This window comes from Myxine glutinosa, chromosome 11 (genome assembly GCF_964187855.1).
Source record: "Myxine glutinosa chromosome 11, kmMyxGlut1.1, whole genome shotgun sequence".
NCBI classification, from domain to species: domain Eukaryota; kingdom Metazoa; phylum Chordata; class Myxini; order Myxiniformes; family Myxinidae; genus Myxine; species Myxine glutinosa.
This window is the reverse complement of record NC_136271.1, coordinates 58833508-58977686: the sequence shown is the minus strand read 5'-3', so window position 1 is coordinate 58977686 and position 144179 is coordinate 58833508. Positions and strand designations below refer to the sequence as shown.

Here is a 144179-nt window from a genome sequence, read left to right as displayed (position 1 = left end):
ACATGGGGACCGCGAGGGAAAGACAAAAAGAGCACATGGGGACCGCGAGGGAAAGACAAAGACAGTACATGGGGACCACGACGGAAAGACAAAGACAGCACATGGGGACCACGAGGGAAAGACAAAAACAGCACATGGGGACCGCGAGGGAAAGACAGTACATGGGGACCGCGAGGGAAAGACAAAAACAGCACATGGGGACCGCGAGGGAAAGACAAAGACAGTACATGGGGACCGCGAGGGAAAGACAAAAAGAGCACATGGGGACCGCGAGGGAAAGACAAAGACAGTACATGGGGACCACGAGGGAAAGACAAAGACAGCACATGGGGACCGCGAGGGAAAGACAAAGACAGCACATAGGGACCGCGAGGGAAAGACAAAGACAGCACATGGGGACCGCGAGGGAAAGACAAAGACAGCACATGGGGACCGCGAGGGAAAGACAAAGACAGTACATGGGGACCGCGAGGGAAAGACAAAAAGAGCACATGGGGACCGCGAGGGAAAGACAAAGACAGTACATGGGGACCACGAGGGAAAGACAAAAAGAGCACCTTTTTGTATATATATATATATATATATATATATACATACATATATATATATATATACATACATATATATATATATATATACATACATATATATATATATATATATATATATATATATATATATATATATATATATATATATATATATATATATATATATATATATATAACTGAGGAGAATAGAACCATGTTCCACACCTTGAGTTCCTGGGATAACAAGATTTATTGATGAACCAATATCACAGCGCTGTGGAGGGTGTAAGAGTCATACCATTCACAATTGAACAGCATGGCCACATACACTCCTAGAAAATTGGCAACCCAGAGTTTCTTTATATACACAAAATTATACAAAAAATCTCCGCTGAAAAATGAGCACGGACAAAGGAAAACGGGCTAGACATCTCCCACCGAGACCCTATCTTCTTTGGCATGAGCAAAGGGAAAGATGCGGGAGAAAGACCACAGTGACATTCTCAAAACTTATCTTCCATGCTGGCCTTTGGTCAAGGACAGAAAGACGTGTTTTCACGAGGGGGTCTAACAGAGCAAGCAGTTTCACTATCTTTCTACATTCCTTGGCACGGTTGGACAATAAAGCATAGTTCAAAGCAAGAGGGAACATAGTAAGCTTAATCCTTTTCACAAAGCAACCACTATTAAATGCAAACCACAATTACATAAGGCACAACCAAAGGCATGATCTCGACATTCCCCCATTTGGTCTCTACGAGACTACGTATCACAGAGACCAGGCCACATCGGCTTTATTTGCAAAGCAAAAGAGAATAGTGTTATATGTGGCCACATCGGGCTTTATTGAGTGTTGTATGTGTGTCCTCCAAGGGCATGCCACGCACATAAAGTACCCCGCATGCACGCTTGAAAGGTGTGTCATGTTGTGTGTGTTTGGAACATGAAGGTCCAGAACATGAAGATCTATTAACGTTTCAGATCCGCAACGAAGGTGCCTGGTCCGGCCAGGGATGTTGCCCGGGAGGGTCTCTCAACCCACCCTTGCAGCAGCGTAGGTGCGGCTGAAATCCCCCCCAATCGAAGGGCTCCCCGTCCTCGCACAGACCCGGTCCTTGCCGATCTTCGAAGTTAATCGACGTCCATGCTGTTGTTCTGAGGAATACATAATGTAATTAATATCTTGTGTCACGTGTTCCTGGTCAGAGTACAGAGCATTACAATTCAAAGTAAAGAGAGAAACTTCCTTTTGTGTCAATGTCGTTCATGGACGCATAATCAGCTTGTGGATCCAGAGTATCAGTGTCAGGTCCTTTGGCAGCCAGACCCAGCGTTGCAGTCAGATCCATAGTCGGATCAAGCGGAGATGTGCAGCTGTGTGCTTATAATACATAAGAAGCATTAGCCAATTCCCGCAGGGGATTTACAACAAAATCATCACAATAAATCAAATAAATCAACAGTCTTCTGATGCGCCGGTCACATCGGCATCGCCCAGGGGCTCGTTCAGGTCGACGGCCTCGGCGGTCAAGATCATGGTCTTCCGACGGCGGTTTCTTCATCATCCATCCTGAAAAATACTTTCTAATACACACCATGATCAAATTCCTAGCCCCCCGTCCCACCAATTGGCATTTAGTTACCTCATCTCTCAGATGGTTGGCTTATTCATAGCCGCATTTCCTGCGTCGTGTCTGGAAATTCAAATGCTATATTTTTCCACCAATTTCCGAAAATACCTTCCTTTTAATCATCTTCCCTACATCTAATAATACATGATTTACCAACCATTTCCCCCCCAACCATAATTATCGGTCAATGGAAATAATCGGTATTCTCTCCTTCAAAATTTCACTGTTATCCTATCAATACCTGGACATTTTTCCCCTTTTTCCTAGATACGCGAATTTCACACCAGTATAAAACCACTGGAAAAATTGTCTGAAAAATAACGAAATCGTCTCCAAGTTCTCTAGCTAATCTCCGTCCGCAATCACCAACTCTACCCTCCTGTGCATTTTGCCTTAGGTTTTAGAACCTAGAGTCAACCAAAACAACAACAACTAGCCTCCCAAGGCCATTTCCCTGCAAGAGCGGAGGTTAGCCTTGCGGTTCCCATGACAATCTTCTTCATTTTGCTCTATCACCTCCCTTTATGAGCAATACTTCAACTGATGTGATTCCCACGTACCTGGTGGAGTTCTGTTCACCTGGTCTGCAGAGCCGTGATCCAATCTGCACCAGCCCCCAATCACCTCCTCGATTGGGGTCATTCTGCGTGTAGCAATCTAACGCAACGTTATTAAACGAAATTCACAACTTTACATTCATTGGTCCCCCCAGTGCAAGCCAACCCCTTGTATCACCTTCTTATCACAAAAACAACAGTCCATAACTAACCACTTTCCTTTATTTCCTGCCTTTTCCATTAACTTTTTACAACCCTTTCCTCTACTTCCTCAACAATTCCTGCAGAGTCACCTGTCATTGACAAATAATCCATCTGATTCGACTTTCCAATCCAATCATCTTTGCACTTTCCACGACCTTCTTCACACTTCCTCCCGAACCTTTCCTTCAGACACAACCCACATGAGTTATGAATACAATTTCCCCTTCCAGGCGCGTCTGTCTAGCCACTCACAAATTGTCCACAAGACAACGTCACCATATTTCACACCTCGGACCAGCCAGGGGTCCCTCGAGAGATGAATCCTCAGGTTAAAATCACCTCAGCTCTTGAGAGCTCAATTTTGTTCCATGGTCTATTTTGACCCATCTTGGCTCACCACCACCTCTACCTTCTGCCAAGCAAGGGGCAGGAGCATCATTACTCCCTCTTCCCTCTGCCCACCATAACTGGCAGACAGACAATGGCAAGCCACAAGCCCCAATGTTCTTAAACAGACAGATTCAACAACATCCAATAAGTGAATTCATTTCCCCAGAACTCATTCCCCTTTCCAACCAACATTTACACCTAAGCTTTAGGAACATGCCTTGTTCCAGGTGTGTGCGCATCCACATCCTTAAATTGGCCGACCCCCATTTGTATCCCGGCTGCCCCTCCACCTGGAGCATGGTTACCCCCCAAAATGACATTGCACGAACCCTTTCAATACCTGTCTAAACCTACTACCATTTAACAACGCTTCCCCATACACTGTTATGGCCCCCATCTGGATTTTTCACGAAAATATGGTAGGGATATTTCCTGGCGCAGCGCTATTGTGGTGGCAGCAATGTTTCCCTGTCTTCCCCCTTTTGCGGTACTAATGAATGATCCGTCAACGCTGGTGCATGTCAAGAACCCAATTTCCCTATCCACTTTTCCAATCTTCATTTCAATTTAAATTCAACCCGATTTCCTCCAATTCCTCCCTACAGCATCACATGCACCTGTTACAGTGAATATATTTCCCCTGCTCCCTCCCCTTACTCAGGAGCCATCATTTTGATAAAATCATTTGGAAAATACCCAATGGCAATCCATTCTGCTCGGATTGCATGCTCCTAACAGAATACTGGATCCCAACCTCCAAACAAGCCACTGTTTCTCCGAAACAGCTCCAATTGTTTTCATTTCCCCCCCGCACACAAGTCAGTCCAAGCCAGCAACTGTACACAAAGATATCCCAGCACGCCGTGCCCTTCACACCCCCACCAAGCTAGCATTCCCAAAAACAAACCCATGTTGTCTTTTCTCTTCCAGTCATACAAACCAAAGTACACTTTTGTTTGCACATGTACTTTAACCACGATTATATGAGACTCAACACCAGGACTGCTCCGTGGAGCAAGGCACCAGAGACAACTCCCCTCTCCACCTGGACTTACCCCAGGTAGAATTTGGCTACCTACAGAGAAAGTACTTGCACAACACATTTACAAACCAATTCGTCCCCTCGTTGTATTAGGGGACATCTCGAATGTTCCACTACAATTCACAGCAGGTGACCACCCACCTGCCCTTGAAGTCCTTCTCAATCATCTTTCCCACGAAAATTTAATCGATTTGTCTGACGCACCACGTCTGTCCAGCAAATTTTTGAGACACCCAAGCATGTCATAACACATGGGCTGTCCAATTCTGAAATCTCACGAAACCTTTTCTGAGGGTCAAATGTAACAGACAGACAGACCGGCAAATAGGCAGGGGCAAACCCCGAGGCCCCAGACACCATCACCACACACATACCCCGCATCACATAGGAGTATCAACATTTGTCATAGGAGTATCAGCTTGAAATATACACCCGCTCTGATCCTCCAGAGCTGAGGAAACCAGCCAACCTGAGCCGGACAGCAAATGCCATATGTCTTCGTCTCAAATCGAGGGCAAAATTTTCATAATGGCAAACAATGAATATATTGTCCACATTCATCTTGGTCACCCCAACCCATCCTGGCTCTCCCCAAGAGCTCCGTGTCCAGACAGACAGACAGATAAACAGACCGGGTGAAACCATAACCATCCATCCTTCCGATTGGACTCAGCACACATGCCGCCCGCTCACCAGTCATGTACACTCAGCACCCATAAATGGCACACGCCAGCATCACGTCATTCTTGCCTTTATTCAACGCATTCCGCAATCCCAAGTCAAATCCCAAAACAAATTAAAACAGATGTCATCTTTAAAAAAATACAACTTGCTTCTGCAAGAGCTCCACCTTCGAACAGATAAACGACAATCAGACTCCATGTTACAAATGCACACAGCCGATGTACCGAAACAACAACCAACTGGTCCGTCCAGGAACTCCCCGCAAACACAAGCCACCTCCAATGATCTTCAATTGAAGTGCAGAGCGAATGCTCTCACCTCAAACCCCACAGCCTTTCTAGGGGGGCGTGCTCTACCATGCAGCACCCTTTACATGGTGCACACCTTCCGCACATTCATTCCGCTCCCAGGCTTCGTTACACACCTGACCACCGCACACACTCGTCGTTCGCACACTCCATTCCAGGTGTGCATTCCTTCTCACCTGCCACAACCAACTCGTACTCCGTGCCACTCTCAGCACCTTCCCTGTGTCATCGCCCCGATGCATCTCCAAGATGCATTACGCAACCCATCCACACATCATTCGCCCGGCGTGAACCACATCACATGCCGACAGTTGAAACCTCGACCGTTTTCATCCCTCGGATGAGCGTTCGACCCACATTATCTTCTCCAATACTTTCCCCCATCCGCCTGTGGGGCAGCTTGTCTCGCATTATCTGCCCTGAGACCTATATGCATTTTCATAACTAAATCATACCACCATCGCTTGCCTGGAAAGCCATTGTCCGGTGCATTGATCAACACAGATAAGATGTACCGTTGCATCTTACGTCTTCCAGCTGCCAATCCGCATCACATCCGTATCTCGATCTTGCAACTGCCATTCTCTATTTCATCCGCTCTAGACAACCTCATTCACCTCATTCAGAGAGACCTCATCCACCCTATACATCATTCATTGTATGGACAAGACTTCCTGTTGGCACCGGAAATTCATTATTGTCTTGAAATCCTACATTCAACCACGTCAATCGCCTCATTTAATATACTTCACGTTACTATCAACGTTCATTCAGCATTCCTCTTATAATTCCATTATCAAACAATGTATTCCTCATGATATTGCATGGCAGGAGTCACAGGCGACCACTATACCGACATGGCGCATAGCACACCGCATGAAGCACCTTGCTGGCAAGGCATGAACGACTCGCGTGTAGGAAAGGTGAAGTGGCCCATAATGCATTTGGGCACACGTCCTCCAAGCAACCTCATAGCAGGGTTCTCCCCCGTACTCACGCATCTTCCTGTTCCATAATGCGCCTTTCTCTCCAGACGGCTCTCCCACACTCGTCCGTCTCAATCCCAACTGCACCTGTTCACAGGATTTTTGGGTCTCTCCCAATCTTCTGCTTATCTCGCCGGCCTCCATGCTAGCCGGCATGCATCCCCATGCGGCAACTCCGCACGTTATTCTTTCCCTCATTCTGAGCCCTTAACTTGAGTTTTTCATAAAGGTGCAACCACCCGATGCGGCTGGTTGCATCATTTTCTTACCTGGCTCATTATAATCCTTTTTTCGCCTGACTCGGCCACCCGAATGCGTCGAATACACACACTCCGTCTCCAGAACTCAAATCATTCTAGTTTACTTCAGATTGAGTATTACTCCGACATACCTTAATCTCCCTTAAGATATTTAATTAACGTGCACGGAACATTTTCCCATCCATGCGCCCAGGCGGTCGCTCCCAGCGCACGGCAGCACGACCCCCATTTGCAAGAAGCAGGTCGTGATGCGTACAAGGCGCAAGGAAGCGCCCCGAGGCCATCCACCGAAAAATCCTGCCTTTTAGTTTACCGCGCCGATATTTCCCTAATCCGGTCCTCCCGCGGCGCTAACTCGCTTCTAACTTGTCTAACTTAACCCACGCCGGGGCTTCCCTAAAGGGGTTCTCCCTTCTTAACTTAGCTTAACACTTATCCTGGCCATATTCCTTGGGTCTTCGTTAGCCCGCAGCCAATACTTTCTCTGGTTACTATCAACCCCATCAACTCCATCTTGCCCTGCCTGGGAAGTTCTTGGCTTTACCAAGAAGTCCCCCCTTTTTGCTAACTGACCCCCATTTCTTGGTTCATCAATAGACAACTTGTTACCCGAGCCAAATAGGCCTGTACTTACACACCAGATTCCAATTTGTTCGTGATCCAAGCACGGAACGACGAAATGGGAGACAGACAGCCTGGGTGAGTGAACGGAGCTCAATTTGGAAAGACCCCTCAGTATGAAAGCTCACGTTAATCGAATCAGTGCTGGCCAGCCTCTCCGCTGAGTCTCCACAGGGTCTGCCTCCCAAATATCCCTCAGAGTCGGATCCCACTTCTGACAACAACTGAGGAGAATAGAACCATGTTCCACACCTTGAGTTCCTGGGATAACAAGATTTATTGATGAACCAATATCACAGCGCTGTGGAGGGTGTAAGAGTCATACCATTCACAATTGAACAGCATGGCCACATACACTCCTAGAAAATTGGCAACCCAGAGTTTCTTTATATACACAAAATTATACAAAAAATCTCCGCTGAAAAATGAGCACGGACAAAGGAAAACGGGCTAGACATCTCCCACCGTGACCCTATCTTCTTTGGCATGAGCAAAGGGAAAGATGCAGGAGAAAGACCACAGTGACATTCTCAAAACTTATCTTCCATGCTGGCCTTTGGTCAAGGACAGAAAGATGCGTTTTCACGAGGGGGTCTAACAGAGCAAGCAGTTTCACTATCTTTCTACATTCCTTGGCACAGTTGGACAATAAAGCATAGTTCAAAGCAAGAGGGAACATAGTAAGCTTAATCCTTTTCACAAAGCAACCACTATTAAATGCAAACCACAATTACATAAGGCACAACCAAAGGCATGATCTCGACATATATATATTTTAGAGCTAAATCTAATAAACTTTCCACTGGTTGTCCAAATGTTTTGAGTTCCTTGGTCCTGATTTTTTTTGGAGGTTAGCCATAATATCTACTACGTATGCAGTCAGTATCAAATTTGGTCCATCGTGATGGCTGGACATAATCATAAGGGCTCATGAGTTTTCTAGTTCCAAGACAAGACTACATTTGACTGGTTTTGCCATTAGACCTTCATTACTAACTCAGCCTTGTGTTGGCTTAACGGTTAAGGGCACTGGCTTAAGATCCCAGGGTTTTGACAGCAATCTCCTGTTGTGCCGTTCAATTAACACAAGGTGGGTCAACTCAGCCTGTCATCCTTTTAAGGTCGGCAAAATGAATACCGGCTATCTGGTAAGGGGGCACTGCATCAGCGGCACAGCCGTGCCCCAGAAAGAAATGACGCAGCCAAGCAGCCAAACGCTGCATATGAATAAATTAAATCACCAACTAGATATGATGATGGCACTAGATCATATTTCAGGAGCTCTGCTATATTTGTGCAGTGAATTGCAGATGAGAGCTTGGTGGTCTTGTCAATAAATCCCTCAGCGGAATTTCAAACATAGTTCTTTCTGGGGCTAGCAGCTAGGAGCTAGGGCTAGGCGTTAGGGCTAGGCGTTAGGGCTAGGTGTTAGGGCTAGGCGTTAGGACTAGGCGTTAGGGCTAGGTGTTAGGGCTAAGAGTTAGGGCTAAGAGTTAAGGGAATGAGCGAGGGCTAGGAGTTACGGCTAGGCGTTAGGGCTAGGCGTTAGGGCTAGGCGTTAGGGCTAGGCGTTTGGGCTAGGCGTTAGGGTTAGGCGTTAGGGTTAGGCATTGGGGCTAAGAGTTAAGGGAATGAGCGAGGGCTAGGAGTTAGGGCTAGGCATTAGGGCTAGGCGTTAGGGCTAAGAGTTAAGGGAAGGAGCTAGGGCTAGGCGTTAGGGCTAGGTGTTAGGGCTAGGCGTTAGGGCTAGGTGTTAGGGCTAGGCGTTAGGGCTAGGAGTTAGGGCTAGGTGTTAGGGCTAGGCGTTAGGGCTAGGTGTTAGGGCTAGGTGTTAGGGCTGGGCATTAGGGCTAGGTTAAGGGAAGGAGCTAGGGTTAGGAGCTCGGGATCTTTGTTTCTTTCACATTTCTTTCTACTTTTTCACATTTATCCTTATTCATTCTAATTCTTGCTTGGTTCTTTCTTTCTCTCTTTCTTCATCTATCTGTCCAAGGAGAAGTGAATTAATGCAGAGATTTTTCTGGAAGGTTCACTTGGCTGCACCTGGATGGGTTTGAGGGTTGAGGAGTAGCAGCTGAAACCCGAATCCTATCCAGGTTCCTCCTGATGACTCCATCTTTGCTCTTTGCTTATTCGGGTTCCTTCTGATGAATCCAATGTAGTATTCGATTTTCCATTTCATTCAGAACCAATGTCCTGGACCTTCAGCAACTACCTTCTAATTTCATCATTCATGATTTCTTGTGTAAGAAAGTTGTGTAATGTAGGTTCTGCAACTGTTGTGAATGGATTTTCATGGATTCAATATAAGCAACCATGGCTGTGATGCTCCTTTCACTCGCATCAGTCTTTGCCCTACTGAACTAGTGATTTACCATGAACTTATAAATGCCTTGGCTGAACACCACTTAGCTGTCTGTAGACACTGCTCACAGCCAGCGTTTCGTGGTACATCATCTCCGACTGTGCAACAAATTCTTTCTTTCGAGTGCTGCCGATAATGCCTGAGCTACTCTTCTGGGATTGATTTATCGTCTGCTCCAGACACGTCAGCTTCAACTGTCTTAAAATTTCCGATAGTGCGCTTCACTACAAATTTCCTTCTATGAAATGTCTGTGAATGTCTGGAGCAGTGGGAGGGAGTTTCTGCATGTCCTCCAGACAGAGGGAGCACCATCGTAGGTAATTTGTCGAGTCAAATGCAGCAAAGAGTGACAGAAAATCCTCAACTGTTGCGAGATGAAGATCCCAGTTTCCTTCATGGTCACTCCAAATTAAATAATTTAGCAGATCAACTAAGTGGATAAAATTATGCCAGTCAGCAAATGTCTCATTCTGTTGTCCATGGGATGCAACAAATTTCTGGAAATCTTCCATCAAACCTTGAGAACAGTCCCAAAAAGCCTGAAGGTACCTTTGACTTTCCTTGTGATTATTTTCTGCAACAGACACTGTCAACTTCTTGACAATTTATATTGGCTTTTCGTAGTTTGCAAGTCCATGGTCATTAAAGAATGAACACCACAGTAACCTGCTCACTGACTGACTAACCAAACAACAACTGATCTAATTAATATTCCAGAACCCAAAAGGACATGCTGCTAGAAAGAAAATATTAAGAGATCAACCAAATCAAACTGACTTAATGGTGTATGCGAGATATATGCTGCTCGACACCAAAAATCATGAATACATAAACTTTTCAAACATAAAAATGACTTTTTGAGGAAAAATTTTAATATTTGAATTCTTTCATTTGATTCTTTTCATTTGATATGCATCTTGATAGGGGTTGCAAAAAAAAAAAACCATCATTACTTCCGTTGATGCAAAAAATGGGCGCCGCTTATGTCATTGATTCCCGCCTTCTTGCTGGGTACTATACACCCTCAAGGAATTAATATTCCCTTTGGGTTTTTTCTCATCCTAATCACTGATCTGATACTGATACTAACTGGATATGAGGGGAAGCTAATTTTTAAGTGGAGAAGTTGCCTCAGTATTTGGCTATGTCCTTCCTTCCATAAAAAATGAAAAAGAAGACCTTTTCTAAACCTCTCAATTCTAAAGGGTTCTAAAGGGTTCTGCAGGGTCATTCTAAAGGGTAAAGTACCACCATAATGGGGAGGGGGAACAGGCCCGACTTACAGTCGTGGACCGAGTGAAAACACCGAAATGAAAACGAAAATGGCAGATGATAACAGGCAGAAGTATGGACGACAACAGAGAGGCGAAGGAGAGAATAAGGATGAGAACGATGGGGACCAGCAAAGACTAGAAAATGTGCTGACAAACAAAATAGTGGAGATGAGAGTGACACCATTCGGGAAAAGACTACAACTATACAAGACAGAACACAACTGACGGACAAAAATGCTGGCTGGGCGAACCAACCATGCACTCAGCAGATTGGTACCAAAATCATGCCCATCAAAGGAAATCAACATCATTGGCTTTGCAGCGGCCCTGCACATACAAGGAAAAATAACAAGAAAACAACACCGCAAGAATATGCAAATCTTAAAATTTCAGGTCAATCGAAAATTGACGATTTTATGTGATACTGACCTTTGACCATTTGACAAAATTATTAATTTGTATTCTCCATATTCTCATAATAATGCTTTGTTGAAAACTTGATGACAAAACTTAAATGGTAAATTGAAATTTCAGGTCAATTGGATGAAAATTGCTGATTTTATGTGACGCTGACATTTGACCGTTTGACAAAATTATTAATTTCCCTTCTCCATATTATCATAATAAAGCTTTGGTGAAAATTTGATGACAAAATTCAAATGGTGAAAAAGTTAACGCCTGGACACACACACACACACACACACACACACACACACACACACACACACACACACACACACACACACACACACACGTAATTCCAAAATCCCATCTCCAGCTGTGCAGGCGATGAGTTAATAAAACAGCAACTCGCAAAAATGCCAAACTTTTTTGCCAAAAGCAAAAATGCCAAAAGCCCAGTCCCAGATGGAATTCCAAACTTATGATTAAAGCAAATAGATGCTCCCCACAATCACTCCGCTCGAGCATTCAACAAAGGTATCCAAGGGGAAGAGACCTTGGAAGAGTGGCTCACAGTAGGTAACATCTTCCAAATCCAAAAGTCTGAAGAGACCCAAGTACCTCACAAGTATAGACTAATAACCTGTCTGCCAACAACATACAAACTACTGATGGGAATCTCCACAGAAATGATATGCCATCATCTAACATTTCTAACACAAGAAGGAGGCCTAGAGGCAGAGCAGAAAGGATGTAAAAGAGGATGCTACGGAACGATAGACCACCTCCTACTAAACAAGGCCACACTCGAAAACTGCAATACAAGAACAACATTATCCAGAGCATGAATATACCATAAAAAGCTTTTGGTAGTGTCCAAAATTCATGGTTGATAAAATGCATGCAATTGTACAAGATCAACCCCCAAAAAATCAAACTGATAGAGAAAGCAACGGAGCTTTCAAATATCACAGCACTCTGACAGAAAGATCGAAATACTGGGTGAATTTAAATCAAGGAATCTTCCAGGGAGACAGCCTTTCACCCCCTCCTGTTTTTCCTGGCCCTGGTCCCATTGAGCAACCTCATTAATGAGCAAGAACATGGATACACCCTGGCATCAAATAAGAGAACTTCCAGAGAGACAAAAAGGTGACACATCTACTTTACATAGATGATTTAAATCTCTTTGCACCAAATGACGAAAAATTGTAGAACAACTCAAATTAGTGAAATAGTACTCCGACAACATTCAAATGAAATTTGGCCTGGATAAGTGTGGCAAGTGCACATTCATATAAGGTAGACAAACAAAAACGGACAACATAAAAATTGGCACAAATACAACACCACAGGAGCTATAGAAGGAATACAGGAGCTAGACAATACAAATACCTCGGAGTATAAGAGGCCCACCAAATATGTCACAAACAAATGCACAAAACAATTACCAAATAATACCTGCATAGAACGAGGCTGATCCTGAAAACATGCCTTTCTTCAAAGAACAAAATCAAAGCCATAAACCAACTCGCAGTACCAGTTTCCAATACAGCTGTGGAATAATAAATTGGCCACAATCAAAAATCAATGAACTGGATATCAAAACAAGGAAACTCCTCAACATCCACAAAAAGTTTTACAAAAATCAATGTATCCCACGAATGTGCCTGTCGAGACGGGAAGGAGGTAGCGGCCTGGTGGAGTTCATCCCAGAGTCGTGATCGATGAAAGATGATATGCCTTGTTTGAAGTTCCACGTTCTTGTGGCCGGGGGAAGTTTGGCTCATTTTCCTGAACCGGCTGGTCAAGAATGACGTTTGACTAAGGTTAGGACAATTCGACTAAAGGAATTTGTAATTTGCCGAGGGTGCCGACAAAAGCTTTGCGAAGGCCAGTCTGCGAAACACCGGGATGATAGTTTATGGCTGGGCCACGATTCGAGGCTAGAAAAGCAAAAGCAGCACTGAAAGTGGCCGCATGGACAGACATGAACTTAAACTTATATAATTTATTTGTTAACACTTTATTTGCTTTTCGACATTTGTAATGAGATCTAAAAAGGCTGCTGCTGTGATTCTGCTTTGTTTATGAGCCTGTTGCTCTTCTAATGTAGGATCTTCATCAAAGAAAGTTATTTTTAAAAGTTACAAAAGAGAGAGAAATGGTGGGATTTTGGGGTGGGTCCTCTGTGAGGTCTGCTGGCTCTCGATGCTCCTGGTTCCTATAAACCAGTTCTTTGTCACCTCCAACTTGCCACGTATGGCCCTCTTCACCTTCTACACCGTTTGAAGGTACACTTTTAGACTCTGGAGGAGCAAGGCTCTAAAACGCAAGACTTAAGTTGACATCTCGCTTGGACTTTGATGCCATGATGGAGCCATGTTGAAAATAGTCAAATATAACATCCTGGCAGTGCGCGCCAGTCAAAAGCGTTAGTCGACAGAATTCAGAGGGTAGTGTGCTTTGTGTTCAGGTAGTGTGGAATTTATGGGATGGAAGAAGGATACTGCTCTCTATCTGTGCTGGTGCTCCTGCCTCATACCTAGCTCGGCTTCACGCTTTTGAATCCAAAGTTTTCAGAATCATTGGTATCTCCCACAATGAGGCTGATTCTGAGGGCCTTTCACTCTCTCACCGCAGGCAGATTGGTGTTCTTTCTGTCTTCTACCGACTCCTCTCCGGCCTGGCTCCCCCAGCTCTCTCTGTGCTCTGTCCCCAAATATTCCTTCAGGTCGCACAAGATCTGCCAGCAACCCTCTTATGGTTAAACTGCCAAAATCAAGACTCTCTATTCACCTTCACTCTTTCATTCCTCTTTTCTCCCGCCTCTGGAACAAACTCCCACACTCTCTTAAATCCCACACCTGCCTCCAGGTCTTTAAAACAGCTGTCCACCACCATCTCTTGTCTTCCCCCATCCAAAACCTTGATCTTTTTTTACCCCCATTAATACACTCCAAATCCGCCTCTTTCAATCTCCGACTTCATTCCTGAAATTCCTGGTAGTGTTAATTTGTTTTATACCGTGTACCCCTTTCCCCCAACCCTCTCCCTTCCACAGATCTCCCAATGTCCCTGTTCTCTACTGTTGTGCTTGTGTGCTTCCCTCTCTCTCCCCATATTGTCTCCCACTCCCTTTATTATATGTTCTATGTGTCCGTTTATCTTTTTTGTTTTTAATGTGTTAGCTCTTACACGAGCCTCGATCTTGTATACAAAAAAAAAAAGGAAAAGCTTTCCTTTCGCTATAAACAATATTCTAAAAACATTTAAATCAGATTGATTTAAACATCCAGTTTGAGAACAAATTGAAAGGCCGAAGGAGGAGCCCTGGTTATTAAAACGATGCAAACTTGGGGTCATTTTTGCCAGAATCACACAAAGGCACATTTCCTTTCCCATCAAGAATCGGATGCCTGGGAAACCTGGGAAACAATGGGAATCTGGGCTATTGTAAAGGGCAGTGCAGCATCATTATTGTGCCAGGAGATCGTGGTCTATGCGCAGCCAGCGTCCTCGAATGGTTAGTGCAGGTTCATGAAAAAAGTGAGTCGAATTTGGAATGTTCTCGAATAATGGAATGATCAAGATTGGTCATAGCCTCGAGCAGGTAGGCATTAAAGCCACACTCTGTGTGCACAAGGTGCACCTTCCCTCGGATGGACATGTGGAGCTGGGTATTTGCAATTTGCTCACGTTAAAGATCCCACGGTGTCCTTCACAAAGAGTAGGCGAGTTATCGCCGGCACCATTAACAAATTACGAATTCCTGCGTTGACTACAGCTGAAAAGGCAATGGCAAACCACCCAGTGTAACCCTTCCCAGTGGAAAGAGGGTGGTTGCTTTCGCATGCAGCCTGTGCCTGCTTGGCTGCATCATTTTCTGGAAGCGCAGCTGTGCCCCTGAAGCAGTGCCCCCTGTTTCCAGTAATCTGGTACTCATTTTGCCAACCTCGGAAGGATGACAGGCTGAGTCAACCCACCTGGTGTTAATTCAACGGCCGACAGGAGCTTGAACTCCACACTCTGATATCTCAAGCTAGATATACCTTAACCGTTAAAACAACACCAGGCATTTTAGAGGTATATCTTTTACCTGTGCACTATATTATTCGGCAGATGCAACTCATAGCTCTCGTACTCTATGATGCAACATGTGCGGTACCAGAAGCGAGGTTACACTGAGAGTAAGAAATTCACGCCACTCTGCGATCGGTGTACCGAGAGTATAACTTTCTTGGTGAGTGAACTTGAGTGTGATGCTTTTACAGTGCAGGGACGCACTTCTCTTACGTCATCCATTCCCGATGAGAGTCTGGAGTCTCAATTCTGACCTACAATGATAAATCCACACATTTAGCATCTTTATCAAAACATTTTAACGACCTTGTGATCCGAGAAAACCAAAACATTGTACACACACAAGAAACGAGATAAGGGATGACAACACTCCTCATCTTATTCATTATTTTGAAAGGTAGTGTATTAAGTAGCAACAAGCCTGGTGGTGGCTTAACGGTTAAGGTCCTGGTGTTGGCCTAATGGTTAGGGTAGTGGGGTGGTGGGTTGTGGGTGTTGGGTGGTGGGTGGTGGGTGGTGGGTGGTGGGTGTTGGGTGTTGGGTGGTGGGTGTTGGGTGGTGGGTGTTGGGTGGTGGGTGTTGGGTGGTGGGTGGTGGGTGGTGGGCTTGGGATCCTAAGGTCCTGAGTTTGAATCCCGTTGAATTAACGCCAGGTGGGGTTGAGTCAGCCTGTCATCCTTCCGAGGCAAAATGAGTACCAGGTAACTGGAAACAGGGGGCACTGCATCAGCAGCAGACATGCCCACTGAAAATGATGCAACCAGCAGCTGGGTGGCTGCACACGAACCACCCACAACGGTTAAGGTGGCTGGCTTGAGATATAGAATACCTCACCCCATGCAGTCTTGAGAAAAAGGGCATGATTGGAGTCTTCTCAACTCTTGCTTTGCGTTTCCAAGCACGATCGATATCACTATCAGTTTTGTCCGTGAGCTTTAAAAAACTGGAGCAATGGCAACCATATGTAATGAAGCCGGTGGGTCAAACGAAACAGTTTAGAACTGAACCTTCAGCCATCTCTTGGCAGAGAAACTGATGATTTTGGAATGATCTTCGAGAACAAGATGCATTAACCAAACAGATCTTTTTGACGACGTTAACCCCGTCTTTGCATTCATTGCTAGGCGCCGCCATTTTGTCTGAATCTCGCTGTTACTCCACCCTCAGAGCGGGCGGCAAACTTGATTGGTTGAGACGGTGTAAAATTTTACGCAAGTACTGCTAAACTGGAGGTTGCTGGAAGTGCAAAGAAGGCAATTTGTGTTCTCCAGTGTTCACATATATAATTAAATTGAAATAAAATTAAGGTTTTAAAAGCTGTTGAAGAAAAGAAACCCCATCGAATCAGAAATTTACCGCCGTTGATGCAACAGCTTTTACATCACCTTATTTAACACATCAAATTAGTTATTCGTGCCTGTTGTTTGTGTTATTTATGACGTCCCTAAGAACAGTGTTTCATATTTGGAATGATTTTCAATTTTGTTTGGCTGTATGCATGCGCGTCGGGACGAGACGCCGTACAATTTTGCCAAATTCAGAGCCAAACTACTGCTATAAAACGTTTTTATAAAAAGTTTTTGGAAACAGGGGACAGGGGGAACTACATCAGTGGCACAGCTGCATTCGCAGCAATTATGAAACCAGCAGCAACAGGCTGCATACGAAATAGCAATAATAAAATTTAACACCACAATGTTATGGTGTTGTGCATAGAAGATACGCTAGAGGGGGCGTGGCCAAGAGGAGGAGGAGGGAAGGAGGAGGGAAGGAGGGGGAGAAGGGGGAGGAGGAGGAGGGGGAGGAGGGAGAGGAGGAGGAGGAGGAGGATTTCCGGGTAAAGGACGGAGCATGGAGAGGATTTGAACGGGATGTGCGTTCGATGTTGGATTGAATAAAACAGTTGGACCTCACTGAATTCTTCTTACTGAACTTTACGACAAAACAAACTGGCGACGAGAATGGGACTAAACTTGCATCCACTGACATCCTTTCTGCAAAACCCGGGTGAGCCTTCGATGTCTTTTACCGCCCGGACTCGTGTCTTTGAAAACTTCGTGCTGACGATATAGGAGACTGCAACCAGCAGCTGGGTGAATTAAGCTTGTGTCTTTGTCCCCGTCACAAGGGGGTGGGGCTTGTTAACTAGATGAGGGCATAAGGATAAAATTTCCTTGTACGTCATTCCCTCTGTGATCTATCCATTGTCCCATATGGCAACACACATAGACACGTAGGTTAGGAATCCATCCCCATTAGAACACTCACTAATTAATTCTTCTCTCACAATAAAACTTACCGGAAGAACACCACAGGAAGCTCCCGCATATTGCGCCCGCATGGAAATGGAAGGAAAATAGGCAAGCCAGGAAATAGACACGCCCAGAGGGACTGTTGATTGGTCAAAGGGTTTGATGGGCAGATGACACCACTGGTAGGAAGGGCCGGCGACGTCAGAGGACGAGCCAGACCACGAACCGCGAGCCGACATTTTTCTTGTCTCGTGTTGGATGCGATAGCAAATGGTCGTGGACCGAGATATTCTCTCTCTCCCTTTGTTCTTCTGATTCTGGCCACCATAGCGAACGGTCGCATTTTGGCTCGCCAGCATTGACATCACATTCTTCTTCTCGTTTCTGGATTATTTTGTGCCCGGACGTCCTCCCCCTCGCCGTAGACGCTTTTCTTTGGTTCTCCTGCTGCTCTCACGCCTTCCTTCACCCTCGACTCTCTCTCCCTTTGGATCCGAACATTGGGTGCAGCGCACTGGGACCTTGCCGAATCCGGGAGGGTTGCACGCCCGCTCGCTCGCTTGGTGCAAGAGGCCTCATCGAGGCCTGGTGAACGGGGGCGCATCGAGGCCTGGTAAATGGTGGCGTGTCAGGGCCTTGTTCCCGACAACCAGAGTCACGTCGGAGGACTGTGCTCGGAGCCAGGCACGGCCGGAGGAGGGAGCTGCACAAGACCCTTTGGGTCGCGCGGAGGGCCGGTGGCACACCAGCGGACGAGGCCGGGGCGAGCAAGTGGCTTGGTGGGGCCTAGTGGAGCACGAACGGTGGACAGTGGCCTTTCCCCCTGCCAACACCAGTGCCGCGGTGGGCTTGCACGCTTGGGGCCTGGACGACGCCAACGAGCCTGATGATCCCCGACACACCTCAGCCAGACAGAGCTAAGCTCGCACCACACAGAACACAATGACGCGTTTTCTTTCATATCCTCCCCATCTGTACATGTTTGAAGTCTGTAAAAAGGAGCGCTCATTAGGGGTTTTAGATATCGTCGCGTTCGTTGTTCACGGGTCCGGCAATAAAGCCGTGTTTATTTTATACATCAATACCGTTTTTGGTTTGATTCATCAATTTGCAGGGTTGAAGACTGCACACGGATCGTGTCAGGTAAAGCTCCTGCCGCTTCTTCTTATTCTCTCCCTCCCTCTCCCCCCCCCCCCCCCCCCCCGTGCTTGTCGAGTGAAATCAGTATTTGGTCGTCGCCTCAAAGTAAGCTCGATTGGTCATCCGTGGGTGCTCTGTGCTAATAGAACCAGCCACATGACAATATACAGTCACATGAAAAAGTAAGTACACCCCATGTAAAGTTTTGACTTTTTCAACATATTTCAATATACAGCTATTTGATCTTCATTTCAACAATATTGATAGATAAAGGTGATATAATATAACAAATATCATGAAACATTTACATTTTGTAGTCCATTGTATAATTTAAATAAACATAAATGCAAATTTCGCATTTGGAAAAATCAAGCACACCCCAACATTTATCACTACTTCAAATACCTAAAATTAGAATCAAGTGCACCAGCTCAGGTGCAAATGATTAGAACATCGTTAGAGAGGATCTTGGAGGAACCTGTCTTATTTAAACCTCAGACATTTAGTTTGGTTTGCTCTTTGTTGTTGAAGTGTGTGGCGGCACCATGCCGAAATCAAAAGAGCTCTCTGAGGCCTTCAGAAAGAAGGTTATAGATGCCTCCGAGTCTGGGAAGGGATTTAAAAAGATCTCCAAACAATTTGAAATCAATCATTCGACTGTCCGCAAAATCATCTACAAGTGGAGAAGTTCCAAACAACTGCCAACGTGTTCAGGCCAGGCCGCCCCAGCAAGTTCAGCCCGAGAGCAGACCGCAAGATGATGAAAGTCTCAAAGAACCGCAGAATGTCATCAAGGGACCTACAGGTAGCTCTTGCCACTGTTGATGTCAAAGTGCACGAGACTACCATAAGAAAGAGGCTGCACAAATTTGATTTACATGGGAGGTGTGCCAGGAGGAAACCTTTGCTGTCCAGAAAGAACATCAGGGCAAGACTAAAGTTTGCCAATGAACACCTAGGCAAAGACCAGCACTTCTGGAACAATGTGCTCTGGACAGATGAGTCAAAGGTAGAGCTTTTTGGCCACCATACCAGAAGACATGTTTGGTGAAAACTAAAGACAGCATTTGACCACAATAACCTGATACCAACTGTAAAGCATGGTGGTGGAAATATTATGGTTTGGGGCAGCTTTGCTGCATCAGGGCCTGGGCAGCTCACCATCATATAATCCACTATGAATTCTTCATTGCACCAGAGGGTGCTTGAGGATAATGTGAGGCCATCTGTCGGAAAGTTGAAGCTCAACCGATGATGGACCTTGCAACATGACAATGACCCTAAACATACCAGTAAATCCACCAAGGAATGGCTGAAAAGAAAGAAATGGAGGGTTCTGGAATGGCCAAGTCAAAGCCCGGATCTAAATCCCATCGAGATGTTGTGGGGGGATTTCAAACGAGCTGTGCATGCAATTGTGCATGCTGTGCAACAATTTTTTGTTGAATAAATTATTGCAAAGTCAATATTTCATTGTTTGTTGTTCAATTAGATCACCTTTATCTATAGATACTGTTTAAATGAAGATCAAATATTGATATGTCCACATATGTTAAAAAGATAGAAAACATTTCATGGGGTGTACTTACTTTTTCCACATGCGAAATTTGCATTTATGTTTATTTAAATTATACAATGGATGACAAAATGTAAATGTTTCATGATATTTGTAATATTATATCACCTTTATCTGTCAATATTGTTGAAATGAAAATCAAATAGCTGTATGTTGAAATATGTTGAAAAAGTCAAAACTTTACATGGGGTGTACTTACTTTTTCACATGACTGTATATATATAAATATAAGTGTGTGTATACATATATATATATATATATATATATATATATATATATTGTTACGGTTCTACGCCGCCGTTCTTCCCCTTACCAAGGGGGGGGGTGGGGGGGAGGGTTAATCCCCTGTTCTTGCGTTCTTGATGGGCTTGGTGGAACCGAGGCTTGACACGTCCCTTCCGGGCAAACGCAAGGTCGGGTTTCGGGACCAAGTCTCGCACGTACCTAAATACCTGCGCCGTCACGGAAGCGAGGAAGCAAGCCTCGCACGAGCCATGTGTGGTTTGAGTATGCCGAGCGGATTGAGTACCACGTGGTCCGTGCAGTCTTAGTTAGTGGGACCTGATTTGAGCGATCCCATTCGTACCATGCTTAGCCAATGAAGAAACCACAGAAACAATCGAATGGAAGAAAGGAAGAACACAGGTTTAATTATTCCCACACGTATTTACAATGATCGGGGACACAGAGACACAGAGCACCCTTAATCAGTCTTAACTTATTTCCCAGTCAACGGGCCCGTCTCACTCACACAGGGAATTGCAGATGGGTAGATGGTCAGCCAACGCGTCGACGCGGTCGTCCAGAGACGGGCTCCGGGCGGCTCTCCACGGTCCCAGCACATCCTGCGAAGATGGTAGCAGGCGATGGCAGGAACCTCGTAGCGCGTCTCCCGAACAAGGCAGATAACGAGGTGGAACGGCAAAGGGCGGGACGCTCAGCGCGGCTGGCGATTACACAGCCGTTTTCCTCACTTGCGCCTCTTAAATGCACTGTATAGCGATCGGCCTAAAACTCAACCGAGCGTCACTCATAAAAGCGTGTCTTTTAGTTCCTGCGTGTCGGCTTCGCCCGCTTATATTGTACAGCTCTCGGACGCTCACAACTCCTCTTCCTCGATCCTTCCAGGCTGGCCAGTGCGCGCGAGTTCCTTGCTCATCAAGTCCTATCGGGTTCTCCAGCGCTAGTCCTTTCGAAGGCTTTGCGCAGCGGGTTTTATTGCTACGCCCCGAACCTTCTGGTATCCTCTCAAATCTTCTTACCACGCCCTGAGACGCAACGCCGCCGTCACCACATCTGAGCCCTGATTGGCGGCTCGTGCTTACCGACAGCGCTTCTGCCGCTCGGCCCTCGGCTCCGCCCCGGTCCTCCTAGCCTGCCTCGTGTTAACTCGCCCAAAATGAACCAATGTTAGCGCAAAAGGGCATAAGGCTAGGGTAGCTGGAAAGTCGGTGGAAGTAGGGCCTATTCTCCTGGCTCTACTCAACGCAGAACTAACAGAGGAAAAGGACTAAGCTCACAAATACTAAGACATAACAACACTATCGCGAGGCTACATGTTGCTTGTGTGACTAACTATGAGGGGGAAATTTTAACCTTTATTATACTCACTGTACAAACTCAAAACCGCAACACTGCCCCTCTCCCTCATCAGATTCGTCCCCGAGTCGAACCTACAAAAACTGGAATGACCGGTTTTGAGAAAGATCTGGGACTAACTTTTACTTACGTGTGACATTTAGATGTGGTTCCCCCTAACATTTACTCTAACCCGTGTATGCGACAGTTTTACAACACTAAATATGTCCCACCTACTGCGTTGAGTAGCTAACTAACAGAATCATGCTGACAATTAACCGAATTGCGGGATTGTTTTCAAACTAAACATAAAGCCGGTGGTCAGCATTTTTATATACAAGCACAAAACCTAACCTTATTTACATTTCTATGACCCAGGACCTGTCCTTTTTGGTAAGAAGATTGGAGGGGAGAGAAAGCACAGCAAAGAACAAATACACATTTCAAAAATCACATTTCATGCTGCTGGTGTCTTGCATCTTCTATCTTCTGTGTGCACATATCGAACCGGCAAGCCCCCGGACCAGCATACAGGCCATTCCTGCTCTTCGGGGCTTAATAAGCTTACAATCTTCTAGTCCCGTGCACACAAAAAAATTTTAAAAATGCACAACAAGTGCGTTCGTCTATTTGCCAGCAGGGCCAACCCTATGTGGTCCGACTGCGTGACATTGACGCCACTCAAAACAAGTGGTCCGGAAATGCAATGTGAGTTTGCAACAAAGTGCTGCACAGCAGAAGTGTAAGGCCACAAAACCTGTGGTCCATAAGTGCAATGTGATAATGTGCAGCAAAGTTATAACAAACGAAAAGGTTACGGCAGCAAAGTGCTGCGCAGTTCAGCTGCACAGATGTAGCAAAGTGCAGCAGGGGGTGCTGCACAGGTGTAGCAAGGTGCAGCTGCACAGTTCCACCTCCAAAATTGTCCAGGGGTGGGGGGAGAAACACAGCACCACCAGCAAAGCGGAAAGGGCACAGAAGTGCACAGCAATACAAGGTAATGCAGCATGAGGGGCACGGAAGAGAGAGCAGAGCAAGCTCGTCCCTAACCGTTCTCGCCCCCCCTCCCCCCCCCACGTCAGCTTACATTACCCTTGCCCTTCCCTGTATTTACAAATCCAAATCCGTCTCTACGTCCTGTCTCCCATATACCCCTCTAATCCAAATTAGTCTCCCAATCCCTCCCAGGATGGAAGGAATGGAACAAACACAATGTCCCATTACGTCATGATGCGTCTTACTCACTCAACAGTTTAGCAAGCCTTGGTGTGGAGTTCCGTCCTCCTCGGTGCATGGATGTGGATGGCATGAAGGGAATTTCTCTTCCTAACTACACTAATGGCATTAACTTTTACACTACCCGGGGTCATACCCTGCCAATCGGTCTCTTGAAACTGTGGTTCTAAAAACCGAATTCCCTATTGACCACTCTGCGGTGCCATCCAAATTTGGGTCTCACTCCCCAATTTTTCACACTGTGCCCTTGCACAATTTCGGGGCCGGGTCATGTGGCTCCACTAGCAGGTCTACCTACCTGTGCACCTCCGCCACTGAAGTCGCCACCCGAGCTTACCTGCTCCTGCGACTACCTAAACTAGGGAAGGCCCCTCCTGGCTCTTTACCCCTCTGATGCCCTCCTTGGCATTGGGCTACCCGGGTCCTTCCCTTGGATCCTTGGGCCCCACTGAATAACTCACGACTACTCTAACTGGCTCCCGGAGCCTACCTGCGACCTCACCTGGCCGACAAACTACCAGTGGAGGAGTGCCCCAATAACCATTCTCACCAATTAACCCACATGCCCAGCCATGTCACTGACGCATGCACCCAACCAAAGCACTTCATTGCCACTACCGCACCACAGGTGTCAATATCCAAAATTTACCTGAGCCCTCTACCTGACTTTAAACTACCCACCCCGGGTATTCGTGAATGGGTCCATCTCCCCCCATTCACTCTTTGGCACCATGCATTCCACACCTTTTATTTCACACCAAGCATTCCAAACCATTTATTCACACACACCATTTATTTCACACACCTTCTGTTTCTCACACACCAAATATCCGGCACAACTCTTGTGCTCACATTCCTCTTTCCACTTGCACACCATGCAAGTCAATTCACACTACTTCCCATACACCTCAACACAATTCCTCATACACACAGCATCATCTAGCGAACTGCTTTTCCCCTAAAACTCGTGCTTCCCCATCATCCCATTAAACTAAGCACACCCTTCGTCATTAACAACCATCTAAACTACCTACGTCCCCACTACAGTACAAATGTCGCTACTTAAATCTTGTCCTCAACTGTCATCTAATTCCCCTATCAATTATCCTAGCCCGCCCTCGGCTAGCTTCGGTGCCCCATGGAGGTAACCATTGCTGGCACCTCCATGTGCCTAACACTGCCATCCCCCTAATCTAATGCTCATGAGCCCGAAGTGAGGAATGGTAAAACTACCATTCCCCCACGCAGGGTACCATTCCCCAACACTACTCCCCCCAGTCCTCTGAACTATGAGCCCCCGTCATTTGAGGTACTGGGTCCTGCTTCGGCCTGTAAGGCCAAGGCGATCCATGAGGGTGCCTGTTCGCCGGTGTCGGGTCTTACTCAGTCGGCATGGACGATCCGAGGGAGGGCTCGTGGCCCCATTTTGATCTTAATGACCACGTCACAAATTTGCACCAGGATGACCCCCGGGCCTTGCCATGGCGAGGCGAGTTTGGGGCACCTGCCCTTCCGCCTCCGGGGATTGAAGAACCAAATCTTCATCTCCAGAGAATACTGACTTCGCATGCCGCCAGCTTAGCATGGACACTCTCCATGCCTTCCTCCAGGTGACGTGCATATCCCTCCCCGGGCGGTCTATTAGGGGTCTCCGGCACGGGACTGCATAGCAAGTCGGCGGGAGCCCGCAACTCCCGCCCATACATAAGCAACGCTGGACTACATGCGGTGGCCCCGTGCTGGCTGGTTCGGTAGGCCATTAACAAATACGGGAGATGTTCGTCCCAGTCGTCCTGACGGGTGGTGGTAAATAATGCCAATTGTTGGATCAGGGTTCGATTGAACCTTTCCACCATCCCGTCAGATTGAGGTCTCAAGGGCATTGTTCTAGTTTTCCTAATTGACAGGAGCTTGCACACATCTTTTAATAATTGGCTTTCGAAATTTCGACCCTGGTCGGTGTGCAGCTCCTCCGGAATCCCATGCCGACATACAAATCCTTCCACGAAGGCCTGTGCCACCACCCCGGCTTCTTGGTTGGGGAGGGCATAGGCCTCCGGCCACTTGGTGAAATAGTCCATAACTACTAGGATGTATTTATTACCTTGGCGGGTGCGGGGTAGTGGTCCTAGAATATCCATAGCCACCTGCTCAAGGGGGGCCCCCACCTGGGGTAATTGAAGGGGGGCCCTCATCCTCCATGCTGGTCCCTTTTTAGCAGTACAGGTGTCGCATCTCCGACACCAGTCCTGTATATCGCGCCCCATATTCACCCAATAGAACCTCCGGCGGACCCGAGATGTAGTATTTGTCCTGCCCAAATGGCCGCCGGAGCGGGCACCATGCACCTGCTGCAATATGGTGTTCTTAAATTTCTCTGGAACTAACACCAGCCAGGAAGTTCTTTCAGAGGGAATCTCTACCCATTTATGATACAAGATGTTACTTTTCAATTCCAAGGTTTGCCACTGAGCCCAATATGCCTTTGTTGGCGCCCCGAGGGGGGTGACCTCTTCCCCACTAGGTCTTCTTCCTAATCGAACCCATTCGTACACCGGTCCCAGTACGGGATCCTCCCACTGGGCCATGCTCCAAGCCAAAGTTGCAAATTCCTCATCGGCAGTTAGTGGCAAGATTGGCCCTCTCACCTGGGTTGCACGGACTACGAGAGTAGGGGTGGAGTCTGCCAATTGTTCCCTATTCTCGTGTCTCGCACAAAATTTACAATTTTCCCCCAAACAAGGACGTCGAGAGAGTGCATCGGCATTCCCATGGGCCTTCCCGGTCCTATGGGTCACACTAAAATCGTACTGCTGCAACTTTTCCAACCACCTTGCAATTTGGCCCTCTGGCTCCTTGAACCGGAGGAGCCATTGCAGGGAGGAATGGTCAGTTCGAACCAGAAATTTCCGCCTGTACAAGTACGAGTGGAAATGGCTCATGGCAGCCAGCATAGCCAATAACTCTTTACGAGTGACGCAATCATTTCGCTCGGGCCTACTCATGGCCCGACTATAATATGCGATCACTCTCTCCACGCCCCCCTGCGTCTGGGACAAAACCACGCCCAATCCTTCCTGGCTTGCATCCGTGTCCAGGGTAAATGTCCCGTCACTAGTGGGGTACGCGAGAATGGGTGCGGATGTCAAACACCCCTTCAATGCGAGGAAGGCCTCCTGGCACTCCCTTGTCCAATTAAATCTCGTCCCCTTCTCCGTAAGCCGGTGAAGGGGCCGGGCCAACTCTGCAAATTTTGCCACAAAACTCCGGTAGTATGAGCAGAGACCCAAAAATCCCTGCACCTCCTTGATGTTGCGCGGTGCGGGCCACTCCTCTACTGCTGTAATTTTGCCTTGGTCTGTTTTCACCCCCTCACGACCAATGACGTGACCTAGATAGGCCACCTCTTTAGCGAACAAAGTGCACTTACTCAGCCTCAACTTTAACCCTGCCTGTCTGCGACACCCAAACACCTGGTCCAAATTAGCTATTGCTTGGGGAAATGTTTTCGCATGTACCAGGACGTCATCCAGGTACACCAGGCATGACTGCCATGGCATGCCGCCCAGTACATGCTCCATCAATCTTTCAAAGGTGGCGGCGGCGTTACACAAACCAAACGGGATCACAGTGAACTGATACAGCCCCTTACCTGTGGAAAATGCCGTTTTCTCCTTCCCTGCCCTGTCCATCTCCACCTGCCATTACCCTTTCTTGAGGTCCAAGGTTGAGAACCAATTTGAGCCCACAACGGCATCGAGGGTATCGTCAATTCTTGGCAGGGGATATGAGTCTTTGAGTGTCACATTGTTCAGTTGGCGATAGTCCACGCAGAACCGCGTGGTCCCATCTTTCTTTTTAACCAACACAACTGGTGACATCCAAGGACTTCCCGAGGACTAAATGATACCTGCATTGAGCATCTTTTCTACCTGTTCATAAGCTTCCTCCCTCTTGCTCCAAGGGAGCCGTTTGGCGGGCTGACGAATAGGCCGGGCCTCACCGGTGTGGATCTGATGTTTCACCAGGCCCGTACATCCAATATCCTCAGAGGACAAGGAGAAGACGTCCAAATAGGTTTCAATTAATTTGTGTAAGACCTCCCACTGGGTCTCCTCCAACTCTACACTACTCCGGTTTACCATCTCACAAATGGGATTGGGCTAATTCCTATTAGTTTCTAAAGACTCCCTCTGGGACCGGCTCGGCTGGACGTTCTCGTCCCTCACTGTCGCGACTTCATTAACTGGGGTGCAGCCGGCTATCTTTGTGCCCCGTCCTATAGTGCGTGGTTCTGTACTAATGTTAATTACCTGGACGGCCACCACCGGCCCATCCGTTTTTACGAGGGTGTGGCCCACGACTAAACCCGGGACGGACTGTGCTGCCAGCGGTTCGACTAGGCCGCAGGACTCTTGCCAGGTTTGGCGAGCTAGCCAACGGGCTGGCACTATTGCCTCGGCCCTTGGGGGAATTGTCACGGCCTCAGAAACCTCCAGCTCCGTCCTCTCGGCCGTGCTCACCCCGTCCAATGGCAGCTCATCTATTTCCACTTGCAGGTTCCCCCGGCACAAATCGATTTTACAACCGCTGGCAGTCAACAAATCCAACCCGATTAGGCATGGGTCGCACACTTCTGCCACCCAAATTTCTCTTTCCCTCTTTACCGACCCTAACTTGAGGGTTACAAAACCACGCCCTGTGATGGGGGCCGTTACCCCGGTAGCCAACTGCAAACTATGATTTTCCAGACGCTGGATTTTATCCCAGCCATCTGCAATCGAATCAAGGACCACAGGGCTGATGATCGTGGCGGTACCTCCTGTGTCCACTATGGCGTCTACGCCCACGCCGGCAATTTTGCACAGAATTGTCAAACTACCTGTACCAATTTGGCAACAACAGAAGACCTGTCACGTCAATGAGGGCTCTTTTCCATCCCCTACTGCCGAACACGGCCCTGCATGCTCGGCACCTATTAGTTTCCCGGGCCCTGGTGGGGGGGTGTCTGGGGTCGGCTAGTCCGACCCGTTCGAGGCGGAGTTGATGGTCCCAGCTGCCGGGGTCCATCCCGGCGTGGGGCTCGGCACTCCCATGCACGGTGACCCACCCAGTTACAGTTATAGCACCTCACCTGGTAAGGTGCTTGCCTCCGGAATTCCAAATTGCCCCCCCTATAGGTCTTAATTGGGGCATTTGTCCATGGCCTACCGGATGCCACCTCCGGAGCTGCCTGCCATGGTCCAGATCCCGTGAGGCGCTGGTCCACCAGCCTTCGGACCATGTCCTCCAGGTCCGACCCCTTTAGGGGGCGGACCCTCTCAGGGGCCCACCACCAGCCACGGGCCCGATCTGTCTCACCGCCACTGCGTGGCACTCGCTCCCCCGGGCCAGGGGCCTCGCTGCCTCCCAATGGGCCGCAGTGTCGGCCGCCTGGCTCAGGGTCCGCGGGCGCCACATGGCGAGCTGTTGCCGAAGCTCGGGATCCGGGAAGGCCTGGATAAAATGGTCCAGCGCCAAATTTTCTTGGGAGGTCGCGGCCATGTCTGCATGTGCTATCCCCACTGCGTGGCGAATGTCATATACCAATTCCCCGATGGTCTCCTGGGGCTTTCTTTTTCACACTGCAAGCTGAGCTTTAACAAGCTCGCTCTGCTGTTCCATGCCAAAACGATTAATTAGGGCTGCACAGAGGTCGGGCAAGGTGATAGCACCCGGTGGTAAAGCCGTCAGGAACTCTGCCGCCGTGCCGCCACAAGGTGTACCCCACCTTCGTCCGGGTTCCAACCGTTACCCCTACACACGTGATCGAATTGCGCCAGATACGCCCTCAAATCGCTCTTGCCGTCATACGGCGCGAGTGGGACCTTATGGCCGCCCGACGGTCGGACGCTGTGCGCCGCTCCTTGCGGGGTTAACGCAGGGCCGAACTGTTCAGGCCCCCATAGTACAATACCCCCAGGGGTTCGCGTGCGTGACTCGTCCCACTAAAAACTACCCCGGTCGGTGTCGATGCCTAGGCCGCCTCTTCGCAACCCGCTACCCATTCCATACTCGCACACCCCAACTCACAAACACCTTTTGCACACCCCATTGTCGGACACCCATGCGCACACTCTCTCTCCACGCCCTCTGTGGCGGTCGCACACCTTACCCTCGGCCTTTCACGAACGCCCGGGTCTATTCCAACCCCCAAGCTCGTCGAACCTCCCCTCACACCATACACATTTCCACCATTATCGCCACTCACCTCGGCGCTTCTTCCTCCTCGCTTCTCCTCCGCCACCTGCAAACTCTTTATTTGGTTAGCAAGCACATCATCATGATGTGAACACAGACCTTGCACATATTCCATCACCTCCTCCTTTATTTCTTTTTTAGTCTCCCTCCGTCTATTCTTCATTTAACTCATCCATTCTTCTACTTCCTTCAATTTTTGTTTCACCCCTTCTATCTCCCGGTGCACCCCCGCAATTTCTCCCTCTAAGACCACCCTGGTCGTCTCTATATGGGTCCTGACTTCTCGTTCCCTCGTCCCCAATGTCTCTACCACGTCATCTATCCTCTTCGTCAGCCCCTCGTGTACCATTTGACACTCCTTCTTCGTCACGAACACCTCCCGTCTTATTTCTTTTTGTGCTGCTTTCAGCCCCCCTATTACGTCGGTATTCTTCCCCACTTGCTCCCTTAATTCCTGCTGTCCCACTGTCAGCTTCTCTACCTCCCGCGTCAATTCCTCTATACCCCCATGCAATCTGGCCGTACTCTTCCTCAACTCCCTCTCCACGCGCTCCTCGCACTGCTTTACCTCATCGCGTACCAATGCGACCTCCTCGCTCAACCCGCGCCTTATGTACTCCCCCATTTCTTTGATTTCTTTCTTTGACACCACCCTCATTTTTACCAATTCGTTATTTTGGGTGTCCATTTTGCTTTCCAGCCCCTTTTTCACCTCTTCCAATACCCGGGTGGATTTGTCCCCCAATTCTTTCCTTTCCCAGGTGGATTTGTCACTCTGGGCGTCCAATTTTTCAGTCAACTCACCCTTGCTACACCTTGCTTCGTTCCTCATTTCTTTTATGTCTTTCTCGTGGATGTCCATTTTTACCAATATTTGGTCCATAAATAATCGCATGTACCCTGGCATCGTGGGCTCGGCTTCCGCCGCCACGTGCGAGGTGCAGCAATTTTCTACCCCTACTGCCGGCCCCTCATCAATGTCCTCCTCTTCTACCAATTCTTCCCGTGGGTCCTGGGTCATTAATTCCTCCTCATATACCTCATTTTCTACCCCCACCGGCATTCGACCGTCTTGACTAGCCATGGTACGAATTAAAATTTGGGTCTTATACGAAATTGTGGTCGCTCGTAATTTGGAGCCAATTCGTCCAAAAAAAATTTGGTAGGGTTCCAAATCCCACTCCCCGACACCAATTGTTATGGCCAATATGTAAAATTGGTGTCCAAAATTTTGTCGAAATTTTTTTGTCCCAGGCTCCAAATCACACTCCTGACACCAAATGTTACGGTTCTACGCTGCCCTTCCTCCCCTTAGCAAGGGGGTGGAGGGTTAATCCCCTTGTTCTTGCTGGGCTTGGTGGAACCGAGGCTTGACACGTCCCGGGCAAACGCAAGGTAGGGTTTCGGGACCAGGTCTCGCATGTACCTAAATACCTGCGCCGCCACGAAAGTGAGGAAGCAAGCCTCGCACGAGCCACGTGTGGTTTGAGTACGCCGAGCGGATTGAGTACCACGTGGTCCGTGCAGTCTTAGTTAGTGGGACCTGATTTGAGCGATCCCATTCGTACCATGCTTAGCCAATGAAGAAACCACAGAAACAATCGAATGGAAGAAAGGAAGAACACAGGTTTAATTATTCCCACACGTATTTACAATGATCGGGGACACAGAGACACAGAGCACCCTTAATCAGTCTTAACTTATTTCCCAGTCAACGGGCCCGTCTCACTCACACAGGGAATTGCAGATGGGTAGATGGTCAGCCAACGTGTCGACGCGGTCGTCCAGAGACGGCCTCCGTCTGGCTCTCCACTGTCCCAGCACGTTCCGCGAAGATGGTAGCAGGTGATGGCAGGAACCTCGTAGCGCGTCTCCCGAACAAGGCAGATAACGAGGTGGAACGGCAAAGGGCGGGACTCTCAGTGCGGCTGGCGATTACAGAGCCGTTTTCCTCACTCGCGCGTCTTAAATGCACTGTATAGCGAACGGCCTAAAACTCAACCGAGCGTCACTCATAAAAGCGCGTCTTTCAGTTCATGCGCGTCGGCTTCGCCCGCATATATTGCACAGCTCTCGGACGCTCACAACTCCTCTTCCTCGATCCTTCCAGGCTGGCCAGTGCGCGCGAGTTCCTTGCTCATCAAGTCCTATCGGGTTCTTCAGTGCTAGTCCTTTCGAGGGCGGGTTTTATAGCTACGCCCCCGAACCTTCTGGCATCCTCTCGCATCTTCTTACCATGCCCTGTGACGCAATGCCGCCATCACCACCTCTGAGCCCTGATTGGCGGCTCGTGCTTACCGTCAGCGCTTCTGCCGCTCCGCCCCGGTCCTCCTAGCCTGCCTCGTGTTAACTCGCCCAAAATGAACCAACGTTAGTGCAAAAGGGCATGAGGCTAGGGTAGCTGGAAAGTCGGTGGAAGTAGGGCCTATCCTGGCTCTACTCAACGCAGAACTAACATAGGAAAAGGACTAAGCTCACAAATACTAAGACATAACGACACTATCGCGAGGCTACATGTTGCTTGTGTGACTAACTATGAGGGGCAAATTTTAACCTTTATTAAACTCACTGTACAAACTCAAAACTGCAACAATATATATATATATATATATATATATATATATATATATATATATATACACACAGTATACATATACAGTGCATTCAGAAAGTATTCAGACCCCTTCACTTTTTTCACATTTTGTTATGTTGCAGCCTTATGCTGAAATCGTTTAATTTCATTTTTCCCCTCATCAATCTACACTCAATACCCCATAATGACAAAGAGAAAACAGTATTTTAGAAAGTCTTGCAAATTTATTAAAAAGAAAAAACTGAAATATCACATTGACATAAGTATTCATACCCTTTGCTATGACACTTGAAATTTAGCTCAGGTGACTCCCATTTCTCTTGATCATCTTTGAGATGTTTCTACACCTTGATTGGAGTCCACCTGTGGTAAATTCAATTGATTGGACATGATTTGGAAAGGCACACACCTGTCTATATAAGGTCTCACAGCTGACAATGCATATCAGAGCAAAAACCAAGCCACGAGGTCGAATGAACTGCCTGCAGAACTGCATTGTGTCGAGGCACAGATCTGGCCTCTGGGGAAGCCTACAAAAAAATTCTGCTGCATTGAAGGTTCCCAAGAGCAAAGTGGCCTCCATAATTCTTAAATGGAAGAAGTTTGGATCAACCAGGACTCTTCCTAGAGCTGGCCACCCGGCCAAACTGAGCAATCGGGGGCGAAGGGCCTTGGTATGAGAGGTGACCAAGAACCCGATGGTCACCCTGGCTGAGCGCCAGAGATCCTGTGTGGAGATGGGAGAAACTTCCAGAAGGACAACCATCACTGCAACACTCCACCGATCTGGGCTTTATGGCAGAGTGGCCAGACGGAAGCCTCTCCTCAGTGAAAGACATATGAAAGCCCGCTTGGAGTTTGCAAAAAAGCACCTAAAGGACTCTCAGACTGTGAGAAACAAGATTCTGTGGGCTTTCATGTGTGGGCTTTCTAAAATCCTGTTTTCTCTTTGTCATTTTGGGGTATTGAGTGTAGATTGATGAGGGAAAAAATGAATTTAAACGATTTCAGCATAAGGCTGCAACATAACAAAATGTGAAAAAAGTGAAGGGGTCTGAATACTTTCTGAATGCACAGTGTATATACATATACTGAAACGCAAAAGAAACTTACCACCTTTGAAACCTTTAAATATCAACAATAACACTGCGTGTAGTAAATGTGTGAACTTATTTGTGGACAATAGTGTCCTCACTGTCATACAAAACGGTCACGGATGTTCACTTGAACCTTCAATGGTCACTTCATAGCACAGCTGTTGAACAGCCGTTTTGACTGTCAGTGATTAGCCAAGGGGTACGGGATGATTTTAATGAGCTGCACGTGATGTCTTGATATTGGCTTTAAAAAGGCCAGTGCAAAATGGGCATTTTGACCGAAAAATTTGACCATTTTGACCAACTTCAAAAAGACCGAAAACGCAAAAGAAACTTACCACTTGTTTGAAATGTAATAAAATTGTAACAGTTCAAAATAAAACAAACCAACAATTGCTAATTAAAACATTGGCATTTTATTGATGACATGTCAAGTTTTTGACCAAGATACACCATCTCATCAGTTTGTTCTACAGTACAGAACAGCACAGGGTGCAATGTCAGTCCCCTTTCAATAGCGTGTGTGGCCACCATTGTTTTGGATACAGGCAGTGCATCGTCGGCGTATACTGCCTACCAGTCTTTGGATGGATTGCTGCTGGATTCTGTCCCACTCAGTCCTCAATGTCTGAAGCAGCTCTGCCCGTGTCCTGGCCCTGCCAACTACGCGTCTCCCAAGCTCATCCCACAGGTGCTCTATGGGATTCAGGTCAGGGGAGAGCGCAGGCCACTGCATGGTGTTGATGTTCTTGCCTTGGAGAAATGCAGTGGTAAAGCGAGCAGCATGGGGACGAGCGTTGTCATGCTGAAAGGTTCTCAGTTCTGGGTGGTCTAGCAGGAATGGCAGCAGATGAGGTCGCAGGATGTTATCCACATACCGCTGGGCGTTAAGATTCCCATCCACAACCACCAGTGGCGTCCTGTACCGGCCTGATATGGCGGCCCACACCATCACACTTGGGCCACCCCACCTGTTGGCTTGACGCACGCAACAATCAGCATATCGCTTGCCAGTTCTTCTCCAGACACGCTCACGCCCATCAGGACTGTCCACACAGAACCTTGACTCATCGCTGAAGGCGACCTCGTTCCACTACGCCAAGGTCCACCGCTGATGCTGCTGGCACCATCTCTGTCGGTTGCGGCGATGGGCAGCCGTCATCACGGGGCCTCTGTATGGTCTTCTGGCAGTCAGACCATAGTCATGCAGTCGTCTTCGTGCAGTATCATTGGAGATCCGTGGGTTTGCACACCCCGGAGTTTGTGCCGCAGTGCGGGATGCTGGACGGAATCGATCCCGCAGGTGACTTCGGACCATCTGCCTGTCCTGCCTTGCAGTGATGACTCTTGGCCTGCCTGATCGAGGTCTGTCATCTGCAGTGTTGTGGAGGGTGTCTCTGTCCACCAGGGCCGATATCGTCTGGTGTGAACAGCCAAGGCGACGTGCCACCTCACGGTAGCTCAGTCCGCCTTGCAGCATGCCCAAGGCACGCTGCCGTTGATCCCTTGACAATCGTGGCATGTTGATTGAAATGCCCATTTTGCACTGGCCTTTTTAAAGCCAATATCAAGACATCACGTGCAGCTCATTAAAATCATCCCGTACCCCTTGGCTAATCACTGACAGTCAAAACGGCTGTTCAACAGCTGTGCTATGAAGTGACCATTGAAGGTTCAAGTGACCATCCGTGACCGTTTTGTATGACAGTGAGGACACTATTGTCCACAAATAAGTTCACACATTTACTACACGCAGTGTTATTGTTGATATTTAAAGGTTTCAAAGGTGGTAAGTTTCTTTTGCGTTTCAGTATATATATACACTACTGGTCAAAAGTTTTAGAACACCTCTATTTTTCCGGTTTTTATTGAAATATAAGCAATTCAAGTCCAGTAAATAACCTGAAATGGTACAAAGGTAAGCAGTAAACTGCTCGAGGTTAAGAAAAATGTTTAGGTTAGCAAAAACGGCAAAATAATGTAAATTGCACAGTTATATTGTAAAAAAAGGCCTTCTTCAGGGAACAAGTAATGGGTTAACAACTTACAGCTGTTCTGCAGCAATGTAAGTAAATTAAGCCTTGGAAGTTAATGCAAACAATTCCTACAGGTGTCCCAACCTCTGCTGATTGCTTGATTACAAATCCCCTGTCTGTATAAAAGCAGTATTGGACCAGACTGTTATTACACTCTCAAAAGCATTATTTGGACAATATTGCACTGCAGGAAGTAGTATACAGTATTGGAAACTGGAGGAAACTCTGACAGGAAGAGGTCTGGCAGACCAAAAGCCACAACAGAATCAGAAGACAAATTTCTGAGAGTCAACAGCTTGCGTGATAGGCGGCTCACAGGCCAATAGCTTCAAGCACAGCTTGACACTGGTCGAAGTAAGCAAGTCTCAACTGTGAAGAGAAGACTTTGAGCTGAAGGTTTGACAGGTTGAGTGGCAGTAAGAAAGCCATTGCTAAGATGGCAAAATAAGAAAAAGAGGCTTGCCTGGGCCATAAAGCACCGCCAGTGGACGACTGAAGACTGAAAGAAGGTCTTATGGACCGATGAATCAAAATTTGAAATTTTTGGTTCATCATGCAGGGTTTTTCTATGCTGTCGAGTAGGCGAAAGGAAGGTTCCTCAGTGTGTGACACCAACTGTCAAACATGGAGGAGGAAGCATGATGGTCTGGGGCTCTTTTGCTGGATCCAGAGTCGGCGACTTGCACAGAGTAACTGGCACCCTGAACCAAAAGGGCTACCACAGCATTTTGCAGCACCATGCAATACCCCCTGGTATATGCCTAGTTGGTCAGGGATTCATCCTACAGCAAGCAAATGACCCTAAACACACCTACAGGCTATGTCAAAACTACCTTCAAGGAAAATAACAAGACGGTAGGCTTCAAATCATGGAATGGCCAGCACAGTCTCCAGACTTAAACCCCATCGAGCTGGTTTGGGATGAACTGGAAAGAAGGGTGAAAGCAAAGCAACCTATAAGTGCAACACATTTGTGGGAACTTCTGCAACAGTGTTGGGAAGAACTTCCCGAACAATATTTGATTTCCATTGCAGAAAGAATGCCACGAGTGTGTTCGGCAGTTATATCTGCAAAAGGTGGCTACTTTGCTGAGTCAAAAATTTAAATTAAATTTTGTTAAACAAAATGATTCTATGATTTATTTTTTATCTCCAATTGTTTATTTGTTCTATGTTCTATGCTTAATTTCAGAGTACATTCAGACATTTCAGAGTACATTTCAGAGTACATTTCAGAGTACATATATATATACAGTCATGTGAAAAAGTAAGTACACCCTATGTAAAGTTTTGACTTTTTCAACATATTTCAACATACAGCTATTTGATCTTCATTTCAACAATGTTTATAGATAAAGATGATATAATATAACAAATATCATGAAACATTTACATTTTGTAGTCCATTGTATAATTTAAATAAACATAAATGCAAATTTCGCATGTGGAAAAAGTAAGTACACCTTTGGCTCAAATAGGTGGTATTGCCCCCTTTGGCAGAAACAACCTCAAGTACGCGTTTCTTCTAACTGTCTACCAGTTTCTGACATCGACTGGGAGAAATTTTTGCCCACTCCTCCATGCAGAATTATTTCAGCTGTGCGATGTTTGAGGGGTTTCTTGCATGCACAGCTCGTTTCAAATCCCCCCAAAGGCAAAGCTTCCCCAAACCACAATATTTTCACCACAATGCTTTACAGTTGGTATCAGGTTCTTGTGGTCAAATGCTGTCTTTGGTTTTCACCAAACAGGTCTTCTGGTACTGTGGCCAAATAGCTCTACCGTTGACTCATCTGTCCAGTGCACATAGTTCCAGAAGTGCTGGTCTTTGCCGAGGTGTTCATTGGCAAACTTTAGTCTTGCCCTGATGTTCTTTCTGGACAGCAAAGGTTTCCTCCTGGCACACCTCCCATGTAGATCAAATTTGTGCAGTCTCTTTCTAATGGTAGACTCGTGCACTTTGACATCAACAGTGGCAAGAGCTACCTGTAGGTCCCGTGATGACATTCTGGGGTTCTTAGAGACTTATTTCAGCATCTGGTGGTCTGCTCTCGGGCTGAACTTGCTGGGGCGGCCTGGCCTGAACAAGTTGGCAGTTGTTTGGAATCTTCTCCACTTGTAGATGATCTTCTGGACAGTCGAATGATTGATTTCAAATTGTTTGGAGATCTTTTTAAATCCCTTCCAAGACTCGTAGGCATCTATAACCTTCTTTCCGAAGGCCTCAGAGAGCTCTTTTGATCTAGGCATGGTGACGCCGCACACTGCAACAACAAAGAGCAAAGCAAACTAAATGTCTGAGGTTTAAATAAGACAGGTTCCTCCAAGATCCTCTCCAACGATGTTCTAATCATTTGCACCTGAGCTGGTGCACCTGATTCTAATTTTAGGTATTTGAAGTAGTGATAAATGTGGGGGTGTACTTACTTTTTCCACATGCGAAATTTGCATTTATGTTTATTTAAATTATACAATGGACTACAAAATGTAAATGTTTCATGATATTTGTTGTATTATATCACCTTTATCTATCAATATTGTTGAAATGAAGATCAAATAACTATGTTGAAATATGTTGAAAAAGTCAAAACTTTACATGGGGCGTACTTACTTTTTCACGTGACTGTATACACATACATTTGGCTTTGCTCGAATCCTACGTACAAGTGTTTAAAGATGTGCCTTTGTCTGCAATGGATCCGATGGAACTCGAGTAAATGTGGTCGGTGTTTCGAACTTGTACCTGTGATGTTGCTTCCCGCACTAGGTGGCGCCAGAAGCAAAATGGGGCAACTGTCTCCTTTGAAGACCCGTAAGCTATTCGATGCGGAAGATCCGCCGTTGTTTGAAATGAACGGAGCTGTACATCGGGTCAAGTGATCAATGTCCGTGTCGGTTAATTAATCCCCACGTCCAGAGCACTAACTGCAAAAATGGAAGGCATCTGATTCACTCATCGCCCTTGATTTAATCAAACGAACCAATGAATGATGTGGATGGACGAGGATCGGTCCCATCAGTGATTTATTCTAATTTAATGAGATCGAATGGCTGGCTGTGGTTCAGAACCCGTTACGATGTTTCGGACACGCCGGGGATTCGTTTCGCGTTCACATTAAAATTGCGTAAAAACATAAAAAAGCGCATTTCATATTCCCGGAGACAAAAGTGTTTCTCCTTTTCGATCCCGGCGATCGTTTATGTTTTTTTTCTCCAGGATATTCCCTCCAACCCCCCTCGGATTGCTCGGCGAAACACCCCTCCTCGCCACCTGATCCGAGACCCCATCACAGGCACAATCCTCCTCCCCTTTGTCGCTCCCCTTCCCATCAAGCACTCACTCCCTCCCTCTTCCAGGGCTCCAAGCGCCGCGACGTGCCGTGAATGCCGCACGATCCGTACCTCGGGAACATCCCGCAAGAAATTCTCTCCGTTTTATTTTCATTTCGATCGCCTCGGCCGGATCAATCATGGAAACCGGCGGGAACGGCACGGAGAGGAGACGGACCGGCCGTCCGGCCTCGCCGGCTCGACCGAAGGCTGTGGGCCACGGGCGCGGGGGGCCGGGGAAGGCCGGCGTCGTGAAGCCGCCGCTCTCCGCGGCCCGTCTCGGCCGTCGTGGTCCGACCAGGGACAAGATGCTAAAGGCCGTGGAGGGGATTCCTAGAGGGGCGCAAGGAGCTTCCCGAGGCGCTCGTACGGTCGCGGTTTCGCGACCTCCTGGGCCGACCGAGCAGAGATCGAGGAAGCTCGATGGAAAAGGGCCACCGAAGCGGGGCCGATCGGGACCGTCACCGACACCTGATGCAGGCACGCTTAGGATTCTGCACACGGACAGCAGCTCGGACATTTCGGACTGCGTGTCCGAACCGCTGTCGATCTCGGACGAATCCAAATGTGCCCTCGGAGTCTCCACTGACAAACCTGAGTGGGGGAGCGACCGAGAGCGATCCGACTGTCCATGCGAACCGGACGGTGATGTCCCCACCAAACCCGATATCGACTGCGACAGCGGAATGGAAGCGGAATCGGTGGATTCACGAACCGAGCTGAGACCGAGCCGAGACGGGGAACAAGCCGTTATCGATGAAGACCGCTTGTCCGCTCAGGCCGGGAGCGATGGTCTCGGCGATCAAAGAGCGTTGGAAGAAGAGCTCGACCTCCTCGGGCAGGATCTTCTGCGGGAGGTGGACGAGTTGCGTTCAGAAAACACCTACCTGAAGGTAAGTACACCGGGGACAAAGAAAATCGTCCTTTGGGGTTCTTCTTCACGTAGACCCTTTCTTTAAACTCACTCCCCGGTGAATCACCATAAGACCTCCTGACATTGATGTGCATTGAATTTGTAATGGTAACGCATTGGACATTCATTCTCAAACCTGAAATCCCTTTACAAATACCTACCACCACCTATCTTTATATACAAATACTTACAACCACCGATCTTTATTTACAAATACTCACAACCACCGATCTTTATATACAAATACTCACAACCACCTATCTTTATTTACAAATACCACCACCTATCTTTATTTACAACCACCTGTCTTTATTTACAACCACCTATCTTTATTTACAAATACCAACAACCACCTATCTTTATTTACAAACACCTACAACCACCTATCTTTGTTTACAACCACCTATCTTTATTTACAAACACCTACAGCCACCTATCTTTATTTACAACCACCTATCTTTATTTACAAATACCGACAACCACCTATCTTTATTTACAAACACCTACAACCACCTATCTTTGTTTACAACCACCTATCTTTATTTACAACCACCTGTCTTTATTTACACCCACCTATCTTTATTTAAAAATACCTACAACCACCTATCTCTATTTACAAATACCTACAACCACCTATCATTATTTACAAATACCTACAACCACCTATCTTTATTTACAACCACCTATCTTTATTTACAAATACCTACAACCACCTATCTTTATATACAAATACCTACAACCACCTATCATTATTTACAAATACTTACAACCATCTATCTTTATTTACAAATACCTACAACCACCTATCTTTATATACAAATACTTACAACCACCTATCATTATTTACAAATACCTACAACCACCTATCTTTGTTTACAAATACCTACCACCACCTATCTTTATATACAAATACTTACGACCATCTATCTTTATTTACAAATACTCACAACCACCGATCTTTATATACAAATACTCACAACCACCTATCTTTATATACAAATACTCACAACCACCTATCTTTATATACAAATACTCACAACCACCTATCTTTATATACAAATACTCACAACCACCTATCTTTATATACAAATACTCACAACCACCGATCTTTATATACAAATACTCACAACCACCTATCTTTATATACAAATACTCACAACCACCTATCTTTATATACAAATACTCACAACCACCTATCTTTATTTACAAATACCTACTGCCACCTATCTTTATTTACAACCACCTGTCTTTATTTACAACCACCTATCTTTATTTACAAATACCTACAACCACCTGTCTTCATTTACAAATACCTACAACTACCTATCTTTGTTTACAACCACCTGTCTTTATTTACAACCACCGATCTTTATTTACAAATACCTACAACCACCTATCTTAATTTACAAATACCTACAACCACCTATCTTTATTTACAAATACCTACAACCACCTGTCTTTATTTACAACCACCTATCATTATTTACAAATACCTGCAACCACCTATCTTTATTTACAAATACCTACCACCACCTATCTTTATTTACAAATACTTTCAACCACCTATCATTATTTACAAATACCTACAACCACCTATCTTTATTTACAAATACTTTCAACCACCGATCATTATTTGCAAATACCTACAACCACTTATCTTTATTTACAAATACTTACAACCACCTATCATTATTTACAAATACCTGCAACCACCTATCTTTATTTACAAATACCTACCACCACCTATCTTTATTTACAAATACTTTCAACCACCTATCATTATTTACAAATACCTACAACCACCTATCTTTATTTACAAATACTTTCAACCACTGATCATTATTTGCAAATACCTACAACCACCTATCTTTATTTACAAATACATACTTGCAACCATCGATCTTTATTTACAAATACCTACAACCACCTTTATTTATAACCATGTCTTTCTTTATATATATATATATACTTATGACCACCTGTCCTGATTAGCAAATATTTGCAACCAAGCTCTCATATGATCTGCACACGTAGAGAGCCAGCCATTGACTGGGGAAGCTCATAGTGGCACAACTAGAGAGCAGCCATTGAGTTGGGAAGTTCAGAGCCGCACACCTAGAGAGCCAGCCATTGAGTTGGGAAGTTCAGAGCCACACACTTAGAGAGCCAATCATTGAGTGGAGAAGTTCAGAGCCGCACTCCTAGAGAACCAGCCATTAAGTGGGGAAGCTCACAGCCACACAACTAGAGAGCAGCCATTGAGTGGGGAGTGAAGAGCCACACACTGAGAGAGCCAGCTATTTAGTGGGGAAGTTCATTCCCGCACACCTAGAGAACCAGCCACTGAGTGGAGAAGTTCAGAGCTGCACAAATAGAGGGCCTTTAAGTGGGAAAGTTCAGAGCCACACTCCTAGAGAGCCAGCCATTTAGGGGGAAGCTCAGAGACACATAACTAGAGAGCAGCCATTTAGATGGAAGCTCAGAGCCACATAACTAGAGAGCAGCCATTTAAGGGGAAACTCAGAGCTGCACAATAGAGAGCCAGCCATTTAGGGGGAAGCTCAGAGCTGCACACTAAAGAGCCAGCCATTTAGGGGGAAGCTCAGAGCTGCACACTAGAGAGCCAGCCATTTAGGGGGAAGCTCAGAGACACATAACTAGAGAGCAGCCATTTAAATGGAAGCTCAGAGCCACATAACTAGAGAGCAGCCATTTAAGGGGAAACTCAGAGCTGCACACTAGAGAGCCAGCCATTTAGGGGGCAGCTCAGAGCCGCACACTAGAGAGCCAGCCATTGAGGGGAAGCTCAGAGCCGCACACTAGAGAGCCAGCCATTTAGGGGGAAGCTCAGAGCCGCACACTAGAGAGCCAGCCATTGAGGGGAAGCTCAGAGCCGCACACTAGAGAGCCAGCCATTTAGGGGGAAGCTCAGAGACACATAACTAGAGAGCAGCCATTTAGATGAAAGCTCAGAGCCACATAACTAGAGAGCAGCCATTTAAGGGGAAACTCAGAGCTGCACACTAGAGAGCCAGCTATTTAGGGGGAAGCTCAGAGCTGCACACTGGAGAGCCAGCCATTTAGGGGGAAGCTCAGAGCTGCACACTAGAGAGCCAGCCATTTAGGGGGAAGCAAAGAGTCACACAATAGAGAGCCAGCCATTTAGGTGGAAGCAAAGAGTCACACAATAGAGAGCCAGCAATTTAGGGGGAAGCTCAGAGCCACACACTAGATAGCCAGCCATTGAGGGGGAAGCTCAAAGCCGCACACTAGAGAGCCAGCCATTGAGGGGGACGCTCAGAGCTGCACAATAGAGAGTCAGCCATTGAGGGGGCAGCTCAGAGCCGTACACTAGAGAGCCAGCCATTGAGGGGAAGCTCAGAGCCGCACACTAGAGAGCCAGCCATTGAGGGGGAAGCTCAGAGCCGCACACTAAAGAGCCAGCCATTGAGGGGGAAGCTCAGAGCTGCAAAATAGAGAGCCAGCCATTGAGAGGGAAACTCAGAGCTGCACACTAGGGAGCCAGCCATTGAGCGACAAGCTCAGAGCCGGACATCTAGAGAGCCAGCCATTGTGTAAACTCGGAGCCGCAAATCTAGCGAGTCAGCTATTAAGTCTAATCTGTCCAGCTATCAGCTATTAAGTCTAATTAAGTCTAACAAACTCAAGGCCACACAACAAGAGGGCCGTCGAGTGCACAGACTCGGAGCCACACAACTGGAGATGTTTTGCTCCTGCAGAACATCATGCTCGGGATCGCACACTTCCATCATTGCATATTTGTTCTTTCCAAGCAAGCCACCGCCCAACATGATCTTCATGAGGCTTTGTGTGGTTTCTGTTCTATTCGCTGGGCAGTAATACAGTACAAGCTTACAATTACAGTACACGACTACACGTACAGTCGTGGCCAAAAATATTGGCACCCTTGGACTTTTTTCAAATAATGCACCATTTCTTCTAGAACATTGTTGAAATTAAAAAATATTTTGGTATCCACAAATGTATTTCATTGGTTTGCAGTGGAACAAAACAAAAAAAGCTGAAAAAATTGCTAAATCTTAGATTATTGCACGCTGAAATCCTAAAATGGCCTGGACAATATTATTAGTACCTTTTAGAAGTTGTTAGAAATAATTAGATTTCAAGCAGGTGATTCTCCTTTACTTTGGAATTGAACTCACCTGTGGTGAGTTGCAGGTGCCTGCAATATAAGAATCACTCATTCATCCATTTTGAATTGAGAAAAGGAGTCATTCGGCTGTTTTGTGTCACTGTGTGTACCACAATGAGCATGGAGAAAATAAATAAAACCAGAGAATTGTCTGAGGACGTCAGACACACGATTGTAGCCAAGCATGGACAATCTCAAGGCCATAAGTCCATCTCCAGAGACCTTGATGTTCCCGTGTCCACCGTACGCCACAATATTATCAGGAAGTTTAAGGCTTATGGCTTTATAGCCAACCTCCCTGGACGTGGCCGCAAGAGAAAACTTGATCGAAGATTGCAGTGAAGGATTGTTAAAATGGTGGGGAAAGCACCTCAATCAACTGCCAAACAGATTCAAGCTGACTTTCAGACACAAGGTACGACAGTTTCAACTCGCACCACCTGTCACAAATTCAATGAAAGGGGGTTCTATGGTAGGAGACCCAGGAGGACTCCCTGCTGAGAGAGAGACAAAAGAAAGCCCAACTGTAGTAGGCCAAAACACACCTGAACAAGCCAAAATCCTTCTGGGAGAATGTCCTGTGGACAGATTAGACCAAATTAGGGCTTGTTGGTAAAGCGCATCATCTCTATGTTGACAGAAAAACAAGATGAAGCCTTCAAATAAAAGAACACATTCCCTACAGTCAAACATGGAGGAGGTTCTGTGATGTTTTGTGGTTGCTATGCTGCCTCTGGCAATGGGTGCCTTGAGCATGTGCATGGCATCATGAAATCAGGAGATTGCCAAGGCATTTTGGAGCACAATGTTCAACCCAGTGACAGAAAACTGGGTCTCCGTCGAAGGTCATGGGTCTTGCAACAGGACAATGACCCCAAACACACTTCAGAAAGCACCCAGGAATGGTTCAAGACAAAACGCTGGACTGTTCTGAAGTGGCCAGCAATGAGTCCAGATCAAGATGCCATTGAACACCTGTGGGGAGATCTGAAAACAGCAGTTGGGAGAAGGCATCCTTTAAATCTGGGAGAACTGGAGCAGTTTGCACAAGAAGAGTGGGTCAAACTGCCAGTGGAGAGGTGGAGGAAGCTCATTCATGGCTCGAGGAAGCGCTTGACTGCAGTTATTTTGTCCAAAGTCTGTGCTACCAAATATTAAGTATTGGGTGTCAATAATTTTGTCAATGCCATTTCTTTTTATTTTCTGATTTTAAAGGATACATTAAGTTCTGAATCCAAAAACAAAAGCTCTATAATATTAACAGTGAAATAAATAATTGTGGAGACCAAATACTTTTGTCAATTTCAACTTATTTTTGAAAAAATTGTGAGTTATTTGAAAAGAGTGCAAGGATTCCAATATTTTTGGCCACAACTGTATACACTTCCTGTATACAGGTATTTATCTTGTTCATATACTACTTTGTCTTCTTCCAGTTATAAAATTTGTCAATGCCAATGCCACGCATTCATTTATTTTCATTGTTTACGTACTGCTGTATTTAATTGTTTCCATTAATCTTTTGGTTTTTCGAATCGCTGAACAAGAGTATTATGAGATCGTAAAACTACCAATGAGTCTGGTTTTAAATCAGATTTTTACTCCAGGATTAAAAATGATATGACGCAGCCCGATAAAAGAAAACCATCATTGCTGCAATAGCATGGCGAGTCACCACCCTTAACACACCGAGACGGTTTTGTTCACCAAAGTGTTTCACAGAGCACGGCCGTGTTTACAAAACAAAAACTCATGTTGAACATGTGTTCATATATTATGTTGGTTTTGGTGTCGGTACCTTGTACATGGTGTGTCCATAGGACGAGGTTGAGGAGCTGCGTGCGGAGATGGAGGAGATGCGGGATGGATGGCTCGAAGATGATGTACAACAGTTACAAGAGCTGCGTCGAGAGCTGGACCGTGCCAACAAGACATGTCGTATCCTGCAGTACCGGTTGCGAAAGGCTGAAAGGCGCGGGCTGAGAACTTCACACACAGGCCAGGTGGACGGAGAGCTCATTCGTGGTCTCGAGCAAGACCTAAAGGTAGCAGAGATGTCATTAGCCGTCCCCCACACAGTGGGGAAATGGGATTTTGCAATCACTTCTGTGTGTCATTTGAGCTTTTCTCATCAAAATTTCAACATGGCTTTATTATGAGAATATGGAGAAGACAAATTAATAATTTTGTCAAAAGGTAAGAGGTAAAAGGTCAGCATCACCTAAAATCCTCAATTTTCACCCAACTGATGTGAAATCTCAATTCACCTTTTGACTTTTGTCATCAAATTTTAAACATAGCTTTATTATGAGAATAAGGAGAAGACAAATTAATAATTTTGTCAAAAGATAAAAGGTCAAAGGTCAGCATCACCTAAAATCCTCAATTTTCATCCAATTGACCTGAAATTTTAATTTACCATTTCAGCTTTCTCATCAAATTTTCAACAAAGCTTTGTTATGAGAATTTGGGGGAAGACAAATTAATAATTCGGTCAAAGGTCTGTGTCACATGAAATTGTCAATTTTCATCCAATAGACCTGAAATTTTCAGAACTTGCATCTTGGATCACTGAATTAATTCAGCAAATCAAAAGCTAGAAGCCGATTGTTTTTTGTTTTTTTTGATCAAAAGGTCAAGGTTGCAGAAAATCATAAATTTTCATTTCATTCCCCTGAAAATTTATGCATTTGCATGTTGGGTCACATACTTTGTTTACCAATCGAAAGTGATAAACTGATTGTTAGCCCGTCGCCGCACAGGATGGGGTTTTGCAATCACTTCTGGTGTGTGTTGTGTGTGTGTGTGTGCCCGGGCCTTATTTTTTAACCATTTGAGCTTTTGTCATCATCTTTTCAACAAAGCTTTATTATGATATGGAGAAGATAAAATAATAATTTGGTTAAAAGGTCAAAAGGTCAAATGCCAGCATCACCTAAAATCATCAATTTTAATCCAATTCACCTGAAATTTTAATTTTCTGTTTAAGCTTTGCCATCAAATTTTCAACAAGGCTTTATTATGAAAATATGGAAAAGACAAATTAATAATTTGGTCAAAAGGTCAAAGGTCAGCATCACATAAAATCGCTAATTTTCATCCAATGGACCTGAAATTTTAAGAATTTGCATTATTGGGTCACTGAATTCGTTCACCAATCAAAAACTAGAAGCCAATTTTTTAAAATAGATCTAAACGTCAAAGGACGTTGTAGAAAATCATAAATTTTCATCCGATTGACCTCAAATTTTAAGAATTTGCATATTGGGTCAATTAATTGGTTCACCAATCAAAATCTAGAAACCGATTTGTTTTTTTCTCAGAACAAAAGGTCAAAGTTGCATAAAATTGTCACTTTTCATCCGATTGACTTGAAATTTGAGCAGGGGTTGCATATTGCATCACTGAAGCCTGTTGCTTTTGAGGTAAAAAGGTCAATGTCGCCTAAAATAGTCAACTTTTTTGTATTTTGTTAGCTGTTTTCATCATATTTAGCATATGGAAGAAGAGGTCTGAATACAAAGCGGATGCAAATGGGCTTTGCGTTTTCAGATTACAATGTACAAGGAGTGCCAATAAAACCAAGCTGGTTCACCAAGAACCCATACATTTATTATGTGAAGAATCTGGAAAGCATAAAACAAAGGAAGGAGGGCAGGGGAGTGTGAGAGGAGACATGCACGGGGCATATGAAGGAAGGAAGGAAGAGGGGTGGGGGATTTGAGGGTTGAGGTCAAAAATCCTTCCTCACCTTCAGATACCTTCCTCAGCTCCATTTTGCATATATGTAAAACATAGAAGTCTCTATTGAGATTCATGGAGGAAGTAACCTGTCTGCTTTGCCTGATGTAGCTTACATAGTGATACCATGCTTGAGATAACCTACTTTGCGATGATGCTCGTGCAGAATGTGTTAAACTCTTTAGTACCTTCTGGGTTCACTTGTGATGGACAATGTCAATGAAACGACAGGTTGGATCAACTAAAGGTTCATAAACGTATGCTAACTGCTGTTGGTTGTAAAGTAAAGCTTATGTTTAGGGGAAAGGTCCTTCTTTGAAGGGCCAGCCATATTATTATCACTTGAATAAGAAAGGAGAGGAAAGACCGAAACCCCACCTTCTTTCACTGTCTGCATAAATGTCACAACAAAGCAAAATTATTTCAATGTTGTGTATGGGTCAAGTCAACACGAGGGTTTGATTGTAAGACCCTGTTTATGTTAGAGCATAATACGAGGGGAGGTCAAGAAGTTCTGCAAACTGGGTACCGGCTACAATCAAAAAGCAGGCCCACAAGTCACAGTTCATTTTTACCCTGCACATGCAAAGCGAAAAATGGGGTTAAGCAACTAGTTCACTCTGTCTGTCTGTATGTCTGTCCACAAACGTTAGTTTATGATCGAGGAACAACGTAATTTCAATTGAATGTTATATTTTCAACACAAATTGGACCATGAATCAGAAAACGAGCCTGTAGTTTAGCAGTACTTTGGCTCTGAACTCGTCCCGATCACACATGTATGGAGAGGAGCGAGATAATATTTTTACTCTGTCTGCTTGCCTGGCAGTCAAACAAAATTGAAAATCATTCCAAACAGGAAACTTATTATTTTTAGGGATGTCATAAAGGACACAAACAACAGGCACGTGTAAATAATGCAATTTGTTAAATAAGGTTGTGTAAAATAATTTGCATCAATGGCGGTAAACCTCTGAATATATATTTTTTCTACAGCCATTAAAATGTTTACTTTAATTCAATTGAATTATATACTTCAACACTGTAGAACACAAATTGCCTTTTATGTGAGGGCTGCAATATTCCGATGAATGAGTGGTGGAGCCCAGGTAGGTGTAGTGATCCACTAACTCCACAACTGCACCGGAGATAGGTACTGGTAGGGGGGAGAGCCCAATGACAACATTCGGTACCTTGTTTTTTTTGCCATGAGGGCATAAGGCTTCGGCTTTTAGCTACTGATTCGAAGCGGTTGAACATGGCCAGCCAATGGACAGGGTCTCTCACAAATAGGGTGGCATCATCTGCATATAGTTGATCGGTGACGACTTCTCTACCGACATTGATTTCAAGCTGATATTGACAATATCCCGTCCTTGGCACAGCAGAAGAGGGAGGGAGCAAGGATGCAGCCTTGACAAACTCCAGAAGAAGTGGGGAAAGGTGGTGATAAGTCAGTGTCGACTCTGACACAAGCTGTTGTATATTCATGGAGGTTCTGGATCAAATTGAGAAGTGATGACAGAACTCCATTGCCTCTCAACACCTTCCATAGGGATGTCCGGGCAACAGAGTCAAATCCGTCCTTGATGTCGATACACGCTTCATTTAATGGGCGCTGAAATACCTGATGAAGTTCTGCAAGAATACGGAAGGCTACTAGGGCATCCATTGTAGACCTGTTTGGGGGTGAAATCATATTGCTAGGGTCGTCTACGTTGTAGCAGGAAGTGGTGAATATGGTTTAAAAGAACATGAGTAAATCCCTTCCCAGAGACTGAGAGCAAGGTGATCGGGTGATAGCTACTGCAGTTACAGCAGGGGCCTTTGACTTTGTAGATAAGGATTATTATGCCATTTTTCCACTCTGCTGGAACATGCCCAGAATTCCAGACAATTATAAAAAGCCTGTGTAGTACTGTATATCATAAATTGGAGACTCAGCACATTTGGGCAGTTCTACGACGATGTTGTCACACCAAGCAGCTCAACCATTTTTGAGTTTCCTTACTGCACGACGGACCACAAACAGGGACGGAGGATCCATGCACACAGCAACATCACCATCTATGGGTGCCTCTCCCTTCAAGTCGGGAAGTGTGTAGCAAGGAGGAAATTAAGAGCCTACTCAAAATGTTCTTTCTAGCAGTTGAGGGTTTCCTCATTGGTGCAGAAGGGTGTCCTGCTTGCCTTAATAATTGGAATGCTGCTTTTGTTTTTATTTGAATTTAGACCAGTATGCATGCGTTGGATTGACTGGAAGGCAGGTTTAAGGTCGTTTTGATGGATACCTTCCTCAGCTTCATTGGCCAGGTGCTCATACCAAGAGCCTTTTCAAGGTCCTTTCTTGTCTGATTCTAACTCTGATTCTTGTATTCTGATTCTGACTCTGATTCTGATTTGTATTCTGATTCTTGTCTGATTTTGCTTGTCTGATTCTTGTCTGATAGGTCAACGTCTTTTCTAGCCTTCCAAAGCATCCAAGTCTGGCAAGCCCCACCCGCTCGGAGCAATCTGGTTTTAAGATGCCAGAAACTGCCTTTAACACCTCTGCCATCTGTTGGAAATGGGGGTTAGCACAAGAAGCCATGCAGTAGGAGTTTGGTTAGGAGAGGCTACAAAAGATGCTGATTATATGGGGCATTTCATGGATGGGGAGTGGCTCAACTCTCCCCACCAACCAGGTCAATCGTAACCCATTGACCCCCAATGTAGTCTCCATTGTCATCAATACACTTACTCCACTTGTCCTTCAAACTCACAATGTCAGTTTTATAGAAGTCTTCCGACTGCTCCTCAAACCCTCAAACGCCTCAGTGCTCATCGTCCTGAAAAAGGCCCACCCTCAGAGATGTGACTTCAGGTTTCAAACCAGAAAATAGTCATGGTGCCAGATCTGGAGTATGTGGAGGCTGATTGAGTTGCTCGGAACCACAAGTGTGAATAGATGCCTGTGCAACATGGGATTTGTGGACCAACACATTGTCCTGGAGCAAGAGCACGCCTCTAGTCAACATTCCTCATCATTTCTCACAGATGATGTTGCATAGTTTTTTCATGAGAGCAGCATAATAATCAGCAATTGTTACCCTGCACTCGCGAAGCGAAAAGCAGGGTTAGGCATTCGTGTGCGTACTTACATGCGTACGTGTGGTGTATGTGTCTGCATTTTAAAAATTCATTTTCTCGGCAACTGTTGGTCTGATTGACACTAAATTTTACCATAGGAGTGCCTCCGCCTGTATAAATGTTAAATTAATAATAATGATGTCATAGGTCACATGGTACCAACGCCATCTTGGAAAAACATTACACCTCTATATCTCCCAAACCGCTCGATGGAAAAAAAATATGAAACATGGCTCATTGTCAAGTACTCCCCATGGGGAATAAGATATGTTGATGATGATGTCATCGGTGCCTTCATTATGACGTCATAATTCGACAAGTACAACGCTTGATCTTATCAGTATGAAAAAAAAAATTCCTCTGCAACTGTAAGTCTGATGGACACTAAATTTGTACCATAGGAGCGCCTCCTTCTGTAGAATATTTTAATGAAACTTATGACGTTATAGGTCTCGTGGTACAGGTGCCATCTTGGAAAAATCGAAAATCGTTGCACCTCCATATCTCTAAATGCACCATATCTCGTTGCACCCTGGTGTTGGGCTAGCGGCTAGGGTGCCAGCTTAGGATCCCAGGATCCTGGGTTCGAATCCCGGTCGATCGCTGAATTAACGCCAGGGGGGTTGACTCAGCCTGTCATCCTTCCGAGGTCGGCTAAGTTATTCGTTGCTGGTAATTCCAGGGGCGTTGACTAAGCCGAGTACCAGTTCACTGGTAATTCCCTGCTTGTCGTAAAAGGCGACAAAAAGGGTTGGCGGCAGGAAGGGCATCCAGCCGTAAACCATTGCTTCAAAAAGGGGACCAAAAAACAACAACAACCACGGTCCCCGAAAAAGGCCAACCCCCGCTTTGCGGGGGAAAATGGCCTCTAAATGTGTTTTTTTTTTTTTTTTCTCCATATCTCTAAAAATGTTCCATGGAAAAAATTGAAGCATGGCTCATTGTAAAGAACTCCCCATGGGGAATAAGATATGTTAGTGATGATGTCAGCAGTGCCTTCGTTATGACATCATAATTCGACAAGTACAATGCTTCATCCGATCAGTATGAATTTTTTTTTCTCTGCAACTGTTGGTGTAAAAACCGGGAATTACCAGTGAACTGGTACTCAATTAGCCGACCTCGGAAGGATGACAGGCTGAGTCAACCCCCCTGGCATTAATTCGGCGATCGACCGAGATTCGAACCCAGGATCCTAGGAACCGAAGCCGGCACCCTAGCCGCTAGCCCAAAATTGAAGCATGCTCGATGGCCCTCATGTTGGTGTGATGGACACAAAATTGTCACCATAGAAGCGCCTCTTCCTGTAGAGTATTTTAATGATAATTATGATGAAATAGGTCAAGTGGTACAGGCGCCACCTTGGAAAAACTGAAAAACGTTACACCTCTATATCTCCAAAACCGCTCCATGGAAAAATTGAAACATGGCTCATTGTAAAGAACTCTGCATGGGGAATAGGTGATGTTGACGATGACATCATTGGTGTCGTAATTATGACATAATTTCACAGGAACAACACTTAGTGTGATCAGTTTGAAATTTATTGAGCGTTATTTTTGCAACAATTATATTGGAGAATATAAATTTATGATGTCATCGTTCACATGGTCTAGCAGCCATATTGGATCAAAGAAAAAAAAACGTTCAAAAACAGAAGAGTTGGCTCGCACCAAGTTGACTGCGCAGGGTAAGTATTCTATGAATACCATCTAGTTTTTTTATGTGGCAGGTCGTCAATCAGCAGCATCCTGGAAAACTGAAGCCATGATCTTGCTGGCAGAGGGTTGCATTTTGAATGTCTTGTGGGAGGATAATTTGGCTGCTTCCATTGAATGGATTCAATCTTTGACTCGGGGTTCCAGTGATGAATCCAGGTCTCATCTCCTGTCACCAGATGGAAAATAAAGTTGGCTGGATTGGCCCTCATACAGGTCAAGGAACCCATGCTCTAATGTCGATGCTGACTGGTGAGGTTTCAAGGAATCCATCTTGCAGAAAGCTCAGACATGCCCAATTGTTCATGGATGGTGGTCAGAACACTTCCATGTGAAATGCCAACTTCAGTGCTTATTTGTTTGATGATGCGCCGGACCTTCATAATCAAGGTTCTCGACTCAGGCTACAGTTGCCTCGCCAGTGGCATCTGAAGGCTCTCTTGACCAGGGGTCATTGTCAAGGCCCTCATGCTCACGCTTGACTCCTTCTTATGGTAAGATATGAAGGGCATCTGTGCCATAAACTCAAACCATGCATCACTGACATACAGAAGTACAAAGCCATACAGAAGGAAGTGCTTTAACCGTCATTTGTGCGTTTAGCTTGTGGACCTCAAGTTTGCAATGTGGCTTTGAAACAACTTCGGCAATTTTGGAATTCAAGCATCACACAGACATGATATGCCAAATCGTCGAGACCTCTGCTTTGATATTGTGAATATGAAGCTGTGTTAACAAATGAGAACGGAAGTGTCCAAACCCTTTGTGGGGTTACAAAGAAGAAAATAAACCTCAAATAATCAATCTATGTTAATTACCTTGTACTTTACATGCAATTAAACCAAATTATCTTAGCTTGTGATGATCTTAGCCCACACCAAAGAGGAACATGACTGTAATGGCCATATCCAAGGTGAGATAGATATAGGAAAAGCTAATATAATGGCCTTATATAAACTGAGATAGATCCAGCATATGACCTTTGCTTATATGTTATGCAGTTTGCACCAAAGCGAAGCTCATACGATGGTAGCTCAAGGTTAATGTAGCCTTATTTTTAACAGAATCAAAGTATCCAGGCAGGTTGATGAAACTTCATCTATTTCTGAAGGTATTCTCCTGCTATGAGTACACATATACACTTGTCTCATCAATATAGTAGTGCCTTGATATCCTCTGCGTCAAATTTATTGAAGACAGGTAAGCAGCCATTTCAGGACATACGCTTTGATGTCTTCTTCATAATGTTCTTTGAGTGGCCCAAAGAGATGAGATTCACAAGGTGGCATGTCTGGACTTTATTGGGGAGCTACGTCCTGAGACAGCATACCTGGCCATCGTGTACATGTTGCTTATATTATTTAATTGTGTAGGAAATCACTCTAGCACTGAGCATCAGAGGTTTTCTCACGCTCAAGACATTCCACGTGAATTGAAGCGTACCGGTCTTGAAACACTTGCCATAACAAGCCAGGTTGATGGTTAACCAATGATGGTGGAAATAAAAATGTCTCAACTCCACGCTGGCTTGCTTTGACTCTGGTCCGAAATGATGGAGCACGTCTCAAATGTCGTACTCTTCTTCAAATATTTATCTCCCTCTCTCTGGTAGTGTTCCAGGACCTCTGTTTCAATGGCCACACGAGTTGCCTTGTACAATGGTGGAGGAAATAGAATGACAATGCTGTGCAGTTTGGCAGCTTGCAAATTTATGATGTTCCATTTTGGGCATTTGACCGATGTGACGATACGTTTATGGGTGTGGAGCTGTTCCATAAGGAAATGCAAAAATACACGAGTCTGAGTTCCGCAAAGATGAACAGTGTGTAATCTTCTGAGTCGATCATGTGTTGGATAAACATGTTGTCATGTTAGTACGTTTTGGAACAAATAGGTGCTGCAATCAAAACTATAAAACCACCTTTAGAGGCCATTTTTCCCCGCAAAGCGGGGGTTGGCCTTTTTCGGGAACCGTGGTTGTTGTTGTTTTTCGGTCCCCTATTTGAAGCAATGTTTTACGGCCGGATGCCCTTCCTGACGCCAACCCTTTTTGCCGCCTTTAACGACAAACAGGGAATTACCAGTGAACTGGTACTCAATTAGCCGACCTTGGAAGGATGACAGGCTGAGTCAACCCCTATGTCAACCCCAAATGCAATCAAAACTATCAACTAACATATTTCATTTTGGAATGAGGAATGCAGTTTAGATATGGGAATATTTTCAATGTAACTTTTCCTGTGTCGTATTTGTATACAAACTGTTTTATAATAAAAAAAGATGACTTAAAAAGTCAAGTAAAACCTAAAAAACAACCTTCAAATATAATTATTCTCTGCATTCCTCACAAAATTGACTCACATTTAAGGAGGCAATACGTAACGAAACACTGATGCCGTTTTAGATAACAATATGGGCCTTATGCTTGCCTTATGCTTAAACGCCGTACTGTGACAGGTGCTCCCTGGTTGTTTGTCAAGTTTGTGGTTTGTCGGTTGGCAGGTGGCAAAAGATGTGTCTGTTCGGCTGCACCAAGAGTTGGAGAGCCTCGAGGACAAACGGGCGAGGGTGGAGGAGGAGAACGACGAGCTACGGCAAAAGCAGGTGGAGTTGGAGATCGGCAAGCAAGCAATGAGGAACGAGATGGAGAAGATGAAAGAGGTTGGTAATGCTACTCGTTGTTTGTTATAGAAAAATGCTAAAACAGCCTTGCTGAGTGAGCAAAGGGACACAAGCTTGACTGTGGTATTAGGATTTGTTGTGAATGTCCATATTCAAATTTTGGTTAAAAAAAATTGGCTTTCATCAGAGATTGAGAATTTGTCTTGAAATGAATGTGAGTTGGTAATGCTTTGTTACATATTTGCTCATAATAGGCTCCAAATACTACAACAGAACCATCAGTATCTCAATTCCGCATTGCATTGATTTACTGATGGTTCAACTGTGATATTCACATCACCAGGTGTTGAAAGAAGACTGCATCTGGCAACAACACCAAATCTACATGGTTATGGTGGTGGAAGAGAAACCACTTAAATACAGATGTCTTAACCAACTTAAGCACGCAAGGAACTTGCCATAGCAAAACAAGATGTTAGGGTTTTCTAGGATCAGTATACATTGTGACAACAAAATGTCAGTTTATAATCCCCGTCCAGGTTAAAATAAAATATGCTCGTGATGATCATGAGATTCATCAAACTACAGGTGATCAAGATGTTTGTGGCCGCACATTGACAGCGAAAAATAAAATAACGTTCAGTGCCATAGTTAACAGCGCGGACTGACACTTCTGCCATGGCGGTAAAATAAACATCAGCGATTTCTCCAGCATTTGCTCACGTGATCCAGTTTTCAAGTTTATTCCAGGACAAATCTAATCTGCCGCAATTTGGACCAATTTTCAGCCGAGGATCTAGCTTCACAATTAAGCAATTGGAAGTGCACTTTGTCATGTCAGTATTGTAAGGACAAAAGGTGAGTTTACACGTTTTGTTTATTTATGAGCCTGCTGGAATTCAGGTACACAGCCCTGCCCGTACCGTGTTTACAGCTGCCTCCATCAGCACAATGGCCTGCTAAAGCAGCTGAGGTTACCATTGTTCTTTCGAGGCAAATAAGGATGTGACATCAAGCCACAGGATTATGTTAATGTCGTCATACGTCTTTGTATTTTTAACAACCCGGTGAAAGAGAATTTGAGGTGCAATGACCACTCCTTTGAAGAATAATGACCAATACATTTTACTGGTAGTACCTGCCAAGCCAGGTACGCTGGATAAATACACATGTCTGAGCATAATATGTTAAATTGTACTTATAACACAGAAAAACTTTTTAGATAAAAAGCTTTGTTTGATTATAATTATTACTACTACTATCATGATGATTAATATTACAAGTAGTTACAAACCATGCATGTACGCTAGGTTTCACAACGCTGTGAACTTTGTTGAGGTATTATCAAACTTTATCTTGCTTTGCTTTATAAAACAATAAAATTTACATGCTCGCTCATCGTACATTGTTACGAGTTTCTCATGACTCTTTAAAATGGAGGAATTCCAGACTTTAACAAGGATAGTGTCAAAAAAGGATGTGACATCAAGTCACAGGAGCTTCCTGGACAGTTTGATCAATATAGCTTTGTACCATGAAAATAAAGGTTGATAAGCATATGCTAAATGCTGTGGGATAAGTGTGTATCGTTGGTTCTTATCTCAATGTGCGGGTATCAGAAGGTGGAATGGAACCCTACCTAGGTCTCAAAGTATCCACTTGTATGTGTATGTGCACACATATACAGTGCCTTCAGAAAGTATTCCCACCCCTTGACCTTTTTCACATTTTGTTGTGTTAAAGCCTGAATTTATAATGGTTAAATTGAGATTTTTTTGTCATTGATCTACACATAACACCCCATAATGTCAAAGTGGAGTTTCTGTTAAAGATTTTTTTTACAACATAAAAAAAAATGAAAAGCTGAAATGTCTTGAGTCAAGTATTCAACCCATTTACTATGACACTCCAAATTAAGTACAGGTGCATCCAATTTCCTTTGATAATCCTTCAGATGTCTCTACAACTTTAAAGGACTCCACCTGTGGCCAATTCAATTGATTGGACATGATTTAGAAACAAACACACCTTTCTATATAAGGTTCCACAGTTGACAGTGGATGTCAGAGCAGAAACTCGACAATGAAGTCCAAGGAGCTGTCCGCAGAACTCCGAGATAGAATTGTGAGGAGGTTTAGATATAGGGAAGGTTATAAAACAATTTCTAGAGTGTTGAAAATTCCCAAGAGCACAGTGAGCTCCATAATTAGGAAATGGAAAGAATATGGAACTACCCAGACTCTTCCTAGAGCTGGCTGTCTGATTTTGCTGAATGCAAAGCGCTGCGTCTGGCGGAAACCGAGCACAACTCATCAACCATCGAATACCATCCCTATCGTGAAGCATGGTGGACCTTGGTGGTGGCAGCATCATGCTATGGGGATGCTTTCAGCAGCAGGGATTGTGAGACTTGGCAGGATAGAGGGGACAATGAATGGAGCCAAATACAGGCAAATCCTTGAAGAAAACCTGCTTCAGAGTGCAAAAGACCTTAGACTGCAACAAAGATTTATGTTTCTACAGGACATTGACCCCAAGCATACAGCCAAATAAACTCTGGAATGGCTTCATATTGTTGCGGTTTTGAGTTTGTACAGTGAGTCTAATAAAGGTTAAAACTTGCCCCTCATAGTTAGTCACACAAGCAACATGTAGCCTCGTGATAGTATAGTTATGTCTTAGTATTTGTAAGCTTAGTTCCTTTCCATTTGTTAGTTCTGCGTTGAGTAGAGCCAAGAGAATAGGCCCTACTGTCACCGACTATCCAGCGTCCGTAGCCTCATGCCCTTTTGCGCTAACGTTGGTTCATTTTGGGCGAGTTAACACGAGGCAGGCTAGGAGGACCGGGGCGGAGCGGCAGAAGCGCTGACGGTAAGCACGAGCCACCAATCAGAGCTCAGAGGTGGTGGCGGTGGCGTGGCGTCACAGGGTGTGGTGAGAGGGTTCGAGAGAGGATCCAGAAGGTTCAGGGGGCATAGCTATAAAACCCACTGCGCAAAGCCCTCAAAAGGACTCTCACAGATGGACTTGCACTCGATAGGACTCTCGCAGATTGACTTGCACTCGATAGGACTCGCGCGGAAAGGATTAATGAAAGGACTCTCGCAAATGGACTTGCACTCGATAGGACTCTCGCAGATGGACTTGCACTCGATAGGACTCGCGCGGAAAGGATTAATGAAAGGACTCGCGAGTGGAGAGCACTGAAGAACTCGCGTGCACTAACCAGCTCAGAGGATCGAGGAAGAGGAGTGGGCAGCGTCAGAGAACTGTGAAAGATACGTGGGCGCAGCCAGACTCGCATGAACCGATATACAGCGCATTAAGTCGCGCGAGTGAGAACGTCTGTGTAATCGCCAGCCGCGCTGAGAGTCCCGCCCTTTACTGTTCCACCTCGTCATCTGCCTTGTTCGGGAGACGCGCTACAAGTTCCTGCCATCGCCTGCTACCATCTTCGTGGGACGTGCTGGGGCCGTGGAGAGCCGGACGGGGACCGTCTCTAGACGACCACGTCGACGCGTTGGGGAACATCTACCCATCTGCAATTCCCTGTGTGAGTGTGAGACGGGCCCGAGTCCAGGGAATAAGATAAGATTGTCTAAGGCTGCTTTGTGTCTCTGCGTCCCTGATCATTGTACATACGTGTGGGAATAATTAAACCTGTGTTCTTCCTTTCTTCCATTCGATCGTTTCTGTGGTTTCTTGATTGGCTAAGCGTGGTACGAATAGGATCGCTCGAATCAGGTTCCACTAATTAAGACTGCACAGACCACGTGGTACTCAATCCGCTCGGCGTAGTCAAACCAGACGTGGCTCGTGTGAGGCTTGTTTCCTCGCTTACAGGGCAGCGTGGGGAATTAGGTACGAGCGAGAAGTGGTCCCGAGACCCTACTCCGCATTTGTCCGGAAGGGACGTATCAAGCCTCGGTTCCGCCAAGCCCAGAAAGAACAAGGGGATTAATACCCCCTTTGTAAGGGGAAGTAGGGCGGCGTAGAACCGTAACAATATAAAGAACGTGAAAGTCCTTGAGTGGCCCAGCCAAAGCCTAGATTTGAATTCAATTGAGAATCTGTGGAAAGACTTGAAGATTGCTGTTCACTGACGCTCCCCATCCAACTTGACAGAGCTTGAGCAAATCTGCAAGGAAGAATGGGAGAAACTCCCTAAATCCAGATTTGCAAATCTAATAGACATACCCAAGAAGACTCGAAGCTGTAATCACTGATAAAGCCGCTTCTACGAAGTATTGACTCAGGGGGTTGAATACTTGTGTAAATAAGATATTTCTGTATTTCATTCTTAATTATTTTGTAAACATATTCAAAAAATATAATTCCACTTTGACATGATGTGCTATTCTGTGGAGATCAGTTCCAAGAAAATTAAAATTTAATGCATTTTAAATTCAGACTGAAACACAACAATGTGAAAAAAGTCAAAGGGTGTGAATACTTTCTGAAGGCACTTTATGTATATAATATATATTTGTCGCATATTTCCGGTACTTCCGGTATTATATATATTGTTGCGGATTCGGGGGTCGGCGCTCCCCTTATCAATGGGGGGGGGGGGGTTAATCCCCTTGACTTTTAAGCTGGCCATCCCCCAATCCTGGAAGCTATGACGCTCCTTCCGGTCGGAATTAGCTAGGGTGATTGGTCAATGAAGTCCCAAATACCTACTTACTAACCCGACCGTAAAGCAGGGAAATAACTCCCACTCAAACCACGGATAAGATGGAAATTGCCGAGCGGTTAGCAATCCGCGGCCCGAGCCATTAACAAAGACTAACCCGATCCTGAGCGGTTCTGAAATTGTGCCACAGGTACTCAATCGAGAAAAGACTAAAACTATCGGATAAGAGGACCCCAGAGTGTAGGAAGAACAAATAAGGGTTTATTTATTATGGTCAAAAACCCAAAGAGGAAACGAAAGGAATATACAGGAGGAGGAAGAAGCAGAAGGACACAGGGCAATCTTATCTACATGGTCTTAACTTATAACGCCAGGACAAACAGACACACTCACACGGAATTGTAGGGGTAGGGCAGGAAGGTCCAGGCAGATGGTCAGGCGCCGCGTCCGGTCCCGACTCGTGCCGTGGTGGTGATGGACCACGAGCGGACCTTACAGATATATCGGGGGGGACTGGGATGCTATGCACGGGATAACCGTATAGCGTGCCAACACTCTCTCTCTCTCTATTAATGTTCGTCTCAACAAGGCAGTTCGTATCAAAGGGGCACCCTCACGCAGTTCTTCTTGCACGCCGTCCTTCAAGTCCTTGCAAAAGGAGGCCGCCGAATGAAGTCCCCCGCATGAAGTCCGTTACAATCGATGGTCCCCTGCGCAGTCCGTAAAAGGGCTTCGCGCTTGCGCTTATATAACGCGCTTTGAGATCAATGCGCGCACTTTGAAACCACGCCCGCCAGCGAGCTCACCTCAGCCCTGGTTGGTTAGCGAGGGCTCACCGGCTCCGCCCTTGACGGCGAGTTGACAGGGCCACGCCTCGTTCCTGGCGCTCCGCCCCCTTCTTCCTCGAGCTTGACCGCGTGGTTAATGGTGTTTGTTTGAGCAAACTTCAGCTCAACGCAGCGAACGCTGCTGGCAAGCGGAGATGCGTAATAGAATTGGGAGAGAGAGGTTGGAAAGGAAGCGAATGGGGCCTATCTTATTTGATTAATGCACGCAGAGCGAATGGGGCCTATCTTATTTGATTAATGCACGCAGATTCAACTATTGGGAACATGGCCTTATCTGACACATAATAAGGAAATAACTAAAGTTCCTATGGTGTCCTACATGTTGCATATGGACTAACTACGGGTGCGACCTTAACCTTTTAAATGATGGAATATTTACAAGAATTATTTACAAGTGAGGGTTCTAAAAACCGCAACAATATATATACACACAGTCGGACCCCGCTGTTCACGGTTCCGCTATTCACGGGTTCCGCGTATTTGCGGTTGATAAAATGTGACCTGTTTCTCGATTTGCGAAAAAGTGTCCCACGTGTTCACGGTTTTTTTTCTATTTGCGGCCGTGTTCCGTAAAATTGCGGATTTTTTTTCCTATTCGTGGCTGTGTTCCACAAATTCGCGGTTTTTCAGGGGCGCAAAAAAAATTCACGAGCTGCGAGCTTGACACATTTATAAAACCCATCTTTCACCAGACATACATAAAGCAGGTGGACATGCGCAAAAAAACATCTTCCACAAGCAGCGAGCATGACCTGCTTCTACATTCACTGCTGTGTGCTTTGAGTTGGCATGGCTTTCAGGGCCGCAAATTTTAGCTACACGATAATTGAAAGCTTTGCGGGATGTTCCACCAGCTGCGTGACACGTCATCCTCGCGAGTTACTGGACAGAATGAAAACACTCCACAGTATCTATTAGTCCCTTTTCCCCAATGAAACTGGCATGGCATGCATTCACGGATTTTTTTCCGGCACTTTAGAGCCACTTCTACAAAGCCTCGCCATTTCCTCGTGGTATTTGCCTCGCCAATTCCGGGATTATTGCCAACATTCGTGGGATTTGCCTCACCACTTGCAGGATTATCGGCGACATTCGCGGGATTTGTCTTGCCATTTCCAGGAATTGACTCGCCATTTCCAGGAATTGTCTCGCCATTTCCGGGACTTTCATCGACCTTCGCAGATTACCGTCGACATTCTCAGGATTTGCCTCACTATTCGCGAATTTTGCCTCGCCATTCACAGTTTGGTCCTCTCTATTCACGGATTTTCGTGACTCGGGAACCTATCCGCCCTTTTTCCATTGAAACAATGTCCCGCTATTCGCGGTTTCACAATTTGCGGCTTTTTCCAGGAACGTATCCCCCGCGAATAGTGGAGTCCCACGGTGTGTGTATGTATATATATATATATATATATACTAGCAGAAGTACCCGGCATTGCCGGGCGGGGGAGGAGGAGGGGAGGGGGAAGAGGAGGGGAACGGAATGGGGGGAGGGGGGAGGGGGAGGGGGGATGGGGAGGGGGAAGGGGGGGAGGAGGAGGGGAGGGGGGAGGAGGAGGGGAGGTGGAAGAGGAGGGGAGGGGAACAGGGGGGAGGGGGAGGGGAACAGGGGGGGAGGGGGAGGGGAACAGGGGGGAGGGGAAGGGGGGAGGGGAAGGGGGAGGGGAGGGTGTGGGGGTGCCCGGGGGAAGAAGGGCCCCTCCCGCTTCCCCTCCCGCTTCACCTCCCCCTCCCCCTCCCCCCTTCCCCCTCCCCCCCTCTCCCCCCCCTCCCCCTCCCCCATCCCCCCCGTTCCCCTCCCCTCCTCCTCCCCCTTAACACCAGGGGGGTTGACTCAGCCTGTCATCCTACAGAGGTCGGCAAATTGAGTACCAGTTCACTGGTAATTCCCTGTGTGCCGCAAGAGGCGCCTAACAGGGTTGGCGGCACGAACCCGGAAGTCGGAACTCATTGTCGTCAAATAAATGTAGCATGTATGTTTCACTCTCTGTCACATGCCGTTGGTCCATGTCAATCGGATGAAGTTGAAAAATTAACATTACGAAGTTTCTCTGGGACGTACTGATTCCGAATAATGAAGTTGAAAAATTAACGTTCCGAAATACGCTAATTATGCTAACAGAAACGCTGGCGCTGCGAAGCGCTAGAGGGAGCGCTGCGCTCGCTCCCTTCGATTCCTCCCCTCTTCTTTCTGCTAGCGCTTCTGCGCTAATACGCTAATTTTAAAACCCGAAGCTTTTTAAAATTTAAGGTGTGCTGTAGTTGCTCTGAGACGTACTGATTCCGAATATGCCTTTGGTTTTTCTCTGCGATGAGTAGTTCTCGAGTTATAAGAGGACAAACAAACATACTTTACTGCTTTATAGATATAGAAGTTGGTACGATTCGGCCAAGGAATCCCAGAGATAATTGCAATTAAGTGAGCGACGTCACGGAACGCGCCGCCGGTAATATATTATAATTTATGGTAATCTATGCAGCACGACATGGTCATCACGGAAAACAAGGCGCCTTTGCCGGCGCAAAACGGATCTCCCAGGGTCAAACTCGGTATCGTTGTGAGCGCACGGTTCATCCCTTCAAGAAAAAGTTTATTTTGTAAAAATCGAACCACGCGTTAAAAAGATATGACTGGTTTTGTTCGCCGGCATGTCGGCGCTCGAATCGGTCGCGATAAAATCCAACACGTCCTTTGTCGGGGTCGTCTGAACCAACCACGGGGCCTAGAAGGCTGGGACTGGTCTCAGAAGTTAGGTCTCGATCATATCTCGTAATGCTGGAAGCTGCACGTCTCTGTGATAATCTTGTGGACCATGACAAGAGATCATGCGAGTCGCTCGCAACGGCTTCAAGCACTTCCGCATTCGACCATTTCATGAACGCCATACGCCCCACCCATCAAAGCGCGTACATATTAAACGAACATACAGTGGCCCATGTGTCGTCATTTGCGCATGCGCAAGAGTGAGAACCGCCTGTGCACCATTACGCTAACAGAAGCGCTGGTGCTGCGAAGCGCTAGAGGGAGCGCTGCGCTCCCTCCCTTCGATTCCCTCCCTCTTCTGCTAGCGCTTCTGCGCTAATACGCTAATTTTAAAACCCGAAGTTTTTTAAAATTTAAGGTGTGCTGTAGTTGCTCTGAGACGTACTGATTCCGAATATGCCTTTGGTTTTTCTCTGCGATGAGTAGTTCTCGAGTTATAAGAGGACAAGCAAACAAACATACTTTACTGCTTTATATAGATAGATAGATAGATAGATAGATAGATAGATAGATAGATAGATAGATATATATATATATATATATATATATATATATATATATATATATATATATATATATATATATATATATATATATAAATAAATATATATATATATATATATATACATACATACATATATACATATACTAGCAGGAGTACCCGTGGCATTGCCATGGAGGGGATGGGGGCGGGGGGTGGGAGGCAGGAGAGGGGGGAGTGGGGGGAGTGGAAGGGGGAGGGGGAGGCGAGGGGAGAGGGACAGGAAAGATATACTACATAGACATCTTTTGGGGGGGGGGGGGGTTGGCTTTGACAGGCCCCTCCGTTTTGGGGGAGGGGGGAAGGGAAGGAGGAAAAATTTACCCATGCAAGGAGTGCTTTAACCTCAGTGTTTCCCAGGTAAAAAAGGAAATTGTAATACCCTCCGCCACCATCACCAGGTGGCGCTACACGGTACACATTTACATAGGGAACTTACGCCCCTCCCACGGTCCCCAACATCCCCACATGAGGTCGTGGCCCCATAGCCTATGTTACCCCCAGACAAAGTTGTATTTGTATTTGTACCCGGTGTAAAGTATATAAGTGTTTATAGCTGGAGTACCCGGCATTGCTCAAGCGAAAAAGAAACATCAACATATTTGAAATGAGGGCAAATGTAATGGAAAAGCAATTACATCCAAATCAGAATCCATCACAAATGTCAAATCATCATTTTACCTTTTCGTTGAATATATGCTGCTGAATGTGCCATTGATCACGTTTCTGAGTTAAGTATGACGACGTTCAGGAAGAAGAAGAAGAAGCTTTACCCTCAACTTGGCCCACTTCCGGTATTGTTTGATTATTTGCTTTCAAATGTCTGGTAATTGTTTTGTATTTATTTATGCGAATGTGTACTTGTATATAACTGTTATTAATCAAAAAGGCTTCGGCATTACAGAGCAATTCTTTAAAAATCCCCCCAAAAAATCGAACTTCAAAAAATGTGGTATATAGCCATCTCTGAGGAAAATGGCTATATACTACATGGTCAAAAGTATGTGGACACCCGAACATCACACACACATGTGCTCGTTGAACATCTCATTCCAAAATCATGGGCATTAATATAGAGTTGGTCCCCACCTTTGCTGCTATAACAGCCTCCACTCTTCTGGGAAAGCTTTCCACTAGATGTTGGAACATTGCTGCAGGGATTTGCTTGTAGTCCCTTCTGGGAAAGCTTTCCACTAGATGTTGGAACATTGCTGCAGGGATTTGCTTCCATTCAGACACAAAAGCATTCGTGAGATCGGGCACTGATGTTGGGTGATTAGGCCTGGCTTGTAGTCGGCGTTCCAATTCATCCCAAAGGTGTTCGATGGGGTTGAGGTCAGGGCTTTGTGCAGGCCAGTCAAGTTCTTCCACACCGATCTCGACAAACAATTTCTGTATGGACTTCGCTTTGTGCATGGGGGCATTGTCATGCCGAAACAGGAAAGGGCCTTCCCCAAACTGTTGCCACAAAGTTAGAAGCACATAATCATCTAGAATGTCATTGTATGCTGTCGCGTTAAGATTTCCCTTCAGTGGACCTTAGGGGCCTAGCCCGAACCATGAAATACAGCCCCAGACCATTATTCTTCCTCTACCAAACTTCACAGTTGGCACTATGCATTCGGGCAGGTAGCGTTCTCCTGGCATCTGCCAAACCCAGATTCGTCCGTCTGACTGCCAGATGGTGAAGCGCGATTCATCACTCCAGAGAACGCATTTACACTGCTCCAGAGTCCAATGGCGGCAAGCTTTACACCACTCCAGTTGATGATTGGCATTGTGCATGGTGATCTTGGGGCTTGTGTGCAGCTGCTCGGCCATGAAAACCCATTTCATGAAGCTCCCGATGAACAGTTGTTGTGCTTACGTTGCTTCCAGAGGCAGTTTGGAACTCGGTAGTGAGTGTTGCAACCAAGGACAGACGATTTTTATGCGCGACGCGCGTCAGAACTCGGCGGTCCCGTTCTGTGAGCTTGAGTGGCCTACCATTTTGCGGCTGAGCTGTTAATGCTCCGAGACGTTTCCACTTCACAATAACAGCACTTACAGTTGACCGGGGCAGCTCTAGCATGGCAGAAATTTGATGAACTGACTTGTTGGAAAGGTGGCATTCTATGACAGTGCCACGTTGAACGTCACTGAGCTCTTCAGTACAGCCCATTCTACTGCCAATGTTTGTTTATGTGTGGAGATTGCATGGCTGTGTGCTTGATTATATATACCTGTCAGCAATGTGTGTGGCTGAAACAGTGGAATCCACTAATTAGAAGGGGTGTCCGCATACTTTTGGCCATGTAGTGTATATATGTATACAGTCACGTGAAAAAGTAAGTACACCCCATGTAAAGTTTTGACTTTTTCAACATATTTCAACATACAGCTATTTGATCTTCATTTCAACAATATTGATAGATAAAGGTGATATAATATAACAGATATCATGAAACATTTACATTTTGTAGTCCATTGTATAATTTAAATAAACATAAATGCAAATTTCGAATGTGGAAAAAGTAAGTACACCCCATGAAATGTTTTTTAAAAATCTTTTTAACATATGTGGACATATCACTATTTGATCTTCATTTAAACAGTATCTATAGATAAAGGTGATCTAATTGAACAAAAAACAATGAGAAAATTAACTTGCAATAATTTATTCAACAAACAAATTGTTGCACAGCATGCACAATTGCATGCACAGCTCGTTTCTAATCCCCCCACATCATCTCGATGGGATTTAGATCCGGGCTTTGACTTGGCCATTCCAGAACCCTCCATTTCTTTCTTTTCAGCCATTCCTTGGTGGATTTACTGGTATGTTTAGGGTCATTGTCATGTTGCAAGGTCCACCTTCGGTTGAGCTTCAACTTTCCGCCTCACATTATCCTCAAGCACCCTCTGGTACAATGAAGAATTCATAGTGGATTCTATGATTGTGAGCTGCCCAGGCCCTGATGCAGCAAAGCTCCCCCAAACCATAATATTTCCACCACCATGCTTTACAGTTGTTATCAGGTTCTTGTGGTCAAATGCTGTCTTTGGGTTTCGCCAAACATGTCTGCTGGTACTATGGCCAAATAGCTCTACCTTTGACTCATCTGTCCAGAGCACAGTGTTCCAGAAGTGCTGGTCTTTGCCTAGGTGTTCATTGGCAAACTTTAGTCTTGCCCTGATGTTCGTTTTGGACAGCAAAAGTTTCCTCCTGGTACACGTCCCATGTAGATCAAATTTGTGCAGCCTCTTTCTAATGGTAGACTCGTGCACTTTGACATCAACAGTGGCAAGAGCTACCTGTAGGTCCCGTGATGACATTCTGGGGTTCTTAGAGACTTCTTTCAGCATCTTGCGGTCTGCTCTCGGGCTAAACTTGCTGGGGCGGCCTGGCCTGAACAAGTTGGCAGTTGTTTGGAATCTTCTCCACTTGTAGATGATCTTCCAGACAGTCGAATGATTGATTTCAAATTGTTTGGATATCTTTTTAAATCCCTTCCCAGACTCGTTGGCATCTATAAGGCCAGAAAAAAAAAATGAGTTGGTGATCGTCCCCGCCCGACCCTACGAAACACACCCGACCCGAAACTTTTTTTTTTTTTTTTTTTGAAAAAAATCATTCAAAAACGATCTTTTCACAGTCAAATTTGGCGCCGTCTGCACCGCATGCGCAGTGCGTGCTGCGCAGTGCATGCTGCGCAGAGCGTCGCAAGTGCCTCAGGCAACTTCACCCATTTTACGTTAGCCATTCATGGCGGCTATTGTGTGAGATTTTTCCCGCTGAAATCTGTATCGATTCGTGATAGAATCGGCTTGAAATGCCTATTGTGATCGCATCAATAGCCCGTGAGGGCTCTTCCAAGACGGTGAAGGACTGGTTTGCGTGCAATATCGAGTTGGATGTTACAATCTCGGACTTCTATGCAGAGTTCTCAGACGGCAAGTATGAATGTAACATTTGTACTGCAAAGCCAGTACCAAAGCGTGGCAGAAATCTTGTTCAACATGCTCAATAGTTTCAAGGTGCCAAGGGCATGGTGTTTATCTGTTTTTCCGATGTCATGGTGTATATACATGTACAGGTGTCTTGCCCTTTCACTACCAAGCTCAGCTAGGACATTCAACATCATCCAAAATCACACAAACACTGTGTTTCATAGAGATTTGGGCAATGTCTGTAAATCTGTGAGATGAATGAAGAAATTAAATCATTTTGAGGAGAAAGGAGTCTTTATTTCATATTTTTCCATGTCAACAAAACTCAATGGAAAGTAGGAAAAAAAATAAAAAATAAAAATAAAAACCTCCCTCCCTACCCGAACTTTTGAGAAAAAAGGACGATCACCAACTCATTTTTTTTATCTGGCCTAACCTTCTTTCTGAAGGCCTCAGACAGCTCTTTTGATCTAGGCATGGTGACGCCGCACACTTCAACAACAAAGAGCAAACCAAACTAAATGACTGAGGTTTAAATAAGACAGGTTCCTCCAAGATCCTCTCTAACGATGTTCTAATCATTTGCGCCTGAGCTGGTGCACCTGATTCTAATTTTAGGTATTTGAAGTAGTGATAAATGTAGGGGTGTACTTACTTTTTCCACGTGCGAAATTTACATTTATGTTAATTTATATTATACAATGGACTACAAAATGTAAATGTTCCATGATATTTGTTATACTATATCACTTTTATCTATCATTATTGTTGAAATGAAGATCAAATAGCTGTATGTTGAAATATGTTGAAAAAGTCAAAACTTTACATGGGGTGTTACTTACTTTTTCACGTGACTGTGTGTGTGTGTGTGTGTGTGTGTGTGTGTGTGTGTGTGTGTGTGTGTGTGTGTGTGTGTGTGTGTGTGTGTGTGTGTGTGTGTGTATATATATATATTATATATATATATATATATATATATATATATATATATATCTGTGCAGTGTCTGTCCTGTGTTGTCCTGTGTTGTGTTGTCATGTCTTGTCTTGTCTTGTCACTGAACTACTTTCTCAAACTTTTGTGAAATCGTATCAAACTTCTGGTATGCACATATCTCTCCCGTCGGTATGTCCTAAGGGTATTCTTTTGAAAACATTTCCAATTATTATTATTTTTTGGGGAATTTTTTTTTTTTCAACTTCAATTGTTTATAAAATGTGATATCACGTATATTACAAATACATTTGTGCAAAATAATTGTTTGAATTATGATTGGTTTAAACCATGACAAAACGGCAACTCGGGTACAGTCATTTATCTATGAATCTACACATCTGGGCAGTGTCTGTGTTGTCACTTAACGACTCCCTCAAACTTTTGTTTCCGTGGTTGTGAAGTGTTTTTAATAACGTTGTGGTGGTTTTGAATCACGTGCTGGTGAGGTATTTTGAATTATGTGGTGGTGAGGTGTTTTTAAATGACGTGGTGGTGAGGTGTTTTTAAGATTTACGTGGGGGTGAGGTATTTATAATTACGTGGTGGTGAGGTATTTATAATTACGTGGTGGTGAGGTGTTTTTAAATGACGTGGTGGTGAGGTGTTTTGAATTACGTGGTGGTGAGGTGTTTTGAATTACTTAGTGGTGAGGTGTTTTTAAATGACGTGGTGAGGTGTTTTTAATTTCGTGGCTGTGAGGTGTTTTTATTACGTGTTTTATGGCTGTGAGGTGTTTTTAATTTTGTAGTGGTGAGGTGTTCTTATTCCATGTTTTATGGCTGTGAGGTGTTTTTACTTTCGTGGTGGTGAGGTGTTTTTAATTTCGTGGTGGTGAGGTGTTTTTAATTTCGTGGTGGTGAGGTGTTTTTATTACGTGTTTTATGGCTGTGAGGTGTTTTTATTTCGTGTTTTATGGCTGTGAGGTGTTTTTAATTTTGTGGTGGTGAAGTGTTTTTATTTCATGTTTTATGGCTGTGAGGTGTTTTTATTATGTGTTTTATGGCTGTGAGGTGTTTTTATTACGTGTTTGATGGGTGTGAGGTGTTTTCAATTTCGTGGTGGTGAGGTGTTTTTAATTTCGTGGTGGTGAGGTGTTTTTAATTGGTGGTGAGGTGAGGTGAGGTGGTGAGGTGTTTTTATTATGTGTTTTATTGCTGTGAGGTGTTTTAAATTACGTGGTGGTGAGGTGTTTTTAATTACTTGGTGGTGAGGTGTTTTGAATTACTTGGTGGTGAGGTGTTTTGAATTACTTGGTGGTGAGGTGTTTTGAATTACTTGGTGGTGAGGTGTTTTGAATTACATGGTGGTGAGGTGTAATCATCCCCTATGTATGTGCTGAGGGGTTCTTTCTTGAAAAAAAACATTCAACCTAAATCTTCAACCTAAATTGTCTATAAAAATGTAATATCACAAACACAACAAATACATTTGTGCAAAGTAATTGTTTGTATTATGATTGGTGTAAATCATGACAACACAACAACTCAGGTACAGTCATTCGCCTCAGCTAAAATAAGCCCGTTCCTCAGTAACGACGCTTGGTGAGGCGTGCGCAGCGAACCGAGCCAAGCTCGTATTTATATATATATATATATATATATATATATATATATATATATATATATATATATACATATATACATATATATATATAATATTATATATATATATATATATATATATATATATATATATATATATATATATACATATATAGATACATACATACATACATTCATACATACATACATATATATGTAGTTGCATGTTGTAAAGTAAAAAAAGTTGGTGTTTCCTTGACTATTGTAATCTCGTTCCGAGATCCCCTTGAACAACTCTTTTCACGATGTTTCCAGAAACAACTGATGTTAGTAGAATGTTTGAAGGAGAAAACTTGTAAATATTTTTGCCATTCATAATGTTTTAATAAATCTCCCTTACACATAGATAAATAAACCACTGTTATCATATTTGGCTCTCCTTGATGTAAGCAGTGTTTTTCTATTGTTAACAAGGAGTGAAACTACAGTGTATTTCTACCTAAAATGTTTCTATATTCTCACAAGTTTGTTCCACAAGTATATTTTATAGAAAATTAAAACCACATGATGGTTCCAAGTTATAATTCCAACCTCTACTTTGTTGTGTTTTCACCACCAATGGAATTATCATTTGTAAATATACTTTTGAGGGGTGTAACGCATCAAGACGTGTTTATCCAATTTACCTGTGGTCGCTAAATTAACATTGTCATGATGAAACAAGCAACCTGCCTCGTAACCTTCTGCGATGAATCGTGGTTTGCAAAGCAAGTTTGCATGTCCACTGCTCTAGAGTCCAATGGCGGCGAGCCTTACACCACTCCAGCCAACGCTTGGCATTGCTCATGGTGATCTTAGGCTTGTGTGTGGCTGCTCGCTGGTATGAAGGTTGTCATGGACATGACATGCGATCGCTTTCAGCGAGCTGTGAACGTGTGTGTGTGTGTGTGTGTACATAGAGTTCATTACGAAGACGAAACAGCAGGGAATACCACAGGCCAGACAGAAAGTCACTTGCTCAGGTAAGCATGTCACTTACACTCACTTTTTTTTAAACAATCGCCACCCCATATCATCCTCCATCCATTGAAAATACAAAGTAGTTTTATTCTTGATGTGAACTACACCACTGAAATAATTCACGGTTTCAGTGCACTTGACTAAGTGATTTACTTTGTGACATATATATTTTTAATTACATGGGATCATTAATAGTACTATCCAATAATCTTACGAAGAAAGTAACATCAATAACACTAAATTAATCTCATCACACAGGATGTTATTATGCTGAAGGCACTCTCCAGTCACGGACTGTGGCACCACCTGCAACCTATCAGGGACAGGACAGTTACTATTCGCTTCTCATATGAGGCATTGCTGACGCTTCAATCTCAGACTGAATGAATATTTCCCAATACAGGGTGGTGGAGGTGGAGGGTCATGCTGGAAGGGGTGTGGAGGGATGGCCATTTTGGGTCGACAATGGGTAACCTTGAGGGCTTCATCTGGTGGTAAATGGTAAATTTATTACAATAAAATGGGATCTTGAAGCATAAAGTGTGCAGTATGATGAAGAACTAGTCTTGCTCTTGAAGGCTTAGTGCCGATCTGCGTTGGCAGGCAGGTAGAAGAATGGACGACATCAACAAAACGTGGGATTGAGGTGTGCTTACTGCCATGGGAAAAAGGAGAAGCTGGCGTTTCAGGCGTTAACCCTTCCTCAGAACAAAAGACAAAGTAATGTTTGATTATAGAGTTCAGACCAGCATTAGTTCTCCATAAATATTGCCTGCCATGCCCCCAGTGGCAGGCAATATTTATGGAGAACTCCTGCTGGAGTCTCGGCACACTCTAAGAAAATGGTTTATCTCTTGACCCCCCCCCCCCCCCCCCCCCCCCCTGCATGCCTTTCAATGTCTTTTCCAGAAACTTCTCAATCAACCACCATTAACTACACGTGGGCTATGTCTGAATTCAAACAAGCACCAAAAAAATGAAAGCAAGGTCACGACACTCAGATACCGACACTCCAATTTTGGGAGGCATTTCATCGTACAGTAAGAATACCAAATTTGTGGATGGATTTTAATTGAGTCGAACACAGCGCAAAGGAAGCAGATGAGGATAATTATAGATTGGTTGCTTTAACACTAAAAAATAACGTTTTTCTTTGGTGGATTATGTGACGTGGTCAATAAAATAGACATCTTTCCTTGAGGCAATAAATTGTCCAATACAGTCGATCCTTAATTTTATTATTCAAATTCACAATCCCTTCAGCTTATTCCATTATCCACCATTGTTATGCTACTTTTGTTTATTTCAGAATCCTATGCAGTACTATCTTTGCTTCTTCCACCAGCAAATTGCCACAAAGTTCATTCTGTCATCAAATCAGAAAAGACCATGCTTATTCTATGATGAGTTCTTCACTGTCACTGTTATTCCAGGAAGTGAATTGACATATACTCGACTGACGTTAATCGACATCCGTTTCATGAATTCTTTATACGTGACCAGACAAGTAATTAATACGTGTGTCTGTGTTGAATTTACAAATATCCATTAGGGTTGAAGGAAGGAGTACGAGAGTGCTACTTGTACAGCCCCAGCCGCCGTGACTCATTCTGCTGTAAAGATTGTTCAGGAGCCCAAACGGATCTCTGTTAACAAAGGGGATCTTGTAAATATGCGTGACGAAACGCCTAATGTAGGGAAATCAAATTAAACAAAGTGCGTTTCCTGTGTGCCGAAGGTGGACGGGGCAGTTTGGGCCTGCGCCCCCTGCCCCATGTGGGAACACAGCACCGCTTTCTCAAAGGCAGGAAGTCAGGTCTTGGGGGTTTGGGGGAGGAACGCCCAAGCCTTCGGTTCAGATTTCCGTTTGCTTACATTAGAACAGATTTCACACACTGTACATCAAAATGAAATGAACGAGTCGGTGCAAACCGCAGAAATCGAATCTAAACACTCGGCGAAGGCTTGCATTGGTACAGGGTTCAGTGGTACACATTTGCGAGCGACAATTAGATTACTGATTTGCTAAGTTCAATTACAATGACTGAAGTACACGTCACTTCCGTTAAAACGAGCGAATGTCATGAAAAGAAGAAGATTAGGGAATTTGTTAATTGATATTTTCTCAGTGGTAAATTTATTGCAATAAGCTTCAGTGTTTCAGATTTCTCGACTTTTAATAGCCTCCGAATGTTGTATTCCTTAAATGTTCCTCTCTGTTGCACTAACTAAAGTCTCCCATGAGATACACCGAAGGGTTTTTAGCAACAAGTGACACAATCGTTCTAATATCCCATGAAGTCCACAATTACCTGGTGATGAAAAACTTATTGCGTTGCCATGGAATCTGATTTATTTATGACTATTGCTAGTTACTTAACGGTCCCGATTATTCCTGCCTTCTTATGGGGTCGGTTGGAGACCATTTTCATATCAAGTCTCTCGTGAACCGACTGTCCAAGCACACCATTCGACTGAAGGTGGCAGGAAATTGTAATTTGTCCAGGATGCCGGTGATAACTTGCCCATTCTTCACAAAGGTCACCGTGGGATTTTCAACGCCCACCAACTCATGTGAGGATGCCTAGTTCAACGTGCTCCTCAGGACGGCACACACATTGATGACTCGCCACACCTGTGAAACACCAGGACGACGGTTTATAGCTGGGTCGAGATTCAAATTGTTGGGATAGACAGACAGCTCAATGGCAAGTCCACAAACTTCTAGGCTGTCCTACCGGTCCCATGGGATACGCTTTAGATTCAGAACTATTTATAGGTTGCACAACTGAATTAAATTGAAGACAATTTTGTCTGCATATGTACTCGTCGTCGTTCGTATGCAGCTCGTGACTGCGGGTTAGCATCAGTTTTCGTAGGGGCGTGACAGTGGCAATGATGCAGTGCCCCCGATGCAGTGCCCCTGTTGTTTAGAGCAGCAGTATTGAAATTTGTTAATGGTGGCTGTAATAGCTCGCCTACTCTTCATGAAAGACTGTTGATCTACCAGAATTTGTGGCGTAATGAATAGAGCGTCTCTCTTTGAGTCTTTGAGGTTCAAAGCCCAGGCTAGTCATCCTAAAGACTTAAAAAATGGAACGTGTTTCTTCTTTGCTTGACGTTCAACATTTAAAAGGATCGAGCATGGACAATCCCCGTAGGTTGGAATCCATTGGGAGGAGGAAATTCCTCCTTAGGAAATGCCCCACTGCATGCGGTGAGAAAGGGGACACCATTGTTGTGGTGTCGCAGGTTGTGTTTTTGTATAATCTACAGTCCTGTGGTCTGTCTCGTGTATTCGTCTGCATGTCCATGTGTGTGAGATGTGTGTGTGGCAGCTCCATTACGAGTCTTAAATCCTGTTAAAAGAGAGACTTCAAATTAGGATATTTCAACAATAAAATGGGATCTTCAAAGTCCACCAACAACCAACGAATGCTAGCAGACAGCACACCCAGCTTCACTTCCTTCCGAGGGACGACAAACACATTGATGAATTGCCCTGTACATATACTACGTCAGCGTGGAGAACAGAAAAAAAATCTTCACACAACTTCAGGTTCTCTCACCCACATTACCCCCGTTTTAGATGTTTATTTTCTCAATAATGTCTAATAACTTGCGAATTCTCAATAATGCGAATAACAATAATTGTGAATAATGTCTAATAAGACAATAATTAACTAATTAATGATAATGTCTAATAACAATTAGATAATTAACAATTTTAATTAATTGATTTTAATAAATAAATAAATTTAGTTCAATAAATTAATTTTAATTTTAATTAATTAATTTTAATTTTAATAATTAACAATTAGCTACTTGTACAGCTTCTCGTACAAGCGAGAAGGTTGTCACAAGCTGCTTAACATGACATTGTTTTGCGTTTTGCTTTGTCACAAAGTTATCGCTAGAGCTAGACTATGGCGAGTTGTCTAATAAGACAAGACTAAGACAATAATTGCGAATTGCGAATAACAATAACTCAATAATGTCTAATAAGGGTGTCAATTGATAGAATATGCTTCTCTTTGCAGTGAATCTACTGCTACTTCATTTCCTCACCGTATTGAGTTTTTTGTCAACACAGTTTGAGGCTCATGGAGGAACTGTTGAACTCAAAGCAGCGGGTAATGATTTATTTAGCTCCAAGAAGGCCGTAGGAAAGTTTTTTTTTAATTTTTCTAAATGAAGAATGGTTTCCAATTCGTCTCATATTAAAAATATACCCATCAAATATGGTTCAAGAAAATCCAATTTTATTCTGACTCATTTCTCATTTCTCCCTCTTTTTAGTGCAGAAATAGAGACTCATGCAGGAACTCTTCTATTTTCCATCTTTCTTCTTTGTGCTTCATTTCAAGCTTGCACCCATCTTTCATCACACAACTTCCTTTGATATTTCTTAATTTCATAATTGTGTTTGAGTTTTTTTTATTTCTTTCTTAACCATACAACAACAACATGCATTTTAAAGGCCATTTTCCCTGCTAGAGCGGGGGTTAGCCTCTTCATTACTTAACCATTTCTTTCTTAACCATGCCATATCATATTCCAGTACTCGAGAATACAACAGCCAGCATGACGATATGCAAGTCATGCCCGACAGATAAAGACTTGCATACAAGTCAGAGAAACCAGAGATGGATATCACAGAGGGTGGAGGTGGGGGTAAGAGGGGAAGTTTGAGGGTTATCAGGCTAAGGGGCTCCTCCTACATCCCCCCACCCCACAAGGCACCCTCCTGGAACATTTGCCCTTTGTGAGTACTGCCAGGGGCGAAGGGTTGGTGTAGGATGCAAAGAAGCAGTTGTAGTTACCCAATCACTCTCATGTCTGTTGGAGATGCTGAATAATTTATGCTACAGCTGTGCCTGATTGATTTCCTAAAATTAGTCCAAACGGGCAAAATATGTGAATAAAAAATACATTTCAACAAAATCTTTGCAAAATACGATTTAAAAATGAAGACAGTCGTTCTTGAACACACCGTTTTAAAATATATTATGTTTACGGAAAAAAAGAGCCAATAGTATAAGAAAGAAAAAGGCTCCATAGTTTTTGGTTGAAAATATGTTCCTGTTTACGGTAAACATAATAATTGGGAAATCTCTATCAGATTTACCCAAAACAACGACTCCGGAGAGGAGGTGTGCAAGTCAGTTCCAAGCATCAAACGTGGCCGTCTATTTATTTATTTAAAGGTTAATCGACAATCCAAAATAATCGAGTTGAATAATTTGAATGAATGTGCATAGTGTTCATGCCAAGTTGCTGATGTAAATTATTTACAGATTCCTTCTTCGTTTTTCTTTTTTGAAGTTTATACACTTTTTTATATCCCATAATGATTGCTTCTTCCTTTTCTTCTTTCCAAGGAGGACAATGCAGACCTGAAGTGCCAGCTGCAGTTTCTTAAGGAGGAAGCTACCTTGATGCGGCGCAAGACTGTGCGTTTGAGCAAAGACCATGACCATATAGAGCAGGAACTGCAACGCTACAAAGTGGCCTATGGCGAGTTGGAAGAAGCACCACTGACTGCTGAGCGTGGCGTGGCACAAGAGGCCGAGCTGAGGCTGCGACTTCGTCTTGTTGAGGAAGAAGCAAGCATTTTGAGCCGCAAGATTGTGGAACTGGAGGTTGAGAACCGTGGCTTGCGTGCTGAGATGGAAGATTCACGATGCCGCTGTGGAAAAAGCGGAGGCATTGAACATGAGTCCTGTGAGGTGCTCGGAGGGGAACAGTCTGAATCAGCCTGTGAGCTGAGAAGACACCTTCAATTTGTTGAAGAGGAAGCAGAGGTGTTAAGACGATCTGTCCTGGAGCTGGAGGAACAGAACAGGTTGATGTCTGAGGATCTCAACCGTTTTCAGGGAAGATCATCTGTTATTAGTTGGGATGAAGATTCTTCAGAAACCCACTCTGAACTGGCATTATCTCAGGAGAAAGTGGTTGAACTGGGAAAAACAGTAGCTAAGTTACAATATGAGAAACGACTACTGCTCTCCAGTATCCAAAGGCTTACCCTTAGTCATGCGATGGTGCCTGCAGATATGGAAGAGATAATTTCATGTAATGTTCAAGAGCTGTCTCAAAATATGCAAGATGGGGAAACTGGCGGAGACAGTGATGCAGAAGTGCCTTCCAACAAGGCCAATTTTGATATGACATCCATAGATAACCCAGAGCTTCCAGAGGACCGAAAAACCAATTTTGTCACAAGCTGCAAGCCTCAGATTTTGGAAAGAGTAAAACGACAAGCTGCGGCTTTTCAAAAAGCCATGGACGATTTGATTTCCAAGGTGAATTCTTCATGTGGACATGTTCAACTTGCAGTGGCTTGTCAGGAATCGGATGCGGAAGAGTCAAAAGCTGACGATTGCACGGAAGAATTTCAAAATGTTTCAGCAAGAATATCACAATTTAGTCAGGAGATACAGTCATTCATTGACAAGGTGAACGTGCCGGAAGACATTTCTGATGGTGGTCTTTCACAGTATTCAATGACTCGAGATTATTCTCTGGATTTCCAGGTAAATGGAATGCTTTTGGCATTTTTGTCCCGTTCCTCAACTTTAATTTTTATGTTGACCTTTCTGCTTCAATGTAATGTTCCTTTGCTGTTTGAAAACCTGACTCATCGCGCTCGTGTAGTTTGACATCCTGAGAGAATCGAGTACGATACTAATGGAATGGTGAAATTATTGCCAGCTTAACATGACATTGTTTTGCGTTTTGCTTTGTCACAAAGTTATCGCTAGAGCTTTGTATTCGACATTTTTATACGATTATCTAAATAATACACTTCGCTCCTCTAAGTATGCAAACCTTCCTCTAAATTCCACACTTTGTTAATTGTATCAAAAGTGAACATTGAGCTAATATGGCCGCCTATGTTTTCCTTCAATACGAGTGCCTGTGTTGAAAATCTAGTGGCCCTTTTCCATATGGTTTGGGATGTTTCCGAGGAGACCTGGGACATGTGATTATCTCGATGAAGCGTCACAAGCTTTCTTGTGTACGGTTTGGCATTTTATTGCCAGAGACGGTTGTGGCGGAGCACTCTTGAGGAAGTATTTTAACTTGAGTCAGGCCAAGCAGTAAGAAGTGTTATTATCAAGAACCTAAATTTAGAGAGTTTTTTTTAACTCGACAACATACACACACCTTGTATCAATTATCTCTTTGTAGAAAATGCCAACTTTTGGCTGAGAGAGTGCTTGGAAATACAAGTTATCTGGGGATAATGGGTGCATTTTCCAAGAAAGTACTGCACAAGAAAAAGTGGTTGCGTCAATGTAAGGGCCACGCGATGTAGCCGAATAATTGGCTCCAATACAATGACAACCACCATTCTGAAACTGAACCGGGCCAAGTAGGATGTAACACGAGAACTCGGGCTTTTCAGCATTTAAAGCAACTAGGTAGAGAAAGGATTGTCAGACCACATGGAAAAGGCGCCCGATATGGCTGCCAAGGTTTGGCTTGCATACGTCAGGATGAGATGGCTTGCTTTGCATGTGTTGCACCATTGCATGAAAACCTTAACCAGAAGCTTTGCTTTCCTTCCCTGCCTGACCCACCCTGTTTTGTCCTGTGCTGTTGCAGACTGTTTGGCCAGTTATGCTTCTTGTGTCCATAACTTTATTCACTTTGTTGTCCTTCACCACCATTCTGAAGCTTCTGTTTTTCCCCCTCCTTTTCTTTGTTTTGTAAAACCAACAGAAAAGTAAACATCGTCGTTGTTTTTTTTTTGTTTTGTTTTCATTTATTCAATGTCTGTCTTCTTACTCTTAGTTATTCATGTTTAAAACCTGTTTTAAAAAGTCTGATCTTGAAGAATCTACAACTTGGGAAGACATAGATGTTGAGAAAGAACCAGCGTTGGCGAGAACAGCTTCTAAAGCAAGTGATAAAGAAAATCCTGACGATGAAAGTGAAACGCCCATCTCTATTGAAAAAGAAGTAAGTTCTTCCTGGGCATGCATAAGGAATATGGAAAATGCAATTCATTTTATTTTTGCTCATTAGATAGTATATTCGTTGTGACAGGATGACTATTTCTGAAAATGTTACAATATGCATGCCTGAGTTGGACGGTCACTTTCCCATCTGAACCCATGTCCCATGATGTGATACACCCCATAAAACTACATGTCTGTCCATTGTCTAGTAATGTCCTGATAATTCATACAAAAGTACACCTATGTCGACCAATGTTTTTGGCCTGCAAGTGATTTAAGTACAATATATATGAGTGTTATATCAATGTAAAAAGAAAATACAAATACCCATGATAGTGTAGCAGCATAGCAAACCTGTTGTGCATTTTGTGATACAAGCACCAAATTTGGCACAAATGTACATTAATATGTTGCGAACATTTTCAGATATTGGGCCACTTGAAATTCCGTAATTTTTTTTTTCAAATTTTTTCAAATTTCGTAATTTCAAATTTTTCGGGTGACACCGTCACAATTTCGGTCTTCGAGGCCGGCCGATATAGTGGGGCGGCTTAGCCCAAATATTCAAAAGAATTGTGCATTTTGTGATACAAGCACCAAATTTGGCACAAATGTACATTAATATGTTGCGAACATTGTGTGGTCAGCAATGAAGACGAGAGTCTGAATTACATGTATGCAAAAGACCTTGTGAACCAGTGAAGCAAATACACGGGTAAGCATGAATTAAATCTAGGGCATGATATAATTTCCATGATGTTTACCTCTACACTCAATGGTGGAAGGAGGTAATGTTTTGATCCCAGCTTGTCTGTATGTCTGTTTGTCTGTTAGTCCACAAAATTCCAGACAAAGCTTGTAGTAGTGGTAGTTGTAGTGGTAGTGGTGATAACAGAAATTGTTATATAGAACTGAACTTATATTATTATTATATGCAGAAAATAACTTCATTTCTATATGCCCTGCAGTGGACAGGTTAATTGGTTTATGCACTGAAGGGGTCACCCTGGTGTGCACTGCTGTGTTCTGCCTCACTGAGTTGTTCAGGTATGATGTACTCAGCACAAGCTTCCGGTCGGCCCAGAGGTGGGGGTGCGGGGCCTGTCACGGAACGTCAAAACAAACGGCCTGCCGGGGCCGCCCAAAAGTCGGGCGTGAGGGGCGCGTCCACTAATGGAACGCCTCTCGCTTCCCAGATCGAGGGCCACGTGGTCAGGAGAACCTCGTCCCTTCCGGTCACACTTTGCCTATCGGCCGGCCTCGAAGACCGAAATTGTGATGGTGTCACCCGAAAAATTTGAAATTACGAAATTTGAAAAAATTTGAAAAAAAAAATTACGGAATTTCAAGTGGCCCAATATCTGAAAATGTTCGCAACATATTAATGTACATTTGTGCCAAATTTGGTGCTTGTATCACAAAATGCACAATTCTTTTGAATATTTGGGCTAAGCCGCCCCACTATGAATGAAACTGCTTGGTTATGTTCTACCTTGCTGAACTCAAGTTCTTCTTTCCAACCAGGAAATTAAAATAACCTTTACTTGTTTACAGGTTGTTAGCATTTGCTTACTATACGATGTGTTCAGAATGGGATGTGTTATAAATAGTGTATAACTGGTGTTGGCCTAATGGTTATGGCGGCAGGCTTGGGAACCCAAGGTCCTGAGTTGGAATCCCGTTCAGCTGTTGAATTAATATCAGGTGGTATTAACTCAGCCTATCATCCTTCCGAGGTTGGCGAAATGAGTACCAGGGCACTGGGTCCTCTCTCAAGGAGGTTGGTGGCAGGATTTGCACTCTGGCCACCGTAAAAACACCTCATTCTGAAGCACACAGTGGTGTGTGTCGGGATGGTGCTGAGGAGTCGTCCAAGGATGTAGCGACGTGCTGATCCGGTGTACACTCCCATATATATATATATCGAGTGTGTGTTATATATATATATATATATATATACAGTATATATATATATATATATATATATATATATATATATACACATATATATATATATATATATATATATATATATATATATATATACACATACATATATATATATATATATATATATACACATACATATATACACATACATACATACATATATATATATATATATATATATATATATATTCCCGGTGTGTACCATGGTTTAGAATAGGTACACCGTATCCCTGCATGTCGTAAGAGGCGACGAAGAGGGTTGGCGTCAGGAAGGGCATCCGGCCATAAAAACATTGCCTCAAAACGAGAACCATGACAATTACAACTACATATGGGCAGGGTACAGCCCGAAGTGGAGATCGGTTTCTGAGGTTTGGGACATGGAATGTAGGGACAATGACAGGGAGATCAGGAGAAGTGGTGGAAGTACTGATCAGAAGAAGAGTGGACATATGTTGTGTGCAAGAGACGAGATGGAAGGGAAGTGGTGTGAGAATGGTGAAGGGTAGGCAGGGACAGAAATGCAAGTTTGTGTGGCAAGGGTGCCCAGAAGGCGTGAATGGCATTGGTGTCCTGTTTTCTGAGGAGTTTGTAGACAGTGTGGTGAGTGTGACTAGAGTGAGTGATAGGTTGATGATGGTGAAAATGATGATTGGAAAGCTCTTGGTGAACGTCATCTCGGGATATGCTCCGCACGTTGGTCGGAGCGATGAAGAGATGGACAAGTTCTGGTGTGCGATAGAGAAGCTGATGGAAAACGTGAAAGATGAGGAAGTTGTTGTGGTAGGAGGAGACCTAAATGGACATGTGGGAAGGAGTATGGACGTTTTGAGGGAGTTCATGGGGGTTACGGATATGGTGTGAGAAATGGAGAAGGTGAAAGGATTTTGGAGTTTGCTGATGGTTTGTTGATTTGTAATACTCAGTTCCAGAAAGAGGATAATAAGCTTGTTACATACACGTCAGGTGGGTCGACGACAACCGTTGACTACCTGATGGTGCATAGGCGTGATAGGGGGCACCTCCGGGACACAAAGGTGATCCCGGGGGAGGAGGCTGTTTCACAGCACCACTTGGTTGTCTGCGACATAAGGGTGAAAGGTGCGAGGAGAGCTCGGCGGGTGAAGTACCAACCGAGAATGAAGTTGTGGAGGTTGAAAGAGGTGACAGTAAGGGAGGCATTAAAAGAGAGGCTGAGTGGGGTAGAGGATGATGTGGTTGAGCTTGAAAGTGGTTGGATGTCAATGAAAGATAGTCTGTTGGGAGCTGTTGGTGAGGTATGTGGATGGACAAAAGGACCACCGAGGCACTCGGAAACATGGTGGTGGGATGACGAAGTTGGAAAGAGGATTGACGAGAAGAGGAAGAAGTTCAAGGAGTGGTAGAAGGCGAAGGGTACGGGAGCAGAAAAAGCAGAGCATGAAAGTTATAAGGCAGCCAAGAAGGCTGCAAAGAAAGAGGTCGCAAAGGCGCAGGAGGCATGTAGGAAAATGTTTGGAGAACGCTTGGATTCGGAAGAGGGTCAGAGAGCGGTATTCAGGATTGCAAAGCAGATAGCGAAAGAGAGGTGTGATGTGATGGGGGTGAGTTGCTTGAAGGATGAAGTGGGACAAATCGTTGTGGACCCAGATGGAATTAAAGGAAGATGGAAAAGATATATGGAAATGCTGTTGAATACAGAGAATGAATGGGATGGCAACATAGAGAGGAACCCAGTTTTCGGACCGACAGAGAAGATAACTGAGAAGGAAGTTGAAGAAGCGATAAAAGCAATGAAGAGTAGAAAAGCGGGAGGGCCGCTGGGAGTTGTGGGAGATATGTTGAAGGCAGCAGGAAGTTGGGATGTGAAGAGAATGACAGAGATCTGTAATCTGGTGGTGAAAGAAGGCTGCATTCCAGTGGATTGGGAACTGAGTACCCTCGTCCCTCTATACAAGGGGGAAAGGTGACCCTCTGGAGTGTGGCTCGTACCGAGCAATAAAGTTATTGGAGCATGGAATGAAGGTATTGGAAAGGGTGTTGGAGAGGAGGATAAGGAAGAAGGTGAAGATCGACGAAATGCAGTTTGGATTTATGCCAGGAAGAGGAACGACAGACGCGATCTTTATTGTGAGGCAGTTGCAGGAGAAGTACATGGAGAAGAGGAAGAAGTTGTTTCTTGGGTTTGTTGATCTGGAGAAAGCATTCGATAGGGTTCCACGCGAAGTATTGACATGGGCATTGAGGAAGTTAGGAGTGGAGGAATGGTCGATCAGAGTAGTGATGGCAATGTACAAAAGAGCGCGCACAGCTGTAAGGACGAAGGACGGGAACAGTGGTGAGTTTGAGGTGAAGGTGGGAGTGCATCAGGGGGCGGTACGAAGTCCACTACTATTTGTAGCTGTAATGGAGGTGCTGGCTCAGAATGTAAAGGAGGGTTTACTGTGGGAGTTGTTGTATGCAGGTGATCTGGTGTTGATTGCGGAAAGTATGGATGGACTGAAGGAAAAGATGAACAAGTGGAAGGAATGTATGGAGACAAAAGGTCTGAAGGTGAATATCGGAAAGACGAAGGTGATGGCAAGTGGTAAAGCATGTGGTGAGGTGGATAGAACTGGGAAGTGGCCATGTGCTGTGTGCAGGAAGGGTGTCGGAGTGAACTCCATTCAATGTACAATGTGAGCTGAGTGGGTTCATCAAAAATGCAGTGGTCTGACAGGGTCATTAACCAGTGTGGCAGCTACATTCAAATGTAAGGTGTGCACAGAGGGAGCTGCAGATGGAGGAAATGTTGAGTTGGATCTTGGAGATGGCGTGAAGCTGGAAGGTGTGAAAACATTTTGCTACCTCGGAGACATGCTGAATGGAGAAGGTGGATCACACTCGGCAACGGTTGCTAGAGTGAGATGTGCATGGAAGAAGTTTCGGGAACTGAGTGGCATGCTGATGAGGAGGGGAGTGTCGTTGAAGCTGAAGGGAAAGGTGTATGCTGCATGTGTGAGAAGTTATGATTTATCGGAGCGAGACATGGGTATTGGGTAATAACATAGAGCAGCAACGAAGGCTGGAAAGGGTGGAACTGCGAATGGTTCGGTGGATGTGCGGAGTATCGTTGAGAGAGAGGAAGACAAATGATGAATTGCGAAAGATGATGGGAATAGAGCCTGTGATTGATGCTGTGAAGAGGAACAGGTTGAGATGGTTTGGTCATGTGTTGAGGAAGGATGAAAGTGACTGGTTGAGAAGAGTGATGGAAATGAATGTAGAAGGAAGTAGAGGACGGGGAAGACCGAGAAAGACTTGGCTAAAGATGGTGGAAGAAGAAATGCGGGCAAGAGGCTTAACAAGGAGAGATGCAGAAAATAGGGCAAAATGGAAAAGATTGTCATGGGGACCGCAAGGCTAACCCCCGCTCTAGCAGGGAAAATGGCCTTAAAATGCATGTTGTTGCTGTTGTTGTTGTGTATATATATACATATATATATATACACATGTCAAAAGATTTGTAGCTCAGGATTCATATTGTAAATGATAGCACACTGAGCAGTAAAAGAATTAAAAATTCTTTATTAATAGCCTGACGTTTCAAGAACAAACTAGTTCTCTTCCTCAGAGACGTTGAGTGTGGTGTTAACCGTTAAGTTCTGTTGGGGACGGTTCACGGGATGGATTGGTATTGGTCCAAGTCCTTGCCAATCACAGGGCTTCCCTGCATTCAAATGACTGCCGTTTTTGACGTTGTAATTGATTGCGTAGTGCTATGTATGTGAAGTGCAAGTCGATGTGTCGGTTGATGGAGTTTTTATCACAGTACCAGGCCTCTATAATCTCGCGGTTCACTCTCAAAGATCCTGTGCCAAGGATCATGGTCTGATTCCATGAGAATGTATGTTAGTGTGTGTGTATGTGTGTCGCAACCATTGACAACCTGTCTTGTCGTCTTACAGCACGTTGGTGTTCAGTTAGCCTTGTGTTTAAGCATTTGGATGTTTGGCCCACATAATTGGCTTCACAATCTTCACATTGTATGTTGTCGATGATATTCTTTCTGTCAAATTTGCTCACCTGGTCTTTTGGCTTTGACAGCTGTGCTCGTAAGGATGTTTGTGGTTTGTGGGTGATGTTGATGTTGTAATGTTGTATTCACGTAGAATGTGGCTTGTGGTTTCGGAAGCGTGTTGTATGTATGGAAGTGCCACCGTGTGTGGAGGTGTGGTTGGATGGTTGTTGTTGTAGTTGGATTTCCGGCGACAAGATTTGATAAATGCATTTGGGTCGTGGATTTCTCGCAGTAGTTGAGTGACGTGCAGCATTTCCATCCGGCGTTCTTCATGGTTACTGCAATGTGTTTTTGCACGATCTACTAAGCTGCGAACACAACTTCTTTTGTGGCAGGTGGGATGACCACCACAGTAATCCAATACTTTGTCTGTGTTAGTAGGTTTACGATAGACCTGCGTGTGTAGCGTGCCGTTTCCGTCCCTGGAAAGCTGTACATCCAGGAATGATAGAGACTCAGCCTGTTCTACTTCACATGTGAATTGTATTGCTGGCCATGTTGAATTTATCTTTGTGTGGAAACGGTCAACATCCGCATTCACCTCGGAGAAGGCTCACCATGTAGTGTAAGATTTTTCAAAGTGTTGCATCACCAATTCGGCGATGAGCCCTGAGATGGGTGAGCCCATCGGGGTTCCTTCATGTTTATGATATATGGTGCTGTCGAATACAAAGTACGTTGATTTGAGGCAGAGTTGAATGAGTGTCATGAGATGACCAGAGCTGAGGCGTCTGTTGCTCGCTAGTTCTTGGTATATGTGTGTATATATATATATATATATATATATATATATATATATATATATATATATATATATATATATATATATATATATATATATATATATATATATATATATATATATATAAAGATATATATATATGTATATATATATACTGTATATATATATATACTGTATATATATATATATACTGTATATATATATATATATACTGTATATATATATACTGTATATATATATATACTGTATATATATATATACTGTATATATATATATACTGTATATATATATATACTGTATATATATATATATATGTATATATATATATATACAGTCACGTGAAAAAGTAAGTACACCCCATGTAAAGTTTTGACTTTTTCAACATATTTCAACATACATCTATTTGATCTTCATTTCAACAATATTGATAGATAAAGGTGATATAATGTAACAATTATCATGAAACATTTACATTTTGTAGTCCATTGTATCATTTAAATAAACATAAATGCAAATTTCGCATGTGGAAAAAGTAAGTACACCTCGACATTTATCACTACTTCAAATACCTAAAATTAGAATGAGGTGCACCAGCTCAGGTGCAAATGATTAGAACATCGTTAGAGGGGATCTTGGAGGAACCTGTCTTATTTAAAAATCAGACATGTCGTTTGGTTTGCTCTTTGTCGTTGAAGTGAGCGGCGTCACCATGCCTCGATCAAAAGAGCTCTCTGAGGCCTTCAGAAAGAAGGTTATAGATGCCTACGAGTCTGGGAAGGGATTTTAAAAGATCTCCAAACAATTTGAAATCAATCACTCAACTGTCCGGAAGATCATCTACAAGCGGAGAAGATTCCAAACAACTGCCACCTTGTTCAGGCCAGGCCGCCCCAGCAAGCCAGCCCGAGAGCAGACCGCAAAATGCTGAAAGAAGTCTCTAAGAACCCCAGAATGTCATCACGGGACCCACAGGTAGCTCTTGCCACTGTTGATGTCAAAGTGCACGAGTCTACCATGAGAAAGAGGCTGCACAAATTTGATCTACACTACCGGTCAAAAGTTTTAGAACACCTCAATTTTTCCAGTTTTTATTGAAATTTACGCAGTTTAATGTCTCATTGTACTCTGAAATTAAGCATACAACAAATAAACAATTCGAGATAAAAAAGAAATCATGGAATCATTTTGTTCAACAAAATTTAATTTAAATTTTTGACTCAGCAAAGTCGCCACCTTTTGCAGATATAACCGCCGAACACATTCGTGGCATTCTTTCTCCAATGGAAATCAAATATTGTTCGGGAAGTTATTCCCAACACTATTGCAGAAGTTCCCAGAAATGTGTTGTACTTGTAGGTTGCTTTGCTTTCACCCTTCTGTCCCGTTCATCCCAAACCAGCTCAATGGGGTTTAAGTCTGGAGACTGTGCTGGCCATTCCATAATTTGAAGCCTCCTGTCTTGTTCTTTTCCTCGAAGGTAGTTTTGACACAGCCTGGAGGTGTGTTTAGGGTCATTATCTTGCTGTATGATAAACCCCTGACCAACGAGGCGTATACCAGAGGGTATTGCATGGCGCTGCAAAATGCTGTGGTAGCCCTTTTGGTTCAGGGTGCCAGTCACTCTGTGCAAGTCGCTGACTCTGGATCCAGCAAAAGAGCCCCAGACCATCACGCTTCCTCCTCCATGTTTGACAGTTGGTGTCACACACTGAGGAACCATCCTTTCGCCGAGTCGACGGCGTACAAAAACCCTGCGTGATGAACCAATGATTTCAAATTTTGATTCATCGGTCCATAAGACCTTCTTCCAGTCTTCAGTAGTCGACTGCCGGTGCTTCATGGCCCAGGCAAGCCTCTTTTTCTTATTTAGCCATCTTAGCAATGGCTTTCTTTCTGCCACTCGACCTGTCAAACCTGCAGCTCAAAGTCTTCTGTTCACAGTTGAAACTGAGACTTGCTTACTTCGACCAGTGTTAAGCTGTACTTGAAGCTATTGTCCTGTGAGCCACCTATCTCGCAAGCTGTTGACTCTCAGAAACTTGTCTTCTGATTCTATTGTGGCTTTGGGTCTGCCAGACCTCTTCCTGTCAGAGTTTCCTCCAGTTTCCAAGTGCCTTTTGATGGTGTAGGAAACTGTACTCACTGACACCTTGGCTTTCTTTGCAATTTCTCTAAAGGAAAGACCAACACTTTTAAGGGTTATAATGCTCTGTCTGTCTTCCGGCTTACCTTTGTACCATTTCAGATTATTCACTGGACTTGAATTGCTTAAATTTCAATAAAAACTGGCAAAATTGAGGTGTTCTAAAACTTTTGACCGGTAGTGTACATGGGAGGTGTGAAATGAATATGAATGAATGATCGTTTTTAAGGCCATTTTCCCCGCTAGAGCGGGGGTTAGCCTTGCGGGCCCCATGACAATCATGGTTCCCTGTTTGAGGCAATGTTTTTATGGCTGGATGCCCTTCTTGACGCCAACCTTTAGTCGCCTCTTACGATGCGCAGGGATACGGTGTACCTATTCTAAACCGGGGTACACACTGGGAACCGGGGTACACACCGGGAGGTGTGCCAGGAGGAAACCTTTGCTGTCCAGAAAGAACATCAGGGCAAGACTAAATTTTGCCAATGACCACCTAGGCAAAGACCAGCACTTCTGGAACAATGTGATCTGGACAGATGAGTCAAAGGTAGAGCTATTTGGCCACAGTACCAGAAGACATGTTTGGTGAAAACCAAAGACAGCATTTGACCACAAGAACCTGATACCAACTGTAAAGCATGGTGGTGGAAATATTATGGTTTGGGGCAGCTTTGCTGCATCAGGGCCTGGGCAGCTCACCATCATAGAATCCACTATGAATTCTTCATTGTACCAGAGGGTGCTTGAGGATAATGTGAGACCATCTGTCAGAAAGTTGAAGCTCAACCAAAGGTGGACCTTGCAACATTACAACGACCCTAAACATACCAGTAAATCCACCAAGGAATGGCTGAAAAGAAAGAAATGGATGGTTCTGGAATGGCCAAGTCAAAGCCCAGATCTAAATCCCATCGAGATGTTGTGGGGGGATTTGAAACGAGCTGTGCATGAAAGAAACCCCTCAAACATCGCACAGCTGAAATAATTCTGCATGGAGGAGTGGGCAAAAATTTCTCCCAGTCGATGACACAGACTGGTAGACCGTTATAAGAAACGCCTACTTGAGGTTGTTTCTGCCAAAGGGGGCAATACCACCTATTAGAGCCAAGGGTGTACTTACTTTTTCCACATGCGAAATTTGCATTTATGTTTATTTAAATTATACAATGGACTACAAAATGTAAATGTTTCATGATATTTGTTATATTATATCACCTTTATCTATCAATATTGTTGAAATGAAGATCAAATAGCTGTATGTTGAAATATGTTGAAAAAGTCTAAACTTTACATGGGGTGTACTTACTTTTTCACGTGACTGTATGCCGGAAATAGTGCCACCCTTGGCGGAAGTGGGTACTATGAATCATTTTCGTTTATTTTCACTTAAGGTGGACGCAGGTTATGTTTTCACCCTTGTTTGTTTTTGTGTTTGTTTGTTTGTCTGTTTGTCTGTGAACCGGATATCTCAAAAAGTTGTGGACGGATTCAGACGAAATTTGTGAGTGTGCCACAAGGACAAATCAATTAAATATTGGTGAAGATCCAAACCGGATCTGGACAAGAAATTAAATTTTTTTTAAAGTGATTCATCACCATTGAGTGATGGGGCTAAAATCTATATATAGCATGATATTTCAAAAAGTTGTGGATGGATTATGACAAAACTAGGTGGATGAGTTGGTTAGTTGCGAGAACAAGCCGATTAGATTCTGCCAAATATCAAGCCAAAAAAAAAAAGAACAAGTCAATGAGATTCTGCTTAAGTCCGGATCCAGATCCGGCCGATCAGTGGGACACAAAATGCAAACTGTTCAGCTTGGCGGAGGTAAGTGCTCTACCGAAGTGCTCTACCGAGTGCTGTTCTAGTCTTCATTATATAATGAAACCTTCTCAAAATTTTGATTTGGAGTTTGATATGTTGTGATTAATAATTTTTTTTTTAAAATAACCAAAATTATAAAATACATCTCCAAGATAGTGCCACACAGCACATTGCCCAACGGAGGCATGCTGCGAAGCCCTAGATTTTATCCTGCAATGAGAAGGATCTAAGGAATTTCCTTTTTGCATTCCTTTATTCCAAAACAAAGGAAATCGATTTATATTCGTTATGTTTAAATAATGCAAGCATAGCGGAAAATGATTTACACAGGTGTACACTCATACAGTTCATGTGATGCAATATTTTTAGAGCATGTTCGAGCACTCATGGCAATGTGCAAAGCAAAAGCTCAGTTTATATTCTACCAATACCTCATTATAATATTGCCAATTCTGGGTCTCTTTGAAAGATTTGCCTCGACGAGCGCCATACGAAGGTGAAGACTTAATTTGGATGAATTACTCTTTACGTACAAAATAACATTTTTTTAAAGGTTTTAAAGGAAAGAGCATGCCTAGATATGATCATTATCACGTCTTTCACTTCACATCGTTGTACTAAAATAATGTGAAAACGAAATCACCTTTAACAATATTACAATTCTAGGGAATTACCCAGAAATATCTATAGAAGGTGCTGAGTCTTGTCCACAATTGTTCAATATCATGTGACATCACCTAGCCAATCCTAGCCAATCATGGACCCACAAACACGCAAGTGACACGAAACAGCTTCCTCAGAAATTCCTGGGAAACTCATCGAAACTACATTTGCTCTGTAATGTTGCGATTTTTCAGATAAGGATGTGGAGTGAAAATTTAAATAACGATCGGATAGTCTTTCTCATTAAAACAAAAAAATTCACCAAGTTTTGTCATAACTCATCCGCAACTTTTTCAAATAACATGCTATATATCGTTTTTGGCCCGATCACTCAATTGTGAAGAATCACTGAGAAAACTCTAGCATTTACCAAAATCGAATCAATTCGTCCGTGGCACACCCAACCTGTCCACCAAAATTTGGTCCGAATCCATCCATAACCTCTTGGGTATCCTGCTCACAGATGGACAAACAGACAGACAGGGGTGAAAACATAACCTCCGTCCACCCCCGGCTTGATATTTAAAAAAAAAAATTGAACTGGATATTGTGAATGCAGCTCCTCTCACTTCAAAATGATTCCACTTTGAATGGGTATGCTGCATACCGTAATTGGACATGATTGAGACCGGCAATGCTTGAGTTCCGGTGCAATCATAATGCTCTCCTGCCCTTACCCCAAAGCTCAAGGAGTCACAACAGGTGTTGTCTGAGGCAAACTCGACCATTATACAGCTGCAAAGCCAACTAAACCAGGAACATGAGCAAAGGGCAGAGGACGCTCAACGATATGAAAAGCACATTGCACAGGTACTTCGGTCTTCCCATTGTATCTATTGTCTTTTTGCCAAGTATTCGCCCCCATTTCTTGACAAACATTCAATCAATGATTACCAATTGAAGAAAACCCTTTTTCTATCTGAAGCATCACAAAAGGTTTTCAGCAGACTAAACTATTAGGAAATCCTTGTGCTTCTACCGAATTTAGCTACGGATGGAGCAGCGAAAGCTGGCCCTACGCCGTGATTTTGAGCTGCAAAGCCTCGGTTTGCAGCAGAAACTGGAGCGCCGCGAACATGCTCAGGAACGGCGGGGCCTAGCACGAGACCTGCGCCAGCTGAGACACAGCCTCGCGCTGGTCTACGCACGCTTGCGTGGTGCCCTGGCTAACTGGCGGCTCAGTCGTCGTAAGGGCTCATCTGACACCAATGGCTTCATGGAGGTATGAAGCAGAATTAGTGTTTATTACCCTTTAAAATTTTTCATCTGTGCTAACTTATGTAATCATAACTTCACTACCCTGACGTCTGCGACCGTTTCTTCTTCACTGCAAGAGCACTGCCATTATACAACAACAACAACAACAACAACAACAACAACAACAACCAGGCATTTTAAGGCCATTTTCCCTGCTGGAGCGGGGGACCGCCATTATGCAGAATTAAAATACAGATGCGCAGACCAAACTCGACAACTAGAAAATGTTGTGAGGGAGTGAGGTAAGGTCACCTGTTTCAATGACAATCCCCCATTCGATTGTGGTATTTTGGGATTTCCAGGTGCTTCTTATTTTCAGTGAAGATTAGAGGAGATCGGATGGGTTGGTTAAGTTTTCAAACACCTAAAACACCACACTTGGTGGTGTAATGGTTGGAGCATCTGCTCTGAGTCTGGGAGGTTGGTGGTTCAAACAACCAAGAAAGTTATAACACAGACTTAAAAAATGGTATGTTCTGCTTCCTTGTTTGACACTCAGCATTTGAAAGGATAGAGCAAGGACAAACAACCATAAATTGGCAATACTAGTGCAGACTTTAATGGGCCTAATGGTCTTATTCTGCATCAAAGTTCCTTGGAAAGGAACTCGTACTTTTTATTAACCTGGGCTCGCAAAGCGAAAAACGAGGTTAAGCGATCGTGTGCGTGTGTACGTGTGGCATATGTACGTACGTGTCTGCATTTTCAAAATTCATTTCTCGGCAAATGTTGGTCCGAATGACACGAATTTTTGCACCAGAGGAGCGCCTCCTCCTGTATCATTTTTTTTAGTAATAATTATGACGTCATCGCTCACATGGTATGGACGCCATCTTTGAAAAATGTTGCACCTCGAGATCTCCGAAACTGCTCTCGGAAAAAAATTGAAACGTGACTCATTGTAAATAATTCTGCATGGGGAATAAGTGTCGTTAACGATGACGTCATTTGTGCCTAAATTATGACATAATTCGACAAATAAAACGCTTAGTCCGATCAGTTTGAGCTCGCACCAAATTTACTGCACGGTGTAAGTATTCTATGAATACCATCTAGTTTATCATCAATTTAAACATTTTAGTCGTAATCTGATGAAAATATTACCTTATATATTATATATAAGTATATGAAAATATTATACATAACAGACAAGAGATGAAAATAAAATATACAGTGACATCACCATGCTCGGGATAAATGGAATGCGCTGCTGCCCAAGCTGGAGGGAGGTAGAGAGGGGTGGGGGGGGGGGGGGGGGGGGAGAAAAAGGGGAGTTACAATTGGTGTGGTCAAACCTTTTGATCTCAGGGGTGAAAGTACCACGACGATTGCACTAATTTTGTTTTGCTGTGCAAATCCATGTAATGGGGAAAAAATTAAAATATCAAGTACAATTTTTGCATGTGTCTAGCTTTGCATGAAATTGCTTTGCACTAATTTAATTCTAGAACTATAAAGCATCTCAAAATGGAAATTCCATCTGTGTCCGCTTTGTACTCAAACTAAACTTGATGAAAACAACACCTAACAAACAAGAAAAAAAAGATATATATATATGCATACCTGATACTCAAAAACGCGCCTCTTGGGGAAATTCCCACGTAAACGTGAAACAGGTATTCAATCGGATTTGCAAAGATAAGCAAGAGCACAAAAAAAAGTGTCTTCCCCGCCTATGCAAATCCAACTCAATGGGCTCAAACGTCATCGTCCACGTGATCAAAACACCTACCCACGTGACATGAAAGACCAATGATGTTTCTCAAATTTCCCAAGGGACGATCCGTGAATATTGACCCAAAATATCAAACATAATACATGATCAGATGTCACAGTTAATACTGACAGAAGGGACACCCAGTTTAACGTCCACCAACTTAACGTCTTAACTTAACTTAACGTCAACCAATTTTGACCAATTAAAAGTTATCAGCGGCTGCACCGCCCCCAACATTCTGTGAAAAGTGAAAATATAATTCAAATCAGGGTTAAGACAAGCACGTATGGCCAGGCTATATGAATCACGCCAAGTGAAAAATTAAATAATTACCCACTCACCACCTGAGGTAATTCGGTCAAAGTTTATCCGATTTGCACATGGTTTGTTGTGGTCAGATGTTAACATCCCAAAGCCACTACCAAATCCGAAAACCTAATTCAAATCCGAGTCGAAACAAGCCTGTACGGCCAGCCTGCCACGAATCGCACCAAGTGAAAATTAAAACAAAGACCCACTCGCGCCTGTAGTACCGGTAACTCGGTCTAAATTTATCCAATTTGCACTGGGTGTGTGGTGGTCAGGTGTTAACACCCCCGAGCCACAACCAAATCCGAAAACCGAATTCAAATCAGAGCTGAAACAAGCCCGTACGGCCAGCCTGCATGAATCGCACCAAGTGAAAATTAAAGCACGGCTCTCAACAAAGGCGTGATTTCTTTATTCAACGATAACCTAAAATCTACAAATCCCACAAACTTCCAACTTACCTTATTCATCTCCTTGTGTTCTTGTCTTTCAAAATCACAAAGGGTATGCGAAGCTACGATGCAGGAAACAAATCAGTTACCTGGCCTGAAGAGAAAGAAAGTGTTGCGTTTCTTCTTCTTTCAACAACAATGACCTCTAACTTCCAGACCGTACAACCAATAATGTTGAAATTGTCAACACTTATTCACCTTGATAAGAGCTACAGTACATTTAAATTTCAAGGCAATCAATGCAGCAGTTCAAGAGATAGAACCTTTTTAATATTTCCGTTTAATTATTTATTGCGGCCAAACCATGTGACTTATTGAAACTTCTCAAGTAATATTTTAACCTCCCCACATGGGGAACGTTTGTGTAATTTTTCCAGTCGATATCTTCAAAAATGAGGGAGGAGATAGGATTTAAAATATATGCTTAAAAACTTCATAAGTCCTAAACGATGCGACGTACGACGTCATCATGTGGGAACATTTTGTTCGTCATGGGCATGCGATTGTGCAGGCAAAGTTTGGGCTCGATCTGTTCAGCTGCTGCGAAGAAAAAGGGGTTTTATTGTTTTTCACGAAAAACAATATGGCGGCCGAACCAAGTGAGATATGACATCAATTTTTTTGCATTCTCAATTTTTTTTCACTAAGGTCATGTAAAAAAAATCATATTCGTGGCATTAAGGGGTCTATTTGTCGAATTCTAACTTCGTAACGTTAGCACTTTTAATATCCTAAATAAACATGTTTTTTGATCCTATTGCAGAGTTCTTCAAAATGAGCCATGACTCAATTTTTTCTATTGAGACATTTCGGAGATATAGAGGGGAAAATTTGAAGGTGTTTTCCAAGATGAAATGAAATGAAATGCAGAGGAAACCTGAGAAAACAATGCTTATCCACATCATGCCCAGCTTTCTCGTTCACAACAGTCCCAGCATACGAGCAGGAATAAACTCAGAATTTTGAGATTTCCAAACTTTAAATATATCAAAGGTGAGGAGGAGGCAACAAAGGAGTGAAATGTGCACCAGTGATATGTGTCATGTATTGTACAGCATCATTTATATTAACGAGTGGGCGCATTGTACCAAATTTTCATTGGTCTTCACTGCCTTGTAGCATACCTGCCTGCCAGACTCAGGGGTCTTTTTTTTCTTTTTCTTTTTTTGTATGCAAGATCGAGGCTCGTGTAATCTCATCTTTTGGGTCTTCGGTGTCTTTTGGGTCACCTGGGTATTTTGGGTCCTGGGGAACTTTTTGGACTTTTTGGTCTTCTGGATCTTTTGGATCATCTGGGTCCTCAGGAACTTTTGTATCCTATGAGTCCTTGGGGACTTTGGGTCTTCGAGGTATTTTGTGTCCCCTGGGTGTTTGGGTCCTCTGGGTCTTTTGGGTCTTAAGGATCTTAGGGGGTCTTAACGGGTCCTCAAAGGTCAAAGGGGTCTCAACAGTCTAAAGAGTTAAAAGGTACATTTCATTAGTACGTAATTAATTAATAGACATACGTAATAAATAGACACAAAAAGTATGACACACATACACACCCACGGGGGGGTGGGGAGGAGGGGGATGAGTGGGTCACACACACACACACAACTCATCAATTTATAGTATATGACCATTGTTTTGGGGTTTCATTCTCAGATCAAACTGTTTGCTCTTACATTTAACAAAGTTCATGCTCATCAGCAGCGTGAAGGTTATTCAGATCTGTTCCACCAATTGTTCTGCCTTTCATTTTCATTTCAGTTTGACTCACCTCCCAGTTATTCAAAATAGTATACCCGTACAGATCTAAAGCATCTATTCCCATGCAGATATACAGGATTCTTCTTCTCCAAAATGTTTTTGGCATTTATAAAAAATAACAATGCAAACAAAAACGAATCATGTAATATAATCACACCCATGTGGCTCTTTGTGATATCACTCATGAATGAGAATTGTATTTGAAATTTAAATCATTTGAATAGGTATTATGAATGTAACCTGGGAACTGTAACATGTTCACAGCGTGACATTAAACATTCAATGACTCACATCAACAAAAGGATGTCATTTATATACTAACTAGCACATTACCAATGTGGTGATTGCGTTAATCCCCCCTAACACAAGCACACACACACACACACACACACACACACACCCATACATACATACCCACACATACACATACAAACACACACACACACACACACACACACACCCACACAATATGCACATGCACACACAATATACACATACACACAATATACACATACACACAATATACACATACACATACACACACAATAAACACACACACACACACACACACACACACACACACACACACACACACCCATGGCCAGTTACATTTTGGCTGTGAGTAAATGCACACAAAAATAAACAAACATAACATATTAAAAAACATCACCGCCAGTTAATCACATTCCTTTTTCCTTCATATTCATCATATAATGAGGCACATGAATTGAATAACATGCATTACATATTTATCAGGGCAACAAATATTGATGATTGTCCACGCAGTCAATAAGACAATCGATCAAACACTCACATCCTAATTTATTGGAGTTGTTACATTTACAGGCAACAATATATTTCGTTATTTTAGTGCTGTTTTGAGGCCAAAAAATGCGCTGTTAATCTCACTTCTGATGTGTGGTCGATGGACAAAGCAGAAAGCAATTCGTACAGAAAAAGTATCAAATATGGCTTTTGGAGATGTATAGCACAGTATTATACATCTGAATAAAGTACTGTAGTACACACAGGAAGTGATCTCTTTTTAAACTTTGGCATGGCAAAATCTGCCTGTGAATCTTCACCTTTTACAAATTACATGATGCATCACTTTGCTGTAAATGTGCGCACGCATCTCGCTTCATACACATTTTACTTTATTGGAGGTTTTAGAGGCAATCTATTTTGGTAAGTTTTCTTTAGCCCTCTAGTGAAGCCAACTAGACTTTTGATCTTCCTTCTGTAGCGGCCACTGATCTCTATAATAACTGGATGGGTGGACTAATGGTGATTGGCCTATTCTCGTTGAGGCAACAGGAAGTGACCTGGCGCCATCTTGACACCCCCAAAACAATCGTTCATTCGACTTGTTGCGTGCTTGCTGACCTGGTGAATGCTGCCATAAAAGCTAGATATTTATAGTAATTTTGGATTGCAAATCAACTCTTTTAAGAATTTTATTGTGACAAGCGACAGGATGCCTGCTTGCGTTTCGTTTGGTTGTACAAACCGCGATGAGCGCAACAAAAGAGAGAAAGGAGTGACTTTCCATCAGTAAGTTTTAAATTTTTTCTTCATGACTTTGATTTTCAATGTCTGTCGGGCCTTGTCGTCAGGCTCACGTAGCCCTAGCGGACCGCATATTGTGAATTGTCATTGATGAAATATTAACCTGCACAGTGACATTGCCCGGGTCTGCTAGTTCGCTAGGACTAAGTTGACCAGCAATTGTATAATTTATGCACTAAAATGTAATTGTTGACTGTTTATTCATTTGTGGAATGACTCGTTGACAGTGATCTCAATGTATCAGCGTACAGAGGCACATATTAGAGCAGGAAATATTTAATCGCATGGGTTTATCCCTGGTCTGGAATATAATTATATATACTGGAATATAATATATATACTGGAATATAATTATTTTTAATATTTAATTTCCAGAAAGCTACAACTCGCAGACAAACCAAAGTCAGGAACGACTGCACCACTGAACCAGGCTCCAGCACAGAGTCCACTCAACCTGATCCAACATCTGAGTCCATGTGCCACCAAGACCACTCCTATGCCACGATGGCATCTCCAAGAAAATTGAAACACAAATTGGATGACGCCAGTGCTCAGCTGCAAAGTTGCAATAAGAAACTAAAACTTGAAAAGCAGAAAACAAGGCGTTTGTTGCAAAAAGTGAATGATATGAGTGTGGTTGTGACATCTTTGCGTGATAAGAACTTGATCACCACAAATTGTGCGGAAATGTTGGAGACAACATTCAGTGGTATTCCAAAAGAAGTCATGAAGAGAATTCTGAGCAATACGAATAAATCTGCATCCTATCCAGAGGAACTAAGATCATTTGCTATGACTCTTCAGTTTTACTCCAGTAAAGCATATGACTATGTGAGAGAGTCTTTTGATTTGGCCTTGCCACATCCACGTCAAATTAGGTCATGGTACAAGGGCATCGAAGGAGATCCAGGTTTCACCAAGGCTGCATTTAATGCCCTACAAATGCGCGCCAAAGACTACGCAAGCCAAGGGAAGGAGGTTGTGTGTGCCATCATGTTTGATGAGATTGCAATTCGCAAGCATGTTGAATTCGCCAATGGAAGATACCATGGATATGTCGACATCGGTAGTGGGAAATTTGATGATTCTACACCGGTGGCAAGAGATGCTCTGGTGTTCATGGCCATATCGGTGAATGAATCTTGGAAAATACCCTTGGGATATTTCCTCATAGTTGCCATGAATGGCGAGCACCGCGCTAATGTTGTCACGGAATGCTTTCACCGTCTACATGAGGCAGGTGTTCGAGCCGTCTCGCTTACATGTGATGGACCTTCTTGTCACCTGGCCATGATGCGTTGTTTGGGTGCAAAAATCGATGTCACTGCATTGGATCCATCTTTTGCCCATCCAGCTGATCCAACCCAAAGAGTGCATGTGATTCTGGATGCCTGCCACATGTTGAAGCTGTTGCGGAATGCATTGGCAGACGGTGGACTTTTCCAGACCAGTGATTGCAGGACTGTAAGGTGGCAGTACATTGAAGAGTTGAACGCTCTCCAAAAATCCGAAGGACTTCGTCTTGGAAATAAACTGAGGAGTGCTCACATACAGTGGAAGAAGCAGAAGATGAAGGTAAATCTCGCTGCGCAAGTTTTCAGTGCCAGTGTTGCTGATGCATTGCAATACTGCAATGAGGGTCTCCAACTGCCACAGTTCAAGGGATGTGAAGCGACAGTGGAATTTATCAGGCACATCGACAGTGCCTTTGATGTGTTGAACAGCAGAAATCCCCTTGGGAAAGGCTTCAAAGCACCTATGAGGAAAACCAACAAAGACAGATGGTGGAAAATAATGGAAGGAGCCAAAAAATTCCTCCTCAGTCTGAAAGATAGATCAGGCTCTCCGATGCATCTCGGTCCTCGGAAGACAGGGTTCATTGGTTTTATTGTTAGCATGGAGAGCACAATCAACTTGTTCTCTGAACTTGTTGATTCACCAAATGCCCCTCTGACATATCTCCTGACATACAAATTCAGTCAGGATCACATCGAACTATTCTTTGCAGCTGTACGGGCACGAGGTGGCTTCAACAACAATCCCACAGCGAGACAGTTCAAGGCGGCGTATAAGCACCTTCTGGTCCGACATGCAGTCAAGAACGGAACAGGAAATTGTGCAATCTTGGACAGAACTGATGTTCTCCACATTGACAACGTATCGCAATCCACAGTTAACGTGGCAAGAAAATATGACCTGCTCATCAGAGATCCCACTGCAGATGAACATGATTATGCAGATACACCGAATTTTGAGGAGGTGTCAGAGTACAAAGAAGCTGCTGTCAACTACATTGCTGGTTTTGTGGTGCGCATGATGCGGAAAAGAACAAGTTGCATGCAGTGCACGAAAGCATTGGGTGCTATCAATGGAGAGAGCCACCAGTTTGTGGCCATGAAGGACCGTGGAGGCCTGGAGAAGGCATCCTCAAGCATCGTCTCCGTATGCATGGAAACTGAGAAATGTTTTCAACGTATGATGAAAATATCGGATGGAAAACTTCCACAAGGTCAAGGAATCTGTTCCGCAGTGGCAAGGAGTGTACTAAAAAACTCATCTGCAATGAATCTTTTTCCTGATCTCCATTCGCACCAGTTCGATACAGCAGTGGAAGACAACCACATCCACAAGCTGGTGACCATGGCTTCATCCTGCTACAGCAAAATAAAGCTTTTCCACATGGGAAAAGAACACACAGAAATTATTACTGGTGATAAAGTGCGAAAGCAAATGTCAAGATTAGTGCTGTTCAAGCATCAGTGAATTGAATCTAGTTGTGTGTTTTGTGCACTGATCTCTATAATAACTATAGAGATCAGTGGTTTGCGTCCATGTAGTGTTCATCATTGTGAACTTCAGTATTTTGTGGAACATTAATGTCCACAAGTCCTGTTTATATACTGTCAAATGTGACATGGATGTTGTATATGTTTGTTATTACTTACCTAGTTAATATCGTGACATCATTTTTGCACATGTAATTTTTATTTGCACAAATATTTGGGTTTGTTATTATTGTTTCAGTGAAAGTTGCATCTTGCCAAATTTATTAATAATTCCTATACATGTGTTTTGTAATTACTTTGTTTCATTTTGTAATTGTTGGAATCTCGCTCTTGATGTATTGGTACTATATCTACAAGACAAATTCTTTTGCACAATAAATCATACAATAAATTTGTTATAAATAATAATTAAGTTTTGTTGCTGCATTTTCCAAGATTGTTCAAAAGTATGTTAAAATGCTTGTTTGAATGGCGTTTTAAGCTGAACTTAACCTTGTAATTCACTTCGGATACACTGAATAACAACATCTTCTCAATCCATGTATACATCATTATGATAAATTTTCAGATATCTGACGCTGAATAGAAACCAAAATGCACCTCCTCATTTAACTGAAACTTAGACAATTATTAATGAGGATAACCTGGAGTTGGCAAGAACAAACAACCTATAGTAACCATAACTATTATACACTATATACACCATATGAAGTAGGTGCAATTTATGTTTTAATATAGCACTGGTTCTGTTATGAAACACGTATTTGAATGCGTTGCTAATGAACATCCGCAAAGTGAGTTGGACAGTTCTCACTAAAAGCCTAAAATTTATCCTTCCAAACCGTTTTGATATTCAAGTATGATTCAAGCGCTATATAAAACATCATATTATATATCTTTTATGTTTATTATAATAATAGTTATTGTCATTTGCGTGCAGTGTTTGGTGACGGTCATCGTATAGTTAATACAAGGCATCGCTCTTTTTGGGGGTTCCAAGATGGCGGCGGTTTTGCATCATCCAATGAGGCGTCTCCGCCCATCCAGTTATTATAGAGATCAGTGGTAGCGGCACAGCCACGCTTTCAGAAAATGATGCAACCAGCAGCCACAGGCTGAATACGAAACAACAACTCTGTCCCCCCCTCGCTCCTCTCACTCTGTCTCCCCTTTCCTCTCCCCTCTCCTCTCACCTCACTCCCTCCCCCCCCCCCCCCCACCCCACCAATCTATCCTCTTCCCCTCTTTCCTCTCCTCCTCCCCGAGCCGGACCAGAAACGGCTATTAAAGTGTGTTTTGCCTTTTAAAACATCAATATCCATACGATTTTCCCCAGTTTTTTTTTACAAACATCTTAAACTCTTTGCCTTAAACCTTCTTAGCCACGATGAAAAATGAACTTCGATATTGAATTTTAGTTGAGATAAAGCTGTGAAAGAGTCAGAAAGCACGAGCCTTACAAGAGAGGCCCATGAAACCTCAAACCTATACGGAGTATAGGAATATAGTGACGGGAGTATAGAAATTGTGGGAGTGGTCAGGTGAACTATCCAACCAATGGGTGGAACTCGCACGCACATATGGGCGCATGCACGGCTCCTTTTTCAGCAATTTCACAATTTTAATTGTTTTTTAAAGACAGTGCCTTTAATTGTTATCATTCTCATCCAGATTTCTTGTTTCTATATAAGCCAGGCAGTTTCCTTGGTAGTTTTTGGAAGAAAAAAAAAAAACTTTTGTAGATCGACAGTAATGGTAAAGCACAGCATGTTGACCTTCAAGGTATTATTTCCACCATTTGTCCCAAAGGATATAGACCATGGTTAGAAAACTGTGTTTTTGACAACAATTTGACAAAAGTTTAAATATTCCTGATATACCACATGGTAACATCTGAGTATTAAGGTATTGTATCTTTCCTCCATCAAAACCCGCTCCTCTCCCTAAGTTGGATGAATCATCTGACCTGATGGAAGATATATCCGTAGCTTCCACACAATCGGAATCCACAGAGGACAGCGGTATCCAGTCTCTCTTCGAAAGTTTTGGTGACAAGAAAGAGGAGATGTCTGTGATGGAAACTCTCACAAAATGGGACCAGGTGAGTAGAATTCCTGACAAATATCCCAAACAATGAGGTGAGAAATAATTCGACAGTGAGAAAGAACCTGAAATGTGTTCCTGGCAGGCCGGAGATGGTCGCAGATTGCTCCTGGACCTAAGGGCTGTTGTCGAGGAACTTGAAGTGGAATTGGCTGAGGAAAGGAAGGGTTGCCGTGAGGTGCAGCAGCAGTATGCTACTGAAAAGGCAGCCTGGCAGGTGGAGCGTGCCGAACTCAAGTTTCTCATGGCACAAGTGAGACATTCATTCCGTTTCTATCAACAGCTGCAGTGAATGATCAAAATATTCATTCATTTCTCAACCGTTGATGGTGTCGTGACTCTAAATCTTTCAAAGAAGTCAAACATGCAGACTTCATAAGTGACGATCAGCAAATTTTGCGAATGCAGTGAAAATTTACTGGGATTACAAATCAAGTTTTTTTTTTATCCCAAATTTGATTAACGGGGATTTTATATTGAACACTTTTGGGAGGGTGACCTAGTCTTGTTCCACCAGCTGGAAGATGCATCAGGACAAGGCCCACTGCAAGCAGAGCTCATGTCGGCTTTGCGGGCTGAACGTGAAGAGCAGCAAGGCCTACTCGCAGAGCTACAGGCCCGGTGCGTGGAGTTGTGGCGCCGGCTCGATGCCGGGGAGCGGTCGTGGGCACGTGAGCGAGCTGAACTTCTGGAGCGCTTTGAGCACGAACGCCGTGACTGGGAACAACAACTTCGGCTCATGCGACACAAAGTGCAGCAGGTTAGTGCATGGAATCTCGGGGGTCTCCTTCGTACTCCTCCCATAATGTACGGAGGAAGATTTTAATTTCAAGCTTTCTATGTTGTGCCCGGCAAACAGAAGGACAGTAAATGGCACACAATGTTTTTTATCATTATTCATTGGCATGCATTTTATACTGAGCTCTAGTTTGCTGATTTGCGCTGAGACTATGTCCAATTAAATTCACAAATCCAAAGGTGTGGTGAGTAATGTAGTTGTTATGAGCCACTCCCCAATTAGAGCTTCATAACACTTTGCTATTTTAATTCTTATTTCCATTTAAACGTTCTTTCAATAGTTCTCCAATGTGATAATTTCAGCTTTTTCTTCCGAACCTCTGAGAATTATGCTTGGTTCACGACTTGCTGTCTAGTCTGTCTGTTGCTCGCCTCTAAGCTGTCTTGCCTGGGTTCGAATCCCGATCTGGTTTCGAATCCCGACCTGGGTTTGAATCCCGACCTAGCTATAAACATTTCATTTCACAGACACGGTGATTCATCAATGTGTGTGTGCTGTTCTTCGGAGGGACGTTAAACTGGGCATCCTGTCTACTAACATTAGTCAGTGGACGTTAAAGATCCCACTGTGTCTTTTGTGAAGAGTAGGCGAGCTATCACCAGCTCCATGAACAATTTACAAATTCCTGCCCTAACTTACTGAGTCGGAGTGGTCTCTGTTTCAGCAAAACCAATGCTCTGCATGAGGTGTGGTACATGATGGCGATGACGATGACGCTGATGCTGATGAATGCTCCAGATGAAATGGCATTTCTATTATCACATTTTAGATCCACATCTTTGTAAGCTTTAACGGGGTAGGTCTTTGTATCCACTCTGGTGGCAATTCATCTGGGAAAAAGTCCAAAGTTGGATTTTAAACTCCTCATATCTCCCGTATTCATTTTGTTGGCATCTCAATTTATTATTAATAGAATAAAACGGAATTTTTGTGCCGATTAAAATGTCATTTTTGCCTCCTCAATTGTTGTATACCCTGAGGGGGCACCAGCTCAACCAAACCACCACCCCTCCCTCCCTTTCCACTCCCAAACATCACTCCCCAAATGTACCTACCATGTAGAATGCCCTCTCTGATTTGCTTGACCAAGTACCAAAATCCAGCCCTTTACAAAGGTGTCTGCTTTCATTATCGCAAGAACCATGGTTCTTCCAGCCTGGACTTGTTTATTTATTTTTTATTTCAGGATCTAAGGCTTGTAATGGAGTTGCTGCACACACACATCTCACACATATGAACATACAGACAATTACATGTGACGCAACACAGAACTGTTAGATGAGACAAACACAGCCACTGAACTTTGGGGAAGTGCCGTTACCTCCCAGGGCATTCTGGGTACCAGCCACGCCACAACAATGGCGCCGCCTTTCTCACAGCACTCAGTGGGGCATTTCCGAAGGAAGAATTTCCTTTTCCCCATGGATGCTAGCCTATGGGGATTGTCCATGCTTTGTCCATCCTTTTGAAATGCTTAACGCCAATCAAGGAAGTAGCACGTACCATTTTAAAAGTCTTTGGTATGACTGGGCCAGGGTTTGAACGACCGACTTCTCAGACTTGGAGCGGACGCTCGAACCATTACACCACAGACTATTTATGCAGATCAAACACAATCACAAAAGTACTTTGTGCTGAGACCATGTATCAATACTGAAGTTGTTAAGGTGGATGTGGGCCAGAATAAAATCTCACAACATAAGTTAAGGGTAAAACAAAGATGTAATGTGTCGTTTCCATAAGCAGACTTCAAAAAAAAAACAAAGACACCTATTTCATTGTAAGTTGGTGAATGTTTCTATAACAACGATAATTGTACAATCTGAGATAATGGTGCAGGTCGCCGATACTGGGCTATAGCACTAAATTCCTATGGACATTAAATGGCAGCTTGCTCACGAACTATGTTAAGCAGATGACCACATGATAAAGATGATTTTCTAACACAGATGCTTCATGCACAGAAAAAGATGTTAGGAAGGTAGCTGCACCACTGAAGGACTACATAATTCAAGTGTTATGGTATCATGGATGTGACGACCATCCCAATAGTGCGGCAAACGTTATGACCTTGCAGTTAAACAACGTTGACTTCAAAGCTTTCCTCTACACAATGTGTGCCTTTGTTAAACAGCTACAGAAGGAAAGAATGACTCCATCTGCAATGTTTCAAGGAGGACCAAATGTTGACCAGCCCAAAGATCGGGAGAGGTTCGGTGCTGGAACACAGAGCACATTCGAGTCGATTTTACAGAAGAGTAGTCACCCACCTGCTTTCCACTCCCTGGTACTGGACGCCCTGATCCTTGATTCTGGTCCCACAAGAGAAAAGCTGCAAAGGGTAAAACATCTCCAGGAGTACCACAATCAGGTGATAACCTGCAGAAATAAATAATGCAACTACAGCCATTATTACAGCTTAACATACAAACATACAGCCTAGTATTGAACTTGTCTCTGCTGTTGCAACTTATATAGGAAACCACAGTATGGGAGAAATAAAAATTATTCAAATATTTTCTGATTATGGATACATGTACAATCACTTCAATTTAGTCTCCATATGTGACCTTGCTTTCATGTAAATATTCCTTTAGGTTTAAACGATTGAATTTGCTTTAATAAATAATGCAAACTTCCAAATGACAGGCCCAACAAGAAGAATGCAACCGGCAAGGGGTGGATGACTCCGAGGATAGAAACAGCCTCCGAAGGTGAGTTACAAATTCCACAAACATTGTTCACTCAGATCTTGAAGCAAATTTTTATGAAAGTATAATTATTATATTACTGTCTTGATCTCCTCTGACAGGTCCAAATCAATTTCTTCCATCTCGGAGTTTGATGCCCTGATGGAAAGTTCACCAGACTCTTCGAACAAGACATCTCCAGTAGAAAGTGAATCCCCTATCAACAGGAGGGATTCCTTTTCTTTGCCCTTCCTTCCTTGTTTACCATACTCCGACAGCTGCACAGCAATAAACAGTAGAGGCAGCAGCCGTGTGCGGTGCTCTGGTCATTCCAGCAGTGAGGAAAGCCTCCTTGGCAGTGAAGCAGGATCCAGTTCTTGGTATCTTGCTTCTCATGCAGAACTGGGTATGGACGTAACATCAAATCCCACACAACATATGGATGCAATGAGATCATTAGCAGATGAAGGAATTACCGATCACCGGTACATCATCAATCTGGATAATGAGACCAATTCAGGGTTTTCATTCGAGACGGCAAATGGATCTGAAACAGGATGGCCCCCAGGCCTGTCGGGACACCGTTGTGAGTCTTCAGAAAGTGGGATTATACCAGATGCCCAGTCACCTTCATCGACTGAACCAGAACTGTCTGGTAACTTGAGTGATGACATGAAGGAAGCTGCAAATTCTTTGCACACTAATCCAGTCGAGAGGGTGAGCCGTGACATAGGATGCCAAACACATCTGACAACTAGCACTGGCACACAAACGGTACGCAGAATGGTACACATAGGTTTGCAGACAGACTGTATGCGCTGCCCATCCAACAAGACCTTTTTCCAGCAGCATATAAGCCCTGAAATTGGCAGCTCGTCAACACGTTCTGTCGCTCGTTGCAGGAATGTCGCTTTGGAGAAGATGCAGAGCCGCTTTGATCGCAACTGCTCATCAAGGCTTGGATCTCCACGATTTCAAAGGAATATATCGGGAAGGAATGACATGACTCGGCCGGGAAAAGATTTGCCATGTATGAGAACTGAGTCATGGAAAGGCCTCAGTGAGTCAGCCTGGGCTCGATCCACAACAACGAGAGATAGCCCAGTGCACACTACATCAAACAGTGGTCTTTCTAGCCTTTTCACATTTGTGGACCACTCTACGGAAGCCCAAGCCGAATCTCGTCGGACAGCCAAGAGCATGACATCTCGACCTCGCTCCACAGAGCCAGCCCGCTCAAACGATGGCGTCATCCAGGAAATCCTCAAGAATGTGCAGGAGAGGTCTGCCAGCTCAGGAAACAGTCAAGGAAACAACCTGGGTTTGCCAGTGGCCAAACCTATTGGCACTGCATCATTGGGATCAAAGGGTCAGGAGCCATACCAAGCCTCAAATCCTGCCGAAAAAAACAATGCCTCAAGCAGCAGCCCGTGTGAGATCGGAAAGGCGATGAAGTCATCCATAGCTTCTTCAGAAAGTCAATTGGTAAGTGCAAGTTTTGATGCATATTTTTACAAGTTACAAGTTACCTTTCTATTTGCATGCACACATGAAACCGCATGATGCATGTTTTTCTGTTTCAATGCACGTGTCATAACTCTGTAACCTAAACCCACCGCAGCATACTTTTATGCAGTTGAGGCAAACCTGCATTGAAAGTATGTTCTCAATCTTCCTTTGTGTACAGAAAAAACTGCTATACTAACAGCCAGTCGGAGCACCTATAGCATGCTGCTGAAAGGTCTTCTTTCTGCCTTGCTGGAAAGGGAATGCTAAACCATAAGTATCTTTCTCTCGGCAACCTTGCTTGATGCTCTTTCCCAGACATTTCCCCTGGCTTGCTTGCATCTATAGATTACAGATCATTGTTTCTTTGAAAGACGCTACAAGAAATGCATCTATCGGGCCACAAGATGCGATGCACTGCTCTTCAAGGTGTGAGCATTTTACAAGCAAGTGTTTCTGAAAACAGGTCTCAGCAAGAGAACTGACTGCTTCAGCAAGGGAATCATCGTCTCTTCCACGAGGCCCTCCAAAGCCAGGCTTTCGTCGCAGCCTTCCTCGTAATCCACGCCGGGCATCACCATTGGCCCAGAAATCCAGCTTAACGAACAAGCCAAGTAAAACAAAGGTCACTTCAGACAATCCAGATGTTAAAGGTACAGAAGACTGCGTTGATGGTGATCAACACAAAGATGAGACCTCTCAAGATCAGATAGAACATGCTTCTCAAAAGATTATGGAGCAAGATGAGAAACATTTGGCAGATGGTGATACCCCTGACATTGAAGAGGAGAGTGCAGTGATTGATACAATTAAAGATGCAGGTTCTGATGAAATACCTACAGAAAATTCAGAATTGGATTATGACAATGATGACATGGAAAAAGAAATGCTCGTGGAAGAAGAGCCAGATCAGAAAGATGAATTTGTCGAACTTGATGCAGATAATGTAACGCTGGAAGAGAACACACTAGAGAATCTGAACGATCCAGATACTTTACAAAATGACACTGAAAATGTGGACATCTCTAAACAAGAAGAAGAACTTCAATGCTCACCTACATTGGATGATGAAGAAAATTTTGAATTATCAAATGATAATGAACAACAAAATAACAATGATGGGAGCAATGGTGCATGCTCAGATTCAGAACTCGATGAAGATGAAACGGTCGAAGCTAAATGTGATGTTGAATCTGCCGAAAATGAGTTGAACGATAACTCTGCACAAGATGACGAAGACAGCGAACGAGATGTGGCTGAGGAAGGAAATGAAGAATTATACAGTCAAAATGAGGATACCAGCTTGGTTACGGAAACAGAACCCTGCTCAACGGAATCAAAAGATGAGAGCAGCGGATCGGACACAGATTCTCAAGAAAACATTCCAGATGAAGAAGAAGTTTAATTACTCGCTCATTGAATGCAAAACAAACTGTGGTTCCAATGAACCGAGATATGACTCAAATTTTAACACAATTGCTTTCTGTAAAATGTTTCACAACAGATGGTTTAGAAATCGGTTGTTTTTATTCCCGTGGGTTTTAGACAGCATATGGTGACATTGAAATCAAAATGCGGTGGAAACTGCTTGTCCGATACTTCCAAGGCTAAACTCAAAAGTAAATTTCATGTGATATTGGTTGGTAATCGAAAAAAATAAAACCTTTTATGTTAAATTTTTCTTTCTTACCACTTTAACTGGGCCTTCAGCCTAAGCAACATGCAAATTCAATGCAATGAAGGCGTTTTCAAAACCTTTTTAATTTTTTTTTTATTTGGAGTGAAGCGTATTGAAAATATACAAGTCAGTGTTTTACCAATTTAATGAAACCATTGCAGTCGTTTCTCACAAATAACGACCAGTTCGGATTCAATGCAATCAATCGTATGGTGTTTTTTTTTATTTCTAGATGTAGATTGGATGTTGGGAAAAAAAAAAAGTTGTCTTGACACTGAATTTGACCTAAAAATCCAAGAATCTCAGGTTGTAAGCCCTGTTTGACCTCAATCTTCTGGCTCGGAAAACTAGCATGACGAGATTAGGCAAACTACTGCACACGAGCTTACAGAAACCTTTTTATGATAATTGACGTATCGTCCAGCAAAACCTATCCAGCGATTTTGTAGCTTTAAGGAGGAGACTCGTATTGACATTGCTCAGTTTCTCTTCAGGAGACGTGTGGCCAGGTGCCAGGAGATGCTCGACCATCGGACGACTGCCAACTGTATAGGAGCTTATTGTTCAGCCTTACACTCAAATACATGTTGTAACTGTGAAGTATGCTTTGTTTTTATCATAGTCCGCGCTTGTGTAATGCTTTTTAGCACTTCAGATTAAGTGTCTGTGACATTTTAATATTAGCACCTGATCGTGCTGCCCCTCTTTCTAACGCTGTATAAGGTTTGTGTAACTCTGTGCCTTTTCCTTTCCCTATATACGTAACTGTTTAAAACCGTTTAGAGTGATATTTGTATGATTTATCTGTTCGTGAACGAAATGTGAATAAATAAAATAAGCCACTGTCATGTGATCTATGCTCTGCATTTATTATCCCGAAGTTGATGGTTAAACAAATACAAAGCTGAAACAGTGTGACAAAGGTGCGTGCAATGTAATAATTCTTGTGACATAATGCCATGAACACCTGTTATCAGATGAACCTCTCCACAGAAAAATAAAATGGTCAAACTAGAAGTGCTTTCAACAAAGACTTTTGCTCTTTAGTATTTAAACATAATGAAAAAATAAAAGAAAGCTCAAAGGTAAACCCTATGGGGAATGTTGGCACCCGAACCCTCTTCCTCTGGTGTTTTGCTGACATGCACTAAATGCCTACCCTGCAGAACGTGCATCCAACCCATATATGGGAATGTTGTGTGTTGCATGTGCAGGCCAGGTTTATTGGCAACGGTTTAAAAAAACAAGAAAAAAAAACATTCACAGCCAAACACAGACACTGAAGTGAGTCGTATGCAGTCCATCTTGTACCATTGATATTTATTTATTTATCCAAAATGTCCATTTGTACATTCCGTTTGGACTACATGAGAAAAAATGACACCATAATATCCAGCAGGTGCACGACAGTATTTACTGCAAATGTATCCCTACTAGTATTTATTTTTTTGTGTACAAGATCGAGGCTCGTGAAAGAGCTAACATTAATCACACAGAAAGACAAACCGACACATAAAACATATAACATGGGGAGCGGTAGACAAGATGGGGAGAGAGGGGGAAGGACACAAACACAACATTTGGGAGCAGGGACCGAGAGACATCGAGACATCGAGAGATCTGTGGGAGGGAGAGGGCTTTGAGGAGGGGGAGGCATGGGAAGGGGGGGTGGGAGAGGTATAAAACATATGGACACTGCCAAGACTTCCAGGAAAGAAGTTGGAATTTCAAACAAGGTGGATCTGGGGTGAATTAGCAGGGGTAGAAAAGATCAAGGTTTTGGATGGGGGAAGATAAGAGATGGTGGTGAACAGCTGTTTTAAAGACCTGGAGGGAGGAGTGGGATTGAAGGGAGTGTGGGAGTTTGTTCCAGAGGCGGGAGAAAAGAGGAATGAAAGAGTGAAGGTGAGCAGAGAGCCGAGATTTTGGCAGTTTAACCATCAGAGGGTTGCTGGCAGATCTTGTGCGACCTGTAGGAATATTTGGGGGACAAAGCACAGAGAGAGCTGGGGGAGCAAGGCCGGAGAGGAGTCGGTAGAAGACAGAAAGACCACCTACCTGCCTGCGGTGAGTGAGTGAAAGGCCCTCGGAGATAGCTTCATCGCGGGAGATTCCAATGATTCTGAAAGCTTTGGTTTCAACAGTGTGAAGCCGAGCTAGGTGTGAGGCAGGAGCACCAGCCCATAGGGGAGAACAGTATTCCATTGAGCTGCGGATGAAAGCCTTGTATGTGGTGAGGAGCGCAGGTGTGCCAAGGAAGGACTTCGCACGACGGAGGATGCCCAGTCGGCGACTGGCTTTGGAGGCCAGCTTGGAAATGTGGTTTTCCCAAGAAGGATCATGGCAGAGTGTACAGCATGTACAGGAATATACTGTTAGTATAACAAGTGTTATACTGTTAGTATAACAGCATGTACAGGAAAACACGGTATTACAGACGGACCTCAAGAAAATTGTGGCTCTGCTAAAAAAAACAAAAAAACTGGGGACTAAGTCTGCTCCTTCCTGTTTGTAAATCTGGGAGGAGTGGGACCGAGTAGCCACTTTGGTTGGAAGAACTTCTTTATGTGACTGTATTTTGTACACTGCTTCTTTCGTATTCCATACCCAGGTGCTGTATGACGTCATCGCAGGGCACTAAAGGGGGCATACTCAGTTTTCACTACGGTTGTTTTCTTGTTTGTCCGGGCGATATCTCAGCTATCCTTTGAGCTAGAAAGCTGAAAATTTGGCACAATAGTGAGCAAGTGCTTTGGCAAAAACTATTTTTTGTTTTTTGATTAATCAATTACTTAATTATTATCGATTAATTAAGTACTTATTTATTTCCTTTCTCATCTGGGCAATATCCCAGGCACCTTTTGAGCTAGGAAGGTGATATTTGGACACTATAGTGACCAAGTGATGTGGCTATAACGGATATTTTGGGTTTATTCATTTATCAATTAATCGATTAACTATTTATTAACTTGTCAATTAATCAATTTTTTTTCGATTAATGACTTATTTAATTAATTTTCAAAAGGTTATAGCTTCGGATGAAACACTGGTTGTTGAGGCTATTAGCCAATTGATTAAGAAATTATTTTACGATTATTGTTTATTGATTTTAATTATGCAATTAATCAATTATTTCACACCTTTCCCTCCAAATACCGTCTCCATGTGCTGCACGGTGGTATCGCCGGGCGCCAGACCCCAGAGGCGCCCCGGCAATGCCGCGTTGGAGGATGTTATTTATTTATTTGCCATGGGGGCGGTGTACTTTGAATGTATCTGTACTTGTTTCTATCTTTTTTTAATTTCTTTTTCTTTTTCTTTTTTCTTCTTGATGTGACTATGTTTTTTGTGTTGATATGTCTATGTACAGGGTTAAGACTTATGGTAGATCAAAATTCATCTTTGGTCAATAATGGTAGGCCATTTAAGCTAAACCTTTGTAGGGGAAACTGGGGTGCATTGCTACAAGTCGTCGAGCAGATACAAGTACCAATCTTGTCACTGACATCATAATGTTAGCTTTTTTGGAATCATTATCAACATGTTTACACTTAATATCAGTGGCCAAGAATATCTGCTATAGGGGATGCCCCAATGCACACCAGTCTTCCCAATGTAGTCACCCTTTTGTCATGCAAAAGTGTCCTGCCAATGCAATTATTGATCAATAATTCATTAAGTATTCCATTAAATCGCTTCTTCGTTTTCTTTTTACAAAATAGAACAGACTAATGAAAGCTCTTGAAATCTAAAATAACTCTATCACAACTTTATCCATAACACATGTACGGCAGCAATTCGATCTTCAGGTTCCAGGTAGAAAAGTCTTAGTCTGGATCCCGTGGAGTCGAGTCTTTATCATGAAGTCTTGCAAGATTCGTGAAAGAACTGGATTTTTGACTTTTTGATGGAATAAGGATCTGACCTGCATTTATTGATAGATCTGATTAATCCATCGAGATAAAACTTTGGGTTTTACGAGAAGCGCACTGTTCAGGAATAAGCAGCAGATCAGATAGATTGTGAACTATGGAGTTCGTAGAGCATTATACCCCATGCAGTCTTGATAAAAATGATGTGGGAAGCGTCTTTTCAACTCTTGCTTTGCGTTTCCGAGCACAATCGTTATTTCCTACGAGCCGCGACTTTGTCTGAATCTCGATATTCCCCAATGCTGAGAGTGCGAGTGACAAATTTGATTGATCAAGGTGGCGTAGAATGGTGCATTATTGTGTCTAAGTAGTGCAAAACTGGATATTTTTGGAAATTCCAACAAGCCAATTTGTGTTCTACAGTGTTCCAGTATACAATTAAATTGAAATCAAATGTGTTTTAAAAGCTGTAGAAAAAAAAAATAACTTTTTCAGACGTTTGGCACCGTTGATGCACCATTTACCACATTTGATACACCATAAGGGTGTATGGGTCTGAAGAGTCGAAAGGGGTTTAAAGTACCGAAAAGGTATGTTCCAATATCATGTAATAATAGACGTAGGCACAGTCCAATAATACGTAATTAATGGACATGCTCACGGTCCAACTCACATCCAAATAGTACATAACTAATGGACATACTCACATTTCAAGAGCACATAATTAATAGATGTAGTACTCACAGTTCATTAGTACGTAATTAATAGATGTACTACGTTCCTACAGTACATAATTAATAGACGCACTCACGTACCAATGAAACAATTAACAAGTACAGATACATTCAAAGTACACCGCCCCCATGGCAAATAATTAAATATCCTACAGCGCCGCATTGCCGGGGCGCCTCTGGCGCCCGGCAATACCGCAGTGCAGCTCATAGAGGCTGCATTGGGAGGGAGAGGTGTACACTAATTGATTAATTGTGTAATTAAAATCAATAAAAGATTATCACAAAATATTTTCTTAATCAATTGACTAATAGCATAACTAAACCACTAGTGCTTCATCCGAAGATGTATCTTTTAGAAATTTAATTAAATAACTCATTAATAAAAAATGTAATAATTAATTGATTAATCAATAAATAATTAATCGATTAATCAATAAATAATTAATCGATTAAATGATTAATCAATAAATCAAAAATATCCTTGATAGCCATCACTTGGTCACTGTCATGTCCAAATATTAGCTTCCCAGCTAAAAAGGTGCCTGAGATATTGGCCAAATGAGAAAGAAAATAAATAAATGATTAATAATAATGAAAATAAATAAATAATAATCATGAAAAAATTAAATTATTAATCAATTCGGTCACAGAACACATAAACCACCACCATTTCATCAGAATCTGTAACTGAATTTTTTTTTTTTAAAGTAATTAATCGAATAATTTACTAATTAATTGATTAATTGATTAATCAATAAATCAAAAATATGCTTGATAGCTACATCACTTGGTCACTCATGTCCAAATATTAGCTTCCGAGCTCAAAAGCTCATATACACCACCTTATTTAACACGTTACATTAGTTCTCCATGTGTGTTGTTTGTGTCCTTAATGGCAGGTGCATCTTGCCTCATGTTACTCTATATTTTTGACAAGTATTTGTTCTGATGCAGTTCTACCACGTGTGTGATGGCCTTGGGTTCAGATCCATCTGCATCATGCGCTCAGAGCTTCTGGAGTATTTCAGCACCTTTGGGATTTCACTGTCCATTTGGGTCACCCTTATAGCAGTGGGAGAGTTTCAAGAGCAAACCCAGCTTGGAACCATCTTGGCCGGGACACTGATCATCGCTGTCCGGACGTACGAGAACACCTGGGGATACGGAATCTATGCTGGACCCATCATCACTAATTGATTAATTGATTAATTAATAAATCAAAAATAGCCTTTGTAGCCAAATCATCTGGTCATTGGCATGTCCAAATATCAGCTTCCTTTCTCAAAAGGTGCCTGAGTTAATGGTCAGAAGAGAAAGGAAATTCGATTAATTAAATAAGTACTTAATTAATCGCTAATAATTAAATAACTCCTCAATTAATTGATTAATCAAAAAACAAAAAATACCGTTTTTGGCAAAGGACCTGCTCACTATTGTGCCGAAATTTCAGCTTCCTAGCTCAAAGGATGGCTGAGACATCGCCCGGACAAACAAACAAGAAAACAAACAACCAAGAAAACAAACAAGAAAACAACCAGAGTGAAAACTGAGTACTCCCTTTCAGCGTGCGTCACTGCCGAGCCCCCTTCGGTGCCCGGCAATGACGTTTTGTAATGCCTGGAGATGGCATAGGAAAGGAGCGGTGTACAATAGACAAAGCACTCACAGTTCATTGGTACGTAATTAATAGATGGACTCATATTGAATTTGTACCCAAATAATAGACGTACTCGCATTAATGGACCTAATAGATGTACTGCATTTGTACATAATTAATGGGCGTACTTATGTTCCAATAGTATGTAATTAATAGACGAACTCACATACAATTATTTATTACCATTATTATCATTAGGCCTATTATTATCATTGTTATCATTATTTTAAATATCAACATTATAATGGTTATGATCATTATTATAATTTTCAGTATAGTTATCATTATGGACGATTATCATTATATATATATATATATATATATATATATATATATATATATATATATATATATATATATATATATATATACATACGTATATATATATATATATATATATATATATATATATATATATATATATATATATATATATATATATATATATATATATATATATAGATATATATATATATATATATACATACATACATACAGTTGCCCCTCGCTATATCGCGGTTCACTTTTCGCGGCTTCGGTACATCGCGGGTTTTTCTCGCTAGAATATGTAAAATTATATCGCGGATTTTTCGCTATATCGCGGGATTTTGCGGTATAAATGTATTTTTATATACTATTATTTTAAATATTTTTGTGGTAAAATAAGCATTTTCTAGCCTAAAAAATTAAAAAACGTTGAAAAATAAGAAAAATACAGTAATTAAAACATATTACAAGAAATAAAATACTGTACATAGTGTACAGTAGAAGAGTAGACAAAGAGACAAAGAGTCATGCGTATGGAAAACGCAGATGCGGCAGCTTCCACTTGCGCTAGTTACCCACGTAATGGGTAACTGTAATGCTCTTTCTGGCTGTGCAGTACATTCATCATCGTCATCACCTTCATCGTCATCAGTACTGCACAGCTAATTCATCATCATCTTCATCACGCAAGTTGTAGTATCTTCAATGGTGAGTACCCATTAGAATTTTATATGTTGTTAAAATTACGTATGTTTAAGAGTGTAAAAAGTGTTTAAGAGTATAGGAAGTGTTTATAAGAGTATGGGAAAGGTTAATAAGAGTGTGAGAAAGGTTAATAAGAGTGTGGGAAAGGTTAATAAGAGTGTGGGGAGGGTCATAAAGCTTTAAAATATATATAAATAATAAAATAAAAATATGGTCGCTACTTCGCGGATTTTCATCTATCACGGGGGGGTTCTGGAACGTAACCCCCGCGATAAACGAGGGATCACTGTATATATATATATATATATATATATATATATATATATATATATATATATATATATATATATATATATATATATATATATATTGTTACTGTTACGGAAATGGAGTACGGCTCTCCCCCTTAGCAAGAGGTGGTTAGCCCCTTGTCTTGTTAAGCTGACCGGCTCCACTCCTGAAGCTACCCCGCTCCCTCGTGGGGTGGGATTGCCCGAAGCGATTGGTCAAGGGATTCCCGTACGCCTCCGGCAATCCCTCCACAAGGCAGGTGGCAACTTTGTTTGAGACCACGGGCAAGCTGTTATTTGCCGAGCGGTTTTTAGCAGCCCGCGGTTTGAACCATTAGCAAAGACTAACCCGATCCTAAACATTGGCCAAATCGTGCCACAGGTGTTCAATGTGGAAACCTCTAAAGCGACCGAATGTGAAGAAGCAAAAGGGGTAGAGAAAGAACACAGGGATTTATTAATTATTTACACACAACCAAAGCAAGAGAAGAAAAGAAATGTAATTTACAGGGAAAAATAGAAGACACAGTGCAGTTATTAACTTATACAAGCTTACTTATACCCAGGACAATACAGACAGAACGAACTCACTCACACGAATAGGGAATTGCAGATTGGATTGGCTGGAGGGAGAGGAAGGTGGGACCACAGGGCTGGAAGGTTTGGCAGGGCGGCACAGCAAGCAGGTCCGCTCCGGGCTGGAAGCGAGCAAGGCGGCGGCAGGCACACGTATCTCGTTCGTTGCACGCGGCAGGGGCTGGTTGTCGCTGCACGCCTCTGGCTCCCTCGGTCATCTCCTGGGTGGGGCTTCCCTCTACGGGTTATATAGCCACGCCCTACCAAGCCGTGCCCACCGAGTCCTGGTTGGGCGCAAGGGCTTCATGGCTCCACCTCCTGAAGACGATGGGCCGGCCACGCCCTTCTCCCCCGAGTTGACCGCGTGCGTAATGGAGTTTGGGCTGAAGAAAACAGCCCAATGCAACGGTGGCGAACGCCGCAGAAAACAGCCCAATGCAACGGTGGCGAACGCCGCAGAAAACAGCCCAATGTTACTGGCACTTTGAAGAGATGATTTGGGGGAAACTTGAAAAAGGGAACTATCTTATTTCATTGGGTGCAATGCAAGGTCAATTAATGGGAAACAGAGCCTTAAACTAACATAGAATAAGAAATAACTATAGAGAGGTTCTATGGTTCTCTACATGTGTGCGATGGACTAACTAAAAGGACGACCTTTGATCTTTACACAATTGGAGGTATTTACAAGGATTACTATTACAATTTACAGAGGGTGATATACAGTCACGTGAAAAAGTAAGTACACCCCATGTAAAGTTTTGACTTTTTCAACATATTTCAACATACAGCTATTTAATCTTCATTTCAACAATATTGACAGATAAAGGTGATATAATATAACAAATATCATGAAACATTTACATTTTGTAGTCCATTGTATAATTTAAATAAACATAAATGCAAATTTCGCATGTGGAAAAAGTAAGTACACCCCTATATTTATCACTACTTCAAATACCTAAAATTAGAATCGGGTGCACCAGCTCAGGTGCAAATGATTAGAACATCGTTAGAGAGGATCTTGGAGGAACCTGTCTTATTTAAACCTCAGACATTTAGTTTGGTTTGCTCTTTGTTGTTGAAGTGTGTCGCATCACCATGCCGAGATCAAAAGAGCTCTTTGAGGCCTTCAGAAAGAAGGTTATAGATGCCTATGAGTCTGGGAAGGGATTCAAAAAGATCTCCAAACAATTTGAAATCAATCATTCGACTGTCTGGAACATCATCAACAAGTGGAGAAGATTCCAAACAACTGCCAACTTGTTCAGGCCAAGCCGCCCCAGCAAGTTCAGCCCGAGAGCAGACCGCAAGATGCTGAAAGAAGTCTCTAAGATCCCCAGAATGTCATCACGGGACCTACAGGTAGCTCTTGCCACTGTTGATGTCAAAGTGCATGAGTCTACCATTAGAAAGAGGCTGCACAAATTTGATCTACATGGGAGGTGTGCCAGGAGGAAACCTTTACTGTCCAGAAAGAACATCAGGGCAAGACTAAAGTTTGCCAATGAACACCGAGGCAAAGACCAGCACTTCTGGAACAATGTGCTCTGGACAGATGAGTCAAAGGTAGAGCTATTTGGCCACAGTACCAGAAGACATGTTTGGTGAAAACCAAAGACAGCATTTGACCACAAGAACCTGATACCAACTGAAAAGCATGGTGGTGGAAATATTATGGTTTGGGGCAGCTTTGCTGCATCAGGGCCTGGGCAGCTCACCATCATAAAATCCACTATGAATTCTTCATTGTACCAGAGGGTGCTTGAAGATAATGTGAGGCCATCTGTCGGAAAGTTGAAGCTCAACCGAAGGTAGACCTTGCAACATGACAATAACCCTAAACATACTAGTAAATCCACCAAGGAATGGCTGAAAAGAAAGAAATGGAGGGTTCTGGAATGGCCAAGTCAAAGCCCGGATCGAAATCCCATCGAGATGTTGTGGGGGGATTTGAAGCGAGCTGTGCATGCAAGAAACCCCTCAAACATCGCACAGCTGAAATAATTCTGCATGGAGGAGTGGGCAAAAATTTCTCCCAGTCGATGTCAGAGACTGGTAGACAGTTATAAGAAACACCTACTTGAGGTTGTTTCTGCCAAAGGGGGCAATACCACCTATTAGAGCCAAGGGTGTACTTACTTTTTCCACTTGCGAAATTTTCATTTATGTTTATTTAAATTATACAATGGACTACAAAATGTAAATGTTTTATGATATTTGTTATATTATATCACCTTTATCAATATTGTTGAAATGAAGATCAAATAGCTGTATGTTGAAATATGTTGAAAAACTCAAAACTTTACATGGGATGTACTTACCTTTTCACGTGACTGTATACAACAATTACAACGTGCAGGATTCTCAAATCCGCAACAATATATATATATATATATATATATATATATATATATATATATATATATATATATATATATATATATATATATATATATATATATATATATATACATATATATATATATATATACATATATACAAAAAAAAATATTCCATATTAAATGCCAAGTCTGTATATATATATACATATATATATATACAGACTTGGCATTTAATATGGAATATTTTTTTTTGTCTTGACTTGGGTTTACTTTCTTAACTCAGTATATCAATCTGGTGAGTTTCTTTTACACTTCGGTGATTTATTTGTTAAAACAATCATCTCACTGATTGTCTGTCACAGCAAGAAGTCAACAGCAGGATTATATCACAGGTGGCGTGGCAAAATGTACGGACAGGTGCATTTGATGATTGGCTTCACAGTCAGGTATACAAGGGTTGTTGCGTTCTTTATTAGTGGAAAACAATTGCTGCACGGCTCCAAAAGTTATTGCCGCTTCCTCTGGAGATGGTCCGTCAACTCGACAATGCTGTTTGTCATGGAGTGGTGGCTTTACGAAATTACGGCATGAAACAGCGTGCTATTGCTCGGCAGTATGGCATCACGCAAGGTCAGGTGTCAAAGATCCTGAAAGGAAATGCTCAGAGGGGTGTCCCTACTCCAATACCGAGGCCAGGACGTCCCCGGAGAACCACAAGGAGGGATGATCGCCAGCTGCACTGGTTAGTCCGCAATGGCCGTACCAAGTCAGCTAATCGGCTTAGGGCTGAGTGGTAGCAACTGACAAATGTGCCTGTATCCAGAAGGCTAGTCAACCAACGACTGGTTCAAGCAGGCTATCGTGCCAGGCATCCCTGAGAAAGCCACGCCTGACCAGGCAACACCGCCACCGCCGATTGCAGTGGCCAGAGAGCACCGTCAATGGCAGCCAGGACACTGGAATCACGTGATCTTCAGTGACGAGTCTAGATTTCTGGTCTATCATCAAGATGGCTGCGTCCGAGTGTGCAGACAAGTGCATGAAGCCTACAACAAAGATTGTATAGTGCCAAGATTCCAAGCTGGAGGTGGTGGGGTGGCCGTTTGGGCTGCTGTTCATGCAGGGGGCAAACTGACCTGGTTGTTATGAATGGAAACCTGAACCAGTTCAAGTACAGGGCCATTCTGGAAGAAACATTGCTTCCATTTGCTCGTGCAGCCTTTTGAGGAAACTGTCTTCCAAGATGACAATGCACGGCCTCATCGTGCTCGCATGATCCAACGCTTTCTTGCTGACCGTGGTGTCGAGCATATGGAGTGGCCTGCCATGTCCCCGGATATGAATCCGATAGAGAACTTGTGGGCAGAATTAACGCGTCAAATCGACCCACTTGGACCAGCAGCCGACCTCTGTGCGTGAATTGCAGCAGGCTATTGTCACTGCATGGCAAGCGATTCCTGTCCAATCCTTGGCAAATCTCGTGAACAGCATGCCTCAACGTGTACGTGCTCTCCTGAATGCTCGTGGGGATTACCTGAAGTACTGAACTGTAATTTTACTGTCCGTAATCCCAGTCGTAATTTAACTTTTGTTTTTGTTAAAAAAAATTTTGGCTAATGTGCAAAATAAAGAGATACTTCTGGAAAACGCACAGAAGTTTAACACAGTACTGTCCGTGAATTGAGTTCGATATCAGTTTACATCACTTTCAAGGATCAATTTATTTGTTTCGAAATGTCAAATGTGGTTTTTGTTTCTTTTAAAGGTCACGTTAACAAAATCTAGAATAATTTCACCATAATTCCAATGAACTTTTGGTTCTAAGTCATCTTGAAAAGTAAGTTCATCCCCCCAAAAAAATATTCCATATTAAATGCCAAGTCTGTATATATATATATTCACACATATATGGGAGCGTATGCTGGATCAGCACGTCGCTGCATCCTTGGACGACTCCTCAGCACCATCCCGAAACACACCACTGTGTGCGCTACGGATTGAGGTATTTTTACAGTGGCCGGAGTGCAAATCCTGCCACCAACCTCCTTGAGAAAGGACCCAGTACCCTGGTACTCATTTCGCCGACCTTGGAGGATGACAGGCTGAGTCAACCCCATCTGGTATTAATTCAACAGCTGAACGGGATTATCATTATGTACCATTATCATTATTATCATTATGTGCTATTACCATTATTGGTATGTATCATTATCATTTCAATAGCATGTAATTAATAAACATACTCACGTTCAGTGAGGACAGACAGAAAACAGACCTAAATGCAATCAATACTATCTCCTCGGACGTGGGTAATGAAGTAGTTCCTCGATCATAGACTGACGTTGGTAGACAGACAGAATGAACCAATTGCTTAATCTCGCTTTTTGCTTTGCACCAGGTAACAAATGGAAGCTTGTAGACTGTCGTACCACTCATGTCATTGGCAGTAGTATAACAATGTTGGTTCGAGAGCAACCCCAATTTAATATTGAAGTGAATGGGGAAAAAGGGGGAAAACTACTTGACCTCCCTCCCAAAATATCATACATATTTCTGGCTGTGAAGATGGTTGGTTATTAATGATGGTCTTTCACATTATTCACACCATGCTCTAACCTCTGTATCATACTGGCATCTTTACATTAAAGTCAAAGAGAGAGCCAATGAATATCTGATTATGTTATATTTTAGGATACAACTTGATTCTCTTATAACACTCATCGCCATTGAGTATATTAACAAATAATATGTTGGAACTTGGTTCTTGTTTTAAATATCGTTGTTGAGTATAGATGGAATTAAAAACCTCTCAATGTCCTACTCTGAGAACCTCCCGACCCACATATAATTTTGCGATTGCAGTAAATTATTTTTCCATTGATTTTTTTTGACATCTATTAAATCTTTTCAAACCCCTCAGTCTGTATGCTTTATTTACGTTTGTCTTCGTTATTTTTTCGATAAGACCTTTTTGATATTCAACACATTCATTATGTTTTCCATTTAAATACCAAGGCTGTGATTTTCTCCACTCTTTGGTTTGGTTATTGCTTGGCTCTATCTTTGATTAACCAGTAAAAAATGCAGAGGTAGACCGTTAAAATCTTATACTTGTATATCTTAACTCTCTTCAATCCCACTCCACCCTCCAGATCTTTAAAACAGCTGTTCACCACCATCTCTTATCTTCCCCCATCCAAAACCATGATATTTTCTACCCCCGCTAATTTCACCCCAATTCCACTTTTTTGAAATACCAACTTCTGTCCTGGAAGTCCTTGGTGTCCTTGTGTTTTATACTTCTCCCTCCACCCCCCCCCCCTTCCCACGCCTCCTCCCTCCCCCCAAGCCCTCTCCCTTCCACACATCTCCCTGCTCTCAAATGTTGTGTTTGTGTGCTTCCCCTTCTCTCCCCATCTTGTTTTCCGCTCCCTCTTTTTATATATTTTGTTTGTCTGGTTGATTTGTTTGTGAAGTAAATGTTAGCTCTTTCACGAGCCTCGATTCAGTATACAAAAAAAAAACAAAAAAAAAAACTTATACTTTATCTTTTTTTCCTTTTTTTAAAAATCTTACACTTTTGTCTATCTTAACACTTAAGTATATCTTATCTTTTAAATATCTTAATACTTATATCCATAAGACAGGGTGTCAATATACCCCAAAGAGGAATGACTCTTCCTGCCGCTCCCGTATTGAGCGGGTGTACTGGTACACAGAAATGCAAAAATAATTCCAAACCCATAACTTGTATTATCAGTGATAATACGGATACCTTCACCCCAATATGTGGATACATTAAAAAATAACCTCATCATCTTTGATGATTGTGTTAATGAGAGAAACCACGGTTATGGATAGCTACTACACAAGAGGGAGGCATTCTTCTTGTAGTTGTAATTATCTTAGTCAATCATACTTTCAGCTACCTTGTCACTCAATAAGAAACAATACTAATACTTTTATTGTATTCAAGTTAAATTCAATAGATATAAATATTTTTTGGAGAAAAAAAAAATGTTCTGTTATGTCGTAAAAAGAAATTTGAGGAGTATATGAAACACACGACTGGAAGATGTAAATATACAGTTGTGAAACAAGATGATATAATAAAGGTTTTTTATTATTATTATAAACAATTATATAGATAAATACTCAAGATGACAACTGTTATTATTAATCTTGTGGGTAAATCTGCTTCTGGAAAGATTGTAAGTTTAAAAAAAAAAAACACTGTAATCGTATTGTATCTACGACACCCAGAGCAATGTGACCAGGAAAGTAGGTGAAGATTATTACCACATTTCAATGGAGGAACATATGCGATTGAGGAATGAAGGTCAAATATTTGAGGAGGTCTCTCTTGGCACTACAAAATATTTACAGTGTAAGAGTGAGTTAAATAAACTAAAATCTGTTGGTCTTGGGATTTTAGAAACTAATTCAGAAGGAATGAGACAATTTATTAAACATCTGAGTAGTAATAGAGTTAAGATTTTATCATTCAGTTTTGATGTTGATGAAGAAACTCAACGCAAACGTATGAAAATCAGAGATACCAGTAAAAGTGAAGAAGAAATTACAACTCGTCAATAAAGAATTTGATGAAATAGTTAAATAAAATGATTTATTTGAAAACACACTTCAATGATGCTGAAAGGGAAAATTTTCCGTTAGACCTTTACAATTCAGTCCAGGATAACTTGAGGTTCTAAGATTCCAAAGGATATTTTTCAATAAATAAATAACGAAAATGAACACACCAGAAAGAGCCAGAAGGTTTCGTTTCAAACATGAGGAGTTTAATTTCAAATATCAGAACATCAGGAGTTAGTTTCAAAAGTTGTAAAGCAAAAGGAAGACATAAAGATGAAATGCTGACAAAAACTGACGGGTGAAGAAGTGTTTGAACGAAAACCAGAGAAATTTTTTTGCTTACTTACCCAACCTGCTTACTTAAAAATGGGAGAAATAGGTATGATATTTTGGGAGGGAGGTCAAGTAGTTTTTCCCCTTTTTCCACATTCACTTCGATGTTAAATTCTAGAACCAATGTTCTTATACTACTATTGGCTCCTAGAACGGGATTTGCGATGTCTATAAGGAACATGGATAAGGGCTCCAAAACCAATGGTTGCTTTCACTGCCTTCAGAAAGTCAGAAAGTATTCACACCCCTTGACTTTTTCACATTTTGTTGCGTTCCAGCCTGAATTTAAAATGCATTAAATTGAGATTGTTTTTGTTACTGATCCACACATAATGCCTCATAATGTAAGAGTCGATTTTTTTTTTTGAAATTTTTTACAAAATAATTTAAAATAAAAAGTTTAAATGTCTTGAGTCAATAAGTATTCAATCGCTTTGCTATGATACCTCAAATTGAGCACAGGTGCATCCAATTTCCTTTGATCATCCTAGAGATGTCTCTCCAACTTGATTGGAGTCCACCTGTGGCCAATTCAATTGATTGGACATGATTTAGAAAGAAACACACCTTTCTATATAAGGTCTGCAAGGAAGAATGGGAGAAACTCCCCAAATCCAGATGTGCAAAGATGATACAGAAATATACAAGAAGACTCGAAGCTGTAATCGCTGCCAATGGCCCTACTGCAAAATATTGACTCAGGGGATTGAATATTTATGTAAATTCGATATTTCTCTGTCATTTGTAATTATTCTGTAAAACAATTTTTTTTTAACTCCACTTTGACGGAGAATTATGTGCAAATTACTGAGAAAAAAAAAATCTCAATTTAACCCATTTATAATTCTTGCTTTAACACAACAAAATGTGAAAAAGTCAAGGGGTGTGAATACTTTCTGAAGGCACTGTATGGCCCCGTGGCTTTACCTGTTATGGCTGTGATAGTGTGCATATTTTACAGATCCTGACCACCATACAGGTAAAACATGTACATCCTGCTTATCACATACTTCACACTAAAGTACTAAACCTATACATTGTGCACATCACGTCCTTTAGCCTAACTTGGACACCATACCATCCACATACTTTCGGCTAAACTTGTACACCGGGCCCATCAGATTTAGGCTAAACATTCCCATCTCTTCCATTTAGCAGGGTGATGAAACAGCCTCTGTCTCATAGTATAATTTATTTCAACCAATCTCTGGCACTCAATTTCACAGTAAACGAGACAAAATGCAAGGATTGTTTCATTCAATTATGCACTTCTACTGGTTTCTTATTTCCAACTTCAAACACTCTTTCATTGGCATAATTATGGCTTTCACAATAAGTTGTGCAAAGTTAAATACTTCTTTCCTCAATAACACTATGATTTTCCTTTAAACCAATTGACAATAATAGTGAGTGCGGTAATGATGCACGTTCAAAAGCTAGACTTTTGTGAGCATCAAATGACTGCTGAGCTATTTCTGACCGGTATTCCACAAAGAAACGACCTCCTCAGCTTCCCCCATCACATGCTGCTGAAGCTCGATGGGAATGCTAATACAGAGCCATTCCAGGATCTAGGAGAACCCACCCAGCGGTCTTGATGCTGGGCGTATGTGCAGGCGGCATGGTGAGCGTGCTGGATTATCAGGAACTCACAAACGCTATAACCATGTGCTGTACCCCCTGTCCGTATCAATCACATTCAAAGTACTCTTTTATAAAATTGGTCTTAAAAGGAAGATTCATGGTTAAAAGGAGTCTGCTCTGAATCGGGGACATCGGCAGTTTGAACCTCGGCTGAGTCATACCACAGACTTCAGAAATGGCACGTGTTGCTTCCTGTCTTGCAGCATTTAAAAAGGATAGAGCTCGGGCAAACAACCATAAATTGGTAATAATAGCGATGGCTTTGATGGGATTAATAGCCTCTTCCTGCATTGCAGGTCTTGTAAAATAACTCATTATTATTATTATCTACCATATAAAAAACAATGTCAGTTTGTGTGTATGTACAGATGTCTGTCCCCCTTCATAAGGGTAGATTTTAAGGGTGTTCGGGTGTTCGCTACAGTCTATTTTTGGGGATAAAACAAACTCGAAAAACATTTTCCATAAAAGAGCAATTATGTCTCTTTTATTAACGCACAGGTTGTAAACCTGGTGCGTTATAGCGTTTGCCTGGGAATTTCGGGCGCTCAAAAGTGAAGCTAGTTGGAATTATAGATGGTGACTTGCAAAGCGAGCCTCAAGGGCGGTGTATAGAAACGTTTTTTTTTAAATAACAATAAATACAAGGTGCAGGGAGGTGAAATTCGCTGCACGTGATGTGCAATGCACGCAGAGTAAAACGAGTGTTCATTTACATCCATACGATGTCTAATAAATAAAGAAGATATAGCACATGTGACACGAGGCTGAGGCTTCAGACCTTGGCACGCTCACGAGGCTGCACCGTTGAATAAACTGTTCCAACCCATCATTTTTGGTGGGTTTTACTATTTACTAGTAATAGGCGTTCACAACCATCCTTGACCATGTTGTGGAACGTTGGCAGAGGCCCTTGTGTGAATGAGCTGAAAAGGACTCTACTGAAAGTTCCGGTCAACACAGAGTTCAGGATAATATTGTTACATTTGTGGGAGGTAGGCAATTCAATACCTTAGCCCAGGTAGAATTGTATAGGTGGTGTGATCCGACTGTCATGAAGAAGAAGAAACCCCATGTGTCAGAAGAAACCCCATGCTCGGGGCCTCGACGATTCCCGACGGGGTTCGGGAGCCGCTCAGAGCTAAGTGCCCACACACACACAATTTTACTTTCGTTATTTTACATTTCCCCTTGTGTTGTATGAGTCTGTATGGGGACGTCCCATTTAGGAATCTTAATTTTATCGTGCATTCCTTTGTTACCGACATTTCTTCAATAAAGCTGGTATTTTTGTACATTTTAAATCTGTGTCGGCTTGGAATTAACTATCGCAGGTTCAAAGACGTCCGGTGGACCCGTGCAGGTAAGCGCTCGGGGCCCTTCCCCCCCCCCCCCCCCCCACCCCCTCGCACCTATAAACAAGGTCTGCCATTGACTGAACACCAAGTGGAGTTAAAGCTCATTTGGCCATCCATCGCCCTGCGGCGTTCACTACAGGGTAAACACACGACAATATTTTAGTGCTCATTATCCTCTATGTTGTCTATTGTGCCACACCAGCAGCAATTGTGTCACACCACTGACATACCACGTATGATAGAGATTAGAGAAGGTGCAGGCGTAATTTTCTCGAGCTTGAGCTGAGAAAAGCTTTCAAGCGAATAGAGGCCAAGCTAATGCTCCTTTGCGGTAATTGTTTCCTAGGAATTCATGGAAAATTGATTTGAGGTCCCCACCTTTTCCCGTTTTTTTTGTCCGGGCTCAGAAAATTTGTGGTCGAACCAACTTTAATGGCAAGTGCAGATGTGCTTGCACTTGTGCAGTGTGCTCTGTGCACTTCCTTTCCCACCATAAAGGAAAGACTCGTCAACTTGTACTGTATGGCTTTCAAAGCTATCCCACAACCAAGTTGAATAAATAAATGTTTGCAATGGTTAAAGTTAGCATCATACAAAGTTACATGATGACTGGATAGAAAACGCAGCTGGCTTTCCAAAAAAAATTGTTTTCTGCAGGCATGGGTTGCAGGGTGTTTCACGTAGCAGGAATAAATGTCCTCCAAATTTGCTTCATTCGACCTCTGCTGAATTATTAACCACAAAAGTGTTAAAAAAAATAAACCCAGATATGGTTGACGATACAACTCGATTCACGATATAAACACAACTTGAGATTTTTTTGAACCAGTGGTTTGATATTGTAATAACTAATAACAGTATATGGTGGTGGTTATACAGTCACGTGAAAAAGTAAGTACACCCCATGTAAAGTTTTGACCTTTTCAACATATTTCAACATACAGCTATTTGATCTTCATTTCAACAATATTCATAGATAAAGGTGATATAATATAACAAATATCATGAAACATTTACATTTTGTAGTCCATTGTATAATTTAAATAAACATAAATGCAAATTTCGCATGTGGAAAAAGTAAGTACACCCCTACATTTATCACTACTTCAAATACCTAGAATTAGAGTCAGGTGCACCAGCTCAGGTGCAAATGATTAGAACATCGTTAGAGAGGATCTTGGAGGAACCTGTCTTATTTAAACCTCAGACATTTCGTTTGGTTTGCTCTTTGTTGTTGTAGTGTGCGGCGTCACCATGCCTAGATCAAAAGAGCTCTCTGAGGCCTTCAGAAAGAAGGTTATAGATGCCTACGAGTCTGGGAAGGAATTTAAAAAGATCTCCAAACAATTTGAAATCAATCATTCGACTGTCCGGAAGATCATCTACAAGTGGAGAAGATTCCAAACAACTGCCAACTTGTTCAGGCCAGGCCGCCCCAGCAAGTTCAGCCCGAAAGCAGACCGCAATATGCTGAAAGAAGTCTCTAGGAACCCCAGAATGTCATCACGGGACCTACAGGTAGCTCTTGCCACTGTTGATGTCAAAGTGCACGTCTACCATTAGAAAGATGCTGCACAAATTTGATCTACATGGGAGGTGTGCCAGGAGGAATCTTTTGCTGTCCAGAAGGAACATCAGGGCAAGACTACAGTTTGCAAATGAACACCTAGGCAAAGACCAGCACTTCTGGAACAATGTGCTCTGGACAGATAAGTCAAAGGTAGAGCTATTTGGCCACAGTACCAGAAGACATGTTTGGCAAAAACCAAAGACAGCATTTGACCACAAGAACCTGATACCAACTGTAAAGCATGGTGGTGGAAATATTATGGTTTGGGGCAGCTTTGCTGCATCAGGGCCTGGGCAGCTCACCATCATATAATCCACTATGAATTCTTCATTGTACCAGAGGGTGCTTGAGGATAGTGTGAGGCCATCTGTCGGGAAGTTGAAGCTCAACCGAAGGTGGACCTTGCAACATGACAATGACCCTAAACATACCAGTAAATCCACCAAGGAATGGCTGAAAAGAAAGAAATGGGGGGTTCTGGAATGGCCAAGTTAATGCCCGGATCTAAATCTCATCGAGATGTTGTGGGGGGATTTGAAACGAGCTGTGCATGCAAGAATCCCCTCAAACATCGCACAACTGAAAGAATTCTGCATGGAGGAGTGGGCAAAAATTTCTCCCAGTCGATGTCAGAGACTGGTAGACAGTTATAAGAAACGCCTACTTGAGGTTGTTTCTGCCAAAGGGGGCAATACCACCTATTAGAGCCAGGGTGTACTTACTTTTTCCACATGCGAAATTTGCATTTATGTTTATTTAAATTATACAATTGACTACAAAATGTAAATGTTTCATGATATTTGTTATATTATATCACCTTTATCTATCAATATTGTTGAAATGAAGATCAAATGGCTGTATGTTGAAATATGTTGAAAAAGTCAAAACTTTACATGGGGTGTATTTACTTTTTCACGTGACTGTACACACAATACTTGGACTAATCTGGCAATCATACTGCATTTTATATAATTTGATTAGTGCCTGTGTATGTGTGTGTGTTTTTGTGATTTTTATGTACTCCTGAACCACGAGACTCAATTAGTTGAAAACTGGTGGTTGTGCTCGCGGGATGCGTGTACCTTCACGTAACATTTGAGGTCTTCAATCAAGTCACTTGTTTTGAGTCCTTGACTGAGGGACAGGTTGAGTTTGAGCAGATAAAAAAAACATAGTCCTGGGTGGTCAAAAAGACCCAAATTCTCTCCACATAAATGTGTATCGTATAGCCACCTGGTGGAAGCCAGTATTACAAGTCATAATAAATACGCTATCTTTTTCTTCTTCTTCACTCTTCTCTCTGGCCAAACTCAAGATGGCAATGATCTTCTGCTTCCAATCCTCTCGACCAAGCAAAGCTGTGCGTCGTTCAGAGGAACTCTGTGTACTTCTCTATGTGTAGCTCAGAGGAACTATGTGAAGCTATGTCTCAAAAAGTTTTGGGCAGATTATGACAACACTTGTTGGATGAGTTGGGTAAGTGATAAGAACAAGCCGATTAGCTTTTGGTTAAGGTCCAGATCCGGCCTATCAGTGGCATACAAAACGTAAACTGTTCGGTATGCTCTCTGGCGAGTGCCGCTCTAGTTTTTTGTTTTTGGGTGTTTTCACTCACAGCACTAGTTCACATTACTGAACTTCACAATACACTTCAGTGAACATCTATTTTATACACTGACCTAACACTCATGGGGAGCCTGTACAGTACATATTATACAGATCAAAGTACCATAAAACCCTCAAGACTGTATTTTATGAGGAGATATCAGTATAACTTTATAAGTGAATAATTACAAGGGTGTAAGTTAACAATGGACAACATGGTACACAGCATTTGAACCTGAGATCACAGTATAATGTGTAAAAGTGCTCAGATCACCCACTCACTCTTCAATCCCAATCCTCCCTCCAGGTCTTTAAAACAGCTGTTTACCACCATCTCTTATCTTCCCCCATCCAAAACGTTGATCTTTTCTACCCCCGTAAATTCACCCCAGATCCACTTTTTTGAAATACCAACTTCTTTCCTGGAAGTCCTGGCAATGTCCATGTGTTTTATAACTCTCCAACCCCCCCCCCCCCCCCCCTCCAACCCCCCAACCTCCTCCCCCCCAAGCCCTCTCCATCCCACAGATCTCCCGATGTCCCTGCTCTCAAATGTTGTACTTGTGTGCTTCCCTCTCTCCCCATCTTGTCTCTCGCTCCCTTTATCACATGTTTTATGTGTCCGTTAGTCTTTTTGTGATTAATGTTAGCTCTTACACGAGCCTCGATCTTATATTCAAAAAAAAGAAAAGAAAAAAAAGATGTGAATTCCAAACAGACTGGCCAAAGCAATTATTGTAAATATTACCAAATTCATTTTACCAGACCCACCATAGCACCCCAAGTACCCTTTATTAATGCACCTTTCCAAGCACCCCCTTCATCATCCCCTTACTCAGCTGCACTCAAACCATTCCACCAACAAATATCCACAGAATTGTATAACCCGGGTTAACTTCCCATCATTTTGCGCTCCAATTGGATACTATTGCAACGTGGAGTCCTGAATTATCCTTGTCGATATCATGGCGGTGAGGAATAGATACTCGAACAACGTTCTTGGCTTGCAAGGACTCGAAAAACCCGAGATCATGCCAATACGGTGGCTTCCCTATTTTCCTGGCCCCATTATTTGAGGAAGGGGATTTGGTGCAGCTGCCACCCTCGTTTTTTTTCTTTTTCTCAGCCCGCCACACAATCTCAGTGGTGCGATGGCTGCTACCTTGGTAACCATTATGGAGCGGATGGATTTTTCGATACGTTTAGCATTGACCTCCGGTGAAACAAAAGCGACTGGCTATTTCTGCCAATTACATCATCTCACATGTGCTGAACACACCAAGCGGCGTTTAGAATGGCACGACGACAGATTGTGCAGGAATACGTCCATCATGCAGCGCCACCCTCATTTCTTTTCAAGACTCGTAGAAATGATGTGTTTTAATAATTCACAATCTCCTGTCACTCCCTCCTGCAATCCCTATCTTCCATGAACCGTAATCCTTTATATCCCTATTAGTCCTCCCTAACTGACCCCTCTTAATTGCCAGTTGGTGTGTTTCCTCTCCTATTCTCTGGGTTTTTTTTGCCTGTTTGTTCATTTCCTTATTTTTTTTCCAACTATGGCCTCACTGTCAATATGATTTCCCCCCACCCCACATCTCACTCTTCCATGAGCCTTAATCTTGTATAGAAAAACCCATTACACACAGTGAACTACAATATAATGATAGGTGTGCAACTGTGCATATTATGGTCTATACAGTGTCCTGTGTTACCACCAGCTCTCCAAACCCATCCACAACTCCCTTCCCACCTTACACTTATCCACCCCCTCCCCATCACACCCTTTCCTAACCCCCTCCATACCATTTTTCCCAGATTGCCATGGGGAGCAGGGGAGGCCTTTGGTACAATTCCACAATGTTACTGCAGAATGAGTGTTCAAAGAATGTGTTTTTGCTGCTGCCTTTAACCCTAACAACTCTGCCCTTGTGAACTGGTGGTACCTAGTTATATTCACGATTTAACTATATAGCACAATGGGGTGAGGAGGTGGGGATGGAAGAGGACAACCACACATTCCATACAAAGAAATTAAAGCAGGTGAACGAACACAATGCGTGAACCTTCAAGTAACATTTGAGGTCTTCAATCGAGCCACTTGTTTTGAGTCCCTGACTGAGGGACGGATTTAAGAACAGTGCAACTTTACACCATTTCACATGGAAGGTGAAAACGAACATTTCGAGGAACAATTTGCACCTGAGAGTACCTATTGACAACACAATGGCAAGAACAGCAGAGTTTTGTTCAACAACTGCTTTTTTTTTTCTTTTTTCTTTTTTTGTATACAAGATCGAGGCTCGTGAAAGAGCGAACATTAATCACACAGAAAGACAAACAGACACATAAAACAAATAACATCGGGAGCGGTAGACAAGATGGGGAGAGAGGGGGAAGGACACAAACACAACATTTGAGAGCAGGGACCGAGAGACATGGAGACATCGAGAGAACTATGGGAGGGAGAGGGCTTTGGGGGGGAGGCATGGGAAGGGTGGGGGTGGGAGAGGTATAAAACATATGGACACTGCCAGGACTTCCAGGAAAGAAGTTGGAATTTCAAACAAGGTGGATCTGGGGTGAATTAGTGGGGGTAGAAAAGATCAAGGTTTTGGATGGGGGAAGATAAGAGATGGTGGTGAACAGCTGTTTTAAAGACCTGGAGGGAGGAGTGTGATTGAAGTGAGTGTGGGAGTTTGTTCCAGAGGCGGGAGAAAAGAGGAATGAAAGAGTGAAGGTGAGCAGAGAGCCGAGATTTCGGCAGTTTAACCATCAGAGGGTGGCTGGCAGATCTTGTGCGACCTGTAGGAATATTTGGGGGACAGAGCACAGAGAGAGCTGGGGGAGCAAGACCGGAGAGGAGTCGGTAGAAGACAGAAAGACCACCTACCTGCCTGCGGTGAGTGAGTGAAAGGCCCTCAGAGATAGCTTCATCGTGGGAGATTCCAATGATTCTGAAAGCTTTGGATTCAACAGCGTGAAGCCGAGCCAGGTGTGAGGCAGGAGCACCAGCCCATAGGGGAGAACAGTATTCCATTGAGCTGCGGATGAAAGCCTTGTATGTGGTGAGTAGCTCAGGTGTGCCTAGGAAGGACTTCGCACGACGGAGGATGCCCAGTCGGCGACTGGCTTTGGAGGCCAGCTTGGAAATGTGGTTTTCCCAAGAAAGATCATGGCAGACAGTGAGACCCAAAAGCTTGAGCGACAGAACTTCTTGGAGAGGATTGTTGAGAAAGTAGATGGGAGGGTTGTCCAGTCGATCTTTTCGGAGAGACATAGTAAGAGTGTGAGATTTGTCAGGATTGAAAGACACGTTCCACTTGTTTGACCAGTCTGTGATTTTGTTCAGGTCTTCAGAGAGTGAGGAGGCTGCAGACTGCCGATCTGAGGGAAGAGGAATGGAGCGGCAGAGAGTGGAGTCATCAGCAAAGAGATAGAGAGGATTTTCCAGAGAGTCAGAGAGATCATTGATAAAGACCAGAAAAAGCACAGGGCCCAGCACACTGCCTTTGGGAACTCCAGCCTGAACAGGAAGGGGAGATGAGAGAAATCCATTCAGGGCCACACGTTGACTACGACCAGAGAGGAAGTCCGCAAGCCATGCATGGAGATTTCCATGGATACCATAGGAGGAGAGTTTGGTGAGCAGAGCTGGGTGCCAGACCGTATCGAAGGCACATGATATGTCAAGGGAGACAGCTCTGATTTCCTGTTTGGCATTGAGGACCTCCATCCATTGTTGAGACAGCAGAAGCAGCATGTCCAGAGTAGAGTGACCTGGTCTGAAACCAAATTGATGATCAGAGATCAAGCCATTGGAGAAGAGGAAAGATTTCATATCTGAAACAATGATGGATTCCATGACTTTGCTGATAATTGGGAGCAGGCTGATTGGTCTGTAGTTGCAAGGATCTGTTTTTGCACCTTTTTTGTGTAAAGCGGTAATGTTTGCTGATTTCCAGGATGCTGGCAGATGACCTTGAGCAAAAGATAGGGTGAAAAGAACAGAGAGAGGGTGAGATAGAGCGGCAGAGCAGGATTTTAGGACCCGTGGGCTGATGCCGTCTGGTCCAGTTGCAGAATCAGAGTCGAGGTCAGACAAAAACTCCTCCACCTTGTCAGGAGAGAAGGACACAGAGTCCAGGAGCAGTTGGGTTCGACTGGTAAGGGTGGGAACAGAGAGAGATGGGTTTGGGACTAAGGATTTTGAGGCAAACACAGAGTTGAGGCATTCGGCTTTGTCACGTGCGATGTCAACTGTGTGGCCATTTGAGGTAAGGGAGGGGATGGAGGGGGAACAAACACCAGAAACGGATTTGACCAGACGCCACCAGGATTTGGAGGAAGGAGACAGGTTTGAGAGTTCATTCTTGAGTGAGGAGAGATAGTGCTTCCTGGCACTCCTGAGGGTAGACACACACTTGTTCCGAGCTTGGTGGAAGGAACTGAGATTGCCTTCAGTTGGATTTGGCTTCCAAGAGGCAAAGGCAAGTTGTTTCAGGGCAACTGCCTCACCACAAGATTCAGTGTACCATGGACGGGAGGAAGGGTAAGACAACTGAAGGCGAGATGGGATAAATCTGTGCATGAGAGAGATCAGTTTGCTTTGGAAGAATTCCCAGGAAGAATTGATGTCAGAGGCAGTGGAGATGGGAGACCAATCCAGACGATTGATGGCTGCTTGAAGACCATCCCAGTCGGCCTGAGTGAAATGCCAGACTCGTCGACGCTGAGGAGGCTCTCTGAGAATGGCCAGAGTGATGTCCACTTTGACAAGCACATGATCAGAAGAACCGATTGGAGCAGAAGAAGAGCAGCAGACATTAGCAGGGAAGTTTGTCATAACCAAGTCTAGAAGAGAAGATACTCCATTGGTTGGGATCTGGGTCGGGAAATTGACAGATTGTGTCAATCCCAGTGAGTCACAGAAGTCCTTTGCTGAGGTGCCATGACTGGTGAGAGGAACCCACACCCAACCAGGTGGCATGATGACAGTTAAAGTCACCACATATGAGGAAGAGAGAGTTGGGATGAGTGGATAGAAGTTGGTCCATGTTGTCAGACAGTGAAATGTAGATGGAGTCATCACTGTTTGGGGGACGGTACAGAACACATATGAACAAAAGGTGGGAGTGGAGAGGAAGCCGTAGCCAGAGGTACTCCTGGGGGTGAGGAGGAGAGAGGGCAGTGCAAGGAGAGTGAGGAAGAGAGTTTTTGATAAAGATAGCCACCCCACCACCAGGCCAAGGCTCAGGTCTATCATACCGGAGGAGGGAGTAACCAGGAAGAGATATTAAGGAATCAGAGACATCTTGAAGGAGGAAAGTCTCTGTTAAGCAGATCAAGTCTGGATTGTCAGAAGCAACCTGCATGGAGAGATCAGTCAGGTTTGAGTGAAGGCCCCGGATGTTTGAGGTCCATACCGTTAATGAAGAGAGAGGGGGAGCATCGGGTACAGGACAGGGGAGGGGAGGAGTAGGGTAAGATGAAGGATGAGAGGGGGAGGTAGGGAGAGCAGTTGATCGTGTGTCAGAGATTGCAGAAGAGTTCCAAGAAAGGGAAGGATGAGGAGGATGAAAGGTTTGATGGTGAAGGGATGAGGCACAGTGAGGGGTTGTTTGAGGGGGGGCAGAGGAAAGTAGAAGGTTGGGGGGGGTGGAGGTATGAGATAGAAGGGAGACGAAGTGGGGAGGAGGCAGCTTTGAGATGGAGGGGGGAGGAGGGAGAATTGGAGAGGAATGGTATGGGGGGGAGATTTGAATGGGAGGGGTTGGGGGGGAGTTTTGAAGGGGAGGAGTAAGGGGGGAGTTTAGGAGGGGAGGGGCAAGGGGGGAGTTTAGGAGGGAAGGGGGAAGGGGGAAGTTTAGAAGTGGAGGGGCAAGGGGGGAGTTTAGGAGTGTAGGGGCGAGGGGGGGGATTTGGAGGGGAGGGGCAAGGGGGGAGTTTAGGAGTGGAGGGGCAAGGGGGGGATTTGGAGGGGAGGGGCAAGGGGGGAGTTTAGGAGGGGAAGGGCAAGGGGGGAGTTCAGGAGTGGAGGGGCAAGGGGGGAGTTTAAGAGTGGAGGGGCAAGGGGGAGTTTAGGAGTGTAGGTGCAAGGGGGGGGATTTGGATGGGAGGGGCAAGAGGGGAGTTTAGAAAGTGGATGATTAATGAAAGACGAACATTGAAAACAAATTGGGTTTGTTGTGATTTTCAAGTTAGCAATGCGATTCAGAACGATGGAGGAGGGATGGAATGAATGTGAATTTAGACCATGTAGTGAGGGAGACGTATAAGATATTGAATTTCTTTTTTTTGAAGTGGAATGAGTTGGAGAGGAAATTGAGAAAAGCCTTTTAAATAGGAAGAAAAACAGCGTGTTGTAAAATACCACTGAGTAAAACACTGAAGGGGAAAGGTTAAACATATTTAAATAATATTTAAACAGGACCGTGAACAATCTTATCTGCACAAAATACCAACGGGGGGAGAGCCGAGAGGGACCACCACGAGTCACGTGAACAGGGCAAACGGTGGATGGCAAGGAGATAATGGGGGCGGGGCGAACAGCACACCTGGACAGAAAATACAGGATGAGACAACAGTACACGTGGAGAAAGGAAAATAAATGTTTTTGGTTTTTTTTTGTGGTTTTTTTGGGGGGGGTGGGGGGGTGGGGATTTAGAACGTTGGACAGAGTATTATGTTCGGGGTAGAAGGGAAAAAACTAAGAGCCAAGCAAAACACGCTTAAGTTAACAAACACCGACGGGGGTACAACTACAAGGCCGCACACGAGGAGCAGAACACGATTAATTAATTACGAATTAATTACGAAATTCAAACCAAAACTAACTATAATCAAACAATAACGCATGGACGATAAAATAACGAGTTGAAATTTGACAATCTATCTGGGGAAATGGGGGAGAAACACGTGGTCGAAGAACGAACGAACGAATAAGAATGAATAAACGAATGAGAACAGAGAAGGAAAAAAAAATTGTTTTTTTTTTTTTAGTTGAGATTTACATAAGGAAGTAGGCTATGGGGTGAAAGACTGGGAAAACAGAGAACGAAAGTTATTGGATCACAAACGACGGACCACTGAGAGAAAAACAAAGCCTCAAGGTTGTACAGTGTACACTGTACAAGGCCTCAAGACACGACACGAATTAACACGATTTTCAATACAGGTATGAAAGATTTGCACCGAAAATCTTCGTCGGGAGACAATATATACACCATAAAATAAATACAGTTATAACGAAAATACAAATGGGAACAATTATTTAACTTCGATTTCGATGAGAAGCGTGGAGAGCTGAGAATAAACGAACCCTCGCCAGCAAGACCGGAAACGGAAGTCCGTTATTTCGTTATTTGAAACAAACTCAAGTGGTCACCTTTAACAGCGCAGCAACCCTTCACTCATAAGCTGTCCCTCTTGACAGCTTGCTTTGTTATCTTGTTGTCTTTGGCCTTCTGTTCTCTCGTTTGAATGCATTTAATCTTCACAATGTTTGGTATTTTTAAATCAACCAGGAAGATCTAGATTCCAAAATCAGGCTCATTGTAGGTTTAGGAAGTTTAAAGAAAAGCTTTTCGTGCAGATTCATCACCTATCAACACCTTTGGTGTGCGTCATTAGTGCATTTGCACTCTGTCAGCCTTTCAACCATAACCAATCCATGCGACTTCACACAGCAGTGCAAGACCCTCTGGAACCATAAGGATTTGGCTCCACGTTGCAGTCGACCAACCAACCGGCTGTGTTCACTTTTGTTCAGAAAATAAAGAAGAACATTCCAACTGCCTTGATAACATACCACAACTCCCTTTTTTGTTAATACAAGGTCCTAGGCTCATGGAAGAGCGAGGACACAGGACAGATAAGGATGCAACATAATAAAGGGAAAAGCAGGAGTAAGGGGAAACATCAACAGCAGGGTGGAGGGAGAAGTAAGATGGAGACGGACAAACAAGGGATGCATGGGTTACAGGTAACTATAAAGGTAACAATGGAGGGTTAGGGGAGAACGTAAGGGATGAACAAGATGGGTACATAAGGAACATTTTTGGGAGGGCTCGGGTGTGGTTTAACGGGTGTAGAAAAGATCATGGCTTTGGATGGGGGATGACCTGAGATGGTGGTGAACAGCTGTCTTGAAGACCTGGAGGGAAGAATGAGATCGAAGAATGTGGAAGGCGGTTCCACAGATGGGAAAACAGGAATTAATTAAATGAGTAGAGGTGAGCAGTGGTTCTGGATTTAGGAAGTTTCAGTCGAAGAGGGGGAATTGCTGGTGCACCCGTGCATCCAGCAGATACCAGGGGGACCAAGCACGGAGTGGGCAGAGGGCGCAAGACCAGAAACGAGACAGCAGACCTCCATTCCCAGATATTGAGTATATTGAGCTGACATCTGTGATTGATCCGTGAGCGACGCTGCAAAGGCAAAGAGAAACACATCACCATATTTATCAAGCCAAAACAATGGCGATGGGATAAAGGCCCGGCGGTCGTGAAGGGTGGGAGACAAATGGTTTGACATCAATGGGCAAGTGAAGAAACAATGTAAGAGGAAGAGATGAAGGAATGCTTTGAGAACGCAATGAAATTGGGAAATCGACCACAAGAGACTACCTCCTTGACATAATGAAAGATGGAGAGAAACCCAGAAGGAGCTGAACACGCCTATCAAACATGAGGGCGGCACTGCTGTCGATGCCTCATGGGACGCCAAGCTTGTGACCCCAGCAGGAATCCAACACTACTCTCTCTCGGTTGTCACTAATTGTGGTAGAAGCAGCTGCTTACCATAATGGGGTGACACTCCGAGGGCGTCTCTTCAAATGACTGCAACAACAAAAAAATACAATCAAGGTGGATCGACCATGGGGTCTCAATAATATGTCCTCGATGTGAAATACATCACCTCGTCGTGGTTAAGTGAAAACAACTCGGATATTATGGAACAAAACAACCATGTTGTTTTCCTCGACTTCCACCAATGACAATTGTTATCAACTAATTGGACCGACTCGTTTAATTTACGGAAGGATTGGGTGTGGTATGCTACATGTCACGGTCACGTGATGTAACATATTGCGAAATGAAGGGTATCCTTTGGGCATCCTTGGTTAAAAGGGGATGGTGGGTTAAAACATCCTCAACCCCAACTCTGGATCTGCCCCTGATCGAACATGCAAAGAGAACTGGTTTCATAAAAGGAAACAAAGAATGTCTGTTGGTGTGGAAGAGTAACGGTGTGAAAGGACCACAGTAAAGGAAAAAAGAAATAAAACGAACATCTGTCATTTTTACAAATATCCGGAGCCGTCGCTCCATCAATCCTTCACTCCGTCCATGATGAAATGCACACGGACAAAACTCGATTTCTCATTCTTACATTTGGGCTCTCATTCTTCCATTTCTCATCGGGTCCCTCATTCTTCCATTTCTCATCCAGTCTCTCATTCTTCCATTTCCCATCTGGTCTCTCATTCTTCCATTTCCCATCGGGTCCCTCATTCTTCCATTTCTCATCCAGTCTCTCATTCTTCCATTTCCCATCCGGTCTCTCATTCTTCCATTTCTCATCCGGTCTCTCATTCTTCCATTTCTCATCCAGTCTCTCATTCTTCCATTTCTCATCCGGTCCCTCATTCTTCCATTTCTCATCCAGTCTCTCATTCTTCCATTTCCCATCCGGTCTCTCATTCTTCCATTTCTCATCTGGTCCCTCATTCTTCCATTTCTCATCTGGTCTCTCATTGTTCCATTTCTCATCTGGTCTCTCATTCTTCCATTTCTCATCCGGTCCCTCATTCTTCCATTTCTCATCCGGTCTGTCATTCTTCCATTTCTCATCCGGTCTGTCATCCAGTCTCTCATTCTTCCATTTCTCATCCGGTCCCACATTCGTCCATTTCTCATCCGGTCTCTCATTCTTCCATTTCTCATCTGGTCCCTCATTCTTCCATTTCTCATCTGGTCTCTCATTCTTCCATTTCTCATCCGGTCCCTCATTCTTCCATTTCTCATCCGGTCTGTCATCCAGTCTCTCATTCTTCCATTTCTCATCCGGTCCCACATTCGTCCATTTCTCATCCGGTCTCTCATTCTTCCATTTCTCATCTGGTCCCTCATTCTTCCATTTCTCATCTGGTCTCTCATTGTTCCATTTCTCATCTGGTCTCTCATTCTTCCATTTCTCATCCGGTCCCTCATTCTTCCATTTCTCATCCAGTCTCTCATTCTTCCATTTCCCATCCGGTCTCTCATTCTTCCATTTCTCATCTGGTCTCTCATTCTTCCATTTCTCATCTGGTCTCTCATTTTTCCATTTCTCATCCGGTCTGTCATCCAGTCTCTCATTCTTCCATTTCTCATCTGGTCCCGCATTCTTCCATTTCACATCCGGTCTCTCATTCCTCCATTTCTCATCCAGTCTCTCATTCTTCCATTTCTCATCCAGTCTCTCACCCAGTCTCTCATTCTTCCATTTCTCATCCAGTCTCTCATTCTTCCATTTCCTATCTGGTCTCTCATTCTTCCATTTCTCATCTGGTCTCTCATTCTTCCATTTCTCATCTGGTCTCTCATTTTTCCATTTCTCATCCAGTTCCGGCATTCATCCATTTCTCATCCAGTCTCTCATTCTTCAATTTCTCATCCGGTCCCGCATTCTTCCATTTCACATCCGGTCTCTCATTCCTCCATTTCTCATCCAGTCTCTCATTCTTCCATTTCTCATCCGGTCTCTCATCCAGTCTCTCATTCTTCCATTTCTCATCCGGTCTCTCATCCAGCCTCTCATTCTTCCATTTCTCATCCGGTCCCACATTCGTCCATTTCTCATCCGGTCTCTCATTCTTCCATTTCTCATCAAGTCTCTCATTCTTCCATTTCTCATCCAGTCCCGGCATTCGTCCATTTCTCATCCGGTCTCTCATTCTTCCATTTCCCATCCGGTCTCTCATTCTTCCATTTCTCATCTGGTCTCTCATTCTTCCATTTCTCATCCGGTCCCGCATTCTTCCATTTCTCATCCGGTTTCTCATTCCTCCATTTCTCATACAGGCTCTCATTCCTCCATTTCTCATCCGGTCCCGCATTCGTCCATTTCTCATCTGGTCCCTCATTCTTCTATTTCTCATCTGGTCTCTCATTCTACCATTTCTCATCCGGTCCCGCATTCTTCCATTTCTCATCCAGTCTCTCATTCCTCCATTTCTCATCCGGTCCCGCATTCGTCCATTTCTCATCTGGTCCCTCATTCTTCCATTTCTCATCTGGTCCCTCATTCTTCCATTTCTCATCTGGTCCCTCATTCTTCCATTTCTCATCTGGTCTCTCATTCTTCCATTTCTCATCTGGTCCCTCATTCTTCCATTTCTCATCCAGTCTCTCATTCTTCCATTTCCCATCCGGTTCCGCATTCGTCCATTTCTCATCCGGTCTGAAGTTCAAGCTCCCAGGAAGCTCCACAATTCTCCCCATTTCTTTCATGTCTGTTTTAATTGTGTCCTATACTTAATCAACCTCAGCCTAATATATGAATAGTCTAGCTTGGGATTGATTTGATTCTGATGTTTTTTTCCCCCAAAAAACATCAGATTGGTACTTTGCAGACAGGACATTGCATCGCAAAGTGTGCCGCCCCTGATCCTGATCGGTTCGACGTTAAACTGGACGTCTCCTCTGCGAGCGTTAGTTTGTGGACGTTGAAGATCCCACGGTGTCTTCCACGAAGCGTGGGCGAGTTATCGCCGGCACTCTGAACAAATTTCAAAATCAACTTCCGGGCGAACGCCAGGCCTAGCTAGCCAGTTCATGAAATAATTTCCCTGGGCGACCCCACAAGAAGGTGGGAATAATTTTGACCATTGTAGTAGTAGTCGTAGTAGTAGTAGTAGTACCGGTAGTAGTAGTAGTTGTAGTAGTAGTAGAGGTAGTAGTAGTAGTACAGAAGAATCCAACCATACAGCAGAGCACATTGTTAACAAATTACACAAAGTAACAGCAATAGGAAATGGCTAATGTTATTCCATCAGATAACCTACTGACCACACATCCCGTGTCTGTTTGTTTGGGTATTTGTCCAGGCAGTTCCACCGATGGAGGAAGTACTACCTCACCCTCGGCCTCTTCACGCTGCACTCCATTCCCCCCAAAACCAAGGCCGCACAGGGGTGCCCGGAGCACAAACCTGTCAGAAGAAGAGGCATCGTATTCACAGCGCACCTTGTGGCCGAGCTCACGGCTTACAATTACAAGGCGATAAGTGAGCTCACACAAAAACGATGAATGGGGCACGACTCGGGACAGCTGTGCAATGTGCAGGAGCAGCTGCGAAAAAAATGGCCCCGCATTCTCCCGGGTTGCAAGCACGGAGGGCACACACACATTGGTGGCATTCCTCAGGGCAAAATAACTCACGGACGATCTTCGGTTTCAAAAGGATATGATATGCGCTTAACATCCTTGGACTGGAGGAATATACGGGTAAGCAGCACGGTCTAGCTAGGCCTCATGCCTGTCAGTTTCCGTGAGGGGCCCGATACAAAGGGAACAGGTCGAATTAACACCTTGCCCATTGAGAGCGCGTGTGAAATTAATGACGAAGACCTTTTTGTGATTGTGGCTTCCATTGGCCTCAACGCCCTTCAGAGGCTTCTGGTTGTTGGCAGATGGTGCGCGAAGGGGCGGGGCGGCGCCAGCCGGCGTTGCTAGGGTAACCGTGCGCTCGTGGTGGGGATGTGGTTCTCCCCCCAGAAAACCACGGGCACATTAATTCGTGGTTTGTAAAGAATGTGGATGACTTACGTTGTTAAATAACGATTACTTCCTCCTACCTTACAGGAAAGACACCGTCTCCGTGTAGAGCTCGCGTTGCTTCAGACGGAGCAATCTCAGGTTTTTTTTTTTTTTTTTGTATACAAGATCGAGGCTCGTGTAAGAGCTAACATTAATCACAAAAAAAAAAAAATTGGACAAACAAAACATACAATAAATGGAGCGGGAGACAAGATGGGGAGAGAGAGGGAAGCACACAAGTACAACAGCAAAGAACAGGGACATTGCGAGATCTGTGGGAGGGAGAGGGCTTGGGTTAATCACTTAATGTTGGCTTATTCCCAACCTGCGATCAATGGATGGCGCCCGTGACGTGTCGCAACGTGCTCGATGATTTGTGTGCATGACGTCATCACGCACCGATGCGACTGGCAGGGAATCATCCATCAATATTGTATTTTTAACTCGGTGGGGCTGTTGCCATTGTTTGCAGCACTCACTCGCCCGCTTTACACAAATGGAGCTTTTGTCGTCAAATTTATTATGATATGGGGAAGACAAATTCATAATAGGCGCCCGCGTAATTACGTAACTTCCGGTGAGTGCACCCTTCGCGACAAGTCACGTGATTGGATACGTTGAAAACAAACCACAAAAGGGCACGTGTTACTTACTTCCGGTAGTCTCGCCCTCACCTATTAGGTCAAAATATCAATGTCACATAAAACTGTCAATTTTCATTTGATCGACTTGAAATTTGACAAGGGTTTGTATATTGGGTCACTGAAGCCTATCGTTTAAGGTCAAAAGGTCAGAGGTTAAAGTCAAAGGAAACCGTCAATTTTCACCCGATTGACGTGGAATTTGAGCACTTTTTTTTTGTATACAAGATCGAGGCTCGTGTAAGAG

General features: G+C 43.5%; 1 protein-coding gene across 3 annotated transcripts; it reads left to right on the top strand.

Moving 5' to 3' along the window:
• The first annotated feature begins 38447 nt into the window (after positions 1–38447).
• LOC137436682 (microtubule cross-linking factor 2) lies at positions 38448–109781 on the top strand. 3 transcript variants are annotated; one of them, XM_068130670.2, is made up of 15 exons: positions 38448–39308; positions 45323–45547; positions 54593–54751; positions 70929–70991; positions 76371–77525; positions 78820–78957; positions 91003–91128; positions 91307–91540; positions 102106–102258; positions 102346–102513; positions 102778–103020; positions 105194–105430; positions 105709–105773; positions 105872–107234; positions 107722–109781. In XM_068130670.2, the coding sequence occupies exons 1-15, from the start codon at positions 38556–38558 to the stop codon at positions 108658–108660; spliced, it is 6021 nt and encodes a 2006-aa protein (XP_067986771.2). In that variant the 5' UTR covers positions 38448–38555; the 3' UTR covers positions 108661–109781. The 3 variants fall into 3 exon arrangements, with proteins under 3 accessions (XP_067986771.2, XP_067986773.2, XP_067986772.2); XM_068130672.2 differs by having other exon boundaries at positions 107437–109781; XM_068130671.2 differs by lacking the exon at positions 78820–78957.
• Positions 109782–144179: the final 34398 nt, after the last annotated feature.

Bases quoted from the DNA above. Each gene is read 5' to 3' on its own strand.
- LOC137436682 (XM_068130670.2), top strand. From the start codon at position 38,556: ATGGAAACCGGCGGGAACGGCACGGAGAGGAGACGGACCGGCCGTCCG. The intron at 91,129-91,306 runs GTACTTCGGTCT...TACCGAATTTAG, and splicing joins ATGAAAAGCACATTGCACAG to CTACGGATGGAGCAGCGAAA. The intron at 102,514-102,777 runs GTGAGACATTCA...TTGTTCCACCAG, and splicing joins TCAAGTTTCTCATGGCACAA to CTGGAAGATGCATCAGGACA.